The sequence below is a fragment of the Hypanus sabinus genome, unplaced genomic scaffold (assembly GCF_030144855.1).
Source record: "Hypanus sabinus isolate sHypSab1 unplaced genomic scaffold, sHypSab1.hap1 scaffold_265, whole genome shotgun sequence".
NCBI classification, from domain to species: Eukaryota; Metazoa; Chordata; class Chondrichthyes; order Myliobatiformes; family Dasyatidae; genus Hypanus; species Hypanus sabinus.
The window spans coordinates 378-144,556 of record NW_026780781.1 but is presented as its reverse complement, the minus strand read 5'-3'; the positions used below and the strand labels follow the sequence as shown (position 1 = coordinate 144,556).

The 144,179-nt window shown below is 45.5% G+C and overlaps 3 protein-coding genes across 3 annotated transcripts; 2 read left to right on the top strand and 1 right to left on the bottom strand.

Moving 5' to 3' along the window:
* Positions 1–6,299: 6,299 nt before the first annotated feature.
* Positions 6,300–29,995, top strand: LOC132388110 (gastrula zinc finger protein XlCGF26.1-like; the record flags this gene model as incomplete). The annotated part of the gene is made up of 3 exons (XM_059960471.1): positions 6,300–7,031; positions 9,995–9,997; positions 22,906–29,995. Coding segments are annotated over 3 exons (1,974 nt in total), but the record flags the coding sequence as incomplete, so codon positions are not given.
* A 6,355-nt stretch (positions 29,996–36,350) lies between these two features.
* On the top strand, positions 36,351–46,531 carry LOC132388107 (gastrula zinc finger protein XlCGF26.1-like). Its single transcript, XM_059960465.1, has 2 exons — positions 36,351–36,393; positions 40,939–46,531. The coding sequence occupies exon 2, from the start codon at positions 41,340–41,342 to the stop codon at positions 43,317–43,319; it is 1,980 nt and encodes a 659-aa protein (XP_059816448.1). The 5' UTR covers positions 36,351–36,393; positions 40,939–41,339; the 3' UTR covers positions 43,320–46,531.
* Positions 46,532–65,068: 18,537 nt separating this feature from the next.
* Positions 65,069–130,947, bottom strand: LOC132388108 (NACHT, LRR and PYD domains-containing protein 3-like). Its single transcript, XM_059960467.1, has 14 exons — positions 130,687–130,947; positions 94,751–94,847; positions 92,502–92,786; positions 91,733–91,899; positions 90,273–90,444; positions 90,098–90,163; positions 79,334–81,071; positions 78,601–78,687; positions 74,113–74,283; positions 69,851–70,021; positions 69,525–69,695; positions 69,199–69,369; positions 68,876–69,043; positions 65,069–68,025 (listed from the first exon to the last, which is right to left on the bottom strand). Exons 1-14 carry the CDS (start codon positions 130,945–130,947, stop codon positions 67,938–67,940), a joined length of 3,813 nt encoding a protein of 1,270 aa, XP_059816450.1. The 3' UTR covers positions 65,069–67,937.
* Between the last annotated feature and the right edge of the window lie 13,232 nt (positions 130,948–144,179).

Sequence of the window (144,179 nt, the reverse complement as noted above, 5' to 3'; positions counted from 1 at the left end):
GGAGGACGAATAAGACCAGCACGATGTGGTTAAAAGTGAAAGATTAGAAGCATTTGGAAACTGGTTGATCGAAAAAAAAAGGTGGTCAATTTCTGCAAAACACAGGAGGAAATCAACAGGTCAGGCAGTAATTTTGGAGAGGAATATCCAGCAACTGCAGAATCTCCTGTGTTTTATATCTGCATTTTACATTGGCATTAGATACACGTTGATATTGAGTATATTGTTTATGGGAGCCGCTCTCTGCGTTAAACAGCTGCAGATTTTTTCGATACCCAGGATAAAAAAAAATGAGGTATGGACATTGAACCGGTGCTTGCAGAAATGTTTAATGGCACCATGACTTCCCATGGGGCCATGCGTTAAGAATTTCGCCGGTGCTGAAGCGCCGATGAAATGCGCAGGGTTCAGGATGATGACGTCACTGTGTATCACGCATGCGCGCAGTACACTGAAGGCTTTGTAAATGTCGGTTGCAGGTAAGAGCGAATCTCCGTGTGTTTTCTTAAGCAGCGACTTCGGGACGATTCTTGTGAAATCCGGACACCGTGATCCGCAATCTCGGGACAGTCCTGCCCTCTTCCCCCTCTCTCAGCCCCACGATCCGTACACGGACCCCGGGGAGCTTCCGGCTGATGAGGGAATGGGAACCGATGGATCTCTCAGACAGAGCTGAGCTCCAGCTATCTAAATGCAAGGATTAGGAACTCGGAGAAAGGGAACAATATCTTTTACATCACCAGTTGAGAAAATCTGCATTAGTACTTTTTTCCGCAGATGCTGCCTGGCCTGCAGAACTCCTGCAGTATTTTGTGTGTGTTGCTTCCTTTACCTCCTCTTGCTCTGGACTTTTCGACCGGTGAGAACATGTTTTGTCCCATTCTCTCTGGGTACGTAATGACATCAAACAACTTTGCCCCGGGCAACAAGTAGCTTTCACATCACAAATGTGTGAGACACCAGTGAGATAGAGAACGGCCCTTCCCTTCATATACATTGGCATTGCATTCACTGAATTCACCACCCTCAGTCATTGGGGGAGGATTCAGGGGGAATATTTATGTAGAATACAGAAACTAGTGATGCTTGTTTGCATTTCGGTGATGCAAAAGTTGCTGGAGAATTTGCAAGTGGGAAGAAGTGGAGTGATATTTGGAAATCTGACTTTTTAAAGCATAATTTAGCAAGCAAACCACATATGGACAATGTGCAAAAGATTTGGTGAGAAAATCCTCCATTTCCTGTTACAGGCCTGCTACATAGGTTGTGTGAGAATGCAGATGAACTCGATCAAAGTACTTATCAACAGTGATTTGCCAGCTGTGAAAATGAATACCTCTCTATATAAAATTCACTGTGCACATATTGTCACTGGGTAAAAAATGCACAGTACAAGATTTATCTGCACACTGGTTATTACAAATTAGAGGGGAGATTATTACAAATTAGAGGGGTATAGGAGGGAAGGAGGGGAGGCCTCCAGTGTCCCTGATGCCCTCACCTACAAGATTGTGCAGCTTGTAACCCTGCACTTCAATGAGCTGCAACTTGAAATGGGTGAATTCCAGATTATCCAGCAGTTGGAGGGGGTGATAGATATGACATGCAGAGAGGTGAGTCACACCCACAAGACACAGGAAACTGAGTAAGAATCAGGAAGGGGAATGAGGTTAAATAGGCATCGCAGAGTACTCTAGTGGCCATCCCCCACAACAACAGGTGGAGCACTTCATAAACTGTTGGGGGGAATTACCTGGCAGAGGAAAGTCAAAGGCCTGATAGGGGATTCGTCAGGTAGAGGAACAGAACAAGAGGGGATGAATAACCTAGTGGTAAGGCTTACTAGTGGTAGTGAGCAGGGGAGGGGGTGATGTAGTTAAAATAAGTTGTAGAGGGAATGGGAGCCAGAATGACAGAACAGATAGTGGAGAGGGTGAATTGAATTGACTTTATTAGATACATACCTCATAAACATGAGGAGTAGAAATATTTACCTTACATCTCCATCTAAATGTGCAACGTGTAATTTACATAGATAGTTTGCACATGGGACAGTCAATATAACATTGAAATGCAATTGTATCAGCATGAATTAATCAGTGATGATCCTGGTGGAAGATGATGTGCCAGAGCCTGTTGGTCCTTTTGCTGTGGTACCGTTTCCTGGATGGTAGCAGCAGGAACAGTTTGTGTTTGGGGTGAATTGGGCCCATTTGTCCCTGATATTTGTTAGGCCTTTTTTACACACCTGACTGTGTAAATGTACTGAATCATGGAAAGTAGGTTGTGCAATGTATAATTTCCTTATTTATATTTAGAGACATTTTTTGTTGTATAAAATGATGAGGGGTATTGAGCGTGTGAGTGGCCAGAGGAGTGTGTTTTCCACAGGGTTGAAATGGTTAATGCCACTTTTCCACACTCCCTTAGACCCTTTGTCCATCTCCTGAGTAAATAGAGTTTGAAAAATATTTAAGATCTCCCCCATCTGCTTTGTTTCCGCACGTGGATTGCCATTCTGGTCTTCCAGAGGACCAACTTTGTGCCTTGCAATCCTTTTGCTCTTAATCTATCACTAGAATCCCTGAGGATTATCCTACATCTTTTCTGTGACAGCAACCTCATGCCATCTTTTATCCATCCTGATTGATTTCTTATGTGTTCTCTTGCATTTCTTATACTCCATAAGAAACTGACTGCCTATCCCTGTTATGTAATTCCATTTTGTGCTTTACCAGGGTCTGAAAATCTCTTGCAATCCAAGTTTCCCTACAGTTTCTGTCTTTACCTTTGATTCTGCCATACCCGCTTTCTACTTTAAGAATTTTGCTTTGAAGGCCTCCCATTTACCAAGCACACCTTTGCCATAAAGCAGCCTGTCCCAGTCCACAGTTGCCAGATCCTAGTGTTGATCATGGCCTGAACACATCCGCCTTTCCTACGCTGCTCCTTGTATTGAAATATACAGGGCTCAGCATATTCACTGCACCACACTCAACTTTTTCATTCCTGACTTTGTCTGAGGCCTGAACAAAATCTTTCTCCACAACCCCACCACTATCTGTTCTGTTATTCAGGCTCCCATTCCCCCTGCAACTTTAGTTTAACCCTCCTTACCCCCACCTCCCACCATGCAGATCTATCACCCCTTTGGCTTTCCTCTCCCAGATCAATAAAAAGGAGGTGCATACCAGGTACAGGCAGATAGGAGCAAATGGGGTACTTATGAAATACAGGAAATTCAAGTGAACACTTATGAAAGAAATAAAAGAAGGCATGAGTTTGCCCCAGCAGTCAAGGTGAAGGAGAATCCTCAGGGATTCTGCAGACATGTTAAGAGCAAAAAAGATTGCAAGGGAAAAAAAATTAATCCTCTGGAAGATCAGAATGGTAATCCATATGAAGGATAGCATAGACTTGGGGAGATTTTTTTTGCATCCGTATTTACTCAGGAGATGGACACAGAGTCTATAGAAGTGAGGCAAAGCCGCAATAACTTCATGGACCCTGTACAGATTACAGAGGTGGAGGGGTTTGCTGTCTTGAGGCAAATTAGTGTGGATCAATCCCCAGGGCCTGACAAGTTGTTCACCAGGACCCTGCGGAAGACAAGTGCAGAAATTATTGGGGCCTTAGCACAGATATTTAAATCATCCTCAGTGACAGGTGAGGTAATGGAGGATTGGAGGACAGACAATGTTGTTCTGCTGTTCAAGAAAGGCTGTAAAAATACACTAGGAAGTTATCCGTTGGTGAGCTTGACATCAGAACTGGGAAAGTTATTGGAATGTGTGTGCAGGAACCAAGTATATACTGTAAGTATTTGTATAGGTGTGGACTGATAAAGGATAGACAGCATGGCACTAGCCAATCTTTCAGAGTCTCTCGAGGAAGTTATCAGGGAAGTGGATGAAGGCAAGGCAGTAGATGTTGTCTACATGGACTTTAGCAAGGCACTTGATAAAGTCTCATATGGGAGGTTGGTCAAGAAGGTTCAGTCACTCAGCATTCTAGATGAGACAGTAAATTGGATGAGACACTTTCTTTGGGAGCAGCCAGAGTGTGGTAGCAGATGGTTGCATCTATAACTGTAATACTGTGATTAGTTGTGTGCCATAGGGATCAGTGCTGGATCTGTTGTTGTTTGTCATCTATATCTGTAATCTGGATGATAGTGTGGTTAACTGGATCAGAAAATTTGTGGATGACAACAAGACTGGGGGTTTAGCGGCTGCAAGAAGACTATCATGGCTTGCAGTGTGATCTGGACCAGGTGGGAAAATGGTTTGAGAAATGGAAAATGGAATTTAATGCAGACCAGTGTGAGTTGTGGCATTTGGTCTGACCTACCAAGGGAGGTCTTTCACAGTGACTGGTCGGGCACGGAGGAGTGTTGTAGAAGAAAGGGACCTGGGAATACAAGTCCTTAATTCACTGAAAGTGGTATCACAGTTAGATAGGGATGGAAGGAAATATTTTAGCCCATTGCCCTGCATGAACCACAGTAGTGACAACAATAGATGACTTGTAGAAGACATTGGTGAGGCCTTATTTGGAGTATTATGTGCAGTTTTGGTCACCTACCTACAGGAAAGATGTAAAAGAAGTTCAGAGATTTCAGAGAAAATACACAAGGATGTTGCCATGTCTGGAGGACTTGGATTATAAGGAAAGATTGAACAAATCAGGACATTATTCCTGGGAATGTAGAAGATTGAGGGGAGATTTGATTGTGATAGAGAGGCACACATAGTGTTAATGCAAGCTGGCTTTCTCCACTGAGATTGGGTGGGACTACAACCAGAGGCCATGGGTTAAGGGTGAAAGGTGAAATGTTAAGGGGAGCATGAGAGGAACTTCTTCACACAGACGGTCATCCGGCTGTGGAATGAGCAGCCAGCACAAGTGGTGCATGCGAGCTCGATTTTAACGTTTAAGAGGTTTGTGTAGATACCTGGATGGTAGGGGTGTGGGAGTGGGCTGTTTAAATAGTTCAGCACAAACTAGATGGCCCAAAGGGCCTGTTTCTGTGTTGAAATTTTCTATGATTGCGACAAGAACCTGAAATAATACAAAAATTCACTCTAAGTCCTTTTAACAGATGTGCGGCCAACCAGTCATTTCAGCAGGAATTTTTTAAATGGCGTTAAAATTGTGGCATTTTGTTAATAATACACAAGAGAAGATCCCAGCTGCACGTCAAGAAAGACAATTTGCATGAGAGTGTTTCAGTCACTGTGGGACAAGGAACACATGCCGCTCAGCAGGAGCCGGGAATAATACCAATGGAGGGAGTCAAACTGAGCCAGGTCACAGACTGGTGATGGCAGAAATGCCCCATTGTTAAAGAGACAGGAAGAGCATCAGATAATTGATGGTCATTCCAGATACCAGCTCTCCGCCCAGTCAGGAGATGATTTCTCTGTCCAACTTGGGGTGAACCTCACTGTAACAGTGTGATACCAGATCAAACCTTGGCAACTCAAGTAATCTCATCTGAAATGTTGTCCTACACCCATTGATGGATTTTGTAAATTTTTTTACAGGTTAAAAATGAGAAGGAATTCATCTCCAGGAAGCTCAAACACGACACACCAGTTTTGTTGTCTCTGCCTAGATACTTAAGAAGTGGAGCAAGGGATCCAATTGTCCACCCTTCCTGCTCAGACTGTAGGGAGGAATTCACTCGGTGATTTTGACCAACTGGCACGCCCATCATTTTACACAGGAAAAAGGACATTCACCTGCCCAGACAGTGGGAATGGATTCACTCGGTTATCTCAACTAAAGGTACATCAGCAAGTTCACACTGGACAAGGCCATTCACCTGTTCTGTGTGTGAGAAGGGGTTCAGTCGGTCATCGCACCTGTGGACACAACAATCAGTTCACACCGGGCAGAGGCTGGTCTTCTGCTGAACTTCTGGGTAAGGATTCACTCTGTCATCTGAACTAATGGCTCACCAGCGAGTTCACACTGGGGAGCGGCCGTTCACCTGCTCAGTCTGTGAGAAGAGATTTACTCAGTTATCCAACCTACAGAGTCACCAGCGAGTTCACACTGGGGAGAAGCCATTCACCTGCTCAGTCTGTGGGAAAGGATTCACTCTGTCATCCACCCTACTGGTACATCAGCGAATTCACACTGGGGAGAAGCTGTTCACCTGCTCAGACTGTGGAAAGGGATTCACACTGTCATCCCGCCTACTGAGACATCAGGGAGTTCACACTGGGGAGAAGCCGTTCACCTGCTCAGACTGTGGAAAGGGATTCACACTGTCATCCCGCCTACTGGTACATCAGCGAGTTCACACTGAGGATAAGCCATTCACCTGCTCAGTCTGTGGGAAAGGATTCACTCAGTCATCCACCCTACAGGTACATCAGCGAATTCACACTGGGGAGAAGCTGTTCACCTGCTCAGACTGTGGAAAGGGATTCACTCTGTCATCCCACCTACAGAGACACCAGCGAGTTCACACTGGGGAGAGGCCATTCACCTGCTCAGTCTGTGGGAAAGGATTCACTCAATCATCCACCCTACAGGGACACCAGCGAGTTCACACTGGGGAGAAGCCTTTCACCTGCTCAGTCTGTGGGAAAGGATTCAGTCTGTCATGCAACCTACAGAGACACCAGCGAGTTCACACTGAGGAGAAGCCATTCACCTGCTCAGTCTGTGGGAAAGGATTCACTCTGTCATCCACCCTACAGAGACACCAGCGAGTTCACACTGGGGAGAAGCCATTCACCTGCTCAGTCTGTGGGAAAGGATTCACTCAGTCATCTACCCGACAGAGTCACCAGCGAGTTCACACTGGGGAGAAGCCATTCACCTGCTCAGTCTGTGGGAAAGGATTCACTCTGTCATCCACCCTACTGGTACATCAGCGAGTTCACACTGGGGAGAAGCCATTCACCTGCTCAGTCTGTGGGAAGAGATTCACTGACTCTTCCACCCTACGGAGACATCAGCAAGTTCACACTGGAGAGAGGCCGTTCACCTGCTCAGTGTGTGGGAAAGGATTCACTGTGTCATCCACCCTACTGGTACATCAGCAAATTCACACTGGGGAGAAGCCATTCACCTGCTCAGTCTGTGGGAAGAGATTCACTGACTCTTCCACCCTATGGAGACACCAGCAAGTTTACACTGGGGAGAAGCCGTTCACCTGCTCAGAATGTGGGAAGCGATTCACTCGGTCATCCAACCTACGGAGACACCAGCGACTTCACACCGGGGAGAAGCCGTTCACCTGTTTATTCTGTCGGAAGAGATTCACTCAGTCATCCACCCTACAGAGTCATCAGCGAGTTCACACTAGAGAGAGGCTCAGAATGTGGGAAACGATTCACTCAGTCATCCCACCTCTTGGCACACCAGTCAGTTCACAGTAAGGAGAGGCCATTGTTATGAATCCTTTGGTTTTGTTTGCTGTAGACTGTCATTTTAAGAGAGAGAGAGAGAGAGAGAGAGATTAAGAAGGTGAATCAGTCTGACTTGCAGCTTGTTTACATTGCTCGCAGCTTGTTTAGTTTTAACTGAGGACACAGACACTCAGAGTCAGACGGAGACAAAGGAGGAAAAATGGAAGGATCAAAACCAGGGAACTAGTAGCCAAGGATCACTGTTTGGAACTTTCCTTCGCTCACAAGGGTGGGCTAATTATCGATTCACCGTACATCGAATGTGTGGTTGTCACCTCATTTGATCCACAGGAGTGGATCTGATTTGGGATATCCTGTGGAGACGACTTATGTGTTAACCCTTGCCTGGCTGTGGCGTGGTCATTCATTTGATGATACCCCTTATGACAATTCACTTTAGGTGATAATTCGTATGTACATTTGTAAAGATGATGGATAAAATCTAGAGCGACTGTTCTCTCTTTTTACCACCATGGAACCTGTGGAATACAACATAATTGCCTTCTCTCAACATTTACCCTGGATTACAAAAATATCTCTCTCACATCACCTATTCTGTGAATGAATTGAACTTTAATACTTTAACATCTCCAGACTCCAAGCCTTGTTTCCCCTGAGCTCAGAAGTTTGGGAGTTATATTTACACACATACATACACATAACACTCACGAGGAAATCTGCAGATGCTGGAAATACAAACACAAAAAAATTGCTGATAGAACACAGCAGGCCAGGCAACATCTATAGGGAGAAGCACTGTCGACGTTGTGGGCCGAGACCCTTCGACAGTACTAACTGAAAGATAGTAAGAGATTTGAAAGTAATGGGGGGAGGGTGAAATGCAAATGATAGGAGAAGACCTGAGGGGGTGGGGGTGAAGCTGAGAGCCGGAAAGGTGATTGGCGAAAGTGATACAGAGCTGGTGAAGGGAAAGGATCATGGGACGGGAGGCCTTGGGAGAAAGAAAAGGGTGGGGGTGGAAGTACCAGAGGGAGGGGGAGAACAGGTAGACAACTAAATATGTCAGGGATGGGGTAAGAAGGGGAGGAGGGGCATTAACAGAAGTTAGAGAAGTCAGTGTTCATGCCATCATGTTGGAGGCTACTCGGCCGGTATATAAGGTGTTGTTCCTCCAACCTGAGTTTGGATTCATTTTGACAGTAGAGGAGGCCATGGATAGACATATCAGCATGGGAATGGGATGTGGAATTAAAATGTGTGGCCACTGGGAGTAGTCTTTCGCGGTTGGTTCATTTCTAAAGCATTATGGTTTGTAACAAAATGGGGCTGTGTCTGGGATATGACAAATTTAAGGATTGATTAATTATCAATTTCATTGGGGAAATCCCTTTTGATTTACTTGTGTGTGGAAAACCAGCAGCAATGGATGTTGATAGATATCTGGAAGTGTGAACCTCTCAGGCATTAGAGGACACCAGAAGGATTGAGTTGTTGAGTATTGCTAGAACGTTAATACTTGCTAAGGTGAAATTGACAATGAGGAGGGCACAGATGCAGAAGATAATAGCTGAGCATTATGTATCTGAGGATGTGTTTAAAGTGGAGGAGTTGGAGGTGTTTCCTGAAAGTAAACCTCGTGAGCTTGAGCTCCAGTAGAAGTTAGAAATATTAAAGATGGAGGCTCCAGAAAGGCAGAGGCAGTTTCAAGCTAAAGAGGCAGAAAAGCAGACAGAAAATTCTCTTACAAAGTGTAATTAAGGGGAAGGCTTAGCAAGCCTATTCTGCTTTGACAGTTGCTGAAGCAGCTTATTATTTACTTATTTATGCTGCCCCAATCATTGCCACTGGGCTATAAATGTGCAGGATCTGTGTGTGGTTCAGTGTTTTGCTCAAGGACACACAAGCTGCCTCGGCTGAGGCTCGAACTCATGACCTTCAGATCGCTAGTTCAACACCTTAACCACATGGCCACGCATTATGACCACACATTATGACATAGTGAAACAGGCTGTGCTCAAAGCTTACGGGTTGGTCCCAGAAGCAGACAGGCAAAAGTTTAGAAATTTGAAGAAATCTATGAACCAGACATATGGAATTTGATTAAGAGAAATTTGTGTGTATTGACCACTGGTGCACATCTGATCATGTAAATGATGATTTTAACAGCTTGAAAGAGTTGGTTTTAATGGAAAAATTCAGAAGGTGCGTCCCTGATGACATAAAGACGTATTTAGATGGAAATGTTGCTGCCACTAAGCAGGAATCTGCTGGATTAGCAGATCAGTTTGCTTTAACTCATAAAGTTATGTTTACCCTGAATAAGAGTTTCCAAAAGGCACTTGTCAAGTTGTGGGTAAACCTAATGAGCTCACCCCAGTGGCCTGTACCTGCATTCGGTGAACCCTTTTCCAAAGTTATAGTGGATTGTGTTGGCCCATTGCCAAAGACTAAAGCTGGCCATCAGTATCTGCTAACTATTATGTGTACTACATCCAGATTCCCAGAGGCAATGCCTCTCAGAAATATTAAAGCTAAAACTGTGGCGAAGGCTCTTACCAAGATTTTCACTTTATTCCATTTGTCTAAAGAAATACAGTCTGATCAAGGAAGTAATTGTATATCTGGATTATTCAAGCAGGTAGTTTATGAATTGGGAGCAAAACAGATGCATCATTTGCATACCATCCAGAACCAGAAGGGGCTTTAGAAAGATTTCATTCTACCCTCAAAATAATGATTAAGACATATTGTGTTGAAAATGGAAAAGACTGGGATGAAGGAATATATTTGCTTTCGTCCACAGAAAGAGAGTCTGCACAGGAATCACTGGGCTTTAGTCCATTTGAGCTTGTATTTGGTTGCAGAGCGAGGTGCCCTTTGACCTTGTTAAAGGAACCGTGGATTGCTGGGGATGTACATGTTAACTTGTTAGACTGTGTTTTGAAGTCCAAAAAAAAATACACCAAGCCTGTAGTCTAGCGAGACAAAACTTAAAGATTTCTCAAAACAAATTGAAGTGTTGGTTTGATAAGCAGGCTCACGAAAGAAAATACCAGGTGGGAGATAAGGTGCTTGCCTTATGTTGACGAATCCACTTCAGGTGAAATTCAATAGACCGTATGAAATAGTCTCCCAAATTAATGATGTGAATTATGTTAATAAAACACCCGACTGACGTTAACTAACACAGGTGGTGCACATAAATATGATAAAGCCTTATTTTGACAAGCAGGCACCATCTGTGAGTGTTGTTGTCAAAACATATGAATCTGGCAACCCTGAGAATGAAACAATCGACTTGTCTGAGAATTTTCACAAGCCAAACATGGTCCCAGTTAGGCTAATGAACTCGGTTGTTCCAGAAAACATTGATAACAAGTTGGCTCATCTGCAGCCAAAGCAACAACAACAGCTGAAGGAATTAATTCTGAAGTACAAAGATTTATTTCCCGATGTTCCCAAGCAAACCACGGTTGCAGTACATGACACAGACATTGGTCAAGCCAAACCTATTAAACAACACCCATATTGCATGAACGTAGAAAAGTGTAAATAGGCTGAGCAAGGAATTGAATATATGCTGGAAAATGGTATTATTAGTCCTTCAGCATCAGATGGAAGCTAACCCTGCGTTATTGTGCCCAAACCTGATGGCAGTGTTAGATTTTGCACTGATTATAGGAAGGCAAATGCAGTAACAAAAACAGATACCTGTCCTGTCCCTACGGTGGCTGATTGCATCAATAAAGTTGGAAAAGCTAATTTCGTACAAAGATTGATCTGTTGAAAGGATATTGATGTGTTCCATTGATGGACAGAGGTAGAGACATTTCTGCATTTGTGACACTATCTGGGTTGTATGAATACAATGTTTTGCCTTTTGGAAGGAAAAATGCTCCAGGAACATTCCAGAGAATGATTAATTTTGTAATTTGAGGGTTAGAATACACAGATGCCTATATTGATGACTTAGTCACAGGGAGTGACACTGGGGAAGAGCATATCACTCCAGTGGAGAAGCTGTTTGACAGGCTTTCCCAGGCCAGCTTTACAGTTAACTTGGCTAAGAGTGAATATGGCCATGCCACTGTGACCTGTCTTGGCTATGTTGTAGGTCAAAGCAAGTTGGCTCCTGTTCGGGCAAAAGTCCAGACAATTTCTCCAGTTTCTATTCTGACTGCTGAGAAGGCTCTTAGAAGGTTTCTGGGAATGTATGGATATTATCGTAAGTTCTGTAAGAACTTTGCTGCTATCGTTCTTCCTCTGACTAATCTGCTGAAGAAGCGTGATATGTTTGTTCGGACCGAGCCTTGTCAGGATGCATTTGATCGATTGTTATCAGTATTTGAGATTAGGCCAATCAATATAGTGCTGACAGAAAATTTAATTAGCGGATTGGAGCTGTGGGTGGCAACACAAGTCATGGGTGCACAGAGAGTAAAGGAGAAGGCCAAAGAGACATCCCTATGGCTTATGTGTGCTGAGGGTCAGAGAGACAGAGAAGATGGAGCCCATTCTTACTTCCTGCCGGCGATCTGACAGGAAGACGAGGATCCAGCTACAAAAGGCAGGGTGAAGGCTGAGGTCTCTGAGCTCCTTGTCGATACTTCACGCCTTTGTATGGCTACTGCTCTGCCCATGACTGCAAGGAACTGTAGAGAACATCAGAGAAACAAGCCTCCACTCCAAGGACTTCCTACATTCCCCTCCCTCAGAAAGGCAGGCCATGTACTCAAATAACCTCATAACCTGGGCATTTTTGCTGCAAACCCGCTACCACATTGGCGGAGAGATAAAAAAGCCTTAAAGTGCGTAACACCAGGCTGAAGGACGGCTTCCTGTCTGCAGTTATAAGCCAAATGAATAATAAAATGCTCTCGACCTCACAATGTAACTCGATGTGACCCTGCACCAGATGTCTATCTGCACTGCACTTTCTCTGCAGCCATAATGCTTTGTTATAGTGAGTGTTTTGTCGTATATCAGCTCAATGTACTGTTGTAATGTATCGATCTGTATGGACGGTACATCAGGCAAGATTTTCAATGTAGCTCAGTACGTAATAAGAATAAACAAATTCCACATTTTAATTGTGTGGACATATTAGACAGACTGAGCTTCTGCTCTGGAACCTCAGAAGGAAATTTAACTGTTGTCATTTCTGGTGAAAACAAATAAATGGAAAAGGCTTCAATCTCACATTACGATCTGCGGTAACTGGGATCAGGTGACCGGTGGTGTGTCTCCCATATCAATATCAGAATCAGGTTTAATAGCACCGGCATGTACCATGAAATTTTTTGTCCCTGCGGCAGCATCAGAACCTAATACATAACCATACATTTAACAATTGTGATTTAATATAAGAATATAAATATCACAGAGTTAAATTATATAAATAGAACAAAATTTAAAAAAAGATGTAATAAACTATTTTAATTGTGGCGAACTATTTGACTGACTGGGTTGTTGCTTTGGAAGTAATGGAGTGAAGCTTAACTGAACTGTACATATTTATGAGAAGCGCAGATAAATACAAAAGGCTAAATTCTCCCATAAATGGGTCAGACACCCAGAAACATCGGCAGCACTTCAGCAGGTAAAAACAGTGGAATGAAACATGCTGAAAATATTGCCGAAAAAAACCATATTGTCCACCACAACGAGAGGACGTGACAGATCCGGATCTCACTGCCTTGTCTGAACGGGGAAAGATGAAGCGACACGGACACGTTGAGCAGTGACCCGCAGATGCCGCAGATCTGCAGAAAAATGTGAACAAGAAATGGGATCACGTGACCAGTTTGGTCTCCCACCCCTGACAGATGTTCAATTACCCACTACTCTGTGGAAAGAAGCAAACTTGCCGCTCACATCTCCTCTCACCTTAAATGTATTAGACATTTCAACCCCCAGGAAAAATATATCGTCTGTCCACTCTATCTATTCCTCTCGTAATTTTATAAACGTCCATCCAGTCTCACCCCAGCCTGCGCCGCTCTGGAGAAAACAACACAAGTTTGTCCAGCCTCTCGTTATAGCTCATGCCCTCTAATCCAGGCAGGGTCCTGGTAAACCTCTTCCCCGCCCTGTCCAAAGCCCCAACATCCTTCCGAGAATGGGGGCGACCAGAACTGTATGAAACACTCCAGATGTGGTCTAACTAGTCTTATATAAATGTGTTACGAAGTGTAACGTTTTAGAAATGAACCAGCAGCGATAGAGTTCACACTGGAGTCTGGTTTTGATGTTAAAACCACTCTCTTTTATTAGTATCTACCTATAATATAGTAACTTAATGAAATAAACAATGAAATAAAGTTAATGAAATAAAGTTAACAGTGTTATCTGTATACATATGTGTCAATATAATTCACAGACTATCGAGCCTGAGGGAACAAAGCTTCGAGTCCTGAGATGGTAAGGTAGGAAAGTTCAGTAATCCACAGAATAAATAATGGGAGAGAGATATTTGTGATCCAGGGTGAAACGTAGAGAAACGGCCGTTGCTTCAAAATAACGGTCGACTAAGTTCTTATCCGTTGACTCCGTCCACATCTGAGTTATCAGCGAAAGTGACCTGTCACAGGAATACCGTCTTCCAGGGGTTACCACACAACATACCCAGGCAAGGGTTAACACAGGATATTCAAAAACCCACTCCTATGGATTATACGAAGTGACAGCCACACACATTCGTTGTGGTTCCGTGTACCGATGATCAACCCACTCTTGTGGGCATAGGAGAGTTCCAAGCATCTGCTGCGACTAACTGAAGCGATCAGCTTTTCCAGTCTCTCTCTCTCTCTCTTTAGACTGGCCGACTGCCTGTCTGCAGATCTCTCTCTCTTTCTTATGGTTCAGTCCACAGTCAGCGCTGTCAGCCTGTGACTGACGTCATAGCCCCGCCTCCTCACGCCGACGCTCTTAAAGAAACAGTCACAGTACGACCGCAGGCTCGGAACAGCCGCAACACAACTTCCCGACTTTTGAACTCAATGCTTCAACTAATAAAGATAACCATGTCATTTGCCTTGTTAACCACTCGATCAATCTGTGCAGTTTCTTTCAGGGAGCGATGAACTTGGAGTTTCAGATCCCTCTGATCATCGACAATGTTCAGGGTTTTACATTTAACAGTGTACTGTCTCATACATTCGACCTACCGAGCTGCCAAGATGATCATCACTAATCAAATTTCACTGAGATTTCTCAGGTCCTGTTGAATTTATTGCCAAGTGCACAAGTACGGGAAGGTACAGGTACAGAGAAACACTGACTTGTGGCAGCATCACAGGCAAGTACATTCAGATAACACACGGAACAAAAGTTATACGATGCTCTGTCAGTAACAATCTCTAAATATTTTTATGTCATTAACGATATTTAAAATACATTGTGTCATGATCAATATTAAAATGTGCATTTTGTGTCAATAACAGTCTTGAAAATCTTGAATTTGGTCCCTGTCTCTATTCCTCCCATAATCCACAAACAGCTCCTTTGTTTTCGCCAGAATGAGGGAGAGATTGTTTTCTTGACACGACTGTGTCGGGGTGATGACTTCTCTGTAGGCTGACACGTTATTATTTGGGATTCGGCCGATCAATGTAGTGCCGTCAGTAAATCTGATTAGCAGATTGGAACCCGCCACTGCAGCCCCACAGTGCACTATGTACTGATCGCAAAGCTACGAAATTGCATGTGAATAGCCTCCCCTCCCCCAACTCCACTCTTTCTGCCTCACCAGCAGACTGGGGCATCTCACATCTCGCTGCCTGCGCCAGGACATTAAACTGTGAACAACTGTGGTCAGGGACTGATCTCTGGGGAACTCCAAACGCTACCTCCTTCAAGTCTGAAAACGACCCACTCATCCAGACACACACTACTGGCAGTTTATCGATTTCCAACGAAAAAGCCTAATCACCTACTCCTGAGGGTCAATGCCATAGCTGACTCTGAGTTTACCACCGTCAAATGCCAGGAGGGACATAATAATCAGAAAGTCTCGAGTCACAGCCGTGTAAATAAAATGTGATCTCAGTAGGGGTGTGGCGCATGCTCAGAATGCAAAGGAGACAGACAAACTGAGCCAAGTCACAGACTGATGAAGGGGAGGAATGATCCATTTTGATACAGAGAGGGAAGCGGAGAGTTTGATGTTGTGCCTGATGCCGGAACTGCAGCCAGTTAGAAGATGAAGTTTTGTTCCTCCAATTTGTTTTGAGCTGTGACAGTGTTTTTATCAGAAGGCACCATGGAGACTGAAATAATTGCAGTTGAAGTGTTGTCCTTCACCCACTGACGTGCTTTATAAACCTTTAACAGTGTACAAAAGTCAAAGGATTTGTGTATGGGAATCACAAACACAACAGCACGTTAGATCCGCTGTATCTCTCAGTTTACCAGAGCTTGAACACAAAGTACACTGCAGATGCTGTGGGCAAAGCAACAGGTACAAAAAGCTGGAGGAACTCAGCAGGCTGGGCAGCATCCGTGGAAACGAACAGTGAACATTTCGGGCCGAGACCGAAGACCGTGACCTACAGCTTCGCTCTGGGAAACGGCTGTTCACCTGCTCCGTGTGTGCGAAGATACTCATTCAGTTCATCCACCTTGTGATGCTCCGGTGAGTTCACAATAAATAGAGGCCACATTTCTGTCCGGAGTGAGCAAAGAGTTTTACTCAATCATTCCAGATGCTGCAACACCAGCAGCTTCATATCAGGGAGGAAGTTCAAATCAGCTCCGTGTTAAATGTTTAACCATCACGGTGACTGAAGGCAGCTGCAGGTTCATGGGGGACTGTTACTGTCAGATTCTGCAGTTCTTGCGGCTGCTCATCGCACCCAGGACTGAATCCTGGTCACTGAGCATCGGAGGAGTCTGTTCTGCTTATGATAGCCATAAATTTGACTGGTGTTTAATATTTTGGATCTGTGAAAGATAAATCAATTCTGTATCAAATCCCATGTTGCAGGTACATACTGTCAATGCCAAACTCACAATGTACACTAGAGAGGCCACTCAGTCTATCTGGTCCCTGCCCAGTTTTCTGTTCCATATCAGTGTTTTAAAACTTTTCTCTCACTCTCCCTGTTGCAACTTGTCACCGCTCCGTGGGAGAAGATATTTCACTTGCATTTCTTAGAATCTGAGAAATCTGCAGCAAATTACAGACCCTTCGGCCCACAATGTTGTTCTGACCATGTAACCTACTCTAGAAAACGCCTGGAATTACCCTACCACAGAACCCTCTATTTTCCTAAGCTCCATGTACCTATCTAAGATTTTCTTAAAAGACTATTGTACCCGTCTCTACCGCCGTCGCTGGCAGTGCAGTCCACACCCCACCTCTCTCTGTATAAAAGATATATCTCTGACATCCGCCTTGAACTACTTCCAAGCACCTTATCTATGCCCCCCACGTGTTAGCCATATCAGCCCTGGGGAAAAAAGCCTTTGACTTTTCACACATCATCTTATACACCTGCATGAATTTCCTGCATGATTTTCCGCAGGCTAATTAACACGATGAGCTCGCTGAGTATTTGACCTTCCGCAGGGCTCTGGACTAAGGTGGTTAAACACCTTTTTCCCTGCTCTTTTCAAATTTTGTGTCATTTTCACCAATTTCAAAGGACTGTGCCTCAGACGGCCGGGTTGTTGCAATGCACCTCTAAAGCCTGACAGCAGACTGGCGAGTGAATCTTCGATGGAGCAGAGTCAGAAACCAAAGAGTTACCAGCACCAATCAGGGCTTTGGGGCTCTGGAAAGAGATGGGGTCTGGAGGTTCCGAGCAGGAGGAGGAAGAGGAACCAGACCAGCAGGATGTGGCTATGAATGAAAGATGAGAAACATTTGGAAACTGGTTAATTGAAAAACAAGATGGTTAATTTCTACAAAACATTGCAGGTAATCAGCAGATCAGGCAGCAAATGTGGAGGGGAATAAACGGGCAGCATTTAATCTGAACCCCTTTAGCATGTCCAGACTGTGTACTCCTCTGCTTAGTTGCTGCCAGAACTGCAGAGCTCCTTCAGCATTTTGTGTGTGTGCGTCTCTGTATTTCCAGCAACTGCAGAATCTCTTGTTTCACATCTGCATTTGTAAGAGTATTGTACTTTGGCATTAGATACACGAAATGCCTATTGATAGTGAGTGTATCGTTTATGGGAGCCGCTTTCTGCGATAAGAAAGATGCTGAGTTTTCTACACACAAAAAAAAATGAGATATGGACGTGGAACCGGTGCTTGCATAAATTTTGAATGGCACCATGATTACCCATAAAGTTGCGCGTTTAAAATTTCGCTGTCGTTTGAAGCACCGATTAAATGCGCAGGCGCAGAGTTGCTGCCGTCTCCGATAACTACGCATGCGCGCAGTATACAAAATGTCGGGAGGAGCGGAAAGGTAAGGGCTTTTTCGACTCTAATTGAGTGACAATTGCTGTGAGAACCGGAGACTGTGGCCCGCAAACTCAGCACAGGCCAGGTCTTTTTCCTCTCTCTCAGCCCCACGATCCGTACACGGGCCCCGGGGAGCTTCCGGCTAATCAGGGAATGGGAGCAGATAGATCTCACAGACAGAGCTGAGCTCCAGCTATCTGAATGCAAGGATTAGGAATTCGGAAAAAGAGAACAAAATGCCGGAGGAACTCAGCATTAGTACCCTTTCCCATAGATGCTGCCGGGCCTGCTGAGTTCCTTCAGCATTTTGTGTGTGTTGCTTGTTCTGGAGTTTTCTACACGTGAGGATATGTTTTGACCTATTCTGTCTGGGTACATAATGATATCAAACAACTTTAACTTTGCCCTTGTCAACAAGTAGCTTTCACATCACAAATGTGCCAGACTCCAATGAGACAGACGACTGCCCTTCCCTTCATATCCATTGGCATTTTCATCACCAAGTTCATCACCTGAGGGAGGGTTCAGTGGTAATATTTATGTACAATACAGAAACTGGTGTTACTTGTGTGTATTGTGGTGATGCAGAAGTTGCTGGAGAATTTGCAAGTGGGAAGAAGAGGAGTGATATTTGGAAGTCCGACTTTTTAAAGCATCATTTAGCAAGAAACTTGCATACAGTGACATGCAAAAATTTGGGCACCTTTCTGTTCCTGTGAATAGCTAAGCGAGTAAAACAATGACCTGATTTCCAAAAGGCAGAAAGTTAAAGATGACACATTCTTTAATTAAGCAAGATTACTCTTTTGTATCCATCATTTACAGTTTCAAAATAATTAGAAAGGAAAAGGGCCTGAAGCAAAAGTTTGGGCACCCTGCATGGTCAGTACTTAGTAGCAACCCCTTTAGCAAGTATCGCAGCTTCTAAATGCTTTCTGTAGCAAGCTAAGAGTCTTTCAATTCTTGTTTGGGGATTCTTGCCCATTCTTCCTTGCAAAAGACTTCTCGTTCTGTGAGATTCTTGGGCCGTCTTGCATGCACTGCGCTTTTGAGGTCTATCCACAGATTTTTATGCTCGGGGGACTGTGAGGTCCATGGCAAAACGTTCAGCTTGAGCTTCCTGAGGTAGTCCATTGTGGATTTTGAGGTGCATTTAGGATCATTATCCTGTTGTAGAAGCCATCCTCTTTTAATCTTCAGCTTTTTTACAGATGGTGTGATGTTTGCTTCCAGAATTTGCTGGTATTGAATGGAATTCATTCTTCCCTCTACCAATAGAATGTTCCCCCATGCCACTGGCTGCAAGACAAGCCCAAAGCATGGTCAATCCACCCCCATGCTTAACAGTTAGAGAGGTGTTCTTTTTATGAAATTCTGCACCCTTTTTTCTCCAAACATACCTTTGCTCATTGCAGCCAAACAGTTCTTTTTTTAACTTCATCAGTCCAGAGGGCTTGTTTCCAAAATGCATGTTTAGATGTTCCTTTGCAAATATCTGATGCTGAATTTTGTTGTGATGACACAGGAAAGGTTTTCTTCTGATGTTTCTTCCATGAAAGTAATATTTGTGTAGGTGTCTCTGCACAGTAGAACAGTGCAGCACCCCTTTAGAGTCTGCTAAATATTCCTGAAGGTCTTTTGCCGTCAAACGGGGGTTTTGATTTCCCTTTCTAGCAATCCTACGAGCAGTTCTCTCAGAAGGATTTCTTGGTCTTCTAGACCTCAATTTGACCTCCACCGTTCCTGTTAACTGCCATTTCTTAATTACATTACGAACTAAGGAAAGGGCTACCTGAAAACTCTTTGCTGCCTTCTTATAGCCTTCTCCTGCTTCGTGGGCATCATGTATTTTAATTTTCAGAGTGCTAGGCAGGGGCTTAGAGGAGCCCATGGCTCTGATTGTTGGGACGAGGTTTGTGGAGTCAGGGTATTTATAAAGCTTTGAAATTTGCAACATCTGGCTTTTCTTAATAAAGACTGTGAACAAGCCATAGCTCTAACAAGCTAATTACGGTCTGAGAACTTGGTAAAAGTTATCTGAGAGCTCAAATCTCTTGGAGTTCCCTACCTTTTGCATGGTGCTCCTTTCCTTTTTTTCCACTCTGAAATTGTAAAAACAATAATAATACACTAATCTTGCTTAAAATGTTGAAAAGAATGTTTCATCTTTAACTTTATGACTTTTGGAGATCAGTTCATCTTCTCAGGACTTTATTCCTTGGAATGTCGAAGATTCCTTGGAGGTTTGATTGTGAAAGAGGGGCATAGATGTTGTAAATTCATTTTTCAATCTTTTTTTATTAATTTCCAAATAAAGAATATACAAATCGGAAGAGGAGTTTAACAAGTAGATAATGTAAAAGACATATAAACAGCAATAGTAAAAACAAAAAGTATGTAATATCAAAATCAAATAAGTAAAATATTATGCTGTTATATATACAATGGTAAAAAAAAAACTACAACTCCTCATAATAATCATAAAAAAAAAGATTGGAGATTTTATTGATAAGGGTAAAACCCCACAAACTACAATGAAACAAAAACAAACAAAAAAAAAGAAGAGAAAAAAAAGGAAAGAAAAAGAAAGATTGGGCAGTCCAATTGAGGATAAAATTAAAGAAAACGGAGAGAGAGAACAAAAACACATCCTTCCAGTCATCTCCGAACCTTCAGGGATAAGGAATTCTCCCAAATAGATAGATAGACAGACAGACAGACAGACAAATATAAATCAAATCATGTGAAAATATGGAATAAAAGGTCACCAGTCTTGTTCAAAATTAAAGGATGTATCAAGTGTCTGGCTTCTAATTTTTCCAAGCTTAGACATGACATAAGGGAGGAGAGCCAATAGAAAATAGTAGGTGGGTTAGATTCTTTCCAATGTAGCAAAATAGCTCCCCTAGCCAGTAAAGTTGAAAAAGCTATCACATGTTTGGTGGAAGCAGACACTTTGCTTGCTTCCTCTGGAATAATCCCAAAAATTGCTGTAAGTGGATTAGTTTGAACATCCATATCTATAACTTTAGATAATATTCCAAACACATCCCTCCAAAAATTATTTAAACTTACACATGACCAAAACATATGAGTTAAAGTAGCCATTTCTGTGTTACATCTGTCACAAATAGGGCTTATATTCGGAAATATATGCACCAATTTATCTTCGGACATATGAACTATCTTAAACTGAATTAAGATATGGCGTGAGCAGACAGATGAACTATTGATTAAATAATAAATCTTACTCCATTGATTATCTTAAAGTGAATGTTGAAGTTCTACTTCCCAGGTACGTTGAACCCTGTCATTAGGCGACATGCGAGCATTCATTAACTGTTTATAAATGATAGTTATTAATCATTTTTGAAAAGATTTAAACTGAAAAATAACGTAAGCCAAATTTGAAGAGCAGTCCAACGGGTAATTCGGTAAAAAAATCATGTAAGAAATTCCTAACCTGTAAATACCTGAAAAAATTTGTATTAGAGATATCATATTTATCCATTTACTGTGAGAAGGACACAAAGCAGTCTTGTAAAAACAAATCTAAAAAAGTTTTAATTCCCTTAATTTTCCATATTTAAAAAGCCTTATCGAAAGTTGATGGTTTAAAAAAGAAACTAGAATAAATATTACTAGGAAGTAAAGAACCATTTAATTAAAAAATCTACAAAACTGAAACCATATTTTTAAAGTATGTTTAACAATACGGTTTAGAGCTTGTCTACCTATACTGGAGAATGAAAACTGAAGAGGAGCTCCTAATAGCGAAGCTGACGAAAACCCCATTACTGAGTTTTCCTCCAAATGTAACCATGAAGGGCGATCTTGGTCATCGGTATCATAAGTTGAAAAAGTAATATAACGCATATTAATTGCCCATTTATTTGAACTATCAATGACATCGACATAGATGACCATTTAGAAACGCCTGTTGAGTATTTTCAGCTAAAGGGAAGGTGTAAATTCAAGCTGGCTTTTACCACTGAAATGGTGTGGGACTACAACCAGAGGCCATGGGTTAAGCGTGAAACGTGAAATGTTAAGGGAAACATGAGGGAAAACTTCTTCACACAGATGGTCATTTGGATGTGGAATGAACAGCCATCATGAGTGGGGCATGTGAGCTCAATTTCAATATTTAGGAGGTTTGTATAGGAACTTGGATGGTAGGGGTATGGGACTGGGCAATTTAAATAGTTTAGCACAAACTAGATGGCCCAAAGGGCCTGTTTCTGTGTTGTACTTTTCTACAATAACCTGAAATATTACGAACATTCACTCTAAGATCTTTTAACAGCTGTGTGAACCAACCATTCATTTCGGCAGGAATTTTTTATATGGCTTTAAAATTGTGGCACTTTAAGTTAATAATACATAAAAGAAGATCCTAGCTGCACGTCAAGAAAGACTGTTTGTGTGAGACGGTTTCAGTTACTGTGGGGCCAGGCACCCATGCTGCTCAGCAGGAACAGGGAATAATACCAACGGAGAGAGTCAGACTGAGCCAAGGCACAAATTGGAGATGGCAGAAATGCCCCATTCTTATAGAGACAGGAAGAGCATCGGAGAGATTGATGGTCATTCCAGATACCAGCACTCTGCGCAGTCAGGAGATGATTTCTCTGTCCAACTTGAGTAGAACCTCACTGTAACAGTGTGATACAAATCAAACCAAGTGATCTCATCTGTAATGTTGTCCTAAACCCATTGATGGATTTTGTAAATCTTTTTACAGGTTAAGAATGAGAAGGAATTTGTCTGCAGGCAGCTCAAACACGACACGCCAGTTTTGTTGTCTCTGTCCCGATATTTAAGAAGTGGAGCAAGGGATTCAATCGATCATTCCTCATTTGACCAACCGTCATTTTACACAGGAGAAAGGCCGTTCACCTGCTCAGACAGTGGGAGTGGATTCACTCAGTTATCACAATTGAAGGTACATCAACAAGTTCACATTGGCCAAGGCCATTCATCTGTTCTGCGTGTGTGAGAAAGGATTCAGTTGGTCTTCCCACCTGTGGACACACCAGTTAGTTCATACCATACTGGCGGAGGTTAGTCATCTGTTGAACTCCTGGGAAAGGATTCACTCAGTCATCTGACCTAATGGCTCACCAGCGAGTTCACACAGGGGAGCGGCTGTACTCCTGCTCAGTCTGTGAGAAGAGATTCACTCACTCTTCCACCCTATGGAAACATCAGCGAGTTCACACTGGGGAGAAGCCATTCACCTGCTCAGAATGTGGGAAGGGATTCACTGAGTCGTCCACTCTACTGGTACATCAGCGAGTTCACACTGGGGAGAGGCCATTCACCTGCTCAGTCTGTGAGAAGAGATTCACTCGGTTATCCCACCTCCAGAGTCATCAGCGAGTTCACACTGGGGAGAGGCCGTTCTCCTGCTCAGAATGTGGGAAGAGATTCACTGAGTTATCCAACCTACAGAGTCATCAGCGAGTTCACACTGGGGAGAAGCCATTCACCTGCTCACAATGTGGGAAGAGATTCACTGAGTTATCCAACCTACAAAGTCATCAGCGAGTTCACACTGGGGAGAGGCCGTTCTCCTGCTCTGAATGTGGGAAAGGATTCACTGAGTTATCCACACTACAGAGACATCAGCAAGTTCACACTGGGGAGAAGCCATTCACCTGCTCAGTATGTGGTAAGAGATTCACTCAGTTATCCACCCTGCAGAGTCACCAGCGAGTTCACACTGGGGAGAAACCGTTCCCGTGCTCAGAGTGTGGGAAGAGATTCAGTCAGTCATCCACCCTACAGAGACACCAGCGAGTTCACACTGGGGAGAAGCCATTCACCTGCTCAGTCTGTGGGAAGAGATTCACTGATTCATCCACCCTACAGAGACACCAGCAAATTCACACTGGGGAGAAGCCGTTCACCTGCTCAGTCTGTGGGAAGGGATTCACTCAGTCATCCACCCTACAGAATCACCAGCGAGTTCACACTGGGGAGAGGCCATTCACCTGCTCAGTCTGTAGGAAGAGATTCACTCATTTATCCAGCCTACAGAGACATCTGCAAATTCACACTGGGGAGAAGCCGTTCAGCTGCTCAGTCTGTGGGAAAGGATTCACTCAGTCATCCACCCTACAGAGTCACCAGCGAGTTCACACTGGGGAGAAGCCGTTCACCTGCTTAGACTGTGGGAAGGGATTCATTTATTTATCCAGCCTACAGAGACATCAGCGTGTTCACACTGAGGAGAAGCCGTTCACCTGCTCAGAATGTGGGATAGCATTCACTCAGTCATCCCAACTACTGGCACACCAGTCAGTTCACAATGGAGTGGCCGTTGTAATGAATCCCTAGGTTTCGTTTGCTGAAGGCTATTTTAAGAGAGAGATTAAGGTGATTCAGTCTGACTTGCAGCTTGTTTAGTTTTAACCGAGGACACAGACACCCAGAGTCAGACAGAGATGAAGGAGGTAAAATGGAAAGAATCGAAACCAGGGAACTAATGGCCAAGGGACACCGTTTGGAACTTTCCTATGCCCACAAGGGTGGATTAATCATCGATTCACCGTACATTGAATGTGTGGTGGTCACCTTGTTTGATCCATAGGAGTGGCTCTGATTTGGGGATCCTGTGAAGACTGCTGATGTGTTAACCCTTGCCTGGGTGTGGTGTGGTAATTCACTTGAAGATGATACCCCTTGTGACAAGTCACTTTGGGTGATAATTAGTATGTGAGATTTTGGAATGACGACAGATAAAATCTACAGCAACTGTTCTCTCATTTTACCACTGTGGAACCTGAGGAATTTGACATAATTGCATTCTCTCAACATTTACCCTGGATTACAAATATCTCTCTCATCACCTATTCTGTGGATGAAGTGAAGTTTCCTACTTTACCATCTCAAGATTCTAAGCCTTGATTCCCCCGAGCTCAATAGTTTGGGCAACACACAAAATGCCGGTGGAACACAGCAGGCCAGGCAGCATCTATAGAGAGAAGCACTGTCGTTGTTTCAGGCCGAGTCCCTTCGTCAGGACTACCTGAAAGGAAAGATAGGAAGAGATTTGAAAGGAGGAGGGTGAGGGGGAAATGTGAAAGATAGAAGACCAGAGGGGGTGGGGTGAAGCTGAGAGCTGGAAAGGTGATTGGCAAAAGGGATACAAAACTGGAGAAGGGACAGCATCATGGGACGGGAGGCCTAGGGAGAAAGAAAGGGGGAGGGGAGCACCAGAGGGAGTTGGAGAACAGGCAGAGTGATGGTTAGAAAAAGAGGGATCAAACAATCTAAATATATCACGGATGGGGTGAGAAGGTGAGGAGTGGTGTTAACGTAAGTTAGAAAAGTCAATATTCATGCCATCAGGTTGGAGGCTACCCAGCCGATAGATAGGGTGTTGTTCCTCCAAACTGAGTGTGGCTTCATCTTGACAGTAGAGTAGAGGAGGCCATGGCCTATTCTGCTTTGACAGTTGATGAAGCAGCTGATTATGACATAGTGAGACAGGCTGTGCTCAAAGCTTACGATTTGGTCCCAGAATCATACAGGAAAAAATTTGGAAATTGAAGGAAATTTGTGAATCAGACTTATCTGGCATTTGCTTCTCAGAAGTCTGTGTGTTTTGACCACTGATGCACGTATAAAAATATAAGTGATGATTTTACCGATAGAAGGAGTTGGTTTTAATTGAAGAATTCGAAAGGTGCGTCCCTGATGACATAAAGAGATATTTAGATGAAAAGGATGCTGCCACTTTGCAGGAGTCTGCTAGATTAGCAGATGAGTTTGCTTTAACTCATAAGGTTAAGTTTACCCCGAAAAAGAGCTTCCAAAAGAATAGCAGGAATCACCAGTCCAAACCAGAAATTAAAGTTTGGACTAGTGATAAGAGTAAGGATGAAGGGAAGCAATTGAAGGAGAAATATTCTGGTCCTACTTGTTACTGTTGTAGGAAAGCTGGTTATGTGATGGATAATTGTTCTGTCCTGAAGAATAAAAAGGTAAATGAGGCAGTCCCAAATGCCTGTGTTGAAGCTTCTATAAACCCAGAGGGTTCTGAACATTCTGTTGAGGCTCAGTTAAGGTCTGAGAGGTCTGCCTGAGTTAAGAAGGGTTCGAACATTTGATGTCAGATGGGATTGTATTAGTAAATGAATCGGTACCAGTGAAAATTCTGAAAAGAGGATGCTGTCCAATTTACTGGGGCTTCTCAGTCACTCATTCTAGGAGGCTGTGGTGGCCAGTGCTATAATATTTGCTGTTGTGTACTGGGGCAGCAGGCTAGGGTAGCAGACTCCAGCAGAATCAACAAACTCATTCGTAAGGCCAGTGATGTTGTGGGGGTGGAACTGGGCTCTCTGACGGTGGTGTCTGAAAAGAGGATGCTGTCCAAGTTGCATGCTATCTTGGACAATGACTCCCATCCACTCCATAATGTACTGGTTAGACACAGGAGTACATTCAGCCAGAGACTCATTCTACCGAGATGTAACACAGCATCATAAGAAGTCATTCTTACCTGCGGCCATCAAACTTTACAACTCCTCCCTCGGAGTGTCAGACACCCAGAGCCAATAGGCTGGTCCTGGACTTATTTCCGCTTGCATAATTAACTTATTATTATTTAATTATTTATGGTTTTATATTGCTATATTTCTTCACTATTCTTGGTTGGTGTGGCTGTAACCAAACCCAATTTCCGTTGGGATCAATAAAGTATGTCTGTCTGTCTGTACGTTAGACAGCGTTCTAAAGTTTGGTGATGAGACTGACACTGCTGAGGTAAATCTTATTAAAGGCATTCGCGGCGGCATAATTTCTGTGCCATTGCACAAGGCAACTTTACTGTCAGGGTTGGTTTCGGGACCTGTTGAGATCGGATTATGCTCCAGTTTACCGGTGGGAGATGTTACTTTGCTGTTAGGGAATGACCTGGCAGATGGTAAAATTGTTCCTGCAGTGCTGTTGACAACTAAGTCAGCCACTGACGACCCACTGATGGATTTTAACATTTATCCTTCCTGCCCAGTAACTCGAAGTATGGCTAAAAAGTCTGCCGACGCAGACGGTTCTGTACAGAATGATTCTGATACCCATGATAGCCAAAATCGGGATTCCGGTTATGATGACTTGTCAGGAACTTTTCTGCCTTCATTGTTTCAACAGGATTTAGGTAGTAGGTCTGATGAGAAAGATTTATCCCTGTCTAGGAAGGAGTTTATAGCAGAACAGATCTGAGACCCTGAGACTGAAGCTTTAAAAGAAACAGCTCTCTCAAATGATGAGATTAAGAAAGTGCCAGGAGGGTATTATGTCAAGGATGGAGTGTTAATGAGGAAGTGGAGGCCACCTGCTATACCAGCGAGTGAGGAATGGGCAATTGTTCACCAAGTTGTAGTTCCTAAGGTTTATAGGACTGAAATTTTAACTTTGGCCCACACTATACCCTTACATCGACATTTTGGAGTGAATAAAACTAAACAGGATTATCAAAAAATGTTACTGGCCTAATTTGAGGACAGATGTTGTGACCTTTCGCGGAACCTGTCACACTTGTCAACTTGTGGGTAAACCTAATCAGGTCACCCCAGTGGCTCCACTGTAGTCTAAACCTGCATTCAGTGACTCCTCTTCAAAATTTATAGTGGATTGTGCTGGCCCTTTGCCAAAGACTAAAGCTGGCCATCAGTATCTGCTAACTATTATGTGTACTACATCCTGATTCCCAGAGGCAATACCTCTCAGAAATATTAAAGCTAAAACTGTGGCAAAGGCTGTTACCAAATTTTTTACTTTTTCTGGTTTGCCTAAAGAAATCCAGTCTGAACAAGGAAGTAATTTTACATCTGGATTATTCCAGCAGGGAGTTTATGAACAGGGAACTAAACAAATTACATCATCTGCATACCATCCAGAATCACAAGGGGCTTTTGAAAGATTTCATTCTGCCCTCAAAACCATGATTAAGACATATTGTGTTGAAAATGGAAAAGACTGGAATGAAGGAATACATTTGCTTTTGTTTGCAGTAAGAGAGTCAGTACAGGAATCACTGGGATTTACTCCATTTGAGCTTGTATTTGGTTGTAGAGTGAGGGAACCTTTGACCTTGTTAAAGAACATAGGATTAATGGGGATGTACATGTTAAGTTGTTAGACTATGTTTTGAAGATCAAAGATAAACTACTCCACACCTGAGGTCTAGCGAGACAAAACTTAAAGATTTCTCAGAACAAAGTGAAGTGTTGGTTTGATAGGAGGGCTTGGGAAAGAAAATTCCAGGTGGGGGATAAGGTGCTTACCTTATGTTGAAGAATGTTGACAAATCCACCTCAGGCGAATCTCAATAGACCGTATGAAATGGTCTCTCAAATTAATGATCTGAATTGTGTTATTAAAACACCCGACCAATGTAAACCAGCACAGGTTGTACACATAAATATGATACAGTCTTATTTTGACAAGCAGGCACCATCGGTGAGTGTTGTTGTCAAAACATATGAATCTGGTAACCCTGAGAATGAAACAATTGACTCGTCTGAGAATTTTCACAAGCCAAACATTGTCCCAGTTAGGCTAATGAACTCGGTTGTTCCAGAAAACATTGATAACAGGTTGGCACACCTGCAGCCAAAGCAACAACAATAGCTGAAGAAATTAATTCTGGAGTTTAAAAATGTATTTCCCATTGTTCCCAAGCAACCCACAGTCGCAGTACATAACGTAGATAATGGTCAAGCCAAACCGCTTAAACAACACCCATATTGCATGAATGCAGAAAAGTGTAAATTGCCTGAGCAGGGAATTGAATATATACTGGAAAATGGTATTATTAGTCCTTTAGCAGCAGATTGCTCACCCTGTGTTATTGTGCTCAAACCTGATCATAGTGTTAGATTTTGCACTGATTATAGGAAGGTAAATGCAGTAACAAAAGCAGATGCCCATCCTGTCCCTAGGGAGGATGATTGCACCGATAAGGTTGGAAAAGCTAAATTTCTTACAAAGATTGATCTGTTGAAAAGGTATTGGTGTGTTCCATTGATGGACAGAGGTAGAGACATTTCTGCATTTGTGACACCATCTGGTTTGTGTGAATACAATGTTTTACCTTTTGGAAGGAAAAATGCTCCAGGAACATTCCAGAGAATGAATGATCCTGTAATTCGAGGATTAGAACACACAGATGCCCATATTGATGACTTAGTCACAGGGAGTGACACTTGGGAAGAGCATATCTCTGCAGTGGAGAAGCTGTTTGACAGGCTTTCCCAGGCCAGCTTTACAGTTAACTTGGCTAAGAGTGAATATGGCCATGCCACTGTGACCTGTCTTGGCTATGTTGTAGGTCAAAGCAAGTTGGCTCCTGTTCGGTCAAAAGTCCAGGCAATTTCTCAAGTTCCTATTCTGACTGCTAAGAAGGCTCTTAGAAGGTTTCTGGGAATGGATGGATATTATCGTAAGTTCTGTAAGAACTTTGCTGCTATCGCTCTTCCTCTGACCAACCTCCTGAAGAAGGGTGAAAAGTTTGTTTGGACCGAGCCTTGTCAGGAGGCATTTGATTGATTGAAAGTTATTATTTGAATTTAGGCCAATCAATGTAGTGTTGTCATCACATTTAATTAGCAGATTGGAGCTGTAGGTGACAGCACAAGTCATGGGTGCACAGAAAGTAAAGGACAGGACCAAAGAGACAACCCTGTGGGGTATGTGTGCTGAGGGTCAGAGAGACAGAGGAGATGGAGCCCACTCTTACCACCTGCTGGCGATCTGACAGGAAGTCCAGGATCCAGCGACACAAGGCAGGGTGAAGGCCGAGGTCTCTGAGCTCCTTGTCGATACTTCACGCCTTCGTATGGCTACTGCTCTGCCCATGACTGCAAGGAACTGCAGAGAACTTTGGAGAGCAGTGAACATCAGAGAAACAAGCCTCCACTCCATGGACTCTTCCTACATTCCCTTGCCTCGGGAAAGCAGGCCATGTACTCAAAGAACCTCATAACCTGGACAGTCTGGCTGCAAACCCACTCCCCCATCGTTGGTGGAGAGATACAAAAGCCTTAAAGTGCGTAACACCAGGCTGAAGGATGGCTTCCTGTCTGTGGTTAGAAGCCAAATAAATGGCAAAATGGACTCGACCTCACAATGTAACTCGACGTGACCGTGCACCATATGTCTATCTGCACTACACTTTCTCTGCAGCCATAATGCTTTGTTACAGTTACTGCTTTGTCATATATCAGCTCAATGTACTGTTGCAATGTATCGATCTGTGTGGATGGTACGTCAGGCAAGATTTTCACTGTAGCTCAGTACTTGATGAGAATATACAAATTCCCCGTTTTAATTGTGTGGAAATATTAGACAGACTGAGCTTCTGCTCTGGAACTACAAAAGGAAACTGAACTGTTGTCATATCTGAGGAATGCAAATAAATAGAAAAGGCTTCAATCTCGCATTACGACCTGCGGTAACTGGGATCAGGTGACCGGTGGTGGGTCTCCCATATCAATATCAGAATCAGGTTTAATAGCACCGGCATGTGTCATGAAATGCGTTGTCTCTGCGGCAGCAGTAGAACCTAATTCATAACCATAGATTTTAACAATTGTGATTTAATATAAGAATATAATTATTACATAGTTAAATTATATAAATAGTACAAAATGAAAAAAGATGTAATAAACTATTTTAGTTGTGTCGACTATTTGACTGACTGGGTTGTTGCTTTGGAAGTAGTGGAGAGAAGCTTAACTGAACTGTACACATTTATGAGAAGCGCAGATAAATACAAAAGGCTAAATTCTCACATAAATGGGTCAGGCACCCAGAAACATTGGCTGCACTTCAGCAGATAAAAACAGTGGAATGAAACATGCTGAAAATATTGCAGAAAAAAGCATATTGTCCACCACAATGAGAGGACGTGACAGATCCGGATCTCACTGCCTTGTCTGAACGGGCGAAAGATGAAGCTACACGGACACGTAGAGCAGTGACCCGCAGATGCTGCAGATCTACGGAACAACGTGAACAGGAGGCGGGATCACGTGACGGCGGAGGCGGTGACTCCAATTACCCACCTCTCTGTGGAAAGAAGCAAACTTGCCGCTCACAACTGCTTCCAACTTAAATGTATTAGACATTTCAACCCCCAGGAAAAATATATCGTCTGTCCACTCTATCTATTCCTCGCGTAATCTTATAAACGTCCATCCAGTCTCACCCCAGCCTGCGCCGCTCCGGAGAAAACAACACAAGTTTGTCCAGCCTCTCGTTATAGCTCATGCCCTCTAATCCAGGCAGTGTCCTGGTAAACCTCTTCTGCGCCCCCTCCAATGCCCCGACATCCTTCCGAGAATGGGGGCGACCAGAACTGTATGAAACACTCCAGATGTGGTCTAACTAGTTTTATAAAACAGTGTTACGAACTGAGTCGTTTTAGAAACGAACCAGCAGCAATAGAGTTCACACTGGAGTCTGTTTTTGAAGTTAAAACTACTCTATTTATTAGTATCTACTTATAACATAGTAAGTTAACGAAATAAAGCAAAGTATTATGTGTATATATGTGTAAATATAATCCCCAGATTATCGAGCGTGAGGGAACAATGCTCAGAGTCTTGAGATGGTAAAGTAGGAAAGTTCAGTAATCCACGGAATAAATGATAGGAAAGAGATATTTGTAATCCAGGGTGAAACGTAGAGAAACAGCCGTTACTTCAAAATAACCGTCGACTAAGATCTTATCCGCTGAATCCGTCCACATACGAGTTAATGAAAGTGACCTGTCACAGGAACACCGTCTTCCCGGGGTTACCACACAACATACCCAGGCAAGGGTTAACACAATATATTGTAAAATCCACTCCTATGGATTATACGAAGTGACAGCCACACACGTTCGTTGTGGTTCCGTGTACCGATGATCAACCCACTCTTGTGGGCACAGGAGAGTTCCAAGCCTCAGCTGCGACTAACTGAAGCGATCAGCTTTTCCCTCGCTCTCTCTCTCTCTCTCTCTCTCTCTCTCCCTCTCTCCCTCTCTCCCTCTCTCCCTCTCTCCCTCTCTCCCTCTCTCCCTCTCTCCCTCTCTCCCTCTCTCCCTCTCTCCCTCTCTCCCTCTCTCCCTCTCTCCCTCTCTCTCTCCCTCCCTCCCACCCTCCGACTGCCTGTCTGCAGATCGCTCTCTCTCTCTCTCTCTCTCTTCTGGTTCAGTCCACAGTCAGCGCTGTCAGCCTGACGTCATAGTCCCGCCTCCTCACGCCGGCGCTCTTAAAGAAACAGTCACAACACAACTTCCCGACTTTTGAACTCAATGCTTCAACTGATAAAGACAACCACGCCATTTACCTTCTTAAGCACCCGATCAATCTGTGCAGTCTCTTTCAGGGAGCGATGAACTTGGAGTCTAAGATCCCTCTGATCATCGACACTGTTCAGGGTTTTGCATTTAACAGTGTACTGTCGCATACATTCGACCTACCGAGCTGCCAAGATGATCATCACGAATCAAATCTCGCTGAGATTTCTCAGGTCCTGTTGAATTTATTGCCAAGTGCACAAGTACGGGAAGGTACAGGTACAGAGAAACACTGACTTGTGGCAGCATCACAGGCAAGTACATTCAGATAACACACGGAACACAAATTATACGATTCTCTGTCAGTAACAATCTAAATATCTTTTATGCCATTAACAATATATAAAATACATTGTGTCATGATCAATATTAAAATGTACATTTTGTGTCAATAATAGACTTGGAAATGTTGAATTTGGTCCCTGTCTCCATTCCTCCTGTAATCCACAACCAGCTCCTTTGTTTTTGTCACAATGAGGGAGAGGTTGTTTTCTTGACACCACTGTGTCGGGGTGATGACTTCTTCCCTGTACGCTGCCTCGTTAATATTTGGGATTCGGCCGATCAATGTAGTGTGGTCAGCAAATCCAATTAGCAGATTGGAACCCGTAACTGCAGCCCCACAGTGCACTATGTACTGATTGCAAAGCTACGAAATTGCATGTGAATAGCCTCCCCTCCCCCAACTCCACTCTTTCTGCGTCACCAGCAGACTGGGACATCTCACATCTCGCTGCCTCCGCCAGGACATTAAATTGTAAAGAACTGTGGTCAGGGACTGATCTCTGGGGAACTCCAAACGCTACCCCTTTCCAGTCTGGAAACGACCCACTCATCCAGCCACACACTACCGGCAGTTTATCGATCTCCAACGAAAAAGCCTAATCACCTACCCCCGATGTTCAATACCATTACTGACTCTGAGTTTACCACCGTCAAATGCCGGGAGGGACATAATAATCAGAAAGTCTCTAGTCACAGCCGTGTGAATAAAATGTGATCTCAGTGGGTGTGTGGCGCATGCTCAGAATGCGAAGGAGACAGACAAACTGAGCCAAGTCACAGACTGATGAAGGGGAGGAATGATCCATTTTGATACAGAGCGGGAAGCAGAGAGTTTGATGTTCTGCCTGATGCCGGAACTGTGGCCAGTTAAAAGACGAAATCTTGTTGCTCTAAATTGTTTTGAGATGTGACAGTGTTTTAATCAGAAGACACCATGGAGACTAAAATTATTTCAGTTGAAATGTTGTCCTTCACCCTCTGATGTGCTTTGTGAGCTTTTAACAGTGTAGAAAAGGCAAAGGATTTGTCTGTGGGAATCACAAACACAACAACACGTTAGTTCTGCTGTATCTGTCAGTTCACCAGCGCTTGAAAGCCGCCGATTCTTGAATGTGGAGGCGGAGATGCTGGAGAAGACAGCGCCCCACTCGCGACAAGGAGAGCCCGAACACGTGTCCATGTCAGTGAGCTGATTGGATACATCGCCATGACGTTATAGCAGTGTGACGTCATTCACTGGCTCTCATTTTGGAAGGGATTCAGTCGGGCATCGCAGATACACCAACAACTTCACTCTGGGAAGCGGCCGTTCACCTGCTCCGTGTGTGCGAAGACTCATTCAGTTAACCCACCTTATGATGCTCCGGTGAGTTCACAATAAATAGAGGCCACATTTCTGTCCGGAGTGAGCAAAGAGTTTTACTCAATCATCCCAGATGCTGCAATAGCAGCAACTTCACATCAGGGAGGAAGTTCAAATCAGCTCCGTGTTAAATGTTTAACCATCACGGTGACTGAAGGCAGCTGCAGGTTCATGAGGGACTGTTACTGTCAGATTCTGCAGTTCTTGCGGCTGCTCATCGCACCCAGGACTGAACCCTGGTCACTGAGCATTGGAAGAGTCTGTTCTGCTGATGTTAGCCTTAAACTAGACTGGTGTTTAATATTGTGGATCTGTGAATGATAAATCAGTTTGTATCAAATCCCGTGTCTCGCTTGAGAGGCCACTCGGCCCAGCTGGTCCCTACCTATGTTTCTGTTCCAATCAGTATGTGAAAAATCTACCCCTGCTGTTCTCTCACCCTCCCTGAGATGACAGGTTGCAATTAGTCACCACTCAGTGGGATAGGAGATTTCCCTTGAATTTCATTGAATCACAGAAATCTACAACATTTTACCGATGCTTTGGCCCACAATGTTGTACCGACCATTTAACTTGCTCATGAAATTGGTTAGAATTACCCTACCACATAGCCATCTATTTTCCTAACGGAGTCTGGTTTCGATGTTAAAACAATTATCTTTATTAGTATAGTGACGGGGTCCTGAATTACCCATATGAACTGTGTTTTTGAAAAGAGAGATGGAGATGTTCAACACGAGAGAGAGAGAGAGAGAGAGCGAGAGAGAGAGAGACCGAGAGAGAGAGAGAGAGCGAGAGAGAGAGAGCGAGAGCGAGAGAGCGAGAGAGAGAGGAAAGACTGCTCGGAGACGGTGTTATGGTTTCTCTGCAAGCTTGTTTACACTTTTACAAGGACACTGTCAGCTTCTGTGTTCTTACAGAGAGAGAAGGGAGGAACTGTTTGATGGACAGCTGGGGCTCAGCACGGTGAGATAAGTAGGAGGTCCGCTGATAGACCTCCAGACACATGGTTTTGGACACTGAATGAGCTTTGTTGTGTCCACAGAAAAAGGTGGGTTTTGGAAGATCGATCCGGAGCATCGATCAGTAGCTCCAGCAGTGTGAAAAGGCTGTGACCGGTGGGGAGTTATTCGTGTGTCCATCCCTCGCCTGGGTTAATAACTCCACCACTGAAGAACGGTCCCGTTTGTAGTGTCACAGTCGGTGACTTCCAAAGCATTTCGGAGGACGGACTATCGACGGCGTCAGCTCACCTGAAGACACAAACCTCTCCTTCTCTCTCTCTCCATCACTACTCGACTCAATCCCACGAACTGAACCGAACTTCACTCATCACCGGAAGACGGTATCCATTCACCCCGAGGCGTGAAGAAGCTTGGCTTTCCTATTTCCACACACACACACACACACACACACACACACACACACACACACAGACAATCATTGCTAACCTGTTTGATATATCTGCATTTATATTGCTGTATAGCGTGGTTACTAATAAAGGGAATGTAGAGAGAAGGCAATTACGAAGAATTCCAGACACATTCCACGCTGGGTAAACGAAATAACAGTCGCCAAAGATCTTATCCGTCGATTAGCTCCGAAATCCACTTAGAAATATCACCAGGTGACAGTCACAGGAATATCGTCTTCAAGTGGTTACCGCAGAACACCCCGATTCCAGGTAAGGGCCAACAAAAGTGACACCACAGGATACTCCAGCAAATCCACACAGATGGATGATACGAACTGACAGTCACACATCCGTTGTGCTCTGCGTGCCGATGATGAGTTTAACCCAACCTTTTGGGCATGGAAGAGTTGTAGCCTATAGCAGGCACACGCTGAAGTTCCAACAGCTTGTCTCCCTCTCCCGCTCCCGCTCCCTCAGGCTGCCGCAGCTTGTGTCTGACGTCACAGCCCCGCCTCACTCTGGCACTTAAAGCGACACTCACAGTAAACGAACCTGCGGTCTCGTAACACAGTTCACCTCTAAAGTCTGAGTGAATCTTCGATGGTGCAGAGTCAGAAACCGAAGATTTGCCAGCCTGAGTCAGGGGCTCCAGAGAGAGATGGTGTCCAAAGGAGGAGGACGAATAAGACCAGAACGATGTGGTTAAAAGTGAAAGATTAGAAGCATTTGGAAACTGGTTGATTGAAAAAAAAGGTGGTTAATTTCTGCAAAACACAGGTGGAAATCAACAGATAAGGCAGAAATTTTGGAGAGGAATACATAGAAAATGTTTTCTCAGTATTTCCAGCAACTGCAGAATCTCCTATGTTTTATATCTGCATTTTACTTTGGCATTAGATACACGTTGATATTGAGTATATTGCTTATGGGAGCCGCTTTCTGCGTTAAAACAGCTGCAGATTTTTTCTATACCCAAGATAAAATAAAATGAGGTATGGACATTGAACTGGTGCTTGCAGAAATGTTTAATGGCACCGTGATTACCCATAGGGCAATTCGTTCAGAATTTCGCCGGCGCTGAAGCGCCGATGAAATGCGCAGGCGTCAGGCTGAGGCCGTCCCTGAGTTTCACGCAGGCGCGCAGTGCACAGAAGGATTTGAAAATGTCGGTTGCAGGTAAGAGCGATTAACCGTGTTTTTATCTTAAATACCGACTTCAGGATAATTCCTCTGAATTTCGGACACCGTGGGCAGCAATCCCGGGACAGTCCTGTCCTCTGCCCTCTCTCTCAGCCCCACGATCCGTACACGGGCCCCGGGGAGCTTCTGGCTGATGAGGGAATGGGAACCGATGGATCTCTCAGACAGAGCTGAGCTCCAGCTATCTAAATGCAAGGATTAGGAACTCGGAGAAAGGGAACAAAATCTTTTACATCAGCAGTTGAGAAAATCACCTTTTTTCTACCTCCAATCACTAACAAGAGAAAATCTGCAGATGCTGGAATTCCAAGCAACACACACAAAATGCCGGTGGAACTCAGCATTAGGACTCTTTTCCGTAGATGCTGCCTGGCCTGCTGAGCTCCTCCAGTATTTTGTGTGTGTTGCTTCCTCTACCTCCTCTTGCTCTGGACTTTTCTACCGGTGAGAACATGTTTTGTCCCATTCTCTCTGGGTACATTATGATATCAAACACCTTTGCCCTGGGCAACAAGTAGCTTTCACTTCACAAATGTGCCAGACTCCAGTGAGACAGACTACTGCCCTTCCCTTCATATTCATTGGGATTTCATTCACTGAGTTCACCACCGTCAGTCATTGGGGACGGGTTCAGGGGGAATATTTATGTAGAACACAGAAACTAGTGATGCCTGTTTGCATTTTGGTGATGCAAAAGTTGCTGGAGAATTTGCAAGTGGGAAGAAGTGGAGTGATATTTGGAAATCTGACTTCTTAAAGTGTAATTTAGCAAGCAAACCACATATGGACAATGTGTAAAAGCTTTGGTGAGAAACTCCTGCATTTCCTGTTACAGGCCTGCTACATAGGTTGTGTGAGAATGCAGATGAACTCGATCAAACCCAGAGGAGATCAAAGTTCCTATTGACAGTGATTTGCTAGCTGTGAAAATGAATACCTCTCTATATAAAATTCACTGTGCACATCTTGTCACTGGGTAAAAAATACACAGTACAAGATTTATCTGCACACTGGTTATTACAAATTAGAGGGGTATTGGAGGGAAGGTGGGGAGACCTGCAGTGTCCCTGATGCCCTCCCCTACAAGATGTGCATCCAGCTGCAACTTGTAACCCTGCACTTCAATGAGCTGCTTGAAATGGGTGAATTCCATATCATCCAGCAGTTGGTGGGGGTGATAGATATGACATGAAGAGAGGTGAGTTACACCTAAGGTGCAGGACACAGGAAACTGGGTGAGAATCAGGAAGGGGGATGAGGTTAAATAGGCATCGCAGAGTACTCTTGTGGCCATTTCACACAACAACAGGTGGACCACTTCAGAAGCTGTGGGGGGAATTACCTGGCAGAGGAAAGTCAAAAGACTGATAGGGGATTCGTTAGTTAGAGGAACAGAACAAGAGGGGACGAATATCCTAGTGGTAAGACTTGCTAGTGGTAGTGATCAGGGGAGGGGGTGATGTGGTTAAAATAAGTTGTAGGGGGAATGGGAGCCAGAATGACAGAACAGATAGTGGAGAGGGTGAATTGAATTGACTTTATTAGATACATATTTCATAAACATGAGTAGTAGAAATATTTACCTTACATCATCTAAATGGGCAATGTGTAATTTATAGTAATTTATAATAGATAGTTTGCACATAGGACAGTCAATATAACATCGAAATGCAATTGTATCAGCATGAATTAATCAGTCTGATGGCCTGGTGGAAGATGATGTCCCGAAGCCTGTTGGCCCTTTTGCTGTGGTACCATTTCCTGGATGGTAGCAGCAGGAACAGTTTGTGGTTCTGGTGAATTGGGCCTTTTTGTCGCTGATATTCGTTGGGCCCTTTTTACACACCTGTCTGTGTAAATGTACTGAATCGTGGAAAGTAGATTGTGCAATGTATAATTTCCTTGTTTATATTTAGAGACATTTTTTGGTGTATAAAATGATGAGGGGTATTGAGCGTGTGAGTGGCCAGAGGAGTGTTTTTTCCCCCAGGGTTGAAATGGTTAATGCCGAGTTTCCACACACCCAAAGACCCTTTGTCCATCTCCTGAGTTAAGAGAGATGGAAAAATATTTAAGATCTCCCCCATCTGCTTTGGTTCCACACGTGGATTGCCATTCTGGTCTTCCAGAGGACCATCTTTGTGCCTTGCAATCCTTTTGCTCTTAATCTATCACTAGAATCCCTGAGGATTATCCTTCACCTTTTCTGTGTCAGCAACCTCATGCCATCTTTTAGCCATCCTGATTGATTTCTTATGTGTTCTCTTGCATTTCTTATACTCCATAAGAAACTGACTGCCTATCCCTGTTATGCAATTCCATTTTGTGCTTTACCAGGGTCTCAATATCTCGTGCAATCCAAGTTTCCCTACAGTTTCTATCTTTACCTTTTATTCTGACATACCCGCTTACTACTTTCAAAATTTTGCTTTGAAGCCTCCCATTTACCAAGCACACCTTTGCCATAAAGCAGCCTGTCCCAATCCACAGTTGCCAGGTCCTAGTGTTGATTCTAGGTGTTGATCCATGCACTGAACTCATCCACCTTTCCTGCACTGCTCCCTGTATTGAAATATACAGGGCTCAGCATATTCACTGCACCATGCTCAACTTTTTCATTCCTGCAATTTGTCTGAGGCCTGAACAACATCTGTCTCCACAACCTCTCCACAATCTGTTCTGTTATTCAGCCTCCCATTTCACCTGCAACTTTAGTTTAACCCTCCTTACCCCCACCTCCCACCATGCAGATCTATCACCCCTTTGGCTTTCCTCTCCCAGATCAATAAAAAGGAGGTGCATACCAGGTACAGGCAGATAGGAACAAATGGGGTAGTTATGAAATACAGGAAATTCAAGTGAACACTCATGAAAGAAATAAAAGAAGACATGAGGTTGCCCCAGCAGACAAGGTGAAGGAGAATCCTCAGGGATTCTGCAGATATGTTAAGAGCAAAAAGATTGCAAGGGAAAAAAATTAATTCTCTGGAAAATCAGAATGGTAATCCATGTGAAAGGATAGCATAGACTTGGGGAGATTTTTTTTGCATCCGTATTTACTCAAGGGATGAACACAGAGTCTATAGAAGTGAGGCAAAGCCGCATCAACTTCATGGACCCTGTACAGATTACAGAGGTGGAGGGGTTTGAGGCAAATTAGTGTGGATCAATCCCCAGGGCCTGACAAGTTGTTCACTAGGACCCTGCGGAAGACAAGTGCAGAAATTATTGGGGCCTTAGCACAGATATTTAAATCATTCTTAGTGACAGGTGAGGTACTGGAGGATTGGAGGACAGACAATGTTTTTCTGTTGTTCAAGAAAGGCTGTAAAAATGAACTAGGAAATTATACATTGGTGGGCTTGACATCAGAACTGGGAAAGTTATTGGAATGTGTGTGCAGGAACCAAGTATATACTGTAAGTATTTGGATAGGTGTGGACTGATAAAGGATAGACAGCATGGCTCTAGCCAATCTTATAGAGTCTCTCGAGGAAGTTATCAGGGAAGTGGATGAAGGCAAGGCATGTTGTCTACATGGACGTTAGCAAGGCACTTGACAAAGTCTCATATGGGAGGTTGGTCAAGAAGGTTCAGTTCAAGAAGGATGTTGCCATGTCTGGAGGATTTGGGTTATGAGGAAAGATTGAACAAATCAGGACTTTATTCCTTGGAATGCAGAAGATTGAGGGGAGATTTGATTGTGATAGAGAGGCACAGATACTGTTAATGCAAGCTGGCTTTTTCCACGAAGATTGGGTGGGACGACAACCAGAGGCCATGGGTTAAGGGTGAAAGGTGAAATGTTAAGGGGAACATTAGGGGAAACTTCTTCAGACAGATGGTCATCCGGCTGTGGAATGAGCAGCCAGCACAAGTGGTGCATGCGAGCTCGATTTCAACATTTAAGAGGTTTGTTTGGTACCTGGATGGCAGAAGTGTGAGAGTGGGCTGTTTAAATAGTTCAGCACTAACTAGATGGCCCAAAGGGCCTGTTTCTGTGTTGAAATTTTCAATGATTGTGACAACAACCTGAAATAATACAAAAATTCACTCTTAAGTACTTTTAACAGCTGTGTGGACTAACCAGTCACTTCAGCAGGAATTTTTTATGTGGCATTAAAACTGTGGCACTTTAAGTTAATAATACATAAAAGAAGATCCCAGTTGCACGTCAAGAAAACCTATTTGTGTGAGAGTGTTTCAGTTACTGTGGGGCCAGGCACCCATGCTGCTCACCAGGAACAGGGAATAATACCAATGGAGAGAGTCAAACTGAGCCGGTAACAAATTGGAGATGGCAGAAATGCCCCCTTCTTATACAGGCAGGAAGAGCATCAGAGAGTTTGATGGTCATTCCAGATACCAGCACTCTGCCCAGTCAGAAGATGATTTCTCTGTCCAACTTGGGTCGAACCTCATTGTAACAGTGTGGTACCGGATCAAAGCTTGGCAACTCAAGTTATCTCACCTGTAATGTTGTCCTAAACCCATTGATGGATTTTGTAAATCTTTTTACAGGTTAAAAACGAGAAGAAATTCGTTTCCAGGAAGCTCAAGCACAGCACACCAGTTTGGTTGTCTCTGTCTAGATATTTAAGGAGCAAGGGATTCAATTGACCATCCTTCCTGCTCAAACTGTGGGGAAGGATTCACTTGATCATTTGACCAACTGGCAAGAACATCATTTTGCACAGGAGAAAGGCCGTTCACCTACTCAGTGGGAATGGATTCATTCGGTTATCACAATTGAAGGTTCATCAGGAAGTTCACACTGGGCAAGGCCATTCACGTTCTGTGTGTCAGAAGGGATTCTGTCGGACATCACACCTGCGAACACACCAATCAGTTCACAGCACACCGGGCAGAGGCAGGTCATCTGCTGAATTTCTGGGAAAGGATTCACTCAGTCATCTGACTTAATGGCTCACCAGCAAGTTCACACCAGGGAGCGGCCGTTCACCTGCTCAGTCTGTGAGAAGAGATTTACTCAGTTATCCAATCTACAGAGTCACCAGCGAGTTCACACTGGGGAGAAGCCATTCACCTGCTCAGTCTGTGGGAAAGGATTCACTCTGTCATCCACCCTGCTGGTACATCAGCGAGTTCACACTGGGGAGAAGCTGTTCACTTGCTCAGACTGTGGAAAGGGATTCACACTGTCATCCCGCCTACTGGTACATCAGCAAATTCACACTGGGGAGAAGCCATTCACCTGCTCAGTCTGTGGAAAGAGATTCACACATTTATCCCAACTACAAAGTCACCAGCGAGTTCACACTGGGGAGAAGCCGTTCACCTGCTCAGAATGTGGGAAGAGATTCACTGACTCTTCCACCCTACAGAGACATCAGCGAGTTCACACTGGGGAGAAGCCATTCACCTGCTCAGAATGTGGGAAAGGATTCACTCAGTCATCCGAACTGCAGAAACACCATCCAGTACACACTGGGGAGAAGCCGTTCAACTGTTCAGACTGTGGGAAGAGATTCACTCACTCATCCACCCTACAGAGACACCAGCGAGTTCACACTGAGGAGAAGCCATTGACCTGCTCAGTCTGTGGGAAGACATTCACTCAGTTATCCCACCTACATATTCACCAGCGAGTTCACACTGGGGAGAAACCGTTCATCTGCTCAGTCTGTGGGAAGAGATTCACTCAGTTTTCCCTCCTACAGAGACACCAGCGAGTTCACACTGGGGAGAAGCCGTTCACATGCTCAGTCTGTGGGAAGAGATTCACTGACTCTTCCACCCTTCAGAGACACCAGCGAGTTCACACTGGGGAGAAGCCATTCACATGCTCAGTCTGTGGGAAGAGATTCACTCATTTATCCACCCTACAGAGACATCAGCGAGTTCACACTGGGGAGAAGCCATTCACCTGCTCAGAATGTGGGAAGAGATACACTGACTCTTCCACCCTACAGAGTCATCAGCGAGTTCACATTGGGGAGAGGCCGTTCACCTGCTCAGTCTGTGGGAAAGGATTCACTTGGTCATCCGACTTACGGAGTCATCACCGAGTTCACACTGGGGTGAAGCCATTCACCTGCTCAGTCTGTGGGAAGAGATTCACTCAGTTATCAAACCTACAGAGTCACCAGCGAGTTCACACTGGGGAGAAGCCGTTCACCTGTTCAGAATGTGGGAAGAGATTCACTCTGTTATCCCACCTACAGAGACACCTGCGAATTCACACTGGGGAGAAGCCGTTCACCTGTTCAGAATGTGGGAAGAGATTCACTGACTCTTCCACCCTACAGAGACACCAGCGAATTCACACTGGGGAGAAGCCGTTCACCTGTTCAGAATGTGGGAAGAGATTCACTGACTCTTCCACACTACAGAGACATCAGCGAGTTCACACTGGGGAGAAGCCATTCACCTGCTCAGAATGTGGGAGAGGATTCACTCAGTCATCTGACCTGCAGAAACACCATCCAGTACACACTGGGGAGAAGCCGTTCACCTGCTCAGTCTGTCGGAAGAGATTCACTCAGTCATCCACCCTACAGAGTCACCAACGAGTTCACACTGGGGAGAAGCCGTTCACCTGCTCAGTCTGTCGGAGGGGATTCACTCAGTCATACACCCTACAGAGTCACCAGCGAGTTCACACTGGGGAGAAGCCATTCACCTGCTCAGAATGTGGGAAGAGATTCACTCACTCTTACAACCTACAGAGACACCAGCGAGTTCACACTGGGGAGAGGCCATTCACCTGCTCAGAATGTGGGAAGGGATTCACTCAGTCATCTCACCTACAGAGTCATCAGCGAGTTCACACTGGGGAGAAGCCGTTCACCTGCTCAGTCTGTGGGAAGGGATTCACTCAGTCATTCACCCTACAGAGACATCAGCGAGTTCACACTAGAGAGAGGCCATTCACCTGCTGAGAATGTGGGAAGGGATTCACTCAGTCATTGCACCTACTGGCACACCTGTCAGTTGACAATGGGGAGTGGCCATTGTAATGAATCCCTGGGTTTTGTTTGCTGTGGACTGTCATTTTAAGAGGGAGAGAGAGATTAAGAAGGTGAATCAGTCTGACTTGCAGCTTGTTTACATCGCTCGCAGCCTGTTTAGTTTTAACCGAGGACAAAGACACTCAGAGTCAGAAGGAGATGAAGGAGGAAAAATGGAAGGTTCAAAACCAGTAAACCAATGGCCAAGGGTCACTGTTTGTAAGTTTCCTATGCTCATAAGGGTGGGTTAATTATCAATTCACCATACATCGAATGTGTCCTTGTCCCCTCATTTGATGCATAGGAGTGGATCTGATTTGGGATATCCTGTGGAGACCACTTATGTGTTAACCCTTGCCTGGTTGTGGTGTGGTCATTCATTTGAAGATGATACCCCTTATGACAAGTCACTTTAGGTGATAATTCGTATGTACATTTGTAAAGATGATGGATAAAATCTACAGCAACTGTTCTCTCATTTTCCCACCATGAAACCTGTGGAATCCGAAAGAATTGCCTTCTCTCAACATTTACCCTGGAAATACAAATATCTCTCTCTCATCACGTATTCTATGGTTGAACTGAACTTAAATACTTTACCATCTGAAGAACCCAAGCCCTGAGCTCAATAGTTTGGGAGTTATATTTACACACATATATACACATAACACTCACGAGGAAATATGCAGATGCTGGAAATTCAAACAACACACACAAAATGCTGATGGAAAACTGCAGACCAGGCAGCATCTATAAGGAGAAGCACTGTTGACGTTTCGGGCCAAGACCCTTTGTTAGGACTAACTGAAAGGAAAGATAGTAAGAGATTTGAAAGTAGTTGGGGGAGGGTGAAATGTGAAATGATAAGAGAAGACCTGAGAGAGTGGGATGAAGCTAAGAGCTGGAAAGGTGATTGGCGAATGTGATACAGAGCTGGAGAAGGGGAAGGATCATGGGACGGGACGCCTCGGGAGAAAGAGAAGTGTTGGGGGGGGGGGAAGCACCAGAGGGAGATGGAGAACAGGCAGACAACTAAATATGTCAGGTATGGGGTAAGAAGGGGAGGAGGGGGAATAACAGAAGTTAGAGAAGTCAATGTTCATGCCATCAGGTTGGAGGCTACCTAGCTGTTCGTCCAACCTGAGTATGGATTCGTTTTGACAGAGGAGGCCATGGATTGACATATCAGAATGGGAATGGGATGTGGAATTAAAATATGTGGCCACTGGGAGTAATCTGTTGCTGCTGGTTCATTTATAAGTGTTACGGTTTGTAACAAAATGGGGCTGCGTCTGGGATATGAACAAATTTAAGGATTGATTTATTATTGATATCATTTGGAAATCCCTTTTGATTTATTTGTGTCTGGAAAATCAGCAGCAATGGATTTTCATAGATATCTGGAAGGGTCAACCTCTCAGGCATTAGAAGACACTAGAAGGATTGAGTTGTTGAGTATTGCTAAAACGTTAAAACTTGCAAAGGTGAAATTGACAATGAGGGGGGCACTGATGCAGAGGATACTAGCTGAACATTATGTATCTGAGGGAGTGTTTAAAGTGGAGGAGTTGGAGGTGTTTCCTGAAAGTAAACCTCGTGAGCTTGAGCTCCAGTAGAAGTTAGAAAAATTCAAGATGGAGTCTGCGGAAAGGCAGAGGCAGATTCAGGCTAGAGAGGCAGAAAAGCAGAGAGAAAATTCTCTTACAATGTGTAATTAAGGGGAAGGGTTAACAAGTCTATACAGCTTTGACAGTTGCTGAAGCATCTGATTATTTATTTATTTATGCTGCCCCAATCATCGCCACTGGGCTATAAATGTGCAGGAGCTGTGTGTGGTTCAGTGCTTTGTTCAAGGACACACACGCTGCCTCGGCTGAGGCTCGAACTCATGACCTTCAGATCGCGAGTTCAACACCTTAGCCACATGGCCACACACCACACATTATGACCTCGTGGAGCAGGCTGTGCTCAAAGCTTACGAGTTGGTCGCAGAAGCAGACAGGCAAAAGTTTAGAAATTTGAGGAAATCTGTGAATCTGTGCTTATGAGAAATTTGTGTGTATTGCAAACTGTTGCACATATAAAAATGTAAATGATGATTTCAACAGCTTGAAAGAGTTGGTTTTAATTGAAGAATTCAAAGGCTGCGTCCCTGATGACATAAAGACGTATTTAGATGGAAATGATGCTGCCACTATGCAGGAGTCTGCTAGATTAACAGATCAGTTTGCTTTAACTCATAAGGTTAAGTTTACCCTGAATAAGAGTTTCCAAAAGAGTAGCAGGGATAACCAGGGTAAACCAGAGATTAATGCTGGGATTTGTCACACTTGTCAAGTTGTGACAAAACCTAATCAGGTCACCCCAGTGGCCCCACGGCGGCCTATACCTGCATTCGGTGAACCCTTTTCCAATGTTATAGTGGATTGTGTTGGCCCATTGCCAAAGACTAAAGCTGGCCATCAGTATCTGCTAACTATTATGTGTACTACATCCAGATTCCCAGAGGCAATACCCCTTAGAAATATTAAAGCTGAACCTGTGGCGAAGGCTCTTACTGAGTTTTTTTTTACTTTATTCGATTTGCCTCAAGAAATCAAGTCTAATCAAGGAAGTAATTTTACATCTGGGTTATTCCAGCAAGTAGTTTATGAACTGGGAGCAAAACAAATTACATCGTCTACATACCATCCGGAATCACAAGAGGCTTTAGAAAGATTTCACTCTACCCACAAAACAATGATTAGGACATACTGTGTTGAAAATGGAAACGACTAGGATGAAGGAATACATTTGTGTTTGTTCGCAGTAAGAGAGTCGTTTCGGGAATCATTGGCTTCACTCCATTTGAACTCGTATTTGGTCGCAGAGTGAGGTGACCTTTGACCTTGTTAAAGGAGCGGTGGATTGCTGGGGATGTGCATGTTAACTTGTGACTGTGTTTTGAAGTTCAAAAATAAACTACAACAATCCTGTAGTCTAGCGAGACAAAACTTAAAGGTTTCTCAAAACAAAATGAAGTGTTGGTTTGATAAGCAGGGTTGCGAAAGAAAATACCAGGTAGGGGATAAGGTGCTTGCCTTATGTTGACGAATCCGCTTCAGGTGAAATTCAATAGACCGTATGAAATAGTCTCAATTTAATTATGTGAATTATGTTATTACAACACACGACCGACGTAAGCTAACACAGCTGGTACATGTATATATGATAAAACCTTATTTTGACAATCAGGCATCATCTGTGAGTGTTGTTGTCAAAATATATGAGTCTGGGAACCATGAGAATGAAACAGTTGACTCGTCTGAGACTTTTCACAACCCAAACATGGTCCCAGTTAGGCTAATGAACTCGGTTGTTCCAGAAAACATTGATAACAAGTTGGCTCATCTGCAGCCAAAGCAACAACAACAGCTGAAGAAATTAATTCTGAAGTTTAAAGATTTATTTCCCGATGTTCCCAAGCAAACCACCTTCGCAGTACATGATGTAGATATTGGTCAAGCCAAACCGATTAAACAACACACTTATCGCATGAGCATAGAAAAGTGTAAATTGCCGGAGCAAGGAATTGACTATATGCTGGAAAATGGTATTATTAATCCTTCAGCATCAGATTGGAGCTCACCTTGTGTTATTGTGCCCAAACCTGACGTAGTGTTAGATTTTGCACTGATTATAGGAAGGTAAATGCAGTAACAAAAACAGATGCCTATCCTATCCCTAGGGTGGATGATTACATTGATAAGGTTGGAAAAGCTGAATTTCTTACAAAGATTGACAGGTTATTGGTGTGTTCCATTGATGGACAGATGGAGAGAAATTTCTGCATTTGTGACACCTTCTGGGTTGTATTAATACAATGTTTTGCAGTTTGGAATGAAAAATAGTCCAGGAGCATTCCAGGGAATGTTTGATTCTGTAATTCGAGGGTTAGAACACATAGATGCCTATATTGATGGCTTAGTCACAGGGAGTGACACTTGGGAAGAGCACATCTCTGCAGTAGAGAAGCTGTTTGACAGGCTTTCCCAGGCCAGCTTTACAGTTAACTTGGCAAAGAGTGAATTTGGCCATGCCACTGTGACCTATCTTGGTGTTGTTGTAGGTCAAGGCAAGTGGGCTGCTGTTCGGGTAAAAGTCCAGGCAATTTCTCAAGTTCCTATTCCGACTGGTAAGAAGGCTCTTCGAAGGTTTCTGGGAAAAGTTGGATATTATTTTACGCTCTGCAAGAACTTTGCTGATCTCGCCCTTCCTCTGACTAATCTGCTGAAGAAGGGTGAAAAGTTTGTTTGGACCGAGCCTTGTCAGTAGGCATTTGATCAATTGAAAGCCATTTTTATGTCATCAATCTGTGCTCAGGGCATTTTCTATAGCTGTGGATGCCAGTGATGAAGCTGCCGGGACAGTGTTATTACAGAAAGATGATGATGATTTTGAACATCCTGTAGCTTACTTTTCGAGAAAATTCAATGAGCAGCAAAGAAATTATTCCACCATAGAGAAAGAGTTGTTGTCACTCATCTTGGCTTTGCAGCATTTCGATGTCTGTGTTTGCCCTGCGCAGATACCACTTGTAGTTTATACTGATCATAATCCGTTAGTGTTTCTGAGTAAGGTAAATTACAAAACCAGAAGATTGTTAAACTGGAGTCTGATTTTGCAAGAATATGATATTGTGATAACGCATATAAAAACACGGACAATATCATTGCTGATTGTTTTTTTCCAGATGCTAAGCTTACAGTTTTAATAGTGAAGTAGAATCTGGTATTTGTATACGCTTCTGCAATGTGTTACATGATAACCATACATGCATTGTTTTACATACTGTAGTTTGCAGTTAAAATTTTGCACTTTTACATCAAAGTTCTTTTGGGAAAGTGTTATGAGTCCCTCGGTTTTGTTTGTTGTGGACTGTCACTTTAAGAGAGTGCCAGAGTGAGGTGGGGACTAACAATGACGTCAGCCGCTGACTTTCTCAGCTCATTTTTGATTTTTACAGAGAGAGAGCTTAAGGAGCTGGGACTGTCTGACTTGCAGGTTGTTTACATTACTCACAATTTGTTTAGTTTTAACCGAGGACATAGACACTCACAGTCAGAAGGAGACAAAGAAAGTGAACGAAAGGACTGAGACAAGGAAGCCAGTGGCCAAGGGTCACTGTTTGGAACTCTCCAGTGCCCACAAAGGTGGCTGTCTTATCGATCCAGTGCACAACAAATATGTGCCTGACACCTCGAATAATCCACAGGAGTGGATTTTGTTTGGGGAATCCTGTGGAGTCCACTTACGTGTTAAACCTTGCCTGGGTATGTGGTGTGGCGATTCACTTGGTGACGATATTCCTGTGACAAGTCACTTTCGTTGATAATTCTTATGGATTTGGAACGATGACGGATAAAATCAACGACTGTTATCTCGTTTTACCACGTGGAACCTGTGGAATTCGGCGTAATTGCCTTCTCTCTACATTTACCCTGGATTAAAAATATCTCTCCCATCCCTTATTCCGTGAATGAAGTAAACTTTCATACTTTACCATCTCAGGACTCTAAGCTTTGATTCTTCCCCCCCCCCCACCCCACCCCCGCCGATCTCAATTGTTTGGGAGTTATATTTACACACATATATACACATATCTTGCTTAAATTACTATATTACAAGTAGATACCAAGTTCTTTGGCGTGTACATAAGAAACGATCTAACCTGGACCCACTAGTCAAGAAGCCACAGCAGCGCCTACTGGAACACCATGGAGAGTGTCACGTCCGGTGCCATCTTTGTATGGTACGGAAGCTGCAAGGCATCGAACCACGGGACAATGGAGGGGAGAATAAAAACCGCCGACAGGGTGATCGGGGTCTCACTCGGCCCTGTTTGTGACATTTTACAGGAACGTTGCAGACGAAGGGGTCAAAGCATTGTTGAGAATCCCGACCACCCATCCCATGATCTCTTTGACACACGGGGGTCAGGATGAAGGTGCATAAATATCAACACTAGGAATGCCGGGTAATAACTTCTTCCCTCGGGTGGCGAGACTAATGAATACCCCGCCAGCAATGAGGTCTCGTCACTTGAACAGCGAGCTGTTTACTAAATGTTGACTGTTTCCCAATGCTGTGCTCTACTACACGCGCTTTGTATATCATTAACCAGTTTCGAGTACAATATATTGGTTTGTCTGTTGTGTGTGATATAGGTATTTTGGTTGCACCAGGGTCCTGATGAAATAAGTGTGGAAATAGGAACAAAACTAGGCTCTTTCAAACTTCGGGGTGGATGGATACAGTCTTACGATGATGAAGAGAGTTCAGTTCAGTTCGAGGTGGTTAGTTGAGTGACTTTGGACAGAGAGAGAGAGGTGAGAGGTGAGCTGATGCCGTCGATCTTCCTGTCAAATAATCCTGTTGAAGTCACCGACTGTCACCATAACACGTACGACCGTTCTTCAGTGGTGCAATTATCACGCAGGCGAGGGCGGACTCTCAAATTATTCCCCACTGGTCGCTCCTTTTCACTCTGCGAGAGCCACTGATCGAATTCCCCGAATCAATCCTCCAAAAACCCCATCTTCCTGTGGGTGCAACAAAGCTCGTCCAGTGTCCGAAACCCCGTGCCGCTCTGTGTATCAGCGGACGTGGTATTTATCCCCACATGTTGGACAACAGCCGTCCATCAACCTGCTCCGCACTCCTCTCTCTGTAAGAGGTTTACCAGCAGGCAAGTTTCCTTGTGGAAAGGTAAACAACTTGAAGAGAAATCATAACATCAATCTTTCGAGCAGTTTCTATCGCTCTCTCTCTCTCTCCTCTCTCTCTCTCTCTCTCTCTCTCTCTCCTCTCTCTCTCTCTCTCTCTCTCTCTCTCTCTCTCTCTCTCTCTCTCTCTCTCTCTCTCTCTCTCTCTCTCTCTCTCTCTCTCTCTCTTCTCTCCTCTCTCTCTCTCTCTCTCTCTCTCTCTCTCTCTCTCTCTCTCTCTCTCTCTCTCTCTCACACACACACACACACACACACACACACACACACACACACACACACACACACACACACACACACACACACACACACACACACACTGCATTGGACACCTCCTCTCTCTCTTTGTAACAGCTCAAACAGTGTCCGGAAGTCAGTCTCATTCTCCCGACATTTTAAAGCGATTATCTACAGAAAATATGAACCCTTGGTGTACATAACACAGGGCATTTTTAAAGGAAGGATGTAGGCAAAAGACGGGCTGTAACAGGATCGGTCCGAGTCAGCAAGGATTTACGAAAGGAAAATCATGCTTGACTAATCTTCTGGATTTTTTGAGGATGTAACAATGACAATGGACAAGGGAGAGCCAGTGGATGTAGTGTACCTAGAATTTCAGAAAGCCTTTGATAAGGTCCCGCAGAGGAGATTAGTGGGCAAAATTAGAGCACAGGGTATTGGGGGTAGGGTACTGACATGGATAGAAAATTCGTTGGCAGACAGGAAAGAAAGAATAGGTATTAACGGGTCCTTTTCAGAATGGCAGGCAGTGACTTGTGGGGTACCGCAAGGCTCGGTGCTGGGACCGCAGCTATTTACAATAAACATTAATGATTTAGATGAAGGGATTAAAAGTAACATTAGCAAATTTGCAGATGACACAAAGCTGGGTGGCCGTGTGAATTATGAAGAAGATGTTAGGAGAATGCTGATTGGACTTGAGACTTGGGCAGTTTGGGTGAGTGGGCAGATGCATGGCAGATGCAGTTTAATGTGGATAAATGTGAGGTTATCCACTTTGGTGGTAAGAGCAGGAAGGCAGATTACTATCTGAATGGTGTCAAGTTAGGAAACGGGGAAGCACAGCCATATCCAGGTGTCCTTGTCCATCAGTCACTGAAAGTAAGCATGCAGGCACAGAAGGCAGTGAGGAAAGCTAATGGCAAGTTGGCCTTCATAACAAGGGAAGTTGAGTATAGGAGCAAAGAGGTCCTTCTGCAGTTGTACAGGGCCCTTGTGAGACCCCACCTGGAGTATTGTGTTCAGTTATTGTCTCCAATTTTGAGGAAGGACATTCTTGCTATTCAGTGAGTGCAGCGTAGGTTCACAAGGTTGATTCCCGGGATGGTAGGACTGTCATATGTTGAAAGATGGAGCGACTGGGCTTGTATACACTGGAATTTAGAAGGATGCGTGGTGATCTGATTGAAACATCTAAGATTATTAAGGGATTGGACACGCCAGAGGCAAGAAACATGTTCCCGATGTTGGGGGAGCCCAGAACCAGAGGTCACAGTTTAAGAATAAAGCGTAGGCCATTTAGAACAGAGTTGAGGAAAGACTTTTTCACCCAGAGAGTTGTGGATCTATGGAGTGCTCTGCCTCCGAAGGCAGTAGAGGCCAATTCTCTGGATGCTTTCAGGAAAGAGTTAGATAGAGCTCTTAAAAATAGCGGAGTCAAGGGATATGGGGAGGAGGCAGGAACGAGGTACTGATTGTGGATGATCAGCCATGATCACATTGAATGGCGATGTTGTCTCTAAGGGCCAAATGGCCGACTCCTGCACCTATTGTCTATTGGCTATTGTCTATAGGCCCGTCACCTTAACATTTGATGTCAGGAGAATGCTTAAAGCCGTCATTAAGGAAGAAATAGCGAGACATTTGGAAAGGAATGGTTCCATTATTCAGAAGCAGCATGGATTCAGAAAGGGCAAGTCCTGTTTGACCACCTAACTGCAGTTGTCAGTGGACATTATGAGTGCAGTGGATAGAGGAGATCAGCTGGATACTTGGATTTCCAGAAGGTGTTCGATAAGGTGCCAGACAAGAAACTTATGAATAAGATACGGATGCATGTACTCGGAGGAGGTGTATTGGCATGGATAGTGGATTGGTTAACGGATAGGTGGCAGACAGTTGGTATAAATGGGTGTTACGCCGGTCGGCAGACTGTGGTGAGTGGGGTGCCGCAGGGGTTGGGACTGGGCCCGCACCTGCTTACCATTTACATTGATGATTTGGAAGAGGATACTGAGAGTAGCGTAGCAAAAATTTCCGATGATACTAAACTGAGTGGAAAAGCAAATTGTACAGAAGACGTGGAGAGTCTGAAAAGGGAAAAGATAGGTTAAGTGAGTGAGCCAATGTCCGGCAGATGGAATACAATGTTGGTAAATGCGAGATCATCCACTTTAGAAGGAGTAATAGAAGAGCAGATTATTATTTAAATGGTGAAATATTGCAGCATACTGTTGTGCAGAGGGACTTGGCAGCGCCTGTTCATGAATCACAAAAAGTTGGCTTGCAGGTATAACAGGTTATTAAGAAGGCAAACGGAATGTTGGTCTTCTTTACTAGAGAGATTAAATTCAAAAGCAGGGAGGGCATGCTGCAACTATACAGGGTACAGTACTTGAAGTACTGTGTGCCGTTCTGGTGTCCATACTTGAGGAAGGATATACTGGCTTTGGAGGCAGTGCAGAGCAGGTTCACTAGGTTTATTCCAGGGATGAAAGAGTTAACCTATGAGGAGCTATTCAGTCGCTTGGGACTATACTCTCTGGAATTCAGAAGAATGGGAGGGAATCTTATAGAAACATGCATAATTTTGAAAGGGATTGATAAGATCGAAGTAGGAAAGTTGTTTCCATTTGTAGGGGAGACTCGAACTCGGGGACATTGTTTCAAGATTCAGGGAAGAAGCTGTTCTTCGCAGAGAGTGGTGAATCTGTGGAATTCTCTGCCCCGGGAAGCAGTTGAGGCTTCCTCACTAAATATATTTAAGTTACGGTTAGATAGGATTTTACATAGTAGTGGAATTAAGGGTTCCGGGGAAAAGCCAGGTAGATGGAGCTGAGTTTACAGACAGATCAGCCATGATCTTATTGAAAGGCGGGGCATGCACGATGGGCCGGATGGCCTACTCCTGCTCCTATTTCTTATGTTTCTTATGTTAGTTTTGCCCCTGTCTCCTGTCATATGAATCTCAAGTTCCATTACTCAATAGTATACCCGCATTATAAACGTGTTTACTTCTAATGACCACATCATGTGTGTCTTTCTTCTCTGAATTGCCTTGGTGATTTCCGTTGTGAGTGGACTGCTCTCCTGAGAAACACGGGCCTCTCTTCTCTGAACTGCCTTGGTGATTTCCGTTGTGAGTGTACTGCTCTCCTGAGAAACACGGGCCTCTCTTCTCTGAACTGCCTTGGTGATTTCCATTGTGAGTGGACTGCTCTCCTGAGAAACACGGGCCTCTCTTCTCTGAACTACCTTGGTGATTTCCGTTGTGAGTGGACTGCTCTCCTGAGAAACACGGGCCTCTCTTCTCTGAACTGCCTTGGTGATTTCCGTTGTGAGTGGACTGCTCTCCTGAGAAACACGGGCCTCTCTTCTCTGAACTGCCTCGGTGATTTCCGTTGTGAGTGGACTGCTCTCCTGAGAAACACGGGCCTCTCTTCTCTGAACCGCCTTGGTGATTTCCGTTGTGAGTGGACTGCTCTCCTGAGAAACACGGGCCTCTCTTCTCTGAACCGCCTTGGTGATTTCCGTTGTGAGTGGACTGCTCTCCTGAGAAACACGGGACTCTCTTCTCTGAACTGCCATGGTGATTTCCGTTGTGAGTGGACTGCTCTCCTGAGAAACACGGGCCTCTCTTCTCTGAACTGCCTTGGTGATTTCCGTTGTGAGTGGACTGCTCTCCTGAGAAACACGGGCTTCTCTTCTCTGAACTGCCTTGGTGATTTCCGTTGTGAGTGGACTGCTCTCCTGAGAAACACGGGCTTCTCTTCTCTGAACTGCCTTGGTGATTTCCGCTGTGAGTGGACTGCTCTCCTGAGAAACACGGGCCTCTCTTCTCTGAACCGCCTTGGTGATTTCCGTTGTGAGTGGACTGCTCTCCTGAGAAACACGGGCCTCTCTTCTCTGAACCGCCTTGGTGATTTCCGTTGTGAGTGGACTGCTCTCCTGAGAAACACGGGACTCTCTTCTCTGAACTGCCATGGTGATTTCCGTTGTGAGTGGACTGCTCTCCTGAGAAACACGGGCCTCTCTTCTCTGAACTTGCTTGGTGATCTCCGTTGTGAGTGGACTGCTCTCCTGAGAAACACGGGCCTCTCTTCTCTGAACTGCCTTGGTGATTTCCGTTGTGAGTGGACTGCTCTCCTGAGAAACACGGGCTTCTCTTCTCTGAACTGCCTTGGTGATTTCCGTTGTGAGTGGACTGCTCTCCTGAGAAACACGGGCTTCTCTTCTCTGAACTGCCTTGGTGATTTCCGCTGTGAGTGGACTGCTCTCCTGAGAAACACGGGCCTCTCTTCTCTGAACTACCTTGGTGATTTCCGTTGTGAGTGGACTGCTCTCCTGAGAAACACGGGCCTCTCTTCTCTGAACTGCCTTGGTGATTTCCGCTGTGAGTGGACTGCTCTCCTGAGAAACATGGGCCTCTCTTCTCTGAACTACCTTGGTGATTTCCGTTGTGAGTGGACTGCTCTCCTGAGAAACACGGGCCTCTCTTCTCTGAACTGCCTTGGTGATTTCCGCTGTGAGTGGACTGCTCTCCTGAGAAACACGGGCCTCTCTTCTCTGAACTACCTTGGTGATTTCCGTTGTGAGTGGACTGCTCTCCTGAGAAACACGGGCCTCTCTTCTCTGAACTGCCATGGTGATTTCCGTTGTGAGTGGACTGCTCTCCTGAGAAACACGGGCCTCTCTTCTCTGAACTACCTTGGTGATTTCTGTTGTGAGTGGACTGCTCTCCTGAGAAACACGGGCCTCTCTTCTCTGAACTGCCTTGGTGATTTCCGTTGTGAGTGGACTGCTCTCCTGAGAAACACGGGCTTCTCTTCTCTGAACTGCCTTGGTGATTTCCGCTGTGAGTGGACTGCTCTCCTGAGAAACACGGGACTCTCTTCTCTGAACTGCCTTGGTGATTTCCGTTGTGAGTGGACTGCTCTCCTGAGAAACACGGGCCTCTCTTCTCTGAACTGCCTCGGTGTTTTCCGTTGTGAGTGGACTGCTCTCCTGAGAAACATGGGCCTCTCTTCTCTGAACTGCCTTGGTGATTTCCGTTGAGAGTGGACTGCTCTCCTGAGAAACACGGGTCTCTCTTCTCTGAACTGCCTTGGTGATTTCCGCTGTGAGTGGACTGCTCTCCTGAGAAACACGGGCCTCTCTTCTCTGAACTGCCTTGGTGATTTCCGTTGTGAGTGGACTGCTCTCCTAAGAAACACGGGAACAGCCGCAGCCTTTGCTCTCAGAATACTTTGTATCCTGACAGGATCTTTTTAGTTCAGGTTTCCCAGCGCCTGCCGCCTATTCAGCATCGCATCACTAGCGGTTCGCTGACTGTCATGCCCAGCCCGAGCTCCAGACACCCCCTGGCGATCCCCAGGCAGCGGCCGTGTCAGTCTGCTCCATTGACATCCCTCCATTTCTAAAGCCAAACGGTATTGTCTTTTATACCGACAGACGGAATTTAGTTTCAGCCACCCCGAACATGGAGAACAGACGCTGACCGGAGCACCGCCTAATCTGAGAACAGACGTGTCTGGGTTTGCTTCCGGACTGGGGGAAGGTAGGGGAGGTGGAGGAGTTCCGGGCCGGATTTACCCCAGTGGGTATTTTCTCCCCGGACCCTATGCCCCTGAATCCGGACCTCACTGCAGAGCTGGAAACCGAGCCCCGGCTCTTCACCTGTCCTCAGAGTCGATGCGGCTGAGAGGCTCACCGTCCGAAGACTGCCTCCGGATGCCGTTCCCAGTCTTTGCCACTTCGGCTGTTTATTCGTCTGTGTGTGTAGTTCTTTTTTTCTTATTGATTCTGTTATAATTCTTTGTATCTACTTTGAGTGGCCGGAAGATAATGAATCGGAGACTCATATTGCGGTGATATACACGTACTTTGATGGAGAATTGATTCTGATCTTTGAAGTCTGAACAGGATTTCCCTTTAGTCTTCGCCTCACTCGGCAGATCAAGCGGACACCCTCCCGCATACAGATACCCTACCCGTGAACTCCGGTTCGTCCAAATGACGAGCACAATCCATCCTCCGTCGCTTCAGGCTCCCCCTTGAATCTTCGTGTTGGTGGAAAACCGAATCCATCTAAACAAGCGAATGCCTGACCACTCCACCTCATCATTCCCAGTCATTTATTCCTTTATCTTTCCCGTCAGTCTGTGCGACTCAGTGACCACACGCAGGGGAACGGGTTATTGGTCGGACAATGAGAAGGATGGGATAGACCTATGGGGGCGGGCAGAAAGCCGGTGGGGGAAATGCCCACATCTGTGCGGTAACAATCCGTGGATTTGAAAGAAAGCAGTCCAGCTCGGAGTGTCTGCGCACAATGCAGACGGGAGCCGGCATGGACCAAACAGGACAGTGGGACCAGCAATGACAGAGAATTCCTATGAGAGAGAGAAAAAGAATGACTTTGGACTATAGACTACTTTTTCTTTAAGGTATCAATTTTGCCGATTTGAGTGTCATTGCACAGGCCTGTAAATATTCCGCTTAACCATGCACGATTCCGTAGCACTAAAGGATCAGCGAGTCGGACAGCAGGAAAGGCTCAGTGTTAGCCACGGCCGATACGGCAGGCGTCGTATCCATGGTGACAGACATTGTAAGCTGGTGTCAGATAAAATGAGCGAAGATGAACCTCCGTCAGGGGCAGCGGATGGAGCGTCGCCTCCACCAGGAACAAATGATTGAGGATCAAATCTACTGGGAAAAGTGTATGGAGGTTCAGTCCGCCGGGAAAATGGATGGAGGGGGAACTTCCAACGGGAACAATAGATCGCTGGTCCCCCAGCGGGATTAGTGATGTAGAGCAATTGGACGGATGGTCAGCCCGGCGAGATCAATAGATTGCGGGTCACTCACACAAAGAATATGGGATAGAGGGTCAACGATACACGGGTCAATGGCTGAGGCTTCACTACCACCGGGAACAATGAATGGAGGGTCAACACCACACGGGTCAAAGGCTGAGGCTTCACTACCACCGGGAACAAAGAATGGAGGGTCAACACCACACGGGTCAATTCCCACTCTCTGTTTCCTGCCAATCAACCAAACCTCTATCCACGTATGTAACTTTCCTGTAATTCCATGGGCTTTTAAATTCCATGGGCTCTGAACTCAATTATCATTATTTTCCCGTTTGTTTCCTGAACGCCACCTCTGTGTGCACTGTTCTCCGTGTCCTGCCCCGCATTGCCGTGAACTGTTCCGTCTGGTTCACCGTCACTTTCACCTTCGATCGGTTTGTCGCCATTTGCTGTCGGAAACTGAAAACAAAGTACTGCACGGGGAGAACGGCGGCCGTGGTTCTCGCACCATCTAGCGGTCAGGTCCGGCTGAAAAACGGCCCACTCTACTTCACTTACAGAGAGAACATTAACAATGTACCATGGTTCTGTTATCCGAAGCCAAGTTACTTCACTGAAGGCGTGGGTGGCGTATGACTGGTGTGACATCGTTTTGACTCCGTTCCTCCCATTCGGCGTAATTCTGCTGCTCAACGCTCTGACCAGGGGCTGGTCACCCCTACCATAGATGGAGGGTCAACCATCGGGTAAAAGAGATGGTTGCTCATACCTAACGGGATGAATGGATGCAGGGCCACCATCATCAGACATTAGGGAATTTCAGTAATTAGTATCCTTGCTTCGTAATGATTGAAAATTGTGGGCGCAGAGTAAGCGTATCTGGGGACTGAGGAGTAAGTGGAATTTCCCCATTGTCACTGAGAGGACGGGGTCTGCGACAGAGGGCAGTGTGGGGGGAGGGTCACTGTTTCCGGAGATTGCAGGATGATGTCACTCACCCGACACATTGACCTGGGGAATGACAATTCCGTCATCGATGGGAGATGGATAGTCAGCGTCACGTTCCCAGACGTGCGATCGAAGGAGAGTGACAACACTGACTGTATGGACACCGTAGCTGTACGGTCTGTCGATATTCAGCCAGCTACGTCACCTTAGGGAAGTCGGGAGCCGCGGGTCTGACTGTGAGCAGGTTTATGTTTCGTTTGGGGGTTGCTCTGTTAGTGAACCGGAGTACTGAAATGAACGGATATCTCTCCGCGCTTTTCACCTGCTCTCGGAATCTGGACTGAGTGGCGGCGTAAATGAACGTGTTCGTGCAGCAGCTGAAATTCCTCAGCAAATATCCGGCGTAGGCGGAAATGATTTCCGAGTCATTCCCCTGTGTTCCTATCCCGGTGATGTGATAGTAGATAAATTCTGCATCATTCGTCAGCCACAGGAGGATGAAGCTGCCGGAGAGTGTAAAGACCAAAACCACAGACCCTCTTCCGGCTCTCCATCTCTGGGTCACTGCTGTTTCCCCCCCCCCCTTGCTCTGACCCCTCAGCCCCCTACGGACCCGACTGGCCACTAAAATGTGCCGGACTGTCAGAGCGTTGAGGAGCAGAATTACGCCGAATGGGAGGAACGGAGTTAAAACGATGTCAAACCAGTCATACGCCACCCACGCCGGTTCAGTGAAGTAACTTGGGTTCGGTTAACAGAACCATGGTACATTGTTAATGATCTCTCTGTAAGTGAAGTAGAGTGGGCCGTTTTTCAGACAGAACGGACCGCCAGATGGCGCTAGAACCACGGCCGCCGTTCTCCCCGTGCAGGACTTTGTTTTCAGTTTCTGACAGCAAATGGCGACAAACCGATCGTAGGTGAAAGTGACGGTGAACCAGACGGAACAGTTCACGGCAATGCGGGACGGGACACGGAGAACAGTGCACACAGAGGGGACGTTCAGGAAACAAACGGGAAAATAATGATAAGTGAGTTAAGAGCCCGTGGAATTTAAAAGCCCATGGAATTACAGGAAAGTTACATTTGTGGATAGAGGTTTGTTTGATTTGCAGGAAACAGAGAGTGGGAATAAAGGGATCCCATTCTGGCTGGCTGCCGGTTACCAGTGGTGTTCCGCAGGCATCTGTGTTGGAGCCGCTTCTTTTTACATTGTATATCAACGATTTGGATTATGGAATAGATGGCTTTGTGGCCAAGATTGCTGACGATACACAGATAGGTGGAGGGGCCGGTAGTGCTACCGAAACAAACAGTCTGCAGAGAGACTTGGATAGACTGGGGGAATGGGCAAAGAAGTGGCAAATGAATTACAATGTCGGAATGTTGAGTCCAGGTTGAGTTGGTGTTGAAGAAGGCGAATGCAATGTTGGCGTTCATTTCTGGAGGAATAGAGTATAGGAGCAGGATGTGATATTGAGGCTTTATAAGACACTGGTAAGACCTCACTTGGAATACTATGTGCAGTTTTATGCTCCTTATTTAAGAACGCATGTGCTGACGTTGGAGAGGGTTCAGAGAAGATTCACTAGAACGATTCTGGAGATGAGAGGGTTAACATATGAGGACCGTTTGACCGCTCTTGGACTGTACTCCTTGGAGTTTAGAAGAATGAGGGGGTAGCTCATAGATACATTTCGAATGTTGAAAGGCATGGACAGAGTGGATGTGGTAAAGTTGTTGCCCCTGGTGGGGGAGTCTAGTACGAGAGGACATGACTTGAGGATTGCAGGGCGCCCATTCAGAACGGAGATGCGAAAATATTATTTTAGCTAGAGGATGATGAATCTGTGGAATTTGTTACCACGGACGGCAGTGGAGGTCGGGTCATTGGGTGTATTTAAGGCAGAGATTGATAGGTATCTGTGTAGTCGGGGCATCGAAGGTTATGGTGAGAAGGCGGGGGGATGGGACTAAAGTGGAGATTGGATCAGCTCATGATGAAATGACGAAGCAGATTCGATTGGCCGAACGGCCGACCTGTGCTCCTTTGTCCTTTGGTCCTATGGTCCTATGGAGTTGATGTAAAACGACCTCAGTGACAATGACCAGTAGATCCGCCGTTGCCATGGCCACCAGGTATCGAGTGGTGCAGGAGGAGAGGCCGCACTTTCCCTGGGACAGGATGACAACCGCCACTAAATTCACTGGAGAAAGAGAATGGAATAACATAAAAGATATGATTTTCAATCAGGGACCCCAGGCTTAATCGCCGTCCACCATCCATCAAGGGTAAGGTTGAGTTACTGTTAACCTCAGATTCACTGCTATCGGATTCCAATGATTCACCAATCACGAGCGGTAATGAATTTCATCTGATATCCGTCGTGAGCAGACTATTCATTCTTCTGAAATTTTGCCTCCTAGGCCTCGACGGCACGGTACAGGATACATATTCCCTGCACCCAGACTGTCAATCATAGAGTCATAGAAATCTACAGCGCATTACAGGCCCTTCGGCCCACAATGTTGTGCCGACCATGTAATCTCAGACAGAGATTATCTGCAATATTTGCCAATCATTCATCTTTCTCAGTGTGAGTGGATGCACAGGTCATTGTTTGAATGAGGCAGCTTCGTGACGGAGCGTCCAGTCCACGTAATCCAATCCCCGTCACGGTACAGCTACGTCATAAACCAAGATGGTGAACATTCCGCTATTGCGTGTCAGTATTTCTTAAGCAAGGAGCACAGGCTGCACGCGATACAACAGATTTTGCCTCATAACGTCGAGACGGTTGGAGTAGGGAAACATGACTCTGACAGGGGGATAAAGTTACTTGCTGAGAATATCAACTGACCATCTCTGAATCTGACTGGTTGCCCTGTTTACACGTGAACAGAACAGTGTTCCAGGCGACCTGAGAATTGGCACACGAGATATTTTCAATATATTATGCAAAACGCTATTTTGGTAGCACTTCGCTTTTATTTTCCACCATATATTACATTTATCCACGTTACTTTTATTTGAATTGTCATAGATTTTCGCACACATCGAGATTCACTAAATGGCACTGGATCATCCCGGCGTCCTCATAATTCCCCACATCGCCTAAATTCACCTCGCCAGGAACGCCATTAAAAATACAACCCGTCCTCATAATTCTCACATCACCCAATTTTGCCTCGCGGGAACAATAAATCCCATCGTCATAATTCCCCACATCTCCCAATTTCACCTCGCCGGGAACAATAAAACCCGTCCTCATAATTCCCCACATCGCCCAATTTCACCTCACCGGGAACAATAAAACCCGTCCTCATAATTCTCACATCTCCCAATTTCACCTCGCCGGGAACAATAAAACCCGTCCTCATAATTCCCCACATCGCCCAATTTCACCTCGCCGGGAACAATAAAACCCGTCCTCATAATTCCCCACATCGCCCAATTTCACCTCGCCGGGAACAATAAAACCCGTCCTCATAATTCTCACATCGCCCAATTTCACCTCGCCGGGAACAATAAAACCCGTCCTCATAATTCCCCACATCGCCCAATTTCACCTCGCCGGGAACAATAAAACCCGTCCTCATAATTCTCACATCTCCCAATTTCACCTCGCCGGGAACAATAAAACCCGTCCTCATAATTCCCCACATCGCCCAATTTCACCTCGCCGGGAACAATAAAACCCGTCCTCATAATTCTCACATCGCCCAATTTCACCTCGCCGGGTACAATAAAACCCGTCCTCATAATTCTCCCGTCGCCCAATTTCACCTCGCCGGGAACAATAAAACCCGTCCTCATAATTCCCCACATCGCCCAATTTCACCTCGCCGGGAACAGTAAAACCCGTCCTCATAATTCTCACATCGCCCAATTTCACCTCGCCGGGAACAATAAAACCCGTCCTCATAATTCTCACATCGCCCAATTTCACCTCGCCCGGAACAATAAAACCCGTCCTCATAATTCCCACATCGCCCAATTTCACCTCGCCGGGAACAATAAAACCCGTCCTCATAATTCCCCACATCGCCCAATTTCACCTCACCGGGAACAATAAAACCCGTCCTCATAATTCCCCACATCGCCCAATTTCACCTCGCCGGGAACAATAAAACCCGTCCTCATAATTCCCCACATCGCCCAATTTCACCTCGCCGGGAACAATAAAACCCGTCCTCATAATTCCCCACATCGCACAATTTCACCTCGCCGGGAACAATAAAACCCGTCCTCATAATTCTCCCATCGCCCAATTTCCCCTCGCCGGGAACAATAAAACCCGTCCTCATAATTCCCCACATCGCCCAATTTCCCCTCGCCGGGAACAATAAAACCCGTCCTCATAATTCTCACATCGCCCAATTTCACCTCGCCGGGAACAATAAAACCCGTCCTCATAATTCTCACATCGCCCAATTTCACCTCGCCGGGAACAATAAAACCCGTCCTCATAATTCCCCACATCGCCCAATTTCACCTCGCCGGGAACAATAAAACCCGTCCTCATAATTCTCACATCGCCCAATTTCACCTCGCCGGGAACAATAAAACCCGTCCTCATAATTCCCCACATCGCCCAATTTCACCTCGCCGGGAACAATAAAACCCGTCCTCATAATTCCCCACATCGCACAATTTCACCTCGCCGGGAACAATAAAACCCGTCCTCATAATTCCCCACATCGCCCAATTTCACCTCGCCGGGAACAATAAAACCCGTCCTCATAATTCTCACATCGCCCAATTTCACCTCGCCGGGAACAATAAAATCCGTCCTCATAATTCTCACATCTCCCAATTTCACCTCACCGGGAACGGCAGAAAAGAATAAAACGCCCGGTCCCGATCTAATCGACATAATCGATAGTCTATATCGTGACTGACGGGTTCCATTCTGTGTGATACCGCACAGATGATTGCCTGCTACCCTAAAAAGGAATATTTTGTTGCCAACATCTGCATTTTTCGTCTGACAACGATTGTTCAAATGCAAACTCGCAGGTCACTGTCTTTTTCACGAATTTATCCGAGATAATACTTATAATTTCATATTTTATAGGGAATTAGAGAATCGTTCCTGTTATTGCTGATGGACTACATAGTTCAGAGAGATGGGGTAGAAAAAGAATAAAAGGTTGGGGAGATGAGTGGAGAGAGGAGGATAGGGTGGGGAGAGGTGTGGATTGAGGATGATAGGGTGGGGTGAGGGGTGGAGGATAGGGTGGGGAAGGGGGTGGAGAGCGGATAGGTGGGGAGAGAGGTGGAGACAGGAGGATAGGGTGGCGAGAGGAGTGGAGAGAGGAGGATAGGGTGGGGAGAGAGAGGTGGGGGAAGAGATGGGGAGAGAAGTGGGGACAGGGAGAGAGGGGACTGAGAGAGAGGCTGAGGGAGTGGGTAGTGGCTCTCGTCTCCTCTCCTCCTCTTTCTCCCCTCCCCTCCTCAATGTGACCCCTCCCTCTCTCCCCCTCCCCCGCAGAAAATGGTGGTGATCCGCGCCAACCAGCCCGCACCGCCAGACCTCGCCTCCATTTTCTCCGGCAAGCCAGCGCCCACTCCTGCCTTTGACGGGCCCCAGTGACGACTCGTCCCCCTACTCCACCGGACAGACTGAAGGATTCAGGCCGAGCGACCTGAGGCTCAGCCTGAAAGAGGAATCAAGGCGGGCTTTTTGAGACGGAGGGAGGAAGGAGGGGTAACGGTGCTAGCCACATTCCTCCCTGTAGGAACCCCCCAGTTCCGGCTCCCTTGTTACAAGTCGCCCTCTCCCACCCTCGGCATATTCCTGAAACACTCCGCTCGCTGTCCCCTCGGTCTCCCCTCTATCACCGCCCATCTCACCCTGATTGGTGGCCATTTTGTGATGGTTCCCATTGACAACAGCTCTCCCACCATTGTAGAATGGGGCAAACCCTTTTCCTCAACTACTCACTTCCCCTCCTGTTTATTCAACCTCAACTTCTCATCCCTCCTCTCCTTGGTGCCCACTCTCACATCTCTCCATTTAACCTTATGCCGATAACCATATTGTGACGGGGTCTGATCCTCCCTCCAGCACGAAGTGTCACTTCCTCACACACACAATCTTTTCACCCTCCTTCCCATACCATCACTTGCAAACTCCTTCCCTCCCTCCCCTAGCTGTCCTCTCCCCACCACCTCGATGCTCTGCATCGTATGCTGGTTGGCTGCCATTTTGCGATGCCAATATTTGCCTGTCCTCATCGCCCTCTCTCTCTCTGTTACCCAGTGAGTCACTCCCCTACTCACCCCTTCACTCCTGACACCCTTATATTTTCTCATGGGAAATTTCGCTCCCCCACCCGTACCCTTCCCTCCGTCGTTGAGTGAGTCACTCCCCTCTTCCTCCGTTGAGACACTCAACTTTCCATCTCATCAGACCTGACTGGTCCCGACCCCTCCTCCACTTTTCCCCCGATCACGCCCCCTTCTTGCAGCTCGTCTTATTTGCGAAGGAAACGTTCCCACTCATCCTTCCTCCACTATTGAAAAGTCACCCCCACACTCCCCATCCTTTTGCTCCCCACTCTCACCCGTCCTGTTACATCCCCTCCGTTCCCATCACATTCCCCTCCCTCCACGTCCCATTACTTCCCCCCACTCCCCGTCCCATCACTCCCCCTGCCTTCCTGTCTTTTCACACCTCCTCACCCCGTCTTTATCTTCTCCATGTCGGCCACCAGTTTGTGACAGGGAATTTCGCCCCTTTGCCTCCGTCCCCTATTGAGTCAGTGACTTCGCCACGCTCACCGTCTCATCAGTCCACTCCTCGTCCCGTCACTCCTCTTCCTCCCAAACCCCTCACCCTCCTCCCCAAAACCCACATGTATGTGTGAATATCCCACATGTATGTACATACGCGTATGTGTGAATATCTGAGATATATACATTAGTTTATTCAATGACAAAATTATTAGAATTAAAACATCTATACAATACAATACAACAATCTATACAATACGCAAGAGTATATCAAACACAAATTAAAATACTGTTATTACAATCAATAACACAGTCGATCCCGGGATTGCATCCACGGGCACCGCATGTTCCTTCACCATAGATTCTGTGTGTGACAGTGGCCATTGTAAGTCAGTGTCGCATCCCCTCCATTCCCGCCACTCACTTTAAACAAGGAATCACTAACCCTAAACTGCCCCGTCAAACATTTTAAGCGAAGCAGCGGACATTTTATGTCAGAGCGTCATTCTCTCCCAGCAGATCATTTTAATCGACCCATTACGCCCTCTCCCTTCACAATGTGCCATTGTCTCCGTTTCGGCCATTTTACCCGGTGCGTCTCACCCTCCCATTTGGCCATTTTAAGTCTGTCCATCACTCTCTCCTTGTCAGCCACTGTGACAAAGGAATCAGGGACTATTTCAGATCGGGCCGCCACGCCCTCTGATTTATAAGTGCGTTACTCCAGTCCTGGGGTCCATTTTCTCTCAGTAAATCCTTAGGTCCCTGGAGACCATTTTCGGTGTGCGCGTCACTCCCTCCACGGTGACAATGTCATGTCGGTGCGTCACTCTCTCCCTGGTGACAATTTTTTATTCTGGCTTTAATCCAGAATCCTATTTTTAATCTTCACAGAACTCCCTCCCTGGTGTTAATTTTCAATCAGTTCACAATCCCCACCCTGTCGGTCATCTTAATTCTGCCAGTCACTCCCAATCCCTTGTCAATGTGCCGCTCCCTCCTTGCCGACCATGAGAAACAAGGTGAGCGCCCATTGTCACTCAGCCCTTCACTTTCTCCCCGGAGACCATTTTGAGTCCTGAGTAACGTCAGTGTTACAATGCCGTCAACATCCACACGACCCTCGACTTTCAGTATAACTAATCAACCCGTCGGCGTTCTCGTCAAATTCCGTAAACACCGCCCTGAGTTCTGACAAACAGGGAATTCAGACGTTGCGACCAATTTTCAGGATCCCGGTCCCGTTAGAAATGAACAGGAGGAGTTCCAATGGGAGACAGACAGTGGGAGTGAATGGGAAGTGGTGTGTCCCGTTAAGAATGCCGATGGTGAGGATTAATGGGAAAGGGTGGCGTTTGATTCGTAAAAGGACGGCTTCCCCTTTTCACAAAATTTTCCTCATCTTCGATTTCATCCTGGGCTACTTCTCGAACCCAGAAATCAATAGTGTTTATTAATCGGTAAGTTTCTAATATCCACCTGAACTTGGCTACCCGTTTATGCCCCCTCCCGCCCTCCATGCACCCTGTATCGCTCCCCGCCGTTCCACTACTTCTCTCCGTCGTTTTCACCATCATCTCGTGTGTGTGTGTGTGTGTGTGTGTGTGTGTGTGTGTGTGTGTGTGTGTGTGCGTGGACCTCGAGAGTGTGTGATGGGACAGTGTGGTGGGAGATTCACAAAGTGTCTGACCCCGGGAGTGTGTGATGGGACGATGTGGAGGGAGCTTCACTCTGTGTCTGACCGTGGTAGTGTGTGATGGGACGGTGTGGAGGGAGCTTCACTCTGTGTCTGACCCTGGTAGTGTGTGATGGGACGGTGCGGAGGGAGATTCACTCTGTGTCTGACCCCGGGAGTGTGTGATGGTACGATGTGGAGGGAGCTTCACTCTGTGTCTGACCCTGGTAGTGTGTGATGGGACGGTGCGGAGGGAGATTCACAACGTGTCTGACCCCGGGAGTGTGTGATGGGACGGTGCGGAGGGAGCTTCACTCTGTGTCTGACCCCGGGAGTGTGGGTCGGGACGGTGTGGAGGGAGCTTCACTCTGTGTCTGACCCTGGGAGTGTGTGATGGGACGGTGCAGAGGGAGCTGGGACATCAGTGGACGCAAGTCTGATACTATTGTCCATTATAACTGGTTGCAGGGGACAGGAGGAGGTCAGTTAGTTAGCCAGCCAGGAAGGGGGTTGGTTGGAGATGAGATCCTGGACACCCAGACTCTGGCAGTCCGACCTCCCTCAGCCTGGAGCTGAGACGCTACTGTGTCAGTGTGAGGAGCTCCTACCCACTGTTGCAGAGCACAGGGTGCGGGGTGGGGGGGGGGCAGCAGAAGCCTCAAATAAAACTCGAGTCCGGCACCAGGACAGGAAGTTACAGCGGTTTATTGATTTCTGTGACAAATGTAAATTAAACAATGTGTGAGCTGCTGACATGCGGGAATAAATAAGCTGCTCCTGACTCACTCACAGTCACACACAATTAACTGACCAGCGACAACGAGTGACAGTTTGAATAATCAGTCCGTTTCTCACTGTCACTCTGCATCGGGGAACCGATGATTATAAAATCACACTTCAGGGCCGTGTCCGGGATCGCTGCAGATCCAGGGTCACTGCCGGGGGATTTGTCCATTTAACATCATTATATCGGCCAGGCTGCCGAATGCACCGTCCTCAGCAAAGGGAGCAAAAGGATTCTCTCCCGGGATCATCCCCCCCACCCCGGGACACCGGTGTCCCAGACTGAGCCCCGGTCCCCGGGTTCTTCCGTCTGTGTACTTTCCCGGGTATCACATGGGGGAGTCTCGAACCCACATATCCGGCAGAAGCTGTGCCACTGGATAACAGGTCGAAATACGTCATTACAGGAAGACAACTGGAGCCAGTCCCGTTGGGAATTAAACCTGGCGAACGGCAATTAAAGGTAAGGGCGGCAGTTAACGGGCGGGATGGAAGTTTAAGGGGAGGGAGGGAGTTAAAGGGGACGGTGGGGAATCGGCCAACATGTCCCATCCCTCGAATGGGGATGTTCAAACATTCAGATATTCACACGGTCACTCTCAGTCCGGGTCTGACTCCCTGCAGAGATCTCAGTTCCTTCTTTCCGGTCTCACTGAACCGATTCCCGAACAGCCTGAAACAAATGAAAGAATAAAGATGAAATAAACAGATGACACAGCAGATAAATAAGAAACACAAAATGCTGGCAGAACTCAGCAGGACAGAGAGCATCTATGGGAGGAGGTAATAACAACGTTTTGGGCCGAAACCCTTAATCAGGAGTGAAGTAACATAGGATGGTCGAGGGGGGATTAGAAGTGGAGGGAAGGATAAAGTAGAGAGCTGAGAAGTGATAGGCTGGAATAATAAAATAATAGAAGCACGCTTCTTATTTTCAATATGTCCTGAGTAAGTTGACATAAAGGACTTCGACAGCCTCCTTCCTGCCGGCAGGAACATCCAATTCACTGACCTCTGTTGATATCCCTGCCCCCCAACCTTACCCCAATCCCTATCCATTATTTTAGTCTGGTTCTCTTTCTCCCTCTTTTTCCCCCTCACTATAATCATTCCCCCAGCCCTACCTTTCTTTCTCTTTTATTTACCATAATTCTCCACCTTCCCCCTAGCCCATTTCCCTCCAGCCTATCACTTCCCAGCTCTCTACTTTATCCCTCCCCCCCACTTCTTTTCCACCCTCGACCATCCCATGTTACTTCACTCCTGATGAAGAGTTTCGGCCCAAAACATCGTTATTACCTCCTCCCATAGATGCAGTCTGGCCTGCTGTGTTCTGCCAGCATTTTGTGTTTCTTATTTATTTTCAGCATCTGCAGATTCACTCGTGTTGCCTTAGATTACACAACAGTGTCAGTAACAGGGGACCGGGGTTAATTTTTCAACAACATTTCACAGACAAATCTCACCAGAAGACCCGCAGCCCCAGTTATTTTATCACAAAGAACAATAATACAAACACTCACTCGATCCACTCCAGACTTGACAGGGTCAGTATGAGGCGGTGGAGAGCGGGGACAGATCGGTCTGTGAGCGAGTTCCATCTCAGGCCCAGCTCTGTCAGTGATGGGTTGGTACTGAGAGCGGAGGCGAGTTCCTCAGCACCAGAATCTGTGAGACCGACATACCCGAGCCTGGAGATGAGAGAGAGTGAGGGTGAAGGACACAGAGAGACAGGAAACAGTACCAATCCCCAGTGTTTATCAGTAACACAATTACTGATCATATTAATGTTCAGTGTCAGACACCAGGTGACTGTAAACACAATCTCCCACAGTCTGGTACTTACCGCAGTTTCTGCATTTTACACTCCGGGTTCCTCAGAGCCGCAGACACCAGTTTCACTCCTGAATCTCCCAGTTTATTACCACCCAGGTACAGCTCCGTCAGTGATGGGTTTGTACTGAGAGCGGAGGCGAGATCCTCGGCACCAGAATCTGTGAGACCGACATCTTTCAGCCTGGAGATGAGAGAGAGTGACAATGAAGGACACAGAGAGACAGGAGATGGTACAAATTCCCAGTGTTTATCAGTAAAACAATTCCCAATCACATTAATGTTCAGTGTCAGACACCGAGTGACTGTAAACACAATCTCCCATGGTCTAGTACTTACCGCAGTTTCTGTATTTTACACACCGGGTTCCTCAGAGCCGCAGACACCAGTTGCACTCCTGAATCTCCCAGTTCATTACCACTCAGGTTCAGCTCCGTCAGTGATGGGTTTGTACTGAGAGCAGAGGCGAGATCCCCAGCACCAGAACCTGTGAGACCAATACGGTACAGCCTGGAGATGAGAGAGAGTGAGGGTGAAGGACACAGAGAGACAGGAGATGGTACAAATCCCCAGTGTATATCATTAACACAACTACTGATCACATTAATGTTCAGTGTCTGACACCCAGTGACTCTAAACACAATCTCCAACAGTCTGGTACTTACTCCAGTTTCTGTATTTTACACTCTGGGTTCCTCAGAGCTGCAGACACCAGTTTCACTCCTGAATCTCCCAGTTTATTATCACTCAGGTCCAGCTCCATCAGTGAAGGGTTTGTACTGAGAGCGGAGACGAGATCCTCTGCACCAGAATCTGTCAGACCGACATTCCCGAGCCTGGAGATGAGAGAGAGTGAGGGTGAAAACACGGAGACAAGAGACGGTACAAATCCCCAGTGTTTATCAGTATCAAAATTACTTATTTTGTTTTTGTCAGCACAACTGTGCAAGTTGGCCAGTGAGAACAGTGAGAAAAGTTTAAAAGGAAGACAGATTTACAGAGCGAGCGTCAGAGGAGCGGGAGACAGAGTAGGAAGGCTTTGACTCAACGGAGCTTCGGCGATAAAGGGTCGAGGCGAGGTAGGTTATCTGTTTACAATACAGACAGAGAGTATGTGTGTGAGGCTGGTTTTCTGTGCTCGGTGTCAGATGTGGGAGATCCTGGAGACTCCCAGCCTCCTGGACGGCAACATCTGCACCCGGTGTGTCGAGCTGCAGCTCCTTAGGGACGGAGTTAGGGAACTGGAGATGCAGCTCGATGACCTTCGTCTGGTCAGGGAGAGCGAGGAGATGATAGCGAGGAGTTACAGGCAGGTGGTCGCACCAGGATCACGGGAGACTGAAGAAGTGGGTCACAGTCAGGAGAGGGAAGGGCAAGGAGCAGGAACTAGAGAATAATCCAGTGGCTGTCCCCCTTGACAGTAGGTACTCCTGTTCGGGTACTACTAGGGCGTGTAGCCTACGGGAGATTGTGGAGAGCAACAATGTCCATGCCTGTGGCAAAGATTCCGGCCCTGTGGTTCACAAGGGTGGGGAAAGGAAGAGGAAGGTTGTACTGATAGGGGACTCTATAGTTAGGGGGTCGAACAGGCAATTCTTTGGACGTAGGAAAGAAACTCGGATGGTAGTTTGCCTCTAAGGTGCCAGGGTTCAGGATGTTTCTGATCACGCCCACGATAGCCTGCAGTGGGATGGAGAACAGCCAGAGGTCATGGTACATATTGGTATGAATGACATAGCCAGGAAAAGGGAAGAGGTCCTGAAAACAGACGACAGGGAGTCAGGATAGAAGTTGAGAAGCAGGACTTCAATGGCAGTAATCTCGGGATTACTGCCTGTTCCACGAGACTGTGAGCATAGGAAAAGAGTGAGGTGGAGGATAAATGCGAGGATGAGGTATTGGACCGGAGGTAGGGATTCAGATATCTGGATCAGTGGGACCTCTTCTGGGGCAGGTGTGACCTGTCCAAAACATGGGTTGCACTGGAATCCGAAGGGGACCAATATCCTGGCGGGAAGGTTTGCAAAGGCTACTGGGGATAGTTTAAACTAGAATTGCTTGGGTGGGGTGGGACCGAACTGAAGTGATGAAGGAAATAGAGGTTGACTCAGAAATAGAGGAAGTTAGGAGACAGTGCAAGAGTGAGGATAGGCAGGTGATAGAGAAGGGACGCACTTAGTCCAATGGCTTGAGATGTGTCTATTTTAATGCAAGGAGTATGATGAATGAAGTGGATGAGCTTAGAGCGTGGATCAGCTCTTGGAGCTATGATGTGGTGCCCATTACAGAGACTTGGATGGTGCAGGGGCCGGAGTGGCTACTTCAAGTGTCGGGTTTTAGATGTTTTAGAAATGATAGGAAGGGAGGCAAAAGATGTGGGTGCGTGGCACTCTTGATCAGAGATAGTGACATGGCTGCAGAGAAGGAGGAAGTCTTATAGAGTCTCTGTGGGTGGAAGTTAGAAACAGGAAGCGGTCAATAACCCTACTGGGAGTTTTTATAGACCACCCAATAGTAAATGGGACATAGAGGAGCAGATAAAGAGACAAATTCTGGAAAGAAGTTACAATAACAAGGTTGTTGAGGTGGGAGATTCTAATTTCCCAAATATTAATTGGTATCTCCCTAGAGTGAGGGGTTTAGATGGGGTTGAATTTGTTAGGTGTGTTCAGGAATGTTTCTTGACACAATATGTAGAGAAGCATACAAGAACAGAGGCTGTACTTGATTTGGTATTGGGAAATGAACCTGGTCCTGTGTCGGATCTCACAGTGGGAGAGCATTTTGGGATAGTGATCACAATTCTATTTCATTTACCGTAGCTTTGGAGAGGAATCGGAACAGAAAAGTTAGGGAAGTTTAAATTGGAGTAGGAGGATCTAAGAGGATCTATGAGGCTATCAGGAACTTGGAAGCATAAATCTGGAGATATGAATCTGGAAGTTAATAAGTCTAGCAGGAAGGGGCTTAAATGAAATTAGGAGAGCGAGAATGTGCCACGAGAAGGCCTTGCCAGACAGGATTAAGGAAAACCCCAAGGTATTCTACAAGTATGTTATGAGCATGAGGATATTATGCAAGAGAATAGGACCAATCAAGTGTGACAATGGAAAAATGTGTATGGAACTTTCGGAAGTAGCGGATGTATTTAATGAATCATCTGCTTCAGTATTCATGACGGAAAAGGATTTTGCCGATTGTAGGGATGACTTGCTGCGGACTGAAATGCTTGAGCATGTAGGTATTAAGAAAGGGGATGTGCAGGATCGTTTCGAAAACATCAAGTTGGATACGTCACCAGGACATGATGGGATGTACCCCGGGCTACTGTGTGAAGCAAGGGGGGACATTACTGAGCCTCTGGGAATGATGATTGCATCATCAATGAGGATGAGAGAGGTTGCGGAGGATTGGAGGGTTGCGGATGTTGTTCCCTTATTCAAGAAAGGGAGTAGAGTTAGCCCAGGAAATTATAGACCAGTGAGTCTTACTTCAGTAGGTAATAAGTTGATAGAGGAGTTCCTGAGAGGTAGGATTTAAGAACATTTGGAGAAGCAAAATATGATTAGGAATAGTCAGCATGGCTGTGCCAAAGGAAGGTCGTGTCTTACGAGCCTGATTGAATTTTTTGAGGGTGTGACTAAACACATTGATGAAGGTAGAGCCATAGAAGTAGTGTGTATGTATTTCAGCAAGGAATTTCATAGGGTACCCCATGCAAGGATTATTGAGAAAGTGAGGAGTCATGGGATCCAAGGGGAGATTGTTTTGTGGATCGAGAACTGGCTTGCCCACATAGGACAAAAGAGTGTTAGTAAACGGGTCATATTTTGTATGGAGGCCGTTAAGCAGTGGTGTACCTCGGGGATCTGCTCTGAGACCCCAACTCTTTGTGATTTTTATAAATAACATGGACTAGGAAGTGGAGAGATAGGTTAGTAATTTTGCTGATGACATAAAGGCTGGGGGTGTTGTGGACAGTGTGGAGGGCCATCAGAGGTTACAGCAGGACGTTGATCGTTTGCAAAACTGGGCTGAGAAGTGGCAGATGGAGTCCAACCCAGATAGGTGTGAGGTGGTTCACTTTGGTAGGTCAAAAATGATGGCAGAATATAGTATTAATGGTAAGACTCTTGTCAGTGGATGATCAGAGGGGTCTTGGGGTCCGAGTCCATAGGACACCCAAAGCTGCTACGCAGGTTGACTCTGTGATTAAGAATGCATACTGTGCACTGACCTTCATCAATCATGGGATTGAGTTCAGGAGCCAAGAGATAATGAGGTAAAAATGTTGCAGCTATATAGCACCCTGGTCGGACCGCACTTGAAGTATTGTGTTCAGTTCTGGTCACTTCACTGAAGGAATGATGTGCACACAATAGAAAGGGTGCAGAGGAGATTTACAAGGATGTTGCCTGGATTGGGGAGCATGCCTTACGAGAATAGGTTGAGTGAACTCGGCCTGTTCTCTTGGTGTGATGGAGGATGAGAGGTGGCCTGATGGAGGTGTACAAAATAATGAGAGGTATTTATCATGTGGTTAGTCAGAGGCTTTTTCCCAGGGTTGAAATGGCTAGCACAGTTTTAAGCAAGTAGGTACAGTTGAGATATCAGGGGTAAGGTGTTTTTTTTTTTTTACACAGATTGTATTGAGTGCATGGAATGGGCAGCCGGCGGTGGTGGAGGCAGAAATAATAGGGTCTTTAAGAAACTGCTGGATGGCTACATGGAGCTTAGAAAAATATGGGTATATGGGTAAAGCCTAGGTAGTTCTAAGGTAGGAACATGTTCGGCACAGTTTTGTGGGCCGAAGGGCCTATATTGTGCTGTATGTTTTCTATGTTTCTTTGTGTCTACTGATCACATTAATATTCAGTGTCAGACACCCAGTGACTGAAAACACGATCTCCCACAGTCTGGTACTTACCGCAGTTTCTGTATTTTACACTCCGGGTTCCTCAGAGCCGCAGACACCTGTTTCACTCCTGAATCTTCCAGTTCATTACCACTCAGGTTCAGCTCCGTCAGTGATGGGTTTGTACTGAGAGCGGAGGCGAGATACTCGGCACCAGAATCTGTGAGACCGACACGGTACAGCCTGGAAATGAAAGAGAGTGAGGGTGAAGGACACAGAGAGACAGGAGACGGTACAAATCCCCAGTGTTTATCAGTAACACAATTACTGATCACATTAATGTTCAGTGTCAGACACCCAGTGACTGTAAACACAATCTCCCACAGTCTGGAGATGAGAGAGAGTGAGGGTGAAGGACACAGAGAGACAGGAAAGGGTACAGATCCCCAGTGTTTAACAGTATTATAATTACTGATAACATTAATGTTTAGTGTCAGACACCCAGTGACTCTAAACAGAATCTCCCACAGTCTGGTACTTATTCCAGTTTCTGTATTTTACACTCTGGGTTCCTCAGAGCCGCAGACACCAGTTTCACTCCTGAATCCCCCAGTTCATTACCAGTCAGGACCAGCTCCGTCAGTGATGGGTTTGTACTGAGAGCGGAGGCGAGGTCCTTGGCACCAGAATCTGTGAGACCGACCTTCATCAGCCTGGAGATGAGAGAAAGTGAGGGTGAAGGACACAGAGAGACAGGAGACGGTACAAATCCCCAGTGTTTATCAGAAACACAATTACTGATTTTTTTTTTTCTTCAGCACGACTGCACAAGTCGGCCAGTGAGAACAGCGAGAAGAGTTTAAAAGGAACACAGATTTACAGAGCAAGCGTCAGAGGAGCGGGAGACAGAGTAGGAAGGCTTTGGCTCAACGGGGCTTCGGTGATAAAGGGTCGAGGCGAGGTAGGTTATCTGTTTACAATACAGACAGATGGCAGATGGTCACGCAGGAACATGGAAGACTGAAGAAGTGGGTCACCGCCAGGAGAGGGAAGGGAAAGAATCAGGTACTAGAGAGAACACCAGTGGCTGTCCTCCTTGACAACAAGTACTCCTGTTCGGGTACTGCTGGGGGGGGGCGGCCTCTGGGGAGCGGGATGTGCGAGGTAACAGTGTCTGTGCCTCTGGCACAGAGTCTGGCCCTGTGGCTCAGAAGGGTAGGGAAAGGAAGAGGAAGGCAGTAGGAATTCTATAGTTAGGGGGTCAGACGGGCGATTCTTTAGACGTAGGAAAGAAACTTGGATGGTAGTTTACATCCCAGGTGCCAAGGTTCAGGATGTTTCTGATCACGCCCACGAGAGCCTGCAGTGGGATGGAGAACAGCCAGAGGTCATGGTAAATATTGGTACCAATGACATAGCTAGAAAAATGAAAGATGTTCTGAAAAAAGACTACAGGGAGTCAGAAAAGAAGTTGAGAAGCAGGACTTCAATGGTAGTAATCTCAGGATTACTGCCTGTTCCACGAGACTGTGAGTATAGGAAACGAGTGAGGATAAATGTGTGGATGAGGGATTGAAGCAGGAGGCAGGTGTTCAGATTTCTGGATCAATGGGACCTCCTTTGCAGCAGGTGTGACCTGAACAAAAAAAAAAAAAGTTTTGCACTGGAATCCGAGCGGGACCAACGTCCTGGCGGGAAGGTTTGCAAAAGCTACGAGGGAGAGTTTAAACTAGAATTGCTGGGAGGTGGGAACGGAACTGAAGTGATGGAGGAAAGAGAGGTTGGCTCAGAAATAGAGCAAGTTTGGAGACAGTGCAAGAGGGAGGATAGGCAGGTTGTAGACAAGGGACGCACTCCGTCTGATGGTTTGAGATAGCCATATAACCATATAAGAATTGCAGCACGGAAACAGGCCATCTCGGCCCTTCTGGTCCATGCCGAACGCTTACTCTCAACTAGTCCCACCGACCCGCACTCAGCCCATAACCCTCCATTCCTTTCCTGTCCATATACCTATCCAATTTTGCATTAAATGACAATACCGAACCTGCCTCTACCACTTCTACTGGAAGCTCGTTCCACACAGCTACCACTCTCTGAGTAAAGAAATTCCCCCTCATGTTACCCTTAAACTTCTGCCCACTAAGTCTCAACTCAAGTCATCTCAACTCATGTCCTCTTGTTTGAATCTCCCAATGGAAAAAGCCTATCCATGTCAAATCTATGTTACCCCCTCATAATTTTAAATACCTCTATCAAGTCCCCCCCTCAACCTTCTACACTCCAAAAAATAAAGACATAACTTGCTCATCTTTCCCTGTAACTTAGGTGCTGAAACCCAGGTAACATTCTAGTAAATCTTCTCTGTACTCTCCCTATTTTGTTGATATCTTTCCTATAATTCGGTGACCATAACTGTACTCAATACTTCAAATTTGGCCTTAACAATGCCTTGTAGAATTTTAACATTACATCCCAAATCCTATACTCAATGCTCTGAGTTATAAAGGCCAACATACCAAAAGCTTTCTTCACCACCCTATCCACATGAGATTCCACCTTCAGGGAACTATGCACCATTATTCGTAGATCACTCTGTTCTCCTGCTTTCTTCAATGCCCTACCATTTACCATGTATGTCGTATTTGGATTATTCCTACCAAAATGTAGTACCTCACACTTATCAGCATTAAACTCCATCTGCCATCGCTCAGCCCATTCTAACTGGCCTAAATCCCTCGACTTCATTATCCACAATGCCACCTACCTTAGTATCATCCACATACTTACTAATCCAATTTACCACCCCATCATCCTGAACATTAATGTATATGACAAGCAATATTGGACCCAGTACAGATCCCTGAGCCACACCATTAGTCACCGGCCTCCAACCTGACAGACAGTTCTCCACCACTATTCTCTGGCATCTCCCATCCAGCCACTGTTGAATCCATTTTACTACTTCAATATTAACACCTAAAGATTGAACCTTCCTAGCTAACCTTCCGTGCGGAACCTTGTTAAAGGCCTTACTGAAGCCTGTATAGACATCATCCACTGCTCTACCTTCATCAACTTTGTCAACTTTCCTCGTAATCTCTTCAAAACATTTAACAAGATTTGTGAAACATGATGTTCCACGCACAAATCCATGTTGACTGTTCCTAATCAGACCCTGTCTGTCCAGATAATTATATATACCATCTCTAAGAATACTTTCCATTAATTTACCCACCACTGACGTCAAACTGACAGGCCTATAATTGCTATGTTAATGCTTAGAACCCTTTTTAAACAATGGAACCACATGAGTAATATGCCTATCCTCCGGCACCATCACCATTTCTAATGACATTTGAAATATTTCTGTCAGAGCCCCTGCTATTTCTGCACTAACCTCCCTCAAGGTCCTAGGGAATATCCTGTCAGGACCCAGAGAATTATCCACTTTTTAATTCCTTAAAAGTGCCAGTACTTCCTCTACTTTAATCGTCATTGTGTTCATAACTACCCTACTTGTTCCCCTTACCTTACACAATCCAATATCCTTCTCCTTAGTGAATATCGAAGAAAAGAAATTGTTCAAAATCTCCCCCATCTCTTTCGGCTCCACACATAACTGTCCACTCTGATTCTCTACGGGACCAATTTTATCCTTCACTATCCTTTTGCTATTAATATAACTATAGAAACCCTTTGTATTTATTTTCACCTTACTTTCCAAAGCAACCTCGTATCTTGTTTTAGCTTTTCTAATTTCTTTCTTATGATTCTTCTTACGTTCTTTATATTCCTCGAGCACCTCATATACTGCATGCTGCCTATATTTATTGTAGATATCTCTCTTTTTCCTAACCAAGTTTCCAATATCCCTAGAAAACTATGGTCCTCTCAAACTTTTAACCTTTCCTTTCAACCTAACAGGAACATAAAGATTCTGTACCCTCAAAATTTCAACTTTAAATGACCACCATTTCTCTATTACATCCTACCCATAAAACAAAATGTCCCAAACCAATCCTTCTAAATCCTTTTGCGTCGCCTCAAAGTTAGCCTATCTCCAATCAAAAATCTCAACCCTGGGTCCAGTCCTATCCTTCTCCATAATTATATTGAAACTAATGGCATTATGATCACTTGACCTGAAGTGCTTCCCAACACATACCTCTGTCACCTGACCTATCTCATTCCCTAACAGAAGTTCCAACACTGTCCCTTCTCTAGTTGGTCCCTCTATGTATTGCTGCAAAAAAACTACCCTGCACACATTCTACAAACTCCAAACCTTCCATCCCTTTCACAGTATGGGATGTGTCTATTTTAATGATAGGGTCTTGAAGAAACTCCTGGATGGCTACAAGGAGCTTAGGAAAATTGAGGGCTATGGGTAAGCCTAGGTAGTTCTAAGGTAGGGACATGATCGGCACAGCTTTGTGGTTTGAAGGGTGTGTAATATACTGTATGTTTCTATATTTCTGTGTTTCTTCTGATCATCTTAATGTTCCGTGTCAGGCACCCAGTGACGGTAAACACAATATCCCACAGTCTGGTACTTACCCCAGTTTCTGTATTTTACACTTCGGGTTCCTCAGAGCCGCAGACACCAGTTTCACTCCTGAATCTCCTATTTTATTCTCCCCAAGGCTAAACACAAATAGACAAATTGATGAACAAAATGATTGAAATCGTCGGCCAGAGGGAATTTCTGTCTCACGGATGTTTCAGGAAAACCCTTCAGGAAACCACTGATCAGAGTTCCCATCACTGTCAATGTCCCTCAATGACCAGCTCCAGGGTACTCACCAATTGTCAGTAATTTAGTCTGTCAGTGTGACCCTGTAATCTCCACATGTTCTGTCTCATTCCCCGATGGTTAGAAACGATTTCCTGATGTGAGCGGGTCGGGGGGGGGGAGGGGCATGGTTGAAGAGGAGAACGTCCCACAGTGAGGAAGATTTGTGAATGGGGAAGTGTTGATGAGAAGTGACACCACCTGAGGAAAAAGATGGAAAGACAGAACCTGAAGATGGAAGGAGGATGGTGAAGAGAGATCCCACAGGAGGAAGGAGGATGGTGAAGAGAGATCCCACAGGAGGAAGGAGGATGGGAGAAGTGAAATCCTACAGGGAGAAGGGGGATGGGGAAGAGAGATCCCACAGGAGGAAGGGGGATGGCATTTGTCACAGATCTTTACAATCTGATTTACCACAGTTTTGCCCAAATTCCTTTTGCATCGAAACAACACAATAGAACGGATTCACATTTCGGAATGAGAGGAAAATCAAGTTACCTCAACTCCTGGCACTTGTGCAGCCCGGGCCCCAGCCGCTGTATTCCCTCACACTGAATGTGGCATTTCTCCAGGTCGAGCTGTTTTATTGTATCACAGAGTCCGATGACATGAGACAGGACCGTGCAGTCAATCGGGGTCAATGTCATTCCACTGAATGAAAGTGTTTCCACAGATCCCAGAGCAGCCTGAGCCAGTCCACGATTCTGAGACTCAAACAGGTAGTGCAATGTTTTCAGGAGGCTCCTTTTACCAGCTTCACTCCTCGTGTTTCTACTCTGGCGTTTAACCTCCTCCTTCACCCAGTCAATCACCCGGCAGGTTGTTTCATGAGGAAATGGACCCAGAAACTCCTCCAGACCCCGAGCTGTCATTGGGTTGGAAAGACCAGCAACAAAACGGAGAAGTACATCAAATCGCCCATCTTTTGTGTTGTGGGCTTCAGTGAGGAATATCAGAATATCCCCAAGATGGGGATTCAGGAATTGTGCGACAGCAGCTACAAACTCTTGGATGGTGAGGTGTGGGAATGTGTACACCACACAGTGGGCAGAATCCTCTCTCTCCAAAAGCTCCATCAGGAACCCGGACAGGAACTGGGAAGGCTGCAGATTGTACTTGATCAAATCTCCATCTGTAAACACAATCTTCTTCTCGGACACTCCTCTGAAGGCCATCTGACCAACCCTGAGTAACACTTCACGGGGGTTCTCAATCTCACGGCCGTGGTTTTTCAGGATGTTGTAAATATAGTAGGAGTACAGTTGGGTGATGGTCTTGGGAACTCGCTGCGGGTCCCTGACTCTTTGTGTGAAGAAAGGGCCCAGTGTCAGAGCGAGGATCCAGCAGTAGGAGGGGTTGTAGCTCATGGTGTACAGTATCTCGTTCTCCTTCACGTGTTTGAAAACAGCTTCCGCCACTGTCTGATCTTCAAAATGCCTGATGAAATATTCCTTCCGTTCCTCACTAACAAATCCGAGGATTTCAGCCCAGATCCCAATCTTTGCCTTTTCCAATAAATGTAATGCAGTGGGGCGAGTGGTCACCAGCACTGAACACCCTGGGAGCAGCTTGCCCTGGATTAAACTGTACACAATGTCAGACACTTCACACCACGACTCGGGATCTGGGCACTGGTGCATGGGTTCTGTGTCTCTCCGACTGTCAGCAAAATCGATGTTGTGTTTGAATTCATCCAAACCGTCGAATATAAACAGCAATCCCTCTGGGTTCTTCCAGATCTCTCTCAGTAAATTCCCAAAGTAAGGATATTGATCCAGAATCAGTTCGCTCAGGTTAATTCTGCAATTAATAGAGTTTAAATCTCGAAACTTGAAACTGAAGACAAACTGGAATTGTTGGTATATTTTCCCCGTGGCCCAGTCATAAACAATCCTTTGTACCATTGTTGTTTTCCCGATCCCCGGGACACCGGCTACTCCTGCCGATCTACCTGATTTGGATTTACTCCGGGAGAAACTTCTCTGGAATAACTGATCAGTTTGGATTTTTTCCAGTTCTCCACGGAGATGTTTCTCTCTCCACTCCTCGTGGTCTCTGCCTCTTGCCAGCAGCTCATGTTCCACCAGTCTCCAATCTCGAACAGTAGAAATGACCGTGAGCTCAGCGTATCGATCAACCAGCTGGAAAACCTTCACCTTCTCCGTCATCAGGATCGTGTTCACTCTCAGTGTTTCAGTTTGTGCCCGCAGAGTCTCCTTGTGTTTCTGTTGAACATCTTCCATGGGAACAGAAATTGTAGTCAAAATGTTAAATAGATCAACTGACAAAGAACTTTATCACTGTATTTCAACATTGTGTTTGAGATTACATGAATTAATTTCATACTTCCATGGATATTAGATCCTAAAGTAAAATGCAGTTCACAGACATTGGAATTGACAGCGATGAAAGTCCCAGAAAATGTCCAATCCTCATATTCTGACACTAATTAATTATGAAGGTAAACATTCCCCTGATATCCTATTCCAATCCCGACTGCACTCCCGTTACAACACCATTTCACTATAGTTAAAGGATTGTTTGCATCATTAACAGACGATGTTAATGTTGATCTGCTTTGGAAATAGGACACTGTGCATTTTGGCAAAGCTGCACACTGGGGAGTCAAAGGTGTCCACTGTTCTTGCATCAAAACAGGAGCAGAATATACAGGAAATACTCAAGTCGGCCAGCATTTGGGGGAGAATCACAGTGAAGTTGCGGATCGATAAACCATCGGAGTTACAAGAAAGAAAATGGGTAGTTTTCAGTCGCAGTGATGGAGGATTGGTGGAAAGATGAAATCTCTGTCAATGGAAGGAACCACAAGTGTCTGCCTCAGTGATGAACATCGTGTTTGTGGGAGAGGGTGGTGAAGTCTTGGCAAACGCTACTCATCAGTCTTGCTGTGGGGGTGTGGGGCGCTGTCTCATGAGGACTCCGTCTGTCAGAGTCAACCATGGATGTCCTGCCCCTGCAAGCCAGGATGCTTTGATATGGAGGGGAAGCATTCATCCGTGCATCTGATGAACACAAAGAAATGGGAAACACTGATAGAGCTTGGCAGCAGAGATGTCGTAGGTTATGCCAGTCTGCGCCGAACTCCATTTAATTCTGCCTTAGGTACTCCAGCTCCAGGGTTTTCCCACTAGGTATACTCCCAAAGTCTTCCCCATGATGGGACGGCAGTGCAGTTTTGAGATCAGAATTTTTCTACTCCTGCATGGATTGACAAGCCCTATCTCTCCGAAGTGACTGGCTGTAAGGAACCAGTAAACCACCTTTGCCCCTTCTGTTGGAAGAAACGCTTTGCCAGACTTTGCAGCTAGCCACACCTGGCCAGGAGTTGGACATTTTTCTCAGAAGCTGTTTTAGCCACACGCCACTGGGAGCCTTTAATAGGTCGTGGCAGCTTATCCCCACTACCAACCCCAGGTATAACAACCTTAAGCAACCAAGGGGTGCTGTATTATTGACAACAATAAATTTATACATTGGTTTATTATTCTCACATACACACGATAAAATGGAAAACTTTTCTGCATGTGATCCAAATAGATCATCTCATCACATCGATGCAATGAGGTCGCACAAGAAAAAACGGAGCAGAATAGTTCAGGGAAACAGTGTTTCAGTTGCCGAGAAAATGCAGTACAGGCAGACAATAAGGTAGAAAGCCAAAGGATCATTGGGAGATCATGGATTTGTTTTTGGAACTGTGCTCCTAAACTGTATAATTCAACACCTAAAACTACAGGACTGTGCAGAAGTCTGAGGTGTATATTCCGACTGACAACATTTTGTCTTTTATTTTCTAGTTTGCACTTTATCCCGTTGTGATGCGTTTTGAACGGCATCGTCTGGATGAAAGGTGCTTTATAAATAAGTTATTATCATTTTTATTTTTTTCCTCCTTACCCTAAACTGGTAAAACTTGAGGTACGGGCAGAGCCAAGCACACTCATATCTAAATTGATAGGATATTTCAGATTATTCTCGCGGTGTATAGTATTGTGGGTTTTTGAAGATTTACACAAGTATTCCCGTGTGGGCCTAATTTATTAATACTATAGTGCAAAGCCTTTGGGATGATACCAGTTCTCGATATTACGATTGGGATAATGAATACCCTGTTTGTGTTCCATAGTCTTTCATTTTCCCCTCTTAATTCAGCATGTTGCTGGCGTTTTTCACTAATTCATTTCTGTGAGCTGCGTGTGTTTGGAATGGCTATATACATTTTAAAAAAGTTGTGTTTGCTTCTTTATCCTGTAAAATTATATCCGAATGGTTATCATGGATTATCCTAAATTAAATAATAATTGTTCACAGTATGATATGAAGGACTCTAACTCTAAAAGTGGAGCCGACTTGTACTTATAGTGAGTTATGGTGTTTTTCATCAGTTGTACTTTAAGCAAGATTTTTGTGACTGTTGTCCATCACTTGATTGTGCTTGTGCAAGTCATGAGATTCAGTTAAATTGCTGCAGGATCCTGTAAAGTGTCGGATTGTTTCTGGTTTCTCTTGTAATTTTCAGCATTTATCATCTTGAACCTATTGGTCGTGTATTCTGTATTATTGTGAACTACATGTGTTAACAACCTTGTCCTGTATTGCTACAATGATCCCTTCTGTTTCTGGGAAGAGATCTCCAACTCTGAGCCAGGGGCGCAATGCTTCCTTGTTGACAACTAGTCAGCTCAGATCGTGTGGATGTCCTCCGTGGGGAGTCAGGTTCTTCCACTGGTTAACGTTTTCTACTATTATGTTAGTTTCTTCATTTTTATGGGTGATACTTTCATTTCCATTCAGTGATGTCTACCCCTTATCAGAATTGGTTAGAGTGCTGGATCCTACTTGTGTTAATGAAAATATATCCTTAGAACTAATTGTCATTTTCAGAAAAGGAGAGATGAGGGAACACAACACACCAGTCCTCATCGAGGGAACTGATGTGGAAAGAGTGAGCAATTTCAAATTCCTGGCTGTTAAAATCTTCGAGTATCTAGCCTGGACCCAATATATCGATGCAGCTACAAAGTGGGCACAACAGTGGCTATATTTCATCAGGAGTATCTAACATCACTCGAATATTTCTACAGGTGTAAATTGCAGAGCATTGCAACTGGTTAAATCACTGTCTGGTATGTGGAAGCTACAGCACAGGATCAGAGTAAGGTTCACACTCAACAATTCAGGATCAACTTCTCCTCTGTCATCCAGTTTCTGAATGGACATTGAACCTCTCGATAGTGACTCACTAATCTCTTCTTAAAAATTTCAATTTCTGCACAACTTATTTAATTAAATATTTCATATAATCACACAGACATGCATAGCTATAGCTGCTCACTTTCCAGGCCCTGAAGCCATTTTGCTGCTCAGCCAGCTCTGCTGGACAGGCCACGTGCCTCACATGGACAACTCCAGGTTACCGAAAGCAGTATTCTATGGGGAACTCTCTCAGGGCATGAGAGATCGTGGTGCCCCGCGCAAGAGGTACAAGGACCAAATTAAGCAGCAGCTTAATTTGGCAGCGGGTCATTCACGGAAAAGCCAAGGATTTTGAGGAACTAAGAAGAGTGACAGCTGAAAAGAAGAGGAGGTGCAAGAAGGATCCAACTATGCAAAAGCCTGTATTCCAGCTGCACCCGTATTCCTACTACTCCCATGTCCACAGATCCAGTATTGGCCCCTACAGTCACTAACGATCGTGCTGTCATCCAGTACCGGACGCGCGCTCACACGCACACAGACACACACACACAGACACGCACACACGAACACAGACGCACACACGCACACACACACGCACACACACACACACACACACACACACACACACACACACACCACCCACACACCACCCACAACAGGGAAGAGAAAAGGATTTAAGGTATGCGTTGCTTCCTGATCATTAATGCTTGGTAGAACCCTGGAATGTGCATGCCCTCAAATCCATTTGTTCCCCGGATTTGGAGTACCTGGTGCTGCTGTGTAAACCTTTCTGTCTTCCAAGGGAGTTCACGGCTGTTATTATCACAGCTGTGCAATACATTCCCCAGCTGTGTGTTACTATCACAGATGTGGGATATTTTCCCCAGAAATCTACCCAAACCAGAAACCCTGGATCAACCTTTCCTTGTGAACAGCACTTGCCACGTGACGGACAGCTTACGTTGCCGGTAATGAGCAGGAGCTCAAGAAATGCAGCTCTGATCTGTGCAAAGTCATCCAGACAGCGAAATGACAATACAGGGACAGGATCCAGGCACAATTCTCCATCAACAACACACGCAGCTTATAACAAGGCCTGCACACCATCACAGACTTCAGAGCTAAGTGCAGTGATGCTTCCAACATCGTTGCCTCCCTCCCCGATGAGCCAAATCTTTTTTACGCTTGGTTTGAAATCGCCAACACTGAGCTCCTGATGAGAGCTGCCAAAGCGACCTGCACCTTGGTCATCTCTGAGGCTGAAGTTCACAGGCGTTTCCAACGAGTGGACAGTCACAAGCAGATGAAAGAAATAGTCATTGCTCTGCACACCGTCTTTAAACATCTGGAGAAGAGGGATGCTTCTGTGGGAATGCTGTTCTTGGACTACAATTCAGCATTCTATACCATTACTCCCTGGAGGCTTGACAAGAAACTCTGAGACCTCGGCCCTGACTCTGCCTTGTGCAGCTGGATCGTGAAGTTCCTGTCAGATCACTGGCAAGTAATAAGATTGGGCTCCTTCACCTCTGCCCCTCTGACACTCAACATAGGTGACCCTCAAGGCTGTTTCCTAAGCTCCCTGCATTGAGGCTACATCCACACCAGACTGGATAACTTTTTTTAAAAAAGCTGGTTTCGCGTAAAAACGATAGGCGTCCACACTAAGCGTTTTTGAAAATACCTCCGTCCACACTAAAACGTATATTCCAGCGAATCTCCTGCTACTCCGCATGCGCAGGGCACATCTACCAAAAACAAGCGACATGTTTGTTGTCAAATCTCGCTGTGAAAGACCAGGTGGGCGTTTGTCCCGTTACATATTAGAAAAAGGAAAACGATTGACAGCTATTGGCTCTCACGCAGGAGGACATAAAACTAAAAAAAAACATATAATGGAGCGTACGAAGGCAACCGACAGGGAGTTCATGGACAGTATGACCCAGCTGATGACGAACATTGAAGAACTGACTAACTCTGTTGCATTAATAAAGCACCTTGTTAAATGTATAAAACATGTATGCATCAGTGTTATCTTGTATTTCCATACAGTGTTACATTAGGCTGTTACACAGCTATTGTCAGAGAAGTACTTGCATAAATAGCTAAACCACCTTCATACAAGCAAGGGCAGAAAACAGGGCAACGTGAGTATACTTATTCATTCAGTAAGTTATGGGTCAAAGTATTTGGTGAGTACATTTCTAACTCTTCTGGCTTCAGTTCTGTTGCCGTCTGTTCTGAAATTATTAGATTGCATTCAAGAAAACAATGAAATAGCACGCTGTCGTCACCGTCTGTTCTGGCACGTCATGACAGCATTTTTAGATTTCTCCGGGTACACCATCCACACAGCTCTGGCCAATCCAGTGATTTCAAAATTACACACTCTGGAGGGCATTTTAGAAAAGCTCCATTTTCAGGGGAGGAAAACGCCGTTTTAGTGTGGACAGAGATTCAAAACGAAGAGAAAAAGCTTTGGTTACGGATTTATCCGGTCTAGTGCGGACGTAGCCTCAGTATACGCATGACTGTGTCGCCGAGCCACAGCTCCAATTGGCTAATTGAATTTGTTGATGATACCATATTTATTGGCCAAATCTCAAATAATAACGATGATAAATAATAATGATGATAATATAATGAAGATGATACAATGATAAATAATAATACACAGTGACACAGTGGTGTCAAGAAAACAACTTCTCCCTCAATGTCACAAAAACAAAGGAGCTGATTGCAATGTCGCAAAAACAAGATGAATGGAGATAGTCTAATTCCTATTGATATCAATGGGTCTGGGGGTGAACAGCTTGCTCGGCATTCACATCACTGAGGACCTCACACGGTCTGTACATACCAGCTGTGGGATGGAAAAAGGCACAATAACACCTCTTTCACTTCAGATGGTTGACGAAGTTTGGTATGGGCCCCCAAATGATAACGATTTTCTACAGGGTCACAATTGAGAGCATCCTGACTGGCTGCATCACTGCCTGGTACGGGAACTGTACTTCTGACAATCGCAGGACTCTGCACAGAGTGGTGCATCTGTAGATGTATCTGCCCAGTGCATCTGTAAATGTGAACTTCCCACTATTCAAGGCTTTTCAGAGACAGGTGGTACCCAAGCCTTAACAAGCACAAACTATTCCAGCTTCTAACATCCAGGAAATGGTACGACAGCATAAAAGGCAGGACCAATCGGCTCCGGGACAGCTTCTTCCACCAGGCCACCAGACTGATTAATTCATGCCGATACAATTCTATTTCTACAATTGTCTACATAAACCCACGTTCACTGCACACACTTTACTGTAATTGTGCTGCTGGCACAGAAAAACAATTTTCACAACATGTGTCTGTGGTATTAACCTTGATTCAGAGAACTTTTATCTGGCTGTTGTCTCAATTTTTTTTCTTAGATCTGTTATTCATAATTCTCATACAGTCTTCGTTCATAGCAATCTTAAGTGCGCTCTAGTGCACATGGTGTTTTCCAGAAATTGTTATTTAAGTTCTTATTTTTCTTTGCATATTTTCCAGACCTGTTTCAGACCAGAATACTATACCAAAATAATTCATCAATATGGGCACAGTGAGTGTTTACTTCCTTTGTTATATTTTTACTGTTCAGCTCTGTTTGGCAGATTTTTCTTGATCCTTGTTGTAAATTTAGATTTTCTTCAGGCTTGCAGTAAATTCATATTTTCTTCAGTCTTGAAGTAAATTTTGTTGGAAAGTTTTCCTTTATCACACGACTATTTATTTTCTTTGCTTATTGATATCCTAAATATATGTTTCATATTCTGTTCCATTGTATCCTGATGCTCTGCTTGATATTCTACTGGCTCTATTGCACCACACTTAATGTTTCATGTTCTGTACTTTTCTAGTCTAAAGTTTCTTCCTATATCTTTGGAAATTAGTTCCTTTATTTGAATTATTTCTTTTAGCTTTACTGATGCAAGAGCAAATAATTTCAAATCATCACTGTATAGCTCTATCAAGGTATAATTTGATTTTTTTTTTCTGATTTGATACCTGATTTTTGTCCGTTTCGGTAGATTATGAGCGGGTTTAAAGCTAGACAAAACGATGGTGAGCTTTGTGAGTCGCTTTGGAAAATTCCTCGATTTATTTTGATAATGGTCATTGTTCTTTGTGGTTGTTAATAGGACGATTATTTTACGCCATTGTTTCATCAGATGTTGTAGAAATTTCACAAGTATTGGATGAATTTTATATACATTTGGAACTTCTCTTAACCATGTGAGGGAGAGAATCAAATGTGTGTTGATAGACAATATACCACTGAAAGATTTCTGCTTTCCACGGGGTTTGAAATAGAATTACATAATCTGTTACCTGTTGTTCACACCCGAACGGTATTCTTTCTGCTCTCCTGTGAGTATTTGTTATTTGTATCTGCAAGTTGTTATTAGCTATGAGATGCATGATGCTACAATCTTATAAATAAAATTGTCTTATTATTATTAACAGCCAATAATAACAGAGTAGGTGACCATTTAATAGTCTGATAAATGCAGAATTTAAGCTGTCTTTGAGGCTGGTGGCACGTACCTTCAGCCTTTTATATCTTCTGCCGCATGGGATTATGAAAGAGAGAATGCTTGAGGTGGGTTGGCGTTGAGCAGCAAGGCTTTGGGCAGGGTTTGCGTTTTGCCAACATTATTGATTTCCTCCAGGAGGCGCCAAAGGTGATGGATGAAGTTACAGATAAATATTGTCTACTTGAATATTGGTAGAGTCTTTGACAAGTTCCCCCATGGGAGGCTTATACAGAAAATTAACAAGCCTGGGAACCGTAGGGAACTCTCCTGGCTGGAGGAGACCCACACTGGGAGAAATTTCCTGGCTGGCAGGTGGTGAATCTGTGAAATTATTGTCATAGACAGCTGAGGAAGACAAATCATTGGATATATTTAAAATGCAGGTCGATATGTTCCTGATTCGGAAGAGTGTCAGAATTTACAGAAAACAGGGTAATGGGGTTGAGAGGAATTCAGGAGCAAATTCATTGAGCCTAATGGCTTAATTCTGCTCCTGGATCTTATGGTTTGAGGGAGCATCTAAAGTATTGTGTTCACATCTGATTGTCCAGCTCTTGGAAGGATTGGAGAGGGTGCAGAACAGGTTCATCAGGATGTTGCCTGGATTCGATGACATGTGCTACAAGTAGAGGTTTGAGAAACCTGGTTTGTTTACTCTGGTGGTACAATAAGGATCTGACAGATTTGGACAAGTTTGAGAGATAAGAGTTTGGGTCAACAGCCTGTATTTTGTTTGTTATTTTTCACTTAAGACTGGTGTCTAATACCAGACAGCATTTGGTTAAGGTGAAATGGGGTAAATTTACAGCAATTGTGGGTAGTTTTTTCACAGAGTTGTGGGTGCTGGAATTTACTGTCTGGGTCATGTCGGAGGCAACGATGTTATAGATGCTCCTAGATATACATGTATGTACAGGAAATGTAGGTATATAGTCAATAATATAAGAGAGGATACCAAAGTGATTGTTGTCTTTCCCAGATACTATATAAACAGTAAACAAAGGGAGAGGGTCGATATCAGACCGCTGGAAAATGATGTTTTGGTTACAGTAACGGGTGAAAAGGAAATGCCAGACAAACTCTGTGGAAGTCACTCGCGGAATTACAAACGGTAAAGAAGATCAGTGAACAGAATTGGGTGTAGTGCTATCACAAAGGAAAAAGGGGCTTGGAAGATGAAAGTTATGAGATAGAAAATCACCTGGACTGGGTCATACAGTGTATCAGGAGCCCGCCTGGGGTGTGTGGGCATTCCCAGAGTGTGAGGACCTGGAGTGAGGGTTTCAGCAGAACCAACAGCTGGATTAATAGAAAATACAATGTAGAATATTCAGGCTGCAGAGTGTTTGAATTGTTACTTGAATCCAAAGATCAGCGAATGACTAATGGTGAATTTTGATTCCCATGTTTTGCAAAGTCACAGACTAACATTTAAGATGTGATTTGAACCGTGCATTTCATCACTCACCTATCAGTTGAGTGGATAACTCAGATAACCCTTGAGCGATGTTCATGTATTCTTGTTGATCAGGACCTGTTTAAATATTTTTAAAAACATCCATGGGAATAGAGCTAAAATAATTAAAATAACTAAAATGTTTATCTCAATGTGCCTTTGTGTTCAGTGCATGGTTTTAACATACCGAGTTCCTGTATTTCCCTCAGTATTCTGTCCAACTTCGGTAACTCAGTCCTCCACATCAGAAAGGATTCCCACATTGCCCTCCGGGCCCGGGAGCCTTTGCCCATCACCAAACTGAGGAAGATTGTGGAACTCTCTGCCCGGTTTCCTTTCTCTGTCAGCTCCGTAACTTTCTACAAATGGAAACAATGAATTTATTGTGGAGCAGACAGACAGGCATGAGAATGTGGAGGAAAATATCTATTCATGGTCTCAGTAACTTCAGAATTAATGCAGTCGCTGGGCTGCTGCCTCATTATCCCTGGGTTCAGTCATTAACAGAGAAACAGTAACTGAAGGAAATTCTAGATCAATATCATGAAAGAATAAGGATAAACTTACATTTATTCACTAGCGTTTGAATCTTCCTGATGTGGCTGATTTTTGGCTTGTGCCCAGGCTCGTGTGTTGTTTATTTTGTGCCTGTAAGCTGAGTGTCTTGTTTATATCTGTGTTTCTTGTGTTTGTGATTTTAGCTACCTGTTGTGGTTTGTACAGCACTTTGGTCAAACGTGCTTTATAAGTAAATTTGACTTGACTTGACAAGAATGTTGCCGGGACTGGACAACGAAAAGTTGAACGGGTTAGGACTTTATTCATTGGAACGTGAAAGACTGAAGGGAGATTAGATCGAAGTTTACACAATTACATGGGGTATAGACAGGATAAATGTAAGCAGGCATTTTGTACTGGGTTAACGAGGTACTACAACAAGAGATTATCGGTAAAGGATGAAAGTTGAAGGGATACAAACGTGTTGACTCAGAGGGTGCTAAGACTGTGAAACTAGATAGCAGCGCAAGTAGTACATGCAGTTAAGGGAAGACTGGATAGATCCATGAAAAATAAGGGTATAGAGTGCCATGGGCCAGTCAAGGTCAATGGGAATAGGTATTCCAAGGAGTCTGGCATGGAATAGATGGGCCAAAAGCCCTGCTTCTGTGCTGTACTTTTCTATGTCTATGACACATATTGTTTGGGAACTCACGGAGCCAAGACCAGATGTGGTTGGCAGGTTTCTCTCAGTCAAGTACAGCAGTGAGGCCGGTTGGCCCAATCTACAATTTGACAGTTTAAGATTCATCCTGGATTAATGAGATGAGGTGAATCTGCCCGACGGTTCAGACAAGATTTGAAATTAGTTTCAGACTGAATGCCTGTTGGAAGTCCAGAATAAGAGCCACTGCTATCACAACTTCTATAACACTGATAAATACAGCAGGTGTGAGAGGGAAATGTGACGCTGAACCTGTAGTTCCCAGTGCTCCTCACCTTAACAGGTGAGACTAGATCTGCGAGAGACAAGTCAGTGATCAAAGTCTCCATTGCCATGTAGAACTCCTAGAACATGCCGGAGATTAATATCGGTCTCTATTCCCTCTGATACCAGCAGTTCAGTGACAATACACTAAATACACTCACCTCATTTTCTTCTCTACTGAAATGTCCCTCCTTTGTCAACATCCAACCGAGTCTTTCAACCTTTTCTTCAATCGCTTGTTGGAGTCTCTCCCGGTAGAACTTTGTCAGTTGGTACAGTCGATATTCCTCCCCCTGTGCCAGGAGGTCAGAGATTGTAAACTCTGGCCCTGTGAATATAAAAAGGAAAATGTAGGCTTGAACTCAGATATCGCTCATCCCCACCACTCTCAGCAAACTCAACACAAAAACATGTCTTGAACCTGCCTACAGACACAAAATTGGATTAATTCCCCATCTCCATCTTTAAAACCGAACCAACAACCTCGGTGTTACTTTAATAAAGGACCATATTTAATACTGCCCAACAATGCTATGGGTATTAGGTTACCAAAGGGAGCACATTTAATGGAAACCAGTCCATCCCACATCCCACCCACTCACCTATTTCAATTCTGGATGGGCAATAAATGTTGGAACTGTCGGTAATATTCGTTTCCCAGAGATGCTGTCTCCATCCTGGAGAATACATTTCCCTTGATTCAATCCTGGAAATACTCTCCTCATCCGGACAGCTGCATTTCCTCCAATACACATCCTGGAAATCCTCAGAGCAGGTAGTACTTTTGCTGTAGTGGGGTAACGGGTGCCTCACTACACCACATGTACCACACCCACACCCCCCTCCTCTGACCAACCCTCCAACAAGGCCTCATATTTTTCCTCCTCCCTGCTATATTCTGTGAACACATCACCCTCATATTTCACTCACCTGTTTGTTTGAGACTTGACAATTCTGTGTTTAATGAGCTTTCGAGCTGACAGGCAGTCACCTCACTTGTGCTGGTTCCAGGGACCGGATCAGCGTCTCTGACGTCACTGTCTGTGGGCTGAATTTGCCCCACTTCTGCTGCAGTTGGACCGCATTCCATTGGGACATTGCTCTCAATCTGACCCTGCTTTGGTACCTTTCTTCTCGTGTCCCGATCATCTTTCCCCGATGAGCTGCCTGATAAAAACCTCTTCAGTACTTTCCCTACTCGTTTCGATTTCCTACCTGAAATAAGTGATGAATTGCAAGTATGATTTAGATCTGAGCAAAACTGATTCAGACTGTAATGGAGCCGAGACTCTGGCTGACCAGATTTGGAGTGGAACTGTGCTGAGTAATCTGAACCGTACATCCTGCCAGGTGACCATCCCAATAAGCCAATGACTGGACACATTCACTCCCAGTAAAATAACAGGATAGACACAGTAATGCTGATCACTGAATTCACACCAGTTGAACGCACGGATGACCACAGGATCTAAATGCAACGGTGTCCGGTGATACTGGGAAATATCACTGTGATTATCTTCCACAAGCTAAAATCTTGCAGTTTCACTAACTGTCCAGTAGTCTGTGTCACACACAGACCAGCAACGGGAATACATATGGTCCAATGATCCAATCGCTTTGTTACATGATGTCCAGACTCCTTGGTCACAGACTGACTATTCCCTTGATACGTATATTGTCCGTTATCCTAGGTCGCAAACTGACCATACCAAGAGATCTATGCTGACCGCTCCCCTGGTTCCCATCTTATCCCGTGCCTGACGATCATCATGTAACAACTATACAAGTCATTGGGAATGTCTCGCTTAGAGAGCTTTGTGTGTAGTTGTAGTTGCTAATCTGTAGGATGGAGGTGATTAAGCTGGAAAGTGTGTAGTGGAGAATGGCCACTACGGTACTGTACTAGGGTATTTTTTTTGTGTCATTTGGTTCGGCTGGGACAGTTTACCCTGGAGCTCAGAAGCTTAAAGGTGCCCCCACACACACACACACACACACACACACACACACACACACACACACACAATAATTAGGGGTGAAGATAGGGTAGATGGCCACAGACTTTTTCGCAATGTAGGGGAGTCTAAGACTTCAGCGCAGATATTTAAAAGGAACCAAAGGGGCATTTTTTTCATGTGTTGGGTGATCTGTATAAATTACGTGCATCCAGAGGAGGCTACAAACACAAATAAAATTACCAGGTTGATAGCATGCCGTCAAGAAAAAAAGAATAGAAGTTTACAAGGGATATTTGGAAAAGGCTGCAGGAAAAAGGGGCAAGCTCAGACATTTAAAACTGCATGAATCAGATGGGCAGAAGGGCATGTTTCCAGGCTGTAACATTTTTGTTCCACCTGGAATCACAGCTTTGAACACAATCACAATGTCTACAGGTGACAGAGACATTTGGTCATTGGTTATACTGGGTTTCACAGCAGAGATCCTGGGAATTTAAATTCAGGTAGAAGATCATCTCAAGAGGGAAATATTTAGAAACTCAAGTTCACCATTTCTCCACAGCCCAGACATTCACTGGGGTATTAAAACCCCAAAGTAGATCACAAATGTATCTGCAATGAGCTGCCTCCTGATCCTCAGCAATTCCCAACACCGCCAGTGATCTCCGCTCTGCTACAGGAAACAGATTTCGGAAACACCCCTCTTCTCTTTTGTGCAGCAGCCGAAAAAAACCAGGGGCCTCTTGATAGCTTTCCTTCCAAACCCTGAATTGCTGTGTTATTGCACAATCTGTGAAATACCGGAAATGTTCCTATCATCTGGCATTGAGTTTTATAAATGAAAGCTGGCGATGGCTTACACATCAGGGCCTGTCTGGAGGTGAAACGGACCCTGACCCTGAACATTTACGTAAACCACAAGATCGATATCGCATTCCTGTCTGTGTTTCATTCAAGACCACCTGATTCAGGACTCCCTGCTCCTTTCAGTCAGCTGAAGCTTTGCACGGTGAGCAGAATGATTCGATTATTACCGGTGTCAGGTCCCTGCGCTGGAACTGTTGGGTTGATCAATTACTCAAGGCCGCTTTGCCAGCGGGATAAATGACACTGCTTGATGAAACTTTTCTATGCCCTGTTAACATCATTGTCAGTTGTTTCATCTGAACTACTGTGTACAAAAGCGACAAAAGTTTAATTCAAAGATCCCTGTGATCATACCTTTGTCCATTCTGATTCTGACTGACGATTGTTGATTGTCTTCGTCTTGTTCACACTTTGGTCCCGGTGCTGGACAGCACAACCTGCTGGTGATGACCTGCATTACACACAACATGCAGACAGTGAGTCAGAGAGAGTACGATTACTTTGCAAATATGACAGCATTTCCATCCCCTGTTTATCAGAGAAGCAGTTGACTTGGGGACCAAACATTCCACATTAACAACAATTTCCACACGATGTCTGTATGTTTCTCCAGTGATACCTGGCACATCTACTGACAGAATCACAGAGCAATAGAGCCCAAATTCAGAGCGTTCAGCCCACCGAGACAATGCCAACCACAGTGTCCACGGAGATGTTCACAATTTCCTGTGATGGGCCCATTTCCCATCTGGCCTTATCATCTACACATCCCAGCTGCTTTTTGAATTATGCAACTGTGCCTGCCTCAACCACTTCCTCTGGCTGTTTCCTGCAGATAATCTCCAACATCTGCATGAATCTGCTACTGTTCGGGTTGGTTTTACAAACTCTTTACCACCCCTGTCCATTTAGATCCCCTATATGCTACAATAATCTTCTCTGTGAACAGCAACTACTGTGCATTGTTCAAACTTAAACCATATAACCATTACAGCACAGAAACAGGCCATCTCGGCCTTTCTAGTCTATGCTGAAAGTTTACTTTCACCTAGTCCCACTGGCCCGCACTCAGCTCATAACACTCCATTCCTTTCCTGTCCATATACCGATCCAATTTTATTTGAAATGACAATATCGAACCTGCCTCTATCACTTCTACTGGAAGCTCATTCCACACATCTACTACTCTCTGAGTAAAGAAATTCCCCCTCATGTTACCCTGAAACTTTTGCCCCCTAACTCTCAACTCATGTCCTCTTGTTTGAATCTCCCCTAATCTCAATGGAAAAAGCCTAATCATGTCAACTCGATCTATCCCCCTCATAACTTTAAATACCTCTATCAAGTCCCCCCTCAATCTCTACGCTCCAAAGAATAAAGGTCTATCTTGTTCAACCTTTCCCTGTAACTTAGGTGCTGAAACCCAGGCAACATTCTAGTAAATCTTCTCTGTACTCTCTCTGACATCTTTCCTATCATTTAGTGACCAAAACTGTACACGATACTCCAAATTCGGCCTTACCAATGCCATGTGCAATTTTAACATTACATCCCAACTCCTATACTCAATGCTCTGATTCATAAAGTCCAGCATATCAAAGCCTTTCTTCACCACCCTATCCACATGAGATTCCACCTTCAGGGAACTATGCACCATTATTCCCAGATAACTCTGTTCTACTGCATTCTTCAATGCCCTACCATTTACCATGTATGTCCTATTTGGATTGTTCCTATCAAAATGTATCACCTCACACTTTTCAGCATTAAACTCCATCTGCTATAGTTCAGACCATTCTTCTAACCGGCCTAAATCTCTCTGCAAGCTTTGAAAACCTACCTCATTATCCACAATGCCACCTACCTTAGTATCATCTGCATACTTACTAATCCAGTTCACCACCCCATCATCCAGATCATTAATGTATATGACAAACAACATTGGACCCAGTACAGATCCCTGAGCCACACCAATAGTCACCGGCCTCCAACCTGAGAAACAGTTATCCACCACTACTCTCTGGCACCTCCCATCCAGCCACTGTTGAATCCATTTTACTACTTCAATATTAATACCTAACGACTGAACCTTCCATGCGGAGCCTTGTCAAAGGCCTTACTGAAGTTCATATAGACAACATCTACTGCTTTAACCTCATAAATGTTTCAAATGCAAATCTCACTGAAATTTAAACATAGAAGACAAGTAAAAGGATCTCAGTGAAAAAATCTGTAATAGTCCTTCACACGTCACAAATCCTGATACGGGATACGAAGGACTCAACATTCAGTCATGATAAGACTTAAGATGTTGGAGCAGAATGAAGTGATTTGATCCATCGAGTTTGCTCCATCATTCAATCATGGCTGATTTTTTATCGCCCCAATGCCATATTCCTGCGTTCCTCTCACAACCCTGAAGTAAAATAACAATCAAAAATATATTGATGCCTTCTATAAATATAAAGTGACAGCTGCCGCCACCCTCAGCAACATCAAATTCAACAAATTAGCCAAACTTTGGCAGAAATTGTTCTTATCTCCGTTTTAAAGGAAAGCAGCTTTATTCTGAGACTGTGCTGTCAGATCCCAGACTCTCCGTCTCAAGGAAACATCCTCTCCATGTCCACTGTACGTAGGATTTTCAACATTCAGTTGGTTCCTTTAACAGTTCCCGCCAGCACCATCCCTGTGAACTCCATTGGACACAGACCCAGAGCCATCAAATGCTCCCCATTCATAAAACCAATCATTTCCGTGATTGCTCTTGTAAGCTTTGTTGCGAAACACTGTACTGAACACATTTCCAGAAATAACAGGCTAATTAGTTCCAGGATAATTTCACACATGGGAAAATCTGCAGATAATGGAAATCCAAGCAACACGCACAGAATGCTGGAGGAACACAGCAGGCCAGGCAGCATCTATGCAAAAGAGTCTATCCGACGTTTCTGGCCGAGACTCAGTCTTGAAGGGTCTTGGCCAGAAACGTCGACTGTACCCTTTTCCATAAATGCTACCTACTCTGCTGAGTCCCTCCAGCATTTTGTGTCTGTGATCCAGATACGTTACTGTGAGAACTATTACTGTTTACTGTTACCAACTATCAAAAAGCGAGACCCTTTGCGCAGGACCATTTCCAGGAAACTAAACCCGTCCAAGGTGAATCTAATAAAAAGAAACTGGAATTAATGGAAACGTTCAGCAAGTAAGGAACAGCTGTCAGTAGAGGAATAAAGTTAACAATTCGGTTTCACAACATTTCATCAGAAGGACTTCAAACATTTTCAGTTTTAGTCCAGACCTCCAGCATCTTGAGTTTCCGTTTGATTTCCACTGCCTGATAGACAAGTGACAGTGAGGGGAAATTTCCAAACAGGATTTGTACACTGAACCCCCAGATCCTATTCCCCTGTTGTAAACAAGGAGCAGCCCATACAATCACAGACTCTCTCTGAGAGGGATGAAATGTGAACTCACTCCACCCTCAGATTAGCAATCATTGCTTCCAAATAAATCTCAGAAACTAACTCCTGAGCCTGGAACACATGCAGACTTGTTCAACATCTCATAGACCTGAGTGGCCAGATCACTGGGTCCACTTTACATGGGTCAAAACCTGTGGTAATCCAGGACCCAACCTCACAGGAACCTGTCACATACTCAACTCAAAATCCTTACACAATGTCTCACATGGAGTGGTGTGGTCAGTAATTTGTCCCAAACAATGCCCAGCCTCCAGACACATCTGCTTCATTGCGGAAGAAGGAATATCCAGCCCCATCTGTAGAAGTTCATGCATGAGCCAAATCCCAAACTCTGACAGTTCCATATTCCAGAAGTCCCCATCCCAGGATTAGGGCTGAAGCACCAACTCTTCCCGGATTCTGTGCTGCCGTTAATATGCTGCAGTGTCTCGACAATTCAGGGTTCAAAACCTGTCCCTCCTACATCAACCTATAGCAGGACGGGAACCGGATGATCCTCTGATTGGGCCAGAGATCGAGCTGGATATCCAGGGTGTGAGTTACCGCAGGGCGCGGATACGTTTCACATTGTCTCCAGCAGCTAAACTGAACACATGTTATTATTGTTAAATGAGATATTGCCTGGCACAATTGGCCATCACTTTTCCAGCAAGATAAAAGGAACAACACCACCATTTGGAAATCCTCTCCAAGTCACTCGCCATCCTGACTTGGAACCATTTCACCATTCATTCATTCATTGTTGCAGGATCACAATCATGTAATTCCCTCCTTAACAGTACTTTAGAGATCCAAGCACATCAGGGATTTCAGTGATTCAATAAGGCAGCACATCACTTCCTTCTCAAGGGTATTTAGGGATGGGTAATAAACGCTGGCTGAGCTGGTGACGACCACATCCCGTAAATGAATAAAGAAACAATGATTTTAATATAAAGTTGAAATTAAAGTGCTGGAAACTCTGTACATCAGATTGGATCTGTGTAGAAAGACACTGTGGGAGACCCAGTATCAGAACTGGGATTGTCCAAGATGCTGCGTGATATGCTGAATGCTTAATTGTGCAACTTGGCCCAGATCTTCTCCTTGCTCATACCGATAATCGGGGAGGTACTACACCCAGTGTTCTGAAAAGGTAGTGAAAGTGATTATCAGGGCATAAATAGTGATCTTTTCAGAAATGAAAATGAAAAGCTCTTAACTTTATAGTAAATGGACTTTCTAGTTATTTGCTGCTTAAAATTAGTTCTATATTGTTAAGCACTTGAGCCTCATCGCCTCACAATGCGCTCCCTCAAAAAGGTGAAATTATTATTATTTTTTCTTGCGTTGTTCATTATTATTTCCTGGACACCAGAGAGGCTCCCGGTGAAACAGTTTTGTCCACTCTATTGACTTCTAACATCTTGTCTATAACAGGGAGCACGATAGTATATCGTATTCAATCGTGATTAATATGCATAGAATGTAACGTGGTTCGGTCTCCAATGTTCCCAATAATAACTATTTTTGCAGCTACGTGGATAACCATTGCTCTGAGCCGGAAGTTTTCACACGGCCTGAAAAAAACACAACGTCGTAGATGGGACCTCTTTTGTAAAATGCATCTATGAATATCTAGGATGAAGACAGACAAGAGAAAAAAAAACATACTTTTGTTTTAATTACTAACTAAAGGTTAGGATAAAATGCAGTACAACAAAGAAAAACTTTCAGGTTTCATAAATGTTTATCTGACAGTGTTTAATTCCATCTGCGCTGCAACAAATGTTCCATTCGTGGGAGCATTTTGGTTACACAGACACGCAATTTAGAGTGAACAGTAATGGGTCTCTCTCTCCAAGTTACCTGCACCTTTTAACAGTGTTTTGCCAGCGACAGCCTGTGGTTACAAACATGCAAATCATCAACAATCAGACCCAGATCTCATCCGTGTTCATATTCAAAATGGGTGAGGGTTTGTATAAATGGTAAATGCACTAAATGGCCTCTTTGTTAGGAACAACTGTATACTAGCTCATTAATGCAAATCTGTTAATCATCTGCCTGCAACTTAAAGCACAAACACATGCAGAAATGTTCAACAAGATCAGTTGTTATTCAGACCAACCATCTGAAGAGGAAATAAATGTGATGTAAGTGACGTTGACCGTGGAGTGACCGCTGGTGCCAGTCCGGGTGGTCTGAGTGTTATGGAAACTGATCAACTACATGGATTTTCACGCATAAATCTCTCAGTTTACAGAGAATGGTCTGGAAGCAAATCAAAAAAAATCCAGTGAGCAGCAGTTCTAAAGGCCCGGTAATGAGAGAGCTCAGTGAGATTGGCCAGACTGATTAACTCCAACAGGAAGGCGGCAAGAACTCAAATAACCATTCACTGCAACAGCGATGTGCAGAAGAGCATCACTGAACACTGAACACGGGGTACAGCCGCAGTAAACCATGAACAAACACTCAGTGCCACATCATTATGTGCAGAGGTACATAAAAACATGCCCCCTGAGTGTAGACTTCCATACTTTTATCAACTGCCAGTGAGATTTATTACAGGAATTCTTATTTTAAATATCATTGCCAGATATATGACGACTTTGCTAAAACAAAATAAACAAACAGTATAAAACACACATATTCATTAATCCACGTAATCCTAAGGTCAATATTGAACTGATAGAAACATTAGCACTACCAGGGCTACCAGTGGGCATAATAAAACACCATAAAATTTCCCCTAAGGCCGTGTCCTTACCTGGTGCTGGACTGCTGAGTCTGGTTTCAGTGAATCCGAGCATCTGAATTTTATGTCCCTAACAGTAAGTGAACACACCCTGAGCAATGTTCAGTTGATAACACACTTATAAACCTGAACTTCAGTCTATTCAGCATGTAACGCCACACCTTGTTCCACAATGCTTGTGTTAAACCACATGAAAGCTTAATTTTCATGAACAAGTCACTCTTACAAGTGGTCTGAACCAGTGCAAGCGATGCAGTAATTTCCTCTCTCTTGAGTATTTGACGTGCTTTAGAGAAGTATCACAACCCGCATCCTGGTTCCGTTTGGTTCGTGTCGTCGCTTTAATTTATTATTGACCTTAGGACCAGTACATTGTCAGATTATAAACTTCAGCTGCAGCTCAGGGCAAATACCACTGCGGATTTATTGCACAGAGACAGCAGAAGGAAGGGCGCTCTCAACTCTGATGGAATATTATGTATTTGGAATAATATTCTCTTTTGAAAAGAAGTCATTCCCTTTCTCCGGATTTTACTGTGCCCCCCCCCCCCCCTTCCTGGAGCTGACTTCAAGCTCACCCTGCTTATAAAGGGCCATCTTTAACAGTTGTCTGCAGTTGGACCATTGCAGTAATGGGCTCACTGGAGAGCAACTGTGCCGAGATAACCATCCCCCAGAGATAACAACCGGTCAAAGACGACAGCAAGATATGGATGGCCTTTTCCTTCAGCTTATTTCTCACTGACGGGAAACAAGTTACCACATCAGAGTAGCAATCATATGAAATTATGATCATATCCCGCTGGCGAATTTGCCAGGCAACCCGTTTACTTCGCACATACATCCACCAGCATCGCATTTATTTTACAGGAACTTGTACCGTTCCTCGTCAGAGAATGATGGGGAAAACATTAAATTCACTTTGTCTCTGATCTCTCAGAGTGTGCTGCTAGAATGTTGAATTAGTAACTGGACATTCGCCCACTTAGTCCTGTTCCGCCATTCTCTCTGATCACTGCTGGACTGAGATCTCAGTGACACATCCCTGCGACCGCCTGCAACAGTTCACTCCCTTGTCTGACAAGACTCTGTGCACTGCGGAATTAAACACATTGAAAAAATATACCTGCTTCTCATTTCCTTTGAGGAAGAGAATTCCAAACACACGCTAGTTCCAGCGCATAGAGTGTTGAAAGAGTAACAGGACATTCACCACCTCATCCTGTTCCGCCATTCTCTGTGATCAGAGCGGGAACGTAATCTCAGCGGTACATCCCTGAGACCAGCGGCAACAATTCTCTCCCTTGTCTGTAGAGAATCTCTGTTCAGTGGAATTAAACTCATTGAAATAAAGCTCTGCTTGTCTTTCCCTTTGAGGAAGCGAAATCCAAAAATATACTAATTCCCTCTCAGAAAAATAACCTTGTCTATCTTAACCTGTTTCAGCTCCCCCGACAGTAGAAAACGTGTTCTCCCCTTTCCTGTTCAGAAACTCAGTGGCTCATCCCTGCGACTGCCTGGAACCGCCCTGGTATGTTAAGGATCTGTGCCCTGCGAAATTAAACACATTGGAAAAAAAAACCCTGCACTTCGTTTTCTTTGAAAACAGTTCCAACTCATAAAAATAACCCCACCTATCATCACCTGTTTCAGCTTTCCCTGGAACAGCAACTGATAGTATGGATATGGTAGGAATACTAGAAATACTTGCCGAGACAAGTGGGCTTATTAGAACACCATAACACAGCCCAGTACAGTCCCTGTTCTTACCAGGTGCTGGACTCCTGGCTCTGGTTTCAGTGAATCCGAGCATCTGAATTTTATGGGCCCTCGCAGTAAGTGAACACACCCTGAGCAATGTTCAGTTGATAACACGTTCATAAACCTGCACTTCAGGCTGTTCAGCATGTAATTCCGTGCTTTGTTCCACAACGACTGTGCTAACCCACAAAGACTCATTTTGCACGAATGTCTTCCTAACATTTGGATCGAGCCAGAATTCCTAATTCAGTACACGGTGGCAATGGTTAACTTGCTCTTTAAAACTTGATCTGCTACAGAGTGATATCATATTTCCCATCCGGGTTCGGTTTAGCTAGTATAATCTGATACACTGTTCACTGTGGGACCGGTCCATTGTCAGACTATAAACCATAGCACCAGCTATGGTTTTATTGCATTTAGATAGCAGAAAGAAGGACAGTGTGGACTCTGGTGAGAAGATATGCATTTGGGATAATCCTTTGCATTGAACACTGCACACTTCCTTTCTCCAGATCTAACTGTGCACCAGCTGCCTGGAGATGCCGTGATCTCAGGTTCAACCTTTTCATGAAGTCATTCTCAACAGTTGTCCGTAGTTGGATCACTGGGGCAATTGGCTATTTGTGGAGCAACTCCCAGGAATACCTTTCCCCTTCAGTTGATTGATCACTTACTGGGACAAGTTACCATGTCAGAGCAGCAACCATGAAATTACATTGCATTTGCCTGACATCACTTTTATTTTACAGATACATTAACTGTTTCTCATCAGTCAGTGATGGGAAAACTCTGGACTCTAAATTCACTCCATCTCCTTTTTGTGGGAGGTTGGTTCTGCCGTATTAGATTAGCATTAGGACACTCGACCTCTCAATCCTGTTCCGCCATTCTATAAGCTCATCTCAGCGACCCAACCCTGCGTCCGCCTGCAGACACCTTTGCTGTCAAGAATCTGTGATCTGCGGAATTCATGACATTAAAAAAAGCAAAAACTGTTTCATCTCCCATGACAGAAGCAAACATATTTTCACAGTTGTTTACACAGAGTGGTGAGTACATTGTCTGGGCTGCCGGCAACGGTGGTGGAGGCGGATACGATAGCATCTTTAAGAGACATGTGGATAGGTACAGGGAGCTTAGAAAAATAGAGAGCTATGGGTAACCCTAGTAATTTCTCAGGTAGGGGCATGTTCGGCATTTCTCTGTGGGCTGAAGGGCCTGTATTATGCTGTAGTTTTTCTATGCTTCTATATTCTCCGGATTCCTGTCAAGATCCCGCTTGATGTTGTGTGTTCCAAGCAAGTCCACAACTCAGTTATCCAACGAACATCAAATGCAAACAAATCTCCTTCTTTACCTAATAACAACAGAAACAGTCATATTCTCCATTCATCCACTAACAGCGCATGAGATAGATTCAACTCTGATTCTTGTAATTCAGCGAAAACAAACGGAATCTCACAGATATTTCCTGAAAGGAAATTCACACAAACGAACTATCAATGTACTAAAGCTTCTTTGAACTACGGTCATCGGATTGACATTCGTTCTGAAAAACAAACATCACGGCATGCGGTGACTCTCCTCAGGTCTGAGAAACAGGCAATGAAATGAACTCCTTATATCGTCAGTGTGGATAGACCCCACCTCCACATCCTGTGCACTGTATTTGAAACTGTACAGAAAGTCTGGTACAGCCAATAGAGTCGGGTTCCCGATGGAACTGCTCGGAAAGTTGTTTTAGATAGTCAAAGGAAATAATCAGGATAATTTCAAACAAGAGAAATTCTGCAGATTCTGGTAATGCAAGCAACACACACAGAATACTGGAGGAATTCAACAGGCCAGGCAGGATCTATGGAAAATAGTTCAGACAATGTTGCGGGCCAAGAGTTAGTCCTGCTGAAGGGTCACGGCTGGAATCTTTGATTGCACTGGCCTGCTGAGTTCCTCCTGTGTGATCAGAATAGATTTCTGCGAGAAGCTGTGGTTTCTTTACTGTTCGAGTAACTATCACAAAACATGCGGCTGGGCAGTTCCATTTCCAGAAGATTGAAACCATCCCAAGGTTAAAGCATTGGAAAGAAACTGCTGTCATGAGAAACGCTCTGCGGGTAAGGAACAGCTGTAGGGAGAGGAGCAAAGTTAACAATTCCCATTCACAACCTGTCCTCAGAATAGCTTCAAACCTTTTCAGGTATAGTGAGATCGCCAGCATCTTGAGTTTCTGCTTGATTTCCTCTGTCTGACTGATCAGCGACAGTGAGGGCGGATTTCCAAACACGTTTTCAACACTGAACCCCCGGGTCTATTACTACTGGTGTGAAAACAGCACAGCCCATTTAATCGCAGCCTCTTCCCGTGCGGGATGGAGCAGGAACTTATTCCCTCCTCAGATTAGCAGTCATTACTGCCAAAGGAACTCTAGAAACAAGCAAAGGAGCCCAGAATAAGAATGCTTGCTCAGCACCTCTTAAAAACAGGTAGCTTGATCCCCAGTCCATTTTACCTGGGTGAAAAACTGTGATATCCCATCACCCAAGCTCACAGCTGATCCTGCCACTTAACCGCCTGGCAAGTCTCAGAAGCTTCCATTGAAAACTTCTGTCTCACAGCGGAAGGATGAAAATCACGTCACATCTGCCGAAGCCAAACACTGCAGGTTCCATATCCCCGGAGTCACCATACCTGGATTATAACCCAAGCACCAAAACACTCAAGACTCTTTGCTTCCGCTAATATGCTCCAGCGTCTCGGTCATACCCAGTTCAAAAACTAACACTCCCAACCAACCCACAAAACACTGAGAACATGATTGTCTTCTGAATGGGCCGGAGATCGTGCTGGAAATCCCGGCTGTGGGTCACCAGAGGGCAGGAATATGTCTCACATTGTCTCCTGAAGCTAAGTTGAACACGTTATCGTTATCTTATTGAATGAGACATTGCCCAGCATAATTAATGATCACATTTCCAGCAAGGTAACAAGAATAAGATGTTTCTTTTATAATTATGATATTGAAAATTATGTGCTGGAAACTGTATATGGGATAGGATCTGTGGAAAGATAAATAGTGGACGACCCAATATCAGAATCGTGTCAGAGAAAGATCCTGCCCAATTACTAAATGTTCTGACCATGAAATATAGGAGCATAAATAGGCCATTTGTCCCATCGAGTCTATTCTTCCATTTCATAGCTGTTCCATTGTCCCTCTCAGCCACAATCTCCTGCTCTCATCCCATATCACTTTTATCTTCCACGGTAAAAACTGATCCAAGGTACTTTTTCAGTTCATTCTCTGTTTTCTTGTCCCACATTATTATTCTCTCAAATTGCAGGGTAAATTCTATCACATTATAATCACTGGCCCTGGATGTTTTTTTTTATCTAAAGCTCTCTAATAACTTCCAGTTCATTGTTCAACACCCAATACAGAATAGTTGATCCCCGCATGGGATCAACCACAAGCTGCTCTCAAATTCTGCCTCTTGGGATCCAGCACCAACCTGATTTTACCATGCTAAAATATCCATGACGATCGTAACACTGCCCTTTTGACAAACATTTTCTATCCCACATTGTAATTTTTAGACCATGTCATTACTACTGAGTGGGGGTCTGTATATAATCCCCATCAAGGTCTTTGCACCCTTGCAGTTTCCTAGCTCTACCCACAGTGATTCAAAACGCTACTACCCTATGTCACATTTTTCTGATGATTTGATTTCATTTTTCACCAAGAGTCACGCCACCCTTTCTACCGACCTGTCTGTCCTTTCGATACAGTGTGTATCCTTGGTTGTTAAACTCCCAACTAAAATATTTTTTCAGCCACGATTCAGTGACGCCCACAATGCCATACATGCCGATCTGTAAATTTGCTGCGTTCGTCTATTATTTCATACACTGTACGGATTCAACTATAACACAATCAGTCTTGTACTCTCCCATTTCCATTTTGTTTGCTTTTATGTTGCAGCTCATCCCATTAACTACAATTTTGCCCTATCAGCAGCCTCCCCATTCTGGCAGTTCCACTGCACATTGCCTCTGTTTGTAAACCAACTACCCCATTACCACAAAAAACTACAGCACAGAGCAGTCATTTCAGCCCTTCATGTTGGCCGACCCATATAATCCTTTAAAAAAGTACTAAACCCACACTACCCCATAAACCTCCATTTTTCTTTCATGCTTGTGCCTGTCCAAGAGGCTCTTAAATACCCCTAATGTTTTAGCCTCCACCAACATCCCTGGCAAGTCATTCCAGGCACTCACAACCCTCTGTGTAAAAAACTTACCCCTGATGTCTCCCCTAAACTTCCCTCCCTTAATTTTGTACATATGCCCTCTGGTGTTTGCTATTGTTGCCCTGGTAACCAGGTACTGACTATCCACCCTATCTATGCTTCTCATGATCTTGTGGACCTCTCTCATCCCCTCTCATTCTTCTACGCTCCAAAGAGAAAAGTCCCAGCTCTGCTAACCTTGCTTCTTATGACTTGTTCTCCAATCCAGGCATCATCCTGGTAAATCTCCTCTGCACCCTGTCCATAGCTTCCACATCCTTCCTATAAAGAGGTAACCAGAATTGTACGCAATACTGTAAGTGCGGTCTCACCAGAGATTTGTAGAGTTGCAACATGATCTCTCTACTCTTGAATTCAATCCCCCATTAATGTGGCCGATCTAGGTCTGCCTGTGATCTCAGCGCCTTAATCCAGCCTCTCACCTGTAACATCTCACTCACTTGTCCTTCAAAGACCATTACAGTGCAGAGATACAGAATTAATTGTAATAATCTGCTTCTGCTGAATATTGAGGAGGCCATTCCAATGAGACACTAGAACCAGAGAGAGAGGCAGACCCAGAGACAGAGAGAGACAAACAGAGACAGAGACAGAGACAGAGAGAGATAGCGACAGAGACAGAGAGAGAGAGAACATCTCAATTGCCTTCAACTGGCAGTGCTTGCTTTCAGTTCAATCTGATATATTTTGTTTTAATGTCCCCCTCCCTTTCTCTCTCTCTCTCTCTCTCTCTCTCTGCCCATCGCTCTGCCTGTTCTCTATCTCACTCTGGTGCTCCACTCCCCCTTTCTTTCTCCTGAGACCTCCCGTCCCATGATCCTTTCCCTTCTCCAGCTCTGTATCCCTTTTGCCAATCACCTTTCCGGCTCTCAGCTTCACCCAACTCCCATCGGTCTTCTCCTATCATTTTGCATTTTCCCCTCCCCCCACTACTTTCAAATCTCTTACTATCTTTCCTTTCAGTTAGTCCTGAGGAAGGGTCTCAGCCCGAAACGTCAACAGTGCTTCTCCCTATAGATGCTTCCTAGCCAGCTGTGTTCCACCACCATTTTGTGTGCGTCTCTCTGTCAAACCTTCTTTTGATGTCCCACCGACCCACACACTTCTGACAGAAGGGAATCAACACTGCAGGCATTGATCCACAACAGCTCTCAACAACCGACTGGATAATGGAACCATCACATCTTTACACCCATCCCCGCTCCCACCCACCCCTGCTATAAACTGCAGTGTGAGTAGTTCTCATAAATTCACCATCTTCCAGCAGCTACTTACCGAAATGTCATAAAGGGTAGACAGATAGTGTCGATCCCGCCTGCGATGGAATAAGCAAAGCGAATCCTCAGTTCCCTCGGTCAGGGATCAGTAAATCTCCGAGTGTGGACGGTTCGGCTTCCCGCTCTTGCAAGCAGTAGCCCGGGGACAGTTCCGAGATTCGGGAAGCTCGCACCTCCCGACCCTTTGCTGATGATTCGGAGCTGGGTTGAAAGTGCGGCGTTTCCGATAACACCTCCAACTACACCGGTTTCCCGCGGGACATGCACAGTAAGTCGATGCATTCAATTAGCTGAAGGGAATTGTTAATTCTTTCAAAAGCAATTCGCTACAGTTCAATTGTTGAACAACTGAATAAGTTCTCAGCCTCATTTAAGCGGGTGACTGCCTTTGTGATGTTCGTATTTCAGTAAAAAGAGCTCCTTACCCTGTACCGCGGCTCCAGGTTCTGTTACCACCCTGTCCCAGTGAGGCTGTGTTACGGGTTCTGTAAGTAATGAACACACCCTGGTTAATGTTCAGTCAGCTCCTGGTGATAATCATTAACTAAACCCACAGCCTTATCAGTGGTTCTCTCCTTGTCTTGTTCCTTAGCACAGGGTACGTTCTGTCTCCAACAAACATCACCATGGAGATGAAATGTGATCTCAGTGATTTTGAGAGTGGAATGTTTGTCGGTGCCAGAGGGTGCAGTTTGAATATCGCAGGAACTGCTGAACTCCTGGGATTGTCCCGTTCAACAGTCTCAGTTTTGTGGAGAATGGCGCGGAAGAAGATCAGTGAGCGGCAGTTCTGAGAGGGAAAACGCCTTGTTAATGAGAGAGATCAAATGGGAAAAGCGAAATTGGTTCAATCTGCCGGGAAAATGACAGTAACTCAAATAACCACGCTGCAAATGCATTGTGCAGAGAGGCGTCATTGGACGTGTAACATGTCGAACATTGAAATGGACGGGCTACAGATGTAGAAAACCACGGACATACAATCAGTGGCCGCAGTATTGGGTACGGGATGTGCACAGTACAGTGCCCACTGATATGTGTTTTTGTCAGCCAGAAGTTGCTGATGGGAGATTTAATTACATCAGCATCCCGCATTGACTGTGACCAACGCAGATCTGACTGTGATCTCGGCTCATCAATCCTGCCTCTCACCTGTAACATCTCACTCATTTGTGTATCAAGGGCCACCACGCTGCAGGATTACAATATTAATTGAATGTTGAGGACAGTCATTCCCATGACACACTGGACCCACAGAGAGAGAGAAAATATCTCAACTGTCTTCAGCTGGCGGTGCCTGGTTTCAGATCCTCACACAAGAGGAACTATTTTGTCCATGTCTCTGTCAAACTCCGCGGCATACTTTATGTCTCATCGAATTTCCCACTCATTTTACCAAATTACCGTGAATACAATCAAGGACATTGTTATTTTAAAAAATCTGTGATGTATACAAGTAGGTCTCCCCTGTTTTATGTAACACCACAAGTCAAGATGACAACAGATTCCTCATAGAAAAACTCACGGGGGCAGATATCTGTCTGGTAAACCTTCCTTTCATTTCCCACCTACCCAGTCACATCTGAGAGAAGGGAAACAACACTGCAGGCGGTGATCCACAACAGGTCTCACAAACCCACTATATAATGGAACCATCAACTCCTTACACCGCCTTCCCCCACGACCACCTCCCACCCCGGATGTAATCTCCAATGTGGGTGGTTCCATACTTTTGACCACCAACCGAAATGCCGTCTAGGATGGACAGATAGTGTCGATCCCGCCAGTGAAGGAATAAACCAAGCAAATCCGCAGTTCCCTCAGTCAGGGATCAGTAAATCCCCGAGTTTGCGCGGATTGGCCTCCTGCTGCTGGGGACAGTTCTGAGATGCGGGAAACTCGCATGTCCCGAGCCTTTGCTGATGATTCGGAGCTGGGTTGAAAGTGCGGCGTTTCCGATAACACCTCCAACTGCCCCGGTTTCCCGCGGGACATGCACAGGACGTCGATGCATTCAACTAGATGAAGGGAATTGTTAATTCACTTAAAAGCGATTCGCTACAGTTCTAACGTCGATCAACACAATACTTTATCAATCTCATTTGATTGTTCATTTAAGTGTCTGACTGCCTTTGTGATGTTTATATTTCAATATATAGAGCTTCTGACTGTGTACCGCGGCTCCAGGTTCTGTTACCACCCTGTCCCAGTGAGGCTGTGTTACGGGTTCAGTAAGTAATGAACACACCCTGGTTAATGTTCAGTCAGCTCCTGGTGATAAACATTAACTAGACCCACAGCGTTACCAGCGGATCTCTCTCTCTATCCTGTTCCTTAGCACAGGGTACGTTCTGTCTCCAACAAACATCACCATGGAGATGAAATGTGATCTCAGTGATTTTGAGAGTGGAATGTTTGTTGGTGCCAGACGGAGCAGTTTTATAGACAATAGACAATAGGTTCAGGAGTAGGCCATTGGACCCTTCGAGCCAGCACCGCCATTCACCGTGATCATGGCTGATCATCCACAATCAGTACCCCATTCCTGCCTTCTCCCCATCTCCCTTGACTCCGCTGTCTTTAAAAGCTCTATCTAACTCTTTCTTGAAAGCATCCGGAGAATTGGCCTCCACTGTTTTCTGAAGCAGAGCATTCCATAGATTCACAACTCTCTGGGTGAAAAAGTTTATCCTCAACTGTGTTCTAAATGGCCTACCTCTTATTCTTAAACTCTGGCCTCTGGTTCCGGACTCCCTCAACATCAGGAACATGCTTCCTGCCTCCAGTGTGTCCAATCCCTTAATAATCTTATGTTTCAATCAGATCACCTCTCATCCTTCTAAATTCCAGTGTTCCAGTGAAAACACTGTCATTCAAGTGTGAAGAAAGTTTAACTCTTTGTGGTAAAATCCATTAGCTGGGGTCTCGAAGGTTGACTGTTCTTTTCTCCATAGACACTGCCTGGCCTGTAGAGTTCCTCCAACATCTTGTGTGTGTTTCACAAATTTCCAGCACCTGCTGATTTCTCTTGTTTGAGAGAGATCGGTGACGGGTCACTGTCCCGTGGGATATTTCACATCCCACTACGGGGGTGAAAGATGCTTTCTGCTCACACTCAGTAGAAGTCACCCCGGGAGAGTATTTCTGCTTGACGGCAAAGACGTTGTTTCTCTTAATCCATTTGGACAGTAACTTGACTTGTTAACATGAACATGTCAGGACTCCCTTCTCCCACTAAATTCACTCCCGATCCCGACCAAAGCCGAGTCTCGCTGTAAACGCTGAATAGTTGTGCAGAATCATAGACAACACTTACCTCTGATGTTTAACCAGACAGCGTTCAGTGTGGTCCCAGCAAATCACATTCTGACATCCCGGGTGATCGACAATGGTCCTGCACTGTGTGTCCTCACCCTGTACGAAGAGTTGAGTCTGAGCTGCTGCTCCCGAGGCCACCTGGCTGTGATGTGTCCGTTGCTCATTACAGATGGACAGGACCGGGTGAGCCGGGGTAGAGCGGGACTGCCGCAGTCTGGGTCACACTAACTCTCACCGGCTCAGGACAGGTCTGAGAGCGGGAGGAGGCGGGAGTGGGGTCAATGTAGCAACCCTAAAGAGGAAAACAAACAACCTTTCTGTCCAGATTTCCGTGTGGATCTCTCCTTTTTTCTTTCTTTGCAACCAAGTAGGCTTCATAACCATCTTATTACAGGAACAGCTCTGTACTGAATCCTTTAATTTATGAAGGCCAATGTGCCAAAGATTTCTTTTCTACCTTATCTAGGTGTGCTGCCACTTTCAATGAATTGTGGACCCGTATTCCCGGATGCCTTTGTCCTACCGCACCCCTTAGTACCGAACCCTTCACTGTGTAAGACCCATCGTGGTTGATCCTGCTGAAGTGTGACAGCTCACAAACCTGCATGAAACTCCATCTGCCATTATCAGGCATTTTTACACCTGATGCAGATCCTGCTGCAAGTCTTCCTCGCTGTCAAATACACCCCGAACCTTGGTGTCATCCGCCAATTTGCTGACCCGGATAATCTAATTATCATCGAGATCATTGAGAAAGTTGACAAACAACAACGGATATCAGCAACGATCCCTCTGGAAATCCACAAGTCACGGGTCTCCAGTCAGAGAGGCAACCATCTGCTACCACTATCTGCCTTCCTCCTCTATGCTAATGTCTACTCCCATTTACTAACCCAACTTAAATGCTAAGAGAATGAAATTTATAGGTCAACACCCTACGTGGGACCTTGTCAAATGCCTTGCTAAAGTCCATGTAGACAATATCTAGAGCCTTGTCTTCATCAACTTTCCTGGTAACATTCCTTGTAACCTCTTTGAAAAACTCAATCGATTGTCTAGAACACACAAAGTCATGTTGGATGTCCCTAATCAGTCCTGTTTATTTAAATACTCCTATATCCAATGTCTTCACATGACTGATTTCAAGTGCATTGGCCTATAATTTCCTGGTTTAATTTTGGATCCTTTTTTAAACAGTTGATCTAAATTAGCTATCCTCCAATCCTCTGGTAGCTCTCCTGTCTTTGAGCATAATTTTAACACAATGGTTACATTCTTGCATCCGCTTACATCGGGGTCCAAGGACTGAACTTCTCAGTCACTGGGGATTTATACACTCGAAGTTGCCCAACTTGCCCAAAACACTTACTCATCCGTAATTTGTATAACATCCGTGGCTTCACTTATATAGATTATTTTCACGAGTGAACACAGAAGCAAAAATCCACTTAAGAACTCCTCTATCTGTTTTGGCTCCATGCGTACATTGCCATTCTGATAATCCAGACAATCAATTGTGTCCCCTGAAATCCTTTTGCATTTAAAACATATAATCCCTCACCTTGTCTGTTAGGACAAACTTATGCCACCCTATAGACTTCCTGGTTTCTTTCCTCAATCTTATCTTGCATTTTCTCGACTCCATAAGTACCTCAATTTTTTCCTACCTGCCTACACCAGTTATGCATCTATTTTTTTTTCTAAACACAAAATACACTGCTGATGCTGTGGTCAAATCAAGACATACAAACAAGCTGGATGAACTCAGCAGGTCGGGCATGATCCATTGAAAGGAGAAGTCAACATTTTGGGTCAGGACTAAAGAGGGAGGGGGCAGGGGCCCTATAAAGAAGGTGGGGGGATGGTGGGAAACCAATCAGAGGAAAGAACAAAGGGTGGGGAGGGGAAGCAGGGAGGGGATAGGCAGGAGAGGTGAAGAAGGAATCTAAGGGGAAAGCACTATAGGTAGTAGAAGAAGGCAGAGTCATGAGAGGAGATAGGCAGCTAGAAGAGGACACAGAGTGAAGGTGGGATGGAGGAAGGGAGAGAGAGGGAATTACTGGAAGTTGGAGATTTCGATGTTCAAGAATACGATTTTTCCTCTGATTGGTTTTCCACCCTCTCCCCCCACCTTCTTTATAGGGCCGCTGCCCCCTCCTTCTTTCGTCCTGATGAAGGGTCTCAACCCGAAATGTTGACTGCTCCTTTCAACAGATGATGCCCAACCTGCTGAGTTCATCCAACTTGTTTGTACGTTTTTTTTCTATAGCAGGGCCTCAATACCACGGAGCAGAGCTGTCGTTCTCCATACTTCCTTTGAATATGATGGCATTGTGATCACCAGATGCAAACAGTTTCCCTACACATACTTCTGTTATGTCTGTCCTGTCTCAGTCCCCAATGGGAGATCAATTATCACACTTGAGTCTTTGGGACTTCGATGTACTGATTAATGAAACTTTCCTGAAGACATTTGTCAATTACATGAGTATGTCTACAGTATGAGGAAACACAAAAAGTTAGTATGCAAGTGCAGGAAGTGGTCAAGAAGGTCAATGGAATGCTGGCTTTTATTGCTAGGGGGATGGAGTATAAGAACAGGGAGGTCTTACTGCAGTTGTACCGGGTATTGGTGAGACCACACCTGGAGTACTGCGTGCAGTTCTGGTGTCCATATTTAAGAAAGGACTTACTGGCTCTCGAGGCAGTGCAGAGAAGGTTCACTAGGTTAATTCCGGGGATGGGTGGGTTGATGTATGATGAGAGGTTGAGTAGATTGGGACTCTACTCATTGGAGTTCCGAAGAATGAGAGACGATCTTATTGAAACATATAAGATTGTGAAGGGGCTTGATCGGGTGGATGTGGGGAGTATGTTTCCAATGATGGGTGAAACTAGGACTAGGAGGCCTAATCTTAAAATAAGGGGATGCCATTCCAGGACTGAGGTGAGGAGAAATTTCTTCACTCAGAGGGTAGTGAGGCTGTGGAATTTACTGCCCCAGAGAGCTGTGGAAGCTACTACACTCAATAAATTCAAAACGGAGATAGACATTTTCCTGGATAAAAATGGCATTAGGGGATATGGTGAGCGAGCAGGTAAGTGGACATGAGGCTAGGTTTAGATCAGCCATGTGATCTCCTGGACCAGTTTTCGATAGGCTGGATGAGTCGGAGAGGAATTTTCCAGATTTTTTCTCCTCAATTGGCAAATCGTTTTTTTTCCCGGGTGATCACATGGGTTTGGGCGGGATGAACAATAAAATAAAATGGGCGGCATGGTGCCCTGTTGGTTGGCACTGTTGCCTTGTGGGATTCGGTGAAAAATAAGAGTTAAGATTGGATCAGCCATGATCTTGTTGAATGGCGGAGCAGGCTTGAGGGGCCGATTGGCCTACTCCTGCTCCTATCTCTTATGTTCTTATGTTCTTATGAGAGTTCCAGTCCGTATGTGGACTGTTAAAATCAAATTATAACAAATTACGTTTTTTGCAATATTCTCTGACATCTACTAATTTGTTCTTCTAAATCCCACAGACTCTTGAGCAGTCTATAAAATAGACCCATTAACATGTTGAAACAAATTTTATTTCTCCGATCTACCCATAAAACCTCACTAGATGAGTTCTCCCATCTGCCCTTACTGCACACTGCCGTGACAGTTTCCCTGAGTGAAACCACCCCTACCCCTTTAATCCCAAACGCTGTCAACTCTGAAACAACAGAATCCCAGAATACTGAGCTGCCAGTTCTCTGCAAGCCAGTTTCAATACTGATGACAATATCATAATGCCATGTGTTGATCCATGCCCAAGCTCATCTGTCTTTTCTTCAATACAATACATTGTGGGAATTTTTTTTTGTGTTTCAATCGATTTCAGGAGAGTGAGGAAGTGGTGGGTGCTGTCGTCACACAGATTTACAAGGGATTTCAGCCACCCCAGAGAAACAGGAGTTGTATTCTGTGAATGCTTCAGAGTTGGGGTCATTTTTGCCGCAGTTGGAAGTTTCCACATCCCTTAAAAGGCTAACAATTATACCAGTGCCCAGGAAGAGCAGTGTGAGTTGCATTAATGACTATCATCCATAGCAATAACAGTTACTGTGTTGAAATGATTGAGGGGTTTGCGATGGCTAGAATTAGCTCTTCTCTCAGCAAGGACCTGGGCCCACTGTAATTTCCCTGTATCCACAATAGGTCACAATGCAATCTCATCGGCTCCTCACGCGGCTTTGGATTACCTTGACAATACGAATACTTACATCATATTGCTGTTTCTCAACCAGAGCTCAGTGTGTAAAGCAATTATTCCTACAGTTCTGATCAAAAGGCTCGAACCGCTGGGCCTTTCTACCTCCCTCTGCAACTGGATCCTCAATTTCCTCAACAGAAAACCACAATCTGTGCGGTTTGGATATAACGCCTGCACATCACCATCAATACTGGGGCAACTCAAGGACATGTGCTCTGCCCACTGCCCTACTCTCTCTGCACCCATGGCTGTGCAGCTTGGCACAGCTCAAATGCCAGTGACAAATTTGCTATTGTTGGCAGATTTTCAGATGGCGAGGAGAAGGCAAACAGGAGCGAGATACATCACCGGGATGAGTGGTGTACATCACCTGGAGGAGTGGTGTATATCACCTGGATGAGTGGTGTATATCACCTGGAGGAGTGGTGTATATCACCTGGAGGAGTGGTGTATATCACCTGGAGGAGTGGTGTATATCACCGGGATGAGTGGTGTATATCACCTGGAGGAGTGGTGTATATCACCTGGAGGAGTGGTGTATATCACCTGGAGGAGTGGTGTATATCACCTGGATGAGTGGTGTATATCACCTGGAGGAGTGGTGTATATCACCTGGAGGAGTGGTGTATATCACCTGGATGAGTGGTGTATATCACCTGGAGGAGTGGGGTATATCACCGGGATGAGTGGTGTATATCACCTGGAGGAGTGGTGTATATCACCTGGAGGAGTGGTGTATATCACCTGGAGGAGTGGGGTATATCACCTGGAGGAGTGGGGTATATCACCGGGATGAGTGGTGTATATCACCCGGAGGAGTGGTGTATATCACCTGGAGGAGTGGTGTATATCACCTGGAGGAGTGGTGTACATCACCTGGAGGAGTGGTGTTGCAGCAACAAACTTGCACTCAACATCGGTCAGATCAATGTTCTAATTGTGGACTTCTGAGTGGGTAAGACAAGGGCACAGACACACACCAATCGTCATTGATCGGTCAGCAGTGGAAAGAGTGAGCAACTTCATGTCCCTGTGTGTCAGCATCTCTGAGGATCTCCAGGGCCCAGCATACCGATGCAGTTACAAAGAATGCACAGCAGCCGTTATATTTCATTCGGAGTTTGACGAGATTTGAGATGTGACCAAAGACTCACAGATTTCTACAGTTGTACCGTAAAAACTGTTTTAACTGGCTGCACATTGCTTGATATGGCGGGATGGGGGAAGTGTTGAAGCTACTGCACAGGATCGAAATACTCTCAGCAATGTTGTCAATTCAGTCAGCTCCATCATGGGCAGCAGCCTCCGTAGCATCCAGGACATCGTCTTGGAGCGATGCCTCAAAACGGCGGCATCAGTCATTAGGGATCTGCTTCACCAAGGAGATGCCCTCTTCTCGTTGGTATCACCAGGAAGGTGGTACAGGAGATTGAGGGCACACACTCAACTAGTCAGGAACCGCTTCCTTCCCTCTGCCATCTGATTTCTGAATTGACATGGAACCCATGAACCTACTTCACTGAATTCATTGTTGCAATACATACTGAACTTTCAGTAACAGATACTTATTGTAATACAGTTTTTTTCTCTACTATAATATATAGCATTGTACTGCTGCCACAAAGCCAACAACGTTCACGATGTATGCCTGTGATATGACACATCCTCCTGATGACTCTACGGGGATTAATCCTGATTGGGCCTATCAGGCTGAAGATCCACTTCCCATGTTCTTCTCTGTTTCCCAATAACAAACTGTGCAGACAGACGGACAAAGATCACAACCTCATCCCTGGGACTCAATCACAGCCGTCGTGGGGCAGTAATGCCGCTGCTCCACTTGTCAGTGATGGGAAACCATCTTTCTCATTTCACTTTCCAGAGAGCCAGACTCTGAGCATTGCCGGTTTGGGGCTGTGTTCACAGGGATACCCGAGGCTTTTTGAAACAGACTCGCTCCACTGCCCTGACAGGACACTTGCAGTGTGGATGGTCCTGCAGCAGCCCCGGGGTCATCAGCTCCTGGACTCAGACACTGGGCATTGGGCAACAGCAGAGCTCTGCAAAGTCTCCCCCATAACTTACATGGTTAGTTTCTCCCCAGAGCAGTGAAAGTATGCTGTGCAAGAATGTTGTTGGTCAGTTATCAAACTGGAACAATGTGACACTTACTGCTCTGGGAGAGAGAACAGTTAATTTACTGAATTAAAAATATATAGTTCAGTACAATGCAGCAAGACATTTGGCAGAGTCCCACCTGGGAGATTAGTCAAGAAGGTTTGGCATTCAGAATGAGGTGGTAAATTGATTTGGACATTGGTTTTGCGGCAGAAGCCAGTAAGTGGTGGAAGATGGTTTGACTCTCTGACTGGAGATCAGTGACTCGTGGGGTGCAGTGGGGGTCGGTGCTAGGTTCATTGTTGCTTATCATCTCGCTCAACGTTCTGGATGATTTAATTACTGCAATCGTTGCTTTTTGTTCAACAGTAGGTTATTTGCCGTGGTCCGTACTTATTAACTTAGTTTACAGTAACTCTGTAGTCGGAGCTTTTCTTGTGCACAGACCAGGCAGAAATTGGCCACTCAGCCCATCGAGCCTGCTGCCCCACACAGTGAAATCATGGTGGTCGCTTTGCAATGCTGCCTGTCGCTTTCTGTAACTGGTCACCACCCCACCCACAATGTTTGTTATGTATCGAGACCTTGAACAGAATCAACGTCTTTTCTTTTAAAGGACGTTGAGGAAATCAGCTCGAAACACCAACAATAAACACAGTCATGAGAAAAATGACATGCATTCATCTGAAGTCACAAGTTTTGGAAACAGAAGCCGTGTTGACTAAACATCTTTTTGCACACTTGCTTTGGAATCGTAACCCCTGATGTAGGAACTGTTTTTAACCTGGACATGAATTGTGGAGAATCTCAACCGTGCAGACAGGATAATGCAAGAACACAAATACCACGACCGCCAGAAGAGACAGAATAGAGCGAATAACTTCCTCCAATACACACAAAATGCCGGAGCAGCTCAGCAGGCCAGGCAGCATCTGGGAAAGGAGTCTTGCCGAAGGGTTTCGGCCCAAAACGTCATCTGTTCACTCTCTTCCTAGATGCTGTCTGGCCTGCTGAGTTACTCCAACATTTTGTGTGTGTTGCTCTAGCATCTGCAAATGTTCTCTTGTTTGCAAGCAACTTCTTGATCACTGATCCAAAACACGGGTAACGTGTCAACTGGAAGTGAAGATCAGAAATAAAGAACAGAAGCTGAATTCACCTCAATTCACTAAGAATGTTCAGTCTCCCTGTGGTTATATTTTCAAGTTGTTTCCTTCTAACTTTACACCAGACCATCAGAGGAGGGTCATTTAGTAACTATGGGGGAGGGGCCGGTGTTGCTGCTCTGTGAGACTCACAGTGCAATTTTCTGTGTGCAAGCTGCTGCCTGTCTGCAGGACAAATTCTGACACGCAGGCATTCCTCGGAGCAGGGAGCGGCTTCTCTGCTGAAAACGAACAAACTACTTCAACATTTTGCGCTCACCTTCAACTGTGAAGAAAACTAATTTAACACTGAATTTAAATATTTCTGTAACATGAAAAAAAAACACCGATATAGAAAAGAAAGTTCACCCGTGTCTGCAATCTGAATGCCTACTTATTACAATTGCTATTAGACGTTGAGAGTTTCCAGTAGTTTATTTTACTTCAAACACCCAATATCTGTGGTTTTTATATATATATATATATATATTTGCGATTTAATTAAATGAATCGATCTGTGGCATAGTCCACGACGATGTTCCGAATGCCAATATCTTACAGTAGTTCTGTATTCTCAATAGTTTTTCCTGCGTATGTGAGTGAGTGTGTGTCAGGGAGGGCGAAGAGGGAGAGAGACTCTTTCACTGCCCTGTGGGGACATTTCGCATATCACTGCAGAAAGGTTTTTCTGCAGAGTCTCAGTAGAAACCAACTAGAGAATGTTTGTAGTTGAAGGTAATTGTTTCTTTTAATCCATTTGGTCAATAATTAATTTGTTAATTTGAAGATTTCAGAGCTCCCTTCTCCCACTGAATTACCTCCCGAGCCCGACAAAAGCCAAACCCGATTGTAAATGTTCCCTGGTTCTGAAGAATCGGAGACAACACTTACTGTGATGTTGAAACCGGACGGAGTTCAGTGAGGTGCCGGGTGAACGGTGTGCTCACCATACATAGAGATGTCAGTCTGAGCCGCTACACCCGAGGTTATTCGGTTATATAGTGTCTGTCGCTCATTTCAAAACACTCGCTTTCCTTACCGCGCTGTCCTCCCACTTGCCCCCTACCTGCTGTGCTCTTCTCCCACCCCCCATCCACTTTTCCTCCCACCTTCCTTCCCCAAGCTCTCTCCTTCCCCCTCCTGCGCTCTGCTCATCCCATGCTCAACTACCATTCCTCTTTCCCCACACCCTTCCCCGCTCTCTCATGCCTTCATCCCTCTCCATCTCGCCTTCTTTTTCCTGCCCAGCTGCCGCCTGTCAATCCCTGTCTAACAATGTAGACTGTCATCTAAACGGGAGAATGTTCAAACATCAGAGTGCAGAGGGAATCAGCTGTACTCGGGTCTGACTCCTGGAAGGTTAATTTATAGGTTGAGTCTGTGATAAAGAAGGCAAGTGCAATGTTGTCATTTATTGCAAGGGGAATAGAATATAAAAGCAAGGAGAAAATTCTCAGTCTTTATGAGACATTAATCAGGACATATTTCAAGTGTCATCAACAGTTTTGGGCCCAGTATCTCAGAAAGCATGTGTTGTCGTTGTTGAGTGACCGCAGGAGATTCATGGGGATGATTCCAGCAATGAAGGGGTTCACATATGAGGAGCATTTGGCAGCTCTGGGTCTGTTCTCACTGGAATTTAGAAAAATGCTGGGGAATTTCATTGACACCTACTGACTGTTAAAAGGACTGGCTGGGGTGAATGTGGAGAGCATGCTCCTGTGGTGAAGGTATCCAAATCTAGGGGTTGCAGCCTTAAAATTGAGGGGCAACCATTTAGAAAAGATTAAAGAAGGATTTGTTTTAGCCAGAGAGTAGTGAATCTGTCACAGACTGTAGTGGAGGACAATCCGTGGGTGTTTAAGGCAAAAGCTGATTGTCTCCTGATCATTCAGAACATCAAAGGATATGGTGAGAATGGTATAGGGTTGAGTGGGATCGGGGATCAGCCATGATGGAATGGTGGAGTTGAATCGATAGGCTGAATTCTGCTCCTGTGTCTCATGGTCCGGTGACTGTCACAAACTGATTTTTTAAGGAATTGTGGCGGCTCATTTCCTAGCGTATGCGAACCGACTCACAATTAGATAGCCTACGGGGGTTTGCGAGCACAGAGCTTTGGAGCCTCTTCGCCATGGGGGGCCGGTTGACAGAGGCTTAAAAGTGAGGCTGAAGTTTTCGAATAAAGTTTTTCCTTCGACTGCAGTTACCGACTCCGTGTCGTAATTTTAGCGCTGTTTGTAGCACACCACTACAATTGGTGACCCCGACGGTCCAAACGATTTTTGGACCAGAAATGACCGACGCCGCCTCTGTTCATGCGGTTTCGTTGACACTGCCGGGTTTCTGGACACAGCGCCCGGACCTATGGTTCCAGCAAGCCGAAGCCCAATTCCACGTTCGCCGGATCACCTCAGAAGACACCCGCTACTACTACGTGGTGGGCTCCCTCGACCAGGACACAGCTGCCCAGGTCGCGGAGTTCGTACAGTCGCCCCCGGCAGACGGCAAGTACACGGAATTCAAAGCCCTGCTCCTCAGGATTTTCGGACTCTCACGGCGCGAGCGGGCTGCCCGTTTACTGCACCTGGATGGCTTGGGCGACAGACCTCCATCGGCTTTAATGAACGAGATGTTGTCTCTGGCCGAGGGACACACAGGCCTCATGTTTGAGCAGGCATTCCTGGAGCAGCTGCCCGAGGACATACGCCTGCTGCTGTCCGACGCGGATTTCAGTGACCCCCGGAAGGTGGCAGCCCGGGCGGACTTGCTGTGGAACGCCAAAAAGGTGAGCGGGGCGTCCATCGCACGGATCTCCCAGCCACGCTCCCAGCAGCGAACCAGTCCAGGCCCGGCCGCAGAGCCCACTAACCCCCGGCCCAATGACCACTGGTGCTTCTACCACCAGCGGTGGGGCGCAGAAGCCCGCCGTTGCCGCCCGCCCTGCAAGTTCCCGGGAAACGCCAGGGCCAGCCGCCGCTGATGGCTACGGCGGCTGGCCATCGGGATAGCCTCCTGTATGTGTGGGATAGCAGGTCGGGACGCCGCTTTTTGGTCGATACTGGGGCTGAGGTCAGCGTTTTACCTCCGACAAGTTACGACACTCGCAGCAGGGCACCGGGTCCCCCCCTGAGGGCCGTGAATGGCAGCACAGTAAGGACCTATGGCACCCGTCAGGTGCAGCTACAGTTCGGCCCCAGCCAGTTCACGTGGGACTTCACACTGGCCGCCGTAGCCCAACCGCTTCTGGGTGCGGATTTTTTGCGAGCTCACAGCCTGCTGGTTGACCTGCCCAGGAAGAGACTGGTACACGCCGAGACCTTTCAGACGTTCTCCCTGGGCGCGGCCCAGTTGCCAGCCCCTCACCTCGGCTCCATCATGCTGTCCGACAACGACTTCACCAGGGTCCTGGCGGAGTTCCCATCGGTTCTGGCACCGCAGTTCACAGCAGCCATGCCCAGGCACGGCGTACAGCACCACATCCCGACACAGGGACCACCCCTCCATGCCCGTGCTCGGCGGCTTCCCCCAGACAAGCTCCGACTGGCGAAGGAGGAGTTCCAGAGAATGGAGGAATTGGGGATCATCCGGCGGTCCGACAGCCCCTGGGCTTCCCCCCTGCACATGGTGCCCAAAGCGACGGGGGGCTGGAGACCGTGCGGCGACTACCGCAGGCTGAACGAGGCTACCACACCGGACCGCTACCCTGTGCCGCACATTCAGGACTTTGCGGCAAACCTGCACGGCGCCCGGATCTTCTCCAAGGTCGACCTTGTCCGAGGGTACCATCAAATCCCGATGCATCCTGACGACGTCCCCAAGACGGCTCTCATCACCCCGTTTGGCCTCTTCGAGTTCCTCCGCATGCCGTTCGGCCTGAAGAATGCCGCACAGACGTTCCAGCGGTTAATGGACGCGGTGGGACGGGACCTGGACTTCGCGTTCATCTATTTGGATGACATCCTCATAGCCAGCGGCAGTCGTCAGGAGCATCTGTCCCACCTCCGTCAACTCTGCGCCCGACTGAGTGAGTACGGTCTTACAATCAACCCTGCCAAATGCCAGTTCGGACTTGATACCATTGACTTCCTGGGCCACAGGATTACTAAAGACGGGGCAACCCCTCTGCCCGCTAAGGTAGATGCGGTCCGCCACTTCCCCCGACCCACCACGGTCAAAGGCCTTCAGGAATTCGTAGGTATGGTCAATTTCTACCGCCGCTTCCTCCCTTCAGCTGCCCGGATCATGCGCCCCCTGTTCGCCCTGATGTCGGGTCCGAGCAAGGACATTACCTGGGACGAGGAGTCCGCCGCCGCTTTCGTTCAAACGAAGGAAGCTTTGGCTGACGCCGCAATGCTAGTACATCCCAGAATGGACACCCCTACCGCCCTCACAGTGGACGCATCAAACACGGCAGTCGGTGGGGTGCTGGAGCAGCTCATCGCAGGTCGCTGGCAACCCCTGGCGTTTTTCAGCAAACACCTGCGGCCACCCGAGCTCAAGTACAGTGCTTTTGACCGGGAACTGTTGGCGCTCTACCTGGCAATCCGGCATTTCAGGTACTTCCTAGAAGGTCGGCCCTTCACCGCGTTCACGGACCACAAACCGCTTACCTTTGCGTTTACGAAAGCATCCGACCCCTGGTCATCCCGCCAGCAACGCCACCTGTCCTACATCTCTGAATACACAACGGATGTCCGGCACGTCTCGGGTAAGGACAATGTCGTGGCGGATGCGCTCTCTCGCCCTACCGTTCATGCCCTTTCCCAAGGGGTAGACTTTGAGGCACTGGCAGAGGCACAGCAGGTAGATGAGGAGATTCCGAGTTACAGGACTGCAGTCTCTGGTTTGCAGCTCCAGGACCTCCCCGTGGGCCCAGGTGAGAGGACCCTACTCTGTGACGTCGCCACCAACCAGCCCCGTCCGGTCGTCCCCGCAGCCTGGCGGCGACGTGTTTTCGACTCCATTCATAACTTGGCGCATCCCTCCATCCGGACAACTGTCCGGATGGTTTCCAGCAGGTTCGTTTGGCACGGACTCCGCAAACAGGTCAGTGAATGGGCCAGGATGTGCATGCACTGCCAGACGGCCAAGGTTCAGCGGCACACCAAAGCCCCACCGCAGCAGTTCCATCCCACCCACCGGCGTTTCGACCACATTCATGTGGATATCGTGGGCCCCCTGCCAGTGTCGCGCGGAGCGCGTTACCTCCTGACTATCGTGGACCGGTTCACAAGATGGCCGGAGGCGGTCCCGCTCACCGACACCACCTCCGAATCTTGCGCCCGAGCCCTGATCGCCACCTGGATATCCCGCTTTGGTGTACCAGCCCACATTACCTCCGACAGAGGCGCCCAGTTCACCTCCAGCCTGTGGTCAGCTATGGCCAGCCTTTTGGGGACTCAGCTGCACCACACCACTGCCTACCACCCACAGTCGAACGGGCTAGTGGAGCGTTTCCACCGTCACCTGAAGTCGGCCCTCATGGCCCGCCTGCGAGGAGCCAACTGGGCGGACGAGCTTCCCTGGGTCCTTCTCGGCATCCGCACAGCGCCCAAGGACGACCTGCACGCCTCGTCGGCCGAGTTGGTATACGGCGCGCCCCTGGCCGTCCCCGGGGAGTTCCTACCAGCCCCGAGGGGGCAAGAGGAAGAACCCGCTGCAGTCCTGGGCAGACTTCGCGAGAAGCTCGGTAACCTGGCCCCCATACCCACTTCACAGCATGGGCGGCATCCGACCTGCGTACCCAAAGACCTACGGAACTGTAAGTTTGTGTTTGTACGAAGGGGCGGGCATCGGCCACCGCTGCAGCGGCCATACGAGGGGCCGTTTACGGTGCTCCGGAACAACGGGTCCACGTTCGTGCTGGACGTTGGGGGGAAGGAGGAGGTTTTCACGGTGGACCGCCTCAAGCCGGCCCATGTGGACCTGGCGCAACCGGCCGAGTTTCCGGCGCCTCGGCGCAGAGGCCGACCTCCCAAGCAGGTTCTGGCCCAGGCTGTGGACATTGGGGGGTGTATCGCCGGTTCTGGGGGGGGGTTATGTGGCGGCTCATTTCCTAGCGTATGCGAACCGACTCACAATTAGATAGCCTACGGGGGTTTGCGAGCACAGAGCTTTGGAGCCTCTTCGCCATGGGGGGCCGGTTGACAGAGGCTTAAAAGTGAGGCTGAAGTTTTCGAATAAAGTTTTTCCTTCGACTGCAGTTACCGACTCCGTGTCGTAATTTTAGCGCTGTTTGTAGCACACCGCTACAGAATCATGAAAAGAATGTTTTAGAAACAAATATAGACAACGTGAGTCTGAAGGCAGAAATTATAAAATTCCAGAATCTCACAGCAAGCAGATCATCAACTGTAATTGGTAGCGTGGTTTTGGAATCATCGGTGGTGTTCTTTATATCAGCTTTCACATTCATTGACCCTCCCTGCAGCAGAAATAGTTAAGCAGACTAATAATGTGAATGTTTTCAAACCCAAATGAGAGGGAAACTTCAAACCAGTTGGATATGGTTTTAGCAGAATGGCCTAAAGTTCTGCTTTACGAAGAGCTGCCTACGGTTCTGTGGAATGTGCAGGGCCAAACAGCTGCTTACACCAGACCCTGAGCTTTGAATCTCCCAGAAAAACAACCCGCACCTTTTCCCAGTACTCTTTCAACCTTATTTATTTCTCTTCTATAGATAGATGACCAAAACTGCAGTCAATACTCCAAATTCAAAGTCAGCAAAGTCTTATTCCTTTTATTCCACCGCACTCTTTAGTGCGCTATCGTTTACCGTGGAAGACCTACATAGTGCAACACTTTGCACTTGCTTACATTAAATTCCATCTGCCATTTTCAGCTCAGTATTTGCAGCTGCGCCAGATCCCACTGTAACCTGCCTCTCTGCCGACTACACCCCTGATATTGCTGTCATATGCAAATGTGCTTATCAAGTTAAACACGTTATCATAGATGACAAACAGCAACGGCCCAACTACCATTTCTGTGGCTCTCCGCCGGTCATAAACCCCCAATCAGGGAGACAATCATCTACTATCATTGTCAGCCTTCGCCCAAAGCTCCACTGTCTATGCCAATTTACTTCCTTACGTTGAACGTGGAGCAAATAAATTTTCTTTACCAAACTCCCTTTCTGTCCCTTTCTCTCTAATCATATTCCCTTCCACTGTCTCCCCATTGTGTCCCAACATCTACCCCCCGTCTACCTACTCCACTGACTCTACTTCATCTTAGTTGCTCCCTGTCCACCTCATAGACATGTTATGAGTGATGAATAGACCTGATGGACAATGGGGTAGAGTTAACCATTCCCCTCCTGAGAAACACAAACTATTACTGTTGCTATGCTGACCATGAGAAAGAGAGATGGAAAAACAAGCAGGAACATCAGCGACAGATCAGAGAGAGGGGGAAATTACTGATTAACCATATTGTGACTCCTTTTTGAATTATTTACTGTTTCACTGCAAGGACAATAGTTTGCTCATAAACATTCCTCAGTGGATTGAAGGAGTGGCCTGATTTGATGGACACAGTCATTCAGGAGTGATGGATAGCTGAGTCCCAGTGAGTAGGGATAAAAGACAGGTCTGGAGAGACACCCTCCAGACACGCCAGTGGACACTGACTGAGTGTTGGAACCCACAAGAAAGGTGGGGGCTTCGGAGACCGAACCAGGAAGTCGGTCAGTAAGGCTATCAGTGTAAAAGCAGGGCCGGTGGGGACTTGTGTGTGTGTCCACTCATGCCAGAGTGACGAGTCCACCACAGAAGAACGGAGAGGTCATAACTGAATGACCACACCGATATGACGGATTAAGAAAGCAAAGAAAGGTTTGCCTGACTGTAGCTGTTACATCTCGCTCGCTCTCTCTCTCTCTCCAACCATTACAATACAACAACTATAACTACATCAGCACTCATGAACTGAACTTTATCCTTTTCTATGACAATTTATTTACCCCTAGACATCAATAGAGCTTGTTTATTATTGATTATTATTATTATTATTCCAACACTTTTATGTTTATTACTGCTAACTGGTTTTATATGTATATTTGCATTAGTGATATTATTTTGCTTATTTTTATTAATAAACACCAGTATAGTACCATCAGACTCCAATGAATTCTTCTTTCTCTGCTGATTAGACACCCAGTTACGGGGTACATAACAGACCCTCGACCTGACTTTTTCCCCTCTCCCTGCTCAACCTTTCTCTCTCTCCACCTCATTCTGCCCCTCACCTTTACCCTTACATCAACAATATTTTAAGGGTTATTGGCAAATTTGGGAAAGATGCATTTTTCATACACTGTGTTGTGTCTTTGTATTAAGGAATGTCACAGTTGGGAATGGCATGAATCTTTTTTTTAAGGTATCATAAAAAAAAGTTTTAAAACAACTGCAGATAATGAGAGTTTTAAGTAAAAATAATTAAATTCTGCAAACTCACAGCAAACAGGACAGCAACTGTAACTGGTAATGTAGCTCGTTCAAGCCCGTTGGCAGTGTCGTTTATGACATGTTACAGGTTCCTTGCAAACTATTAACAGTTTAGCATATTTGCATATGCAGAAATAGTTAAACAGAACACTGATGTGACTTTGTTTATGTGATAGAGAGTGAAATGTCAAACCAGTTTGAATTGGTTTCAGCAGAAAGGCTGCTCCCTGTTCTGAGGAATATGCAGGCAGCTGTTTAAACACAAACCCTGAGCTCCGAGTCTCACACAAAAGCAACCTGCACCTTCCAAATCAATCAATGGTATTGCCTCTTCCCTCTTCCTTTCCAGTTCCACTGAAGGGTCTCGGTCCAATACGTTCCCGTTGTATTCAGTTCCATACATACTGCCCGGACCTGCTGAGTTACTCCAGCATTTTGTCTTTCCCTGGTTACGAAATATCCATGACAGGGAGCAGTTTAAAACCATGTCAAAACACATCCAGGCTGTTGAGTATTCTTGGGGAATTAAGGTGTGAATTATTCAAGTCTGATATTAATTTCGGATCTTTACTCAATCAAACTTCTGTCTGTGATCAAGGAGTCATGGTTAGAGAGTCATATCGAAACAGAACACAGTACAGGTGCATTGTCTGAGCCATTTAAACCACCTGTTCCCACCCACCTGCACAGTAGCCATATTCCCCCATCCATATTTTCAAAGGTGAAATCGTGCTCGCATGTACCACTCCTGTTGGCAGCTCGTTCCACATTCTCTCGACCCTCTGATTGAAGACTTATCCACTCATGTCCCACTAAAACTTCTCATCTGTCACCCATGATGCATGATCTCTGGTTGTCGTTCCACCTGACTTCAGTGGAAAAGGCCTGCTTGCATTTACCAATCTATACCCATCTTCATGTTGCACTGCTCTGTCAAATCTCCTCTCAATTTTTAGCATTTCAAGGATTAAAGTCCAAAACTATTCAACCTTTCCTTATCACTCAGGGCCTCCAGAAACCTCCTTGAAGTTTTTCCCAGTACACTTTCAAACTTACACCTCTCCTGTAGGTAGGTGACCAGAACTACACACAATACTCTAAATTTGGACTCACCGATGTCATATACAACTTCAAACTAACATCCCTTCTCCTGCAGTCAATAATTTAATTGATGAAGGTCACTATGCCAAAAGCATTTATTAACCACCCTATCTACCTGTGGCGCTGCTTTCAATGAATTATGGACCTTTATTCCCAGATTCTTCTGTTCCACCGCAACGTTAGTGCTCCACTGTTTACTGTGCAAGACCTAACATAGCACAACACTTCGCACTTGCCTGCATTAAATTCCATCTCCCATTTTCAGGTCAGTATTTCCAGCTGTTCCAGATCCCTGTAACCTATGATAGATAATTTCCCTCACTGTGAACGACACCCCTAATCTTGGCTTCACATGTAAATGTGCTTATCAAGTTAAAAACATTACCATCCCAATCATTGATATAGATGACAAACAGCAATGGACCCAACGATTAATGTAGACAATCATCAACCATCATAGTCCACCTTCTCCCAAAATGCCATTATTTACTCCAATTTACTTCCTTACATTGAACGTGATGCAAATGAATTTCCCTGACCAACCTCCCATGCAGGATTGCTAAATGCTTGCAAAAGACCATGTAAACAACATTCGCTTCATTGCCTTTATCTACTTTCCTGGTAATATTCCCAATAACCTCATCAAAAAAAAATTGTGTGTGTTGACAGGAGTAAACAAAGTCATGCTGACTGTTCCAAGTCAGTCTTGTCTTTTCAAATACTCATATATGCAGTGCTTCTAATACTGATGTCAGAAGCACTGGTCTATAGTTTGCTGGGGGTTTTTTTAAGCCTTTCTTCAACAGCAGGTCTGTATAACCCATGGAGAGCGGGATTTTACATCATATCCCAGGTACAATCTCAACAAAACGCGAGTAATTGTTAATGTCATTTCACTCTTACACCCAATAACTCTTACAATAAATACAATGTACCTTTCACCTCCCTCTCTACCCACTGCACTTAAACTCTCCATTTTAACACACTCAGGATTTCAGTTTCTCCTACAGAAGTGGGTGATCTCACATTTCCCACACTGGACTCCAGTGACCTGTTGTTCCCACTCACCCTTTTTTCCTTCATTACCCCAAAACCTCTCCACAAGAGACCCAGAACATAGAACAGTACAGCACAGTGCTCAGTCTATTCAATTAAGGAATATATATCGTTTCAACAACGAACGGGGAGATAAACCACCATCCATGGGGGGGGGGGGGGGGGCGGCTGTGAGCATTCGCAGGGTCATTACTACGTCAGAGCGGAGGGTCTCCCCAGGGAGCAAATTCCAGTGAACGACCCAGCAGACTCGGTGAGGAACAACATATACGCCCCTCATATCTCCATTAACCTATCCCCTTTCACCTCAAATGAATGGCCTCTTATCTTAGAAATTTCAACCCTGGGAAAAATATATCGTCTGTCCCTCTCGTAATCGTCTAATCGTCCATCCAGTCTCACCCCAGCCTGCGCCGTTCTGGAGAAAACAACACAAGTTTATCCAGCCTCTCGTTATAGCTCATGCCCTCTAATCCAGGCAGTGTCCTGGTAAACCTCTTCTGCGCCCTGTCCAAAGCCCCGACATCCTTCCGAGAATGGGGGCGACCAGAACTGTATGAAACACTCCAGATTTAACTAGCTTTATAAAGCTACAGCACAACTTCCCGACTTTTGAACTCAGTGCTTCAACTGATAAAGACAACCATGCCATTTGCCTTCTTAACCACCCGATCAATCTGTGCAGTCTCTCTCAGGGAGCGATGAACCTGGAGTCTAAGATCCCTCTGATCATCAATACTGTTCAGGGTTTTGCATTTAACAGTGTACTGTCGCATACATTCGACCTACCGAGCTGCCAAGATGATCATCACTAATCAAATCTCACTGAGATTTCTCAGGTCCTGTTGAATTTATTGCCAAGTGCACAAGTATGGGAAGGTAGAGGTACAGAGAAACACTGACTTGTAGCAGCATCACAGGCAAGTACATTCAGATATCACACGGAACACAAATTGTACAATTCTCTGTTAGTAACAATATAGAAACATGTTTAACTTCATCCTGCTAATAGGACCAGAATAGCACGGGCTGGGCGGCGGCTCATCTCAGACGGTTCGGTGAGAAGGTCTCACAACCCGGACCGACCCCGGCAGATTCTGCGAAGGAAACGAGGCGAGGCCGCCAGTTCGGGAAAGTTCACCCCCTCCCCCTTCAGGTTTCACCGATCACCTTGTGTTTCTCTCTCCCTTCCCCACCCCCACCTTCTATTCTCCAGTTCTCTTGTTTGAATTCGGATCTCCCCGCTCCGGACCTGTTTCTGTACTCACCGAAAGGAAACTGTTGTCGTCGCCCCGCAGAGAATAATCCGTCCCTGGCTCCCCGCCCCAGGGGGCGAGGGTGAGGACCCGCTCCCGATCCCAATCCCACGGCCGACCCGCTTCAACAAAGAACGAAAAACAACACCGCCCTTCCCGGACTGAGCATGCGCGATGTCGCCAGCGCGTCATCAGGTAAGTGGGCGGGGCCTCCGAACCTGCCTGTCCAGGTAGAGCCATTCTCTCAGATTGCTCCTGCCCCACCGAACTCATTTCTGCGTACCTTGACACCGTCTTATACCCCCTTGTTCAATCCCTTCCCACCTATGTTCGTGACACTTCTCACGCTTTGAGATTTTTTCAATGAAAAAATGTTTGCTCCCACCGCCTTATTTTCACCATGGACGTTCAGCCCTCATATACCTCCATCCCCCACCTGGACGGTCTCAAAGTTCTCAGCTTCTTTTTGGATTCCAGACCTAACCAATTCCCCTCTACCACCACTCTCCTCTGCCCAGCGGAATTAGTTCTTACTCTCAATCATTTATCCTTTGTCTCCTCGCACTTCTTCCAAACCAAGGGTGTAGCCATGGGCACCCGCACGGGTCCCAGTTATGCCAGCCTTTTTGTTAGCTGGCATGTTCCAAGCCTATACGAGTATCCATCTCCCTCTTTTCCTTCGCTTCATCGACGACTGCATTGGCGCTGCCTCCTGTACGCATGCTGATCTCGTTGACTTCATTAACTTTGCCTCCAACTTTCACCCTGCCCTCAAATTTACCTGGTCCATTTTCGAAACCTCCCTCCCCTTTTTTAATCTTTCAGTCTCCATCTGTGGAGACGGCCTATCTACTGATATCTACTATAAGCCTACAGACTCTCACAGCTACCTGGACTATTCCTCTTCCCACCCTGTCTCTAGCAAAAATGCAATCCCTTTATCGCAATTCCTCCGTCTCCGTCGCATCTGCTCTCAGGATGAGGTTTTTCATTCCAGGACGAAGGAGATGTCTTCCTTTTTTAAACAAAGGGGCTTCCCTTCCTCCACTATTAACTCTGCTTTCAAACACATCTCTCCCATTTCCAACTCCCATGCCCTCACCCCATCCGCCCGCCACCCTACTCGGGATAGGGTTCCCCTTGTCCTCACCTACCACCCCACCAGCCTCCAGGTCCAACGTATAATTCTCCGTATCTTCCGCCACCTCCAACGGGATCCCACTACCAAACACATCTCCCCCCCCCCCCTTTCTGCTTTCCGCAGAGATCGTTCCCGACGCGTCTTCCTTGTCCATTCATTCCCACCGATCTGGCACTTATCCTTGCAAGCGGAACAACTTGGAAAGATCCAAGATGGCGGCGCGACGCAGCTTGCAGCGGCCACTCCGGAGCTGATTATCTGTTATTTGTGAAGTGGGGTGCCGTGCGCAATCATAATCGATTGAAAACGGACGTGGAAGTACGGAGAAACACCGGGAAATCCCGGGAAGTTCTTCTTCGTTGTTGCTGTTGCTGTGAGGTCCAACACTCTGTTGGGAAGAACAGGCCCCCAGTCCTCGGGGTCGCATTGGCGGGGCCGTCTTGATACACTCGGCAGAGGATGGTGCTCGGAGAAGCTGTGCCGGAGGGGATGGTCTTTGGCTCGGAGGTTCGACGGACTCGGCGCATTCGGTGTGTGCTGCGTCTGCGAGGCTGAGTCGGGCGGCGCCGTGGAAGTCCATAGCAGGGGTATTCCCTTCTGCCGCCGGCGTGGGATGTCGAGTCTGTCGGGACCTTGGGGACTCGTGGAAACTGTGTGGTGATTTCTTTTGAATTTACAGTCCTTTAACATCTTGGACTATTTTTACTGTGCCCATAGTCTGTTTTTTTTTAATCAATTATGCTATTGTTTGCACTGTTGTAACTACATGTTGTAACTATGTGGTTTTGTGCAGGTCTTGTAGCTTTAGTTTTTGGTCTTGTTTTGTCTGGTGATTTGGAGCTCCTTTCCGGGGAACGCGCTAAGATGGTAGCCTGATATTAATATGCAGCAGCCTCTCCGGACTCTGGATTGGGGATTGCCAAACGGTATGTGGATTTTCTGGTGTACTCTGTTTTGTCCTGTGCTTTTGTGATATAATTCTGGAGAACATTGCCTCATTTTTTAACTCATTGCATTTGTGGTTTCTAAATGACAATAAACAATCTGAATCTGAAGTGTGTTACGAAGGTGAAGCAACTCTGAGGGGCCGAAGGGTACAAAGTAGCCCCCTCATTTTTTGAGAATCGCAAGATCGCTATTAATTCGAGTCTGGGACCCAGGAAATGAGAGAGGGACACTCAGAATACACAGGGTTTGGAATGTGTCCTGGCCTCAGCGAAACGGAGCCACTGATAACGGCCATTGTCTCTGGGAGACGGAATTGTGTATTGAGTGCTGTACTATTCATTGAAGCCCTCAGGGAATGACCAGAGTGGGCTGGTTGAGGGATTGCATCATCCCAACCTGATTGACATCTGAGACCCCGTGAGTGAGGATAAAAGAGGGTCTGGGGAACAACCCCTTTAGACGCACCAGGAGAAACGCTGGAAATCCCGTGACAGCCTTTAATAGCGACAGCCGGTGGGGGGTTCGTGTGCGTCCTTTCCCTTGCCTGGGATTGGCGGGCTCACCACGGAAGAACGGCTTTAGCTAAAGGAGAAGCCACAAGAGAACGGCCATACCAACGGGACTCCGAAAGGATCAAAATCATAAAGGTTGGAAAACCGTAGCGGTAACTATTCCATTCTATTCGTATTTCTCTCTCTCTCCAACCAAGTGCAACACAGCGACAACCAAAAGACGGCAGCTTGTGGAACTTCAGTGAACTGTATATTTCCATTGGACAATTCGTTATCCCCGAGACAACGATAGAGCTTATTTCTTATTGATTATTAATATACCCGCACTTTTAGATTTAGTATTGACGACGTATATTATCTGTATATTTGCATTGATATTATTTTTGTGTATTTTTACTAATAAATACTGTTAAAATAGTATCTTCAGACTTCAACAGACATCTCTATCTTTGCTGGTAAGTGACCCAGTTACGGGGTTCGTAACAAGTGCTACACCTGCCCTTACACTTCCTCCCTCACCACCACTCAGGGCCCCAGACAGTCCTTCCAGGTGAGGCGACACTTCACCTGTGAGTCGGCCGGTGTGGTAAACTGCGTCCGGTGCTCCTGGTGTGGCCTTTTATATGTTGGCGAGACCCGATGCAGACTGGGAGACCGTTTCGTCCGCCAGAAAAAGCAGGATCTCCCAGTGGCAGCACATTTTAATTCCACGTCCCATTCCCTTTCTGATATGTCTATCCATGGCCTCTACTGTCAAGATGAAGCCACACTCAGGTTGGAGGAACAACACCTTATATCAGGCTGGGTAGCCCCCAACCTGATGGCATGAACATTGACTTCTCTAACTTCCGTTAATGCCCCTCCTCCCCTTCTTACCCCATCCCTGACATATTTAGTTTTTTTGCCACCCTCCTCGTTTTTTTCTCTCTTTCTGCCCGTCACTCTGCCTGTTCTCCATCTCCCTCTGGTGCTCCCCTCCCTCTTTCTTTCTCCCGAGGCCTCCCGTCCCATGATCCTTTCCCTTCTCCAGCTCTGTATCAATTTCGCCAATCACCTTTCCAGCTCTTGGCTTCTCCCCACCCCCTCCGGTCTTCTCCCATCGTTTTGCATTTTCCCCTCCCCTCGTACTTTCAAATTTCCTACTATCTTTCCTTTCAGTTAGTCTGACGAAGGGTCTCGGCCCGAAACGTCGACAGAGCTTCTCCCTGTAGATGCTGCCTGGCCTGCTGTGTTCCACCAGTGTTGTGTGTGTGTTTTGTCTGGAGAAGGGAAGGTCTGATTGGGGAAAGAGGGAAAAAGCTGGAGAACAACACACACAAAATGCTGGTGGACATCCTGACGAAGGGTCTCGGCCCGAAACGTCGGCAGAGCTTCTCCCTGTAGATGCTGCCTGGCCTGCTGTGTTCCGCCGGCATTTTGTGTGTGTTGCAGATGCTGCGGATCCGCGGTAAAACGGGATCACGTGACGGGTGGAGGGTCTCCCACGTGACCCGGTGACCCCGCTCCTCGCACTTCACACTCTGCCCGACCTCCCCATCGCATCTCCCACGTTATCCCATATTTACACCGGGTACATGTTTCACATTTTCCCTCCGTATATTCCCGTCCCATCCCTCCACCTCCCTGGGTCACTGTTACGGGTTCGAATCCCATTCCGATCCGACTAACATTTTAGATCCAAAACAGGATTGTGCAGGTTTCATGTAAATCAGTCGATGTTTATAAACTAATTTGTATTCACATTCCTCCGGCCTCACTGGACAGGAACACTGAAACATCAAGCGAGAAACCGCAGTAGGTGGCCATTTAGCCCCTCTATCAACAAGGTGGCGGCTGCTCTCCCATCTCAGACACATGTTTCTGTCCGATCCTAATTTCCTCAATCCCTTCGGTCTCCACACATGAGTCAGCCTCTGTTTTACGTGGGGACGATCACCGAGTCTTCACTGCCCTCTGAGGTGGGGTTTACAGACATTCACCACCCTCGGAATGGAGACATTTCCCCTCATCTCAGTCCCGGACAGAGCACTCCTTTTTTCAGAGACTGTGATCCCTGGTTCAGCCGGTAATGATGTTGTACATTTCAATGTGTCTCAATCCTCGATCCTCTAAGTGAAAGGGTTATCACATTTCATTTTTCTTCATATGATGACCCCACCACTCCAGGGATCAGACCGGTAAATCTTCATTGCACTCTCTATAACAAATACTCTCTAACCTTTTTGATGATCCTCTGTGGAATTAATTTCCATCTTCTGCAGCCCCGTGTTGCCCCGATCACTCACCCCTGTTACTATTTCCACATTCCCACCTCCCCCCTCACCTGGATCCACCTCTCACTCCCCGGCTCTTGCCCCATCCCCACCCCTCACCTCTTTTCTCTGACTATTTCCCGTCCACTCTCAGTCCAGAGGGAGGGTCTCGGCCCGAAATGTTGACGGTCCATTTCCCTCCACAGATGCTGCCCGACCCACTGAGTTCCTCCGGCAGTTTGTTCTTTGGTCTGTATAACCCGTGTTAGTATGGGGAGCGGGATTTTACACCATATTCCAGGTACAATCTCAACAAAGTACAAATAATTGTCACTTTGCCCGGACCATTGGAGCCGCTTGCAGGGCAACAGTCTGCCGGTGTTTGCCCCCAATGTGGTGAATCCCTCTGCTCGACACTACCGTGGGCTCAGATATTTCCACAGATGAGCCCCTCCTGTCCCCACCGGGACAAACATCCTGTCCGCCCCCCTCACACCATCTTCATCCTGTCAATAAAATCCCTCCCCGGGGTACCGGCATCGAACCGACGGGCCGAGCGGTCTCCTCCGACCTCTCAGCGATACATCAGACTCCGGTCGCAGGAGACGCTTCACAAACGCCCCAACTTCCCTCGGAGGGAAATGGAAATAAATCAGAAAGCGGACATTTACTTTGAGGTTTTCTCCGCTCTGAGGAGGCGGTCGGCGCTTGAGCGGGAGACGAACTCAGCGGGGTAACGCCCACTGGGCTTGTCCGCCTCCGCTACTGGTTGTAACCAGTGATTGACATCGCTTCGCACCAATGGGATAGCGCAGCTCCTGAATCCTCTGTTGACAGCGGTGGGGGAGGAGCTGGTCACATGATTATTAGCCCAGCCGTTAAACCGATAAAGCTCGAGCACAGCAGCGCGTGGGTGACGCAAGACACCGCGCACGTGAGGGCAGATCCCGGTGTGGGGAGCCCATGTGTGACGTCAGGCGCGTGGGAACTGTGTCTGACGTCACCTGTGGGCACCTTAATGGACTTTTCAGTGGGACAACAACATTAATGACGGGTTTCATCACTGAATCCAGTGTTGTGGGATGTAAAGTCCCCTGTTATGTGTCCGGCTGTGCCGTGTTGTTGGTGGAGTGGGCAGCGTGGTGTTTGTCTCGATTCGGGTCACAACACCAGAATTGCCAGCGGGGTCCACACACATATTAGTCAACAGAATACACTGTGTGTATTCTCAAGTGAGGAGTCTGTGTGGAGATGCAGCTTCCCTGGAGGTGGACGAAAGAGGACACACCAACAGGAGGAACCAGCTGCGGGAAGACATGATTTTTCAGGTCTGATGACGAGCTGAATGTACCATAACCTTCAGACTGAATCAGAAAACCATTCTGAGGGTATTTGAAACGTCAGAAGCAGAGGAGATGTGATCCTATGTCTCCATCAGACCCTCAGTGAGATGGTTCCAGTTATAACGTGCAGGGATGAAAGCACAGTGTTTGGGGTCTGATTTAATCACTGATTCTGACACAGGGAGAGGGTTAGTTTTGCTGTAAGGCAGCAACATTAATGCAAGAAGACACAGGAACTTCATCAGTTGCCAGTTGTTTAGCAGAAGTGACCAATCTCTATGCTACTTTGACAGAAACAGATATTCCCAGACGTAAGAAAGGGGTGCAGTCTGGTTTATTTCAGGTTGGAGAGGGGTGTTGAGTTTTGAAATCAATGCCTCGCGGTACCACCATCGTTAATTTAGCATGTGCGGAGTGGCGGATCACACAGCACGGGAACAGGCCTTTGGCCGGCCATGCCTGTTCTGACCATCCACTCACTGTCTACACTGGTCCCATTTATCCGCACTTGGTTCACAGCCGACTGTATCTCGGCAGTTTCAATGCTCATCCTCTTCGTAAATGTTGTGAAGGGACCTGCCTCCACCGCCACCTCGGGCAGTGAGTTCCAGATTTCAGCTACCCTGGTGACACCGGCTCCTCCGCTGTTGTGCGGGGTAGGGTTGTTTCCTTTGGGGGGGGGGTGCTCAAAGGCCTGTTTCCGTGCTGTGTGATCCACCAATCCGGACATGCTAAATTAACGATGGTGGCACCACAAGGAATTGATTTCAAAACTCCACACCCCTCTCCAACCTGAAATAACCCTTTTGTCCAGAGGGGTGGGGTTTGTAGATTGATGATCGGGATGCCGTTCTTTTTTTAAGCTGGGGTTGGGGTGGGAGTTTGATTTTTCTCTCTGAACGACTTTCATGCTGGGACTCACAAACACAACAGCTCGTTAGTTCCGCTGTATCTGTCAGTTCACCAGCGCTTGAATGCCGCCGATCCTTGAATGTGGAGGGGGAGATGCTGGAGAAGACAGCGCCCCACTCGCGATAAGGAGAGCCCGAGCACGTGTCCAGGTACGTGATGTGATTGGATACATCGCCATGACGTTCAGAGCAGTGAGATATCATTCCCTGGATCTCATTTTGGAAGGGATTCAGTCGGCCATCGCAGATTCACCAATAGCTTCGCACTGGGAAGCGGCCGTTCACCTGCTCCGTGTGTGTGAAGAGACTCATTCAGTTAACCCACCTTGTGATGCTCCGGTGAGTTCACAATAAATAGAGGCCACATTTCTGTCCGGAGTGAGCAAAGAGTTTTACTCAATCATCCCAGCTGCTGCAACACCAGCAGCTTCACATCAGGGAGGAAGTTCAAATCAGCTCCGTGTTAAATGTTTAACCATCACGGTGACTGAAGGCAGCTGCAGGTTCATGAGGGACTGTTACTGTCAGATTCTGCAGTTCTTGCGGCTGCTCATCGCACCCAGGACTGAACCCTGGTCACTGAGCATTGGAGGAGTCGGTTCTGCTGATGTTAGCCTTAAACTAGACTGGTGTTTAATATTGTGGAGCTGTGAAAGATAAATCAGCTCTGTATCAAATCCCGTGTCTCAGGTTCTTATCGTCTCTAACACACTCACAATGTACACTAGAGTGGCCACTCTGTCCATCTGGTCCCTGCCCATTTTTCTGTTCCATATCAGTATATTAAAATCTACCCCTGCCGTTCCCCTCTCACTCTCCCTGTGATGACAGGTTACAACTAGTCACCGCTTCGTGGGATAGGAGATTTCTCTTGAATTTCAGAGAATCATAGAAATCTACAACACATTACAGACGCTTTGGCCCGCAATGTTGCGCCGACCATGTAACTTACACTAGAAACTGCTTTAAAATTACCCTACCGCATAGCCACCTATTTTCCTAAGCTCCGTGTACCTATCTAAGAGACTCTTAAAATACTCTATTGTATTCGCTTCTGCCACCATCGCTGGCAATGCATTCCACACAAACACCACTCTTTGCTTTAAAACCTTAGCTCTGACATCTCCTCTGTACCTACTTCCAAGCAGCTTAAACCTATTCCCCCTCGTGTTAGCCGTTTCTGCCCTGGGAAAAAGCCTCTGGCTATCCACACGACCAATGCCTCTCATCATCTTAGACACCTGCATGAATTCCCTGCATGATTTTTGCCCGGGCTCAACAAGACGATGAGCTCACTGTGGTTGTGACGTTGTTCAGGGCTCTGGACGAAGTTGGTTAAACTCCTTCTCCGCTCTTTTCAATGTTTTGTGTCATTTTCACCTATTTTAAAGGACAGTGTCTCAGACAGCTGGGTTGTTGCAATTTTTACGTACCAGCAGCAATAGATCACTAACGGAGTCAGGTTTCGATGTTAAAACCACCCTCTTCATTAGTATCTACTCCAAATCTAAAAGATTGAACGAAATAAACAGCAATTAACGGTGTTGTACGTATTCCAAACTATCAAACTTGGGAAACAATGCTTAAAGTCTTAAGATGGTAAAGTGGAAAAGTTCAGTAATCTACGGAACAAGTGAGTGAGAGGAGAGATTTGTAAATCCACACGAAGATGTAGAGAGAAGGCAACTACGAAGAATTCCACACACATTCCACGCTGGGTGAACGGAATAACAGTCGCCGAAGATCTTATCCGTCGATTAGTTCCGAAATACACTTAGAAATATCACCAGGTGACAGTCACAAGAATATCGTCTTCGGGTGGTTACCACAAAACACCCCGATTCCGGGTAAGGGAAATCCACACATATGGATTATACGAAGTGACAGTCACACATCCGTTGTGCACTGCGTGCCGATGATTAACCCAATCTTTTGGGCATAGCAGTGACAAGCTGAAGTCTCTCTCACTCTTCCTCTCCCTCTATCTCTCTCTCTCCCCTCCCTCTCCTCCCCCCTCTGTCTCTCTGTCACTGCTGCAGCGCCTGTGTGACGTCACAGACCCGCTTCACTCAGGCACTCAAAGCGACACTCACAGTAAACGAATCTGCGGTCTCGTAACACAATGCACCTCTAAAGTCTGACAGCAGACTAGCGAGTGAATCTTCGATGGAGCAGAGTCAGAAACCAAAGAGTTGCCAGCCTGAGTCAGGCTTTGGTGCTCCAGGCAGAGATGGGGTCTGGAGTTTACGAGGAGGAGGAGGAATCAGACCAGCAGGATATGGCTACAAAGGGAAGATCAGAAAAATTTGGAAACTGGTTGACCGAAAAAAAAGATGGTTAGTTTCTGCAAAATACTAGTGGGAATCAAAAGATCAGGCAGCAATTGTGGAAAGGAATAAATAAACAACTTTTAGACCGAGCCTCTTCAGCATGCCTAGACTGTGGACTCCGCTGCTTAGTTGCTACCTGAACTGCAGAGCTCCTCCAGCATTTTGTGTGTGTGCGCGTCTCTGTATGTCCAGCCACTGCAGAATCTCTTGTGTTTTATATCCACATTTTACTTTGGCATTAAATACACGTTGATATTGAGTATATTGTTCATGTGAGCCGCTTCCTGCGTTAAAAAAGCTGCAGACTTTTTCTATATTCCCCAAAAAAATGAGATATGGACATTGAACCGGTACTTCAAGAACTGTTTAATGGCACCGGTATTACCCAAAAGGCCCTGCGCGAATAAATCTTATCAGGCGCTGAAGCACTGATGAACTGCGCAGGCGTCAGGCTGACGACGTCCCCGAGTATCACGCATGCGCGCAGCACACGAGGCCTTGAAAATGTCGGTTGCAGGTAAGAGCGATTCTCCGTGTTTTTATCTTAAACACCGACTTCGGGATAATTCCTCTGAATTTCGGACACCGTGACCAGCAACCCCGGGACAGTCCTGCCCTCTTCCCTCTCTCTCAGCCCCACGATCCGTACACGGGCCCCGGGGAGCTTCCGGCTGATGAGGGAATGGGAACCGATGGATCTCTCAGACAGAGCTGAGCTCCAGCTATCTAAATGCAAGGATTAGAAACTCGGAGAAAGGGAACAAAACCCGTCTGTGGACACTCTCTGGAGGTCCAAGATTCGTATGTTACACGACCGCTGGACTAAGTGTGTAAATGTAGGAGTGGACTATGTTGAAAAATAGATGTGCTGGATTTTCTAAAATTGACTCCTACCTTAGGCCACAAACTTATCTGTCACTCCTTATTTATTTATCTATCTATCTATCTATTTATTTATATATATATATATATATATGTATATGGAAAAGCAGTATAACATTAGATGATCATCACCATAAGATGAAAGTTGAAACCTTAGCCTTTGCTTTAAATCAGTGCTTAGTCTTTCCTGTGATTAGAAAATCGGAATCTTGGTTAAATTACTGGACATAAAGTATGGTGAGGTACATTGCTAGCATTGTAGATTAGCAAAGATTCTACTTTGGATTGGACTTCCAGAGCACAGTTACTGGATATCCACAGGACAGTACTGTCAAAGACTAAGATGGTACTTTCAAATAGCATTGGAAAGGAAATGAGCGGGAATTTTTGCAGTGATACAGGGCAAGAGAAGGATTGGAATTGAGAGGATAGTTCTGATTGATGATCTCCATTCATGCCAACAATAATTTTATAATAATTATTCTGTGATTCTGTGTGAAGCTTTCCCTGGTCATTTGCCACATCTTCTTGTGATTCTGCTCCTAAATGTGAAAACTTGGAGAAGTGAGTTTAAAATTATGCCATTGAACTGGTTGTAAGAATGGATCACACCTATTGGTCCTCATTTGCTTTATTCAGAGCCTTGTCAATAGCATAAATAACTGAATAAACATTTCATTAGAACGGGGTGGATTAAACTGAATATATAGGATCTTTAAATTATACCCCTTCCCACTTATTATTTTCACTGGAAAAGAGATGTTGAAATTCTAAGTAATCATGACTAAAGTGTAATATGGTTTTAGAAAAAAAGCTCAAGGTCAAATAAGCGTGAAACATCTGTCGAGCATTTTATAGGAAGGGACATTAAAGACATTCATCATTCATGCTGATTTTTCCTCCCAGCACTGCCGCAAATACACAAACCACCCCACCTCCCTTCAGATCTACTCCATGCTGTGCCTCATGAAACAGCCAAGATTAGCAGTTCACCATCTGTGGGAAAAATTGAGTACAAATACCTAATAAGATTGGGATGTGTACATTTTTCTATACACACGAAAAGAATGACGTATGGACATTGAACCGGTGCTTGCACAAATGTTTAATGGCACCGTGATTACCCATAGGGCCATTCATTAAGAATTTCGCTGGCGCTGAAGCGCCGATGAAATGCGCAGGCGTCAGGCTGAGGACGTCCCTGAGTTTCAGGCATGCGCGCAGTACACAGAAGGCTTTGAAAATGTCGGATGCAGGTAAGAGTGATTCTCCGTGTTTTTATCTTAAACACAGACTTCGGGATAATTCCTTTGAATTTCGGACACCGTGGCCAGCAATCCCGGCACAGTCCTGCTCTCTTCCCTCTCTCTCAGCCCCACGATCCGTACACGGGCCCCGGGGAGCTCCCGGCTGATGAGGGAATGGGAACCGATGGATCTCTCAGACAGAGCTGAGCTCCAGCTTTCTAAACGCAAGGATTAGGAACTCGGAGAAAGGGAACAAAACTTATCAATCACCCATCTGTGGACACTCTCTGGAGGTCCAAGATTCGTATGTTACACGACCGCTGGACTAAGTGTGTAAATGTAGGAGTGGACTATGTTGAAAAATAGATGTGCTGGAGTTTCTAAAATTGTCTCCTTCTACCTTAGGCCACAAACTTATCTATCACCCCTTTTATTTATATATAGCAGTATAACATTAGATGATCATCACCATAAGATGAAAGTTTAAATCTTAGCCTTTGTTTTAAATTAGTACTTAGTCTTTCCTGTGATTAGAAAATAGGGATAAAGTATGGTGAGGTACATTGCTAGCATTGTAGATTAGCAAAGATTCTACTTTGGATTGGACTTCCAGAGCACAGTTACTGGATATCCACAGGACAGTACTGTCGAAGACTAAGACAGTACTTTCAAATAGAATTGGAAAGGAAATGAGAGTGAATTTTTGCAGTGATGCAGGGCAAGAGAAAAGGATTGTTGTTGAAAGGATAGTTCTGGTTGATGATCTCCTTTCATGCCAACAATAATTTTATAATAATTATTCTGTGATTCTGTGTGAAGCTTTCCCTGGTCATTTGCCAGCTCTTCTTGTGATTCTGCTCCTAAATGTGAAAACTTGGGGAAGTGAGTTTAAAATTATGCCATTGAACTGGTTGTAAGAATGGACCACACCTATTGGTCCTCATTTGCTTTATTCAGAGCCTTGTCAATAGCATAAATAACTGAATAAACATTTCATTAGAACGGGGTGGATTAAACTGAATATATAGGATCTTTAAATTATACCCCTTCCCACTTATTATTTTCACTGGAAGAGAGATGTTGAAATTCTAAGTAATCCTGACTAAAGTGTAATATGGTTTTTAAAAAAAAGCTCAAGGTCAAATAAGTGTGAACCATCTGTCGAGCATTTTATAGGAAGGGACATTAAAGACATTCATCATTCATGCTGATTTTTCCTCCCAGCACTGCTGCAAATACACAAACCACTCCAGCTCCCTTCAGATCTACTCCATGCTGTGCCTGATGAACCAGCCAAGATTAGCAGTTCACCATCTGTGGGAAAACTTGAGTACAAATACCTAATAAGGTTGGGATGTGTACATTTGTCTCCCAATTTATGATGTAGGAGCATTGATATTATGCTGCTTTGTGCGTAAAATATACAATCCTCTTTGTTCAATTCTTTATTAGCTAGTGAAGTTGCAAGTTTGCTTCATGGAGTTAAGCAATTTAATTTTAAACAACAGCATGAATTGATAAATGTTACCAATTTTAAATAGCAAAAAGTTTATAGTATTTTTTTCCTGGGAAAAAATAGAAGGGGGAAAAAGAAGACTTTTGGTCTGAAGTTTGAATAGTGTTATGATGTGACTGCATTTTTCGAAAGAAAAGAACAAAGATTGTAGTTATCCAAATGCAGAAAGGTTGATCCTACATTAAATGTGAATTACCATTAAGAGATCCAAGATAATGTTAATTTAATAAAATAATTTAAATCCAATTAATGCTTTAAATCTACATTATACGTTCAAGAATGCATTTTAGGTAGCTCAACACCTCATGCAGGTCAGTCAGGTATCTCTGCTCCCTTTAAACTTGCACGTTTCTGTTTCCCAGATGCCTTTGAAACTTACTTTGACCTTATTTTCTGAGCTTCTTTTAAACTTGCAGGTTATGT

Excerpts from the sequence above, each read along its gene's own strand:
- LOC132388107 (XM_059960465.1), top strand. The coding sequence starts at position 41,340 with ATGGCTCACCAGCAAGTTCACACCAGGGAGCGGCCGTTCACCTGCTCA.
- LOC132388108 (XM_059960467.1), bottom strand. The coding sequence starts at position 130,947 with ATGAGTTCGGTGGGGCAGGAGCAATCTGAGAGAATGGCTCTACCTGGA. Across the intron at positions 81,072-90,097 it reads GTTATCCACTCAACTGATAG|ATGTTCAACAGAAACACAAG; the intron begins GTGAGTGATGAA and ends TTCCCATGGAAG. Across the intron at positions 68,026-68,875 it reads TCAAGTCTGGAGTGGATCGA|GCTGTTCGGGAATCGGTTCA; the intron begins GTGAGTGTTTGT and ends CATTTGTTTCAG.